The sequence below is a fragment of the Cavia porcellus genome, unplaced genomic scaffold (assembly GCF_034190915.1).
Source record: "Cavia porcellus strain 051 isolate PalLab524CR breed Dunkin Hartley unplaced genomic scaffold, mCavPor4.1 scaffold_31, whole genome shotgun sequence".
Lineage (NCBI taxonomy): Eukaryota > Metazoa > Chordata > Mammalia > Rodentia > Caviidae > Cavia > Cavia porcellus.
In genome coordinates, this window is record NW_026947514.1 from 5380142 (window position 1) to 5521499 (window position 141358).

Consider the following 141358-nt stretch of genomic DNA (forward strand, 5'->3'; position numbering starts at 1 on the left):
CTCTTCCTAGGATCGGATAAGACACTGCCTACCAATTAGACTGTCCTTCTCTGACCCAGCAGGGCTGGAGGGCCTTGAGGGAGTTCTGTAACCTGTGATCAGGACCTCGTCCCCTGCTCCTTCCTCCAGCTGTGCTTGGGACACACAACCAGGAGCACATTTGGGAAGCTGTCCTGGCCATACTGTGAACAACCACGTGCTGACCTTTTGCTGTACTCCCTGGAGCGGTTTGTCAGGTTCGGGTTCATCTGGGCACTAACTGCTATTCAAAATTGCCACTTTAGGCCCCGAGCCTGTGGCGTGCCTGGCATTTTCCAGGCCTCTCGTCACTGTGTGTCTAAGGAATGAATCACAGCGATGTCCACAGTATGAGTGCTGCTTGGTGGAGAGCTCTCTGCAGGGGCACTGCCCTGGGAGCACCGCGTCCCATGTGACAGGAGACCCCGGAGCCGGTGATGCGATGCCTTCCCTTCCACAGCCTCAGCCTGCAGATCCGTGTGGCAGCACGTGCAGGGGCCAGCTTTCTGCAGGGTTGGGGTGCAGCACTGGCTCCCGGCAACTGGCATCCTTCAGGCTAGTGTGGGAGGTCAACACCCGCCTGGCCCTCGGCCCTGCAGGCAGGCGGGCAGGCTTTGGCGGGGAGGATGCAATCTCTGGACCTGGTCTCCATTTCTCGTTCTACGGCACCCTTGATGGACGCTGAGGCGGTGGCGGAGACTAATTGCCCTGCGCTGAGAGCTAATGCAGCCCCGTAATTCCTGTCACCTCCTAACCACTCAGTGGGAACTTCTGATGAATAATGTACCACTTTTAGGGGCTGTGTCAGTCGCATGTGTCACCGGCAGAGGTCGGGCAGGGCACCTGAGTGGCGGTGGGGTGGGTGCGGGGGTGAGGGCACAGTGCCACCTCGCCAAGTCTTTAATTAAAAGAGGAAGTATGTCACAGCCTATGTAGTCACTGTCCAGCCTTGCAGGGTACTTGAAGTTTTGCCATTGAAGCGTCTGATAAGAATCATACGCTTTGGGAGGAGAAAGAGGATGAGTGTTTATGCTGAGGTTTCGGGGTACGATCTCCATATGGGGAGGTGACATGCCTTCGGGGTCTCCCTGCAGCTCCCTCCAGCAGTCTGGGGTTCCCCACACCTGCACCTTACCCGAGAACTGTAACCCTAGGAGATCAAAGAGCCCCAGAATCAGACAACTCAATAAAGTCACAATAAAACATCCAAAGCCTTTCATACTTTTTCACTTCCTTTAACTCAATTTATTTTTCATTTTGTGGACAGAGATTTAGTCCGGGTATTAGTTTATGATTTTTACTGAAGGAATTACTCAACATACACATATAAAAAGGAAATATTATTTTTATCATTTATTTTGTGCTATGTATACCATAGGAGGAAAAAAATGGAGTGAAATCACTTCAGTACCGCTGTGTTTTTCATTACAAAGTTATTACATATAGAAATTACTCCAAATTATCTGAAATGAATGGAAATTATGAGGTTTAAATTCCCCAGGTTACTGCAGGCACAGCTCTGGAAATTTATTTTGTCATCTTGCTGAACATAATTGCTACAACAAAATTTCTCCCATTTTATAACTGTGGCATAACTTATTTATACCGGTGTAGCTGTAATTTTACATCAATAAGTTGCATGGGAAGGAATACACAGGTGGTAATTGAAAACAATAATTTGTACCGAGGTCCAGGTGGAACGGTTGGCTCAGAAAAAGGCTCCTGTTACTGTCGGCAACAGCTTTGTGTCACCACGGCCCCTTCCCATCCCTTCGCCAATGCTGGTCAACCCGTCCAAACACCCGCTATCTTGTGAATTGTGTGCCTGCCTCGGTGGAAGCCACGCTTTCACGCTTTTTGCAGTGGCCTGAGCATCAGGGCCTGGAAACAGGGGTGACGGGGCCCCTGGGGTGTGGAGGAGGCCCCTGCTGTTCCCTGCCATCTCCGGGCCTTCTCTTCTCCCTCTTTCCAACTCGCCCCTGGGTTGAGTGCACTGAGGTACCCGGAGCTAATTAAGGTGTTTGATAGATTTCAACTGGAGTATGAGTTCTTGCCAGAAACATCAACAATTCGATTCCCCAAGCACAATGCAGAGCGTTAAATCCGCTAATGCTTTATACATTACTGTGTTCCTTCCCAGCCGGAATGTGTGGTCTGGGTACAATACCGAGCCGGTCCCCACACAGGCGTCCTCACTCTTCGGTTCTCTAATTGTTCCTGTTAAGCAGATACAAATAATGAAACTGCAGATGCCTGTGTTAAATCCCAGCAGCTGATGAATCCGCCGTTTGCATCCGGAGGTCCAAATACAGATTTTTAACAGTGGACCATAAATCTGCCCTATTTAGAATCCAGATCGTCAGGGTGGTTGGACCCAGGTTGGAGAGGGGCTCTGCTCCCTCCATGCCCCATTTCTGGGTACTCGATGGGAGGGAAGGGAAGAGGCAAAGGGCTTTGTTGCAAGTTCAAATGGGTGACGTTATTGCCACATCCATATTTTAGAAGCCATTGTTGTTCCAAAGATCCCCAAAGGCTTAAAATCACAGTGAAATCATTTTTTTTTTTTTTTACAAAAAGGCCTAGATTAAACTAATATCAGAATGCACAGCAACCCAGAGTCGCGGTTTTCCCTGGGTGGCATTAATTATCTTTTGTTGTAGCAAATTGTCTGCCTTGTAAATGGAGCCGAAAGAGCATCTTCAAGCCGAAGCGCGCTTCGAATATGTCTGGAGTGGAACAACTTTTTAAACTTGTGTGCGCTACAGGAATATGATTCCATCTTCAGCAGCGTGCCCGCGGTGAAAACTGCTCGCTCCGGGTTGTCTGTTAGTCAGTTTGTAGCCCTAACCCTTCCCCATGAAGTCCAGGGGAAGCCTCTGGGGTGCTTTCCGGGATCCAAGCTACCTTTGTTGAATTCACTCGAAAGCATAATTCGTGGCTGTTTCTAAAACTACAAAACAACAGATGAGATCTCCCAGAGTCCTTTCACTTTTTCTAGCTCTGGAAGGCAAATCCGAAACAAGGTGTTGGCTGATTTTTGTTTTTATGTTTTGGAAAGCGCCCCCCGTTGCAGCCTTCTCCTTGCTGAGCCTGCCTCTCGGCAGCAGGATGCTGGCCTGACTCCTGTTTCTCTCTCCTGCTCAGTTCTTCCAGAAGCCAGAGCTTCCCCCTCACTTCCTTTGCAATGTATCACAGCACAGAGGAATTTTCTTGGGCTCCTGGCGTTGGGGTTGGAGGAGAGCTTACAACTGAGTCAGGTTTGTCTACAACCCCTGCTTAGCATTTCCTGAAACGTCCCCCTTCTCAAACTGCTTAAGGATACAAACTAATTAATCCTCACAGTCTCATAAAACCCTTGTTAGGAGGATGATCATTATTGCTCCCTCCTCATCCCCTATCACCAGACATCTCATTGTCACACAGTCTCTGCGACAGCAGCTGACAGCCAGACTCAGAACTGCAAATTCCCTCCTCAGTCCCAGTGCTCTCCCTAAATGAACCATTTAAACTCTCCTTCCTTTGCTAATCTGTACTCTGTAAACAGTGCAGGGTGGCGGTCACCACACCACTGAATTCCAACCTGTGTGTGTGCGTGCGTGTGTATGCGTGGTACACAGCCTAGACCATCGTGGGGAAAATGTGTTCTTCACACTTCCGGTTACACAACTTGGAGACCCGATAACAGGAAGGGACTCGGACCCCTTTGGCACATCACGTACTACATGAACACACACACACACACACACCACAACCATGGTGATCACTACATACAGAGGGTCGAGGGTGCGATTTGCTGGAATCTTGTTTGTCTTCATGAACAATGTTTCTCCCAAGTCGACCAATTGGGTAATGCCAGTCCCTACCAAATTTGAATTGATGACTCAACTAAAGAATTAAAATTAGCAAGGCAAGAAAATTCCAAATGAGGTGAGAAAGCTGTAGAAATAGTTCCAGATCCTCTAGTACCGAGCCATTCAATATCATTTCTGATGACAGGGACAGAGCTAGGAACATTCAATGTGGGTGTGAGGCTTTTTCATATACAGGGAGACGGGTAAGTATTTTTTTTTTTTTTTGAGGAAAATAAGGTATGAATCAGGAACAGCACATTTGGCTTAACCTCTTTCAGGCTGTAGATACAAAGACAGCAGGCGATGTGCTTCTTGGCTCTCCTGGAGCCTGTTTAGGCCTCGTGGAGCTAAACAATAGTCACAGGTCTACTACTGTTTCGAGCCTGAGTATTACTTGCAGAAAAAAAAAAATAAGATGCAAATGACTCATGTGTTAACAAAAGCATTGTTCTTAAATTCAGTACATGGAAAGAACCAACCAAACAATTGTTGAGAGGCAAGTTTCGTGGTCCTCCCTCCTCCGCCACCAGGTGATAACACAAAAGATTTCTCTGTATCCAGCAAAGCTTTCATCGACTGCTTTACAGCACCCAGAAATTTGCAGTAATTTTCCCAAATAACATAAAATAATTCTAGAAGATATGCCAGGCAGCTCAAAGGCCTCTCTTGTCTCTTGATGCTTCTGGATTCGAAAGCTCCTAAGGAGTCCAGAAGCCCAAGGAAAGAGGCAAGGCCCATCAGGAAGCCTTATCGATATGCACATACCCATGACTGGCTTGGTACCCCACTGCCTATCAATGCGATGGAGGGAAAGCTGATCCTATCTACTAATCAGATCAGCAGGTTGTATTTAACAGATTCAGAGGAACAGAAATTAGCAGATATGGTTTTCTTCTGAGTTTGCCTTATACCTGGAAAAACCAAAACATTCACCTTCTCTTTGCACCTTTTTTTCCTTTCAGCTCTAGAAATGAAACCCAAACTAATTTGGGAAGATGTGTCGTTGGATCTTTATATTGCTGCAGAGTCATCCACTATGTCTTAGAGGGAGGATCCTTGTAAAAAAGCAAACAAAAACAAGTGAAATGTCAGTTTTCCTTCTGCAGAAGAGCTCCCTCCTTTCCACTGATACTTTTTATCTTGATTCTTTCCAAATTTTTGTTAAAAAAAAAAAGATGAAATGTAACAGCTCAGAAGGCAAAGATAATACTGCAAAATCTCAACCAGGGCCCAACCTACAGCTGAATTAAATACTGAAAATCATTCAAGGCATTTTAAACAAAAAGCCTGATTTGGGGGTCACCAGACTGTCTAGTTGCCCCCCACGGTTGACAAATTACAGGCCGCACACAGAGAAAAGAAGAACCTCACGCGAGCCTGGTGAAATGCACTGAGGGTGAAATGGTTTTTGAGTTGTGACCTGTTCCTCCACGAGGAAACCATCCCTCTATTCCTCTTCAAGGGGCTGAGGCTTTATCTGCTGGAATGCATGTGAAGCAGGAAAATATTTGTGCGTTCCAAAAGCTTTCTGACATCTGCTCTGTGTGTGTTTAAAGATAGTGTGGAAAGCCAGATATTTGTTCCTCTCTGACGCCACAGTCCCTGCAAAGCAAAGCGCACAGTAGGCCGGCAGCAGGTGCTGGAGGTGGGACTCTGAAGTTTCACGATGGATCGCGGCTCCGGCCTATGTCTGTCCGTCTCTGCCTGCACTTTTCCCTCTGATTTTTCATAGGTTAGCCATTGGACCCTCGCCCCTTGGGGGGTGGGTAGGACTTTTATTGGAAACAGAGGCTTGGGGGCTGCAGCGACCTCAGCAGGGCACTACAACCCTCCTGTCCCGCCTGGGGTCTGGAGAGAGGGTGGGGACCCGGCTGGAGGCCCAGCTCGGCCACCCCCCATCCAGCCGCGCCCACCTGCTGTCTGGGCACCCTGAGGGAGAGCGGGAGACCTCAGCGTGGACCAGCTGCCCCGCCCGGCGGGGTCGAGCGAAAGGTCAAGGTCAGCGGGGAGGCGGCTATTGATCCGGCTTGGAACGCGAGACAGGGAGCGCTGCAAGACTAAAGGGGGAGCTGTGAGACCAGACATTAACAGCTTTCAGCGCTAATGATGCCCGTGCCAGACGGGCAGAGGCAAAAAGAGGAGACTGGAGCGGCGGCGGGGATCGCTCGTGCCTGCGCCCGGCCGCCTCCCGGGAGAGAAGGAGGCGGGGAGGACGCGGAGAGGAAGGCGGAGGCGCTGGGCGCAGGGGCCAGCGGGGGCCGGCAGGGCAGCCTCTCCCGGGCCGCCGCGAGGTGGAGCGCGCCGCGTGTCCGGCCCTGCGCCCGCGCGTCCGTCTTCCCGCCGTCGGGGCAGCGCGGGTCCCAAGAGGAAGTGCGTGCTCCCCGGGTGGCTTGGGGCCCGCGCCGCCCCCTGCCCGCCACTTCCTGCCGGGGTGGGGCAGGTGCGTCCCCTGCCCGGTGCGCGCGGGGTGGCAGCTGCATCTGGGACCCCTGACCCCCCTCGCGCCGCCCGCCTGCCCGCGGAGTGGTCCTCTTTCTCCCTCCTCCCGGGGGAGGGGGTCTTCCCGCCTCCCCCAGCGCAGGGCCAGGTCCTCATTGCTCACAGTCCATTCCGAGAGTCACGTGTCGCGATTTCGCGCTGGGGGCCACGGGCGGCTCGGGACAGTTGGCGCGCCGCGGCGGCGTTTGGAGTCTGGGTCGGTCTCTGTTACGCTGTGTGCCCTTAGGCAAAGTACTAACCCTCTCTGGACTCCACACTCAGGGCCAGGTCTCAGAAAAAGGGGTAATTGAGCGCCCACATTTAAGAGTACGGGCGGGCGAGCTGAGATGGCCAGTTTAATTTTTTAAGTTTATTAAAGGTGGGTGTAGGCATTTTTTTCTTCTTATTTTGGCCACTTTCCTGGAAAGATTTGCCTTGGTGAGGCAGGATGGGAGGAGAGGAGGTGCTTCTAGACTTTGGACCACGTGGAGGTGGGGGTGCTGCCTGTCCGGCCTGGGGAGGAGGTGCTGGCCGCCTCCACCCGAGGAACTCGGCCAGGGCGCAGTGTGCTCTGATGAGGGGACAGTGGGCCGGCGGCAGAGCTGCTTCTGTCCTTGCCTGTGGGCGCTGCGTGCGAAGTTGTCGGTGCCATCGCCCCACCCAAGGCCTCCAGGATGAACAAAAAGCCCGTGTCCCGGGGGATCAGCCCCCAGGGAGGCGGCGCGCCCGGGGGCCAGAGGGCCTTGCGGGAGCTGGGCCTGGGCGGGGCGCGGTGTATGCAGCCGGGCTCCTCGCGAAGCCCAGCCCTGGGCTGCGAGACCAGAGTCGGGAGTCGGGTCCGGCGGCCCTGCGTGCCCACCCCGAGGCCAGGTCATCAGACTTGAAGTTGGTGGCGGGAGGGGGCGGCGTCGCGGGCGCTGCGGCCCGGCCTTGTGCCCAGGCCAGGGACAGGCCCCCACGACTCCTCTGTCCTCGGCGGCGGCTGGAGATCAAACGCTGACTGGGCAGCTGTGTCCTTCCCAGTCTGACAGGCAATTTCAAGTCCTGTCCTGGGCCGAGGAGCAGGGGGGAGGTGACTTCCAGGTTGCAGTGATTAGTGGGGAGACGGAGAGGGAACCAGGGGACCTCATGGAATCACCTTCTGCAGAGATTGGGCCACGCCTACCTCTGGGTCAGCGAGTCCGAGTCCCTCTCCCACGTGGAGCACCCCCGCGCCTTCGCCCCACACTTTGCAGGGACCCTGGTGTTTGCGGGTGGGGCCTCGGTTTGACCCGTAAGAGTTAATGGGGTGAGGGAGGGCACGGGTTTGCGTGAAAATCCCTTGTGAGATGAGATTTAAATAAGGTCCAGATTCTTGTCTCCCGACCCCTCTGTGCTTCTGTCTCTAACCCTAACCTTCCTGCCCGGTGTGGATGGGACACTAGGATTTGTACCACATACTTTTTGGAAGTTTGAGTCCGGTCTCCCCAATGAAACAAAAGTAAAAGCAACCACTTCTCCAGGCCAGGCAAGCACTTGATCCTACCCTCGGAGTGCCGAGGTTCAGCCTAACCCTTTCCACCGCTCCCGCCCCCCAAGTCCACAGGGTGTTTTTTGGGGGTGGGGGTGGGGGTGGAGACTTGCACTGGTATAGTTTACTTCACTCACACGGCACCCCGCCCCCCTTCTCAGGGGGTCTCGCTCCCAGGAGGCAAGGAAGCTTGGAGAATTTCTTTTCTTTAAAAATACCCTGCCAAGCACCCACCCCTCCGGTCCCCCCACTTTTACGCAGTCAGTGCTTGGGGGGATGAGAGGCGCGCACAAAAGCGCGGTTTGCACGTGTGGCCGGCTCGGGCTGCGAGTGTGCGCACGGGCGAGTGTGTGCGCGCGCGCGTGTATGTGTGTGTGTGTGAGTGTGCGTGCGCGCGCGCGTGTCTCTGTGTGTGCTTTCTTGTTCTCTTCCAGGGTACAATGTTAAAAAGCCACCGCTAGTCGCCCCCAGTGCTCCGACTCTCCGGGTCTTTTTGTCTCTAGTGCAGATTAAACGTCACGTCCGCACTTGAACTTGAATTTTATCCCATTGTACAGAGGCAGCCCCAGCCATAGAGAGACCGAGAGCTCCCGGAGAACCCGGACTCCGCCATCTTCACGGTGCCATCTGTAGCTCCCCGTCCGCGCCCGCACCGACCCAGGCGCACCGGGCAGCGGCCCCTGAGCCCCGCTCGCCCTGGGCCCGCGGCGCCGGGGGAGCGCGGGGAGCGAGCGAGCGCTCGGGGACTCGGCAGCCTCCGGCCGGCGCCGGCCCGCCCGCCAGGTGACCTGGGAAGCAGCCGCGCTTGGAGTCCCCCCGAGCCTCGGAAGGGTCAGTCTCCGAGAAAAAAGCAGGCAGCCCGCAGAACACCCAGAAACAAGCGAGCCGCGGCAGTTTTCCATCGCTTTGGGGTTTTTGAGGGGGCGGGGTGAGGGGGTACGAGACAAGTCCCCAAGTTTGCTTTGCTTTTTTTTCTTTGCTTTTGCTTTTTTCTTCTTTTTCTTTTCTTTTTTTATTTGTTTGCATCCCCCCCTTCCCCCTTCTGGTGGAAGTGCGCTTTTCCACCTCCAAGACCCTGAAAGAAAGTGTCAGGAGCCGGTGCAAATCCGGTTTAAGTTAAAGAAGACATTTAGAAGTCCAAGAGGCCAAGCAGTTTGAAGAAGTGTACGAGATTTTTTTTTTCTTCAAAGAATATATTTTTAAAGAAGCCAGGCAGCCCACGACAAGCGACAGCAGTTATTATTATTATTTTTTGTCTCTTATTTTAGACCGAGAGGTCTTTTTCTTTCCTTTTTCTTTTTTGCAAACAAAACAAAACAAACAAACAAACAAAAACAGCGTAGAAGAAGAAAAAGCAAAATAAAGAAGAGGAGGAGGAAGAGAGGGCAAGAGAGGAAGGGGGGGAACACGCACCAACCCGGGCCGAGGAGGAGGCGCGCGGCGGCGGCGGCGGCTCGGACCCTTTCCTGGCCCCATCAGTGCAGCTCTCCGGGCGATGCCAGAATAGATGCCGGGGCAATGTCCCGCCGCAAACAGGGCAACCCGCAGCACTTGTCCCAGAGGGAGCTCATCACACGTAAGTGTCTGCGGCGTGCGTGCGAGCGAGGGGCCGAGGTCGGGGCTCCGGCCGCCCGGGGCTGGGAACACCGAGCCGGGCGCTCCGGGGCCGGCGGAGGCGGCCGAGCCGGCCTGGAGCGTGGCGGGGGGCGAGGGGCCCTAGCAAAGTTTCTCTGCAGCCGGGGGAGTCGCGGCGCCGCGCAGCCGGAGGCGCCCCGGGCTCGGGGGCCTGCGGAGCCGGAGCCGGGTCCGGGCCGGGCAGGGGGCGCGCAGGCGGCAGGAGGCGCGGGTGTGCGCGCCGAGCCCGGCTGGACGCTCGCCCCTCCGAGCGGCGTGTGTGGCGGCGGCGGCGCTGGTGGCGGGGATTGGAGAGGAGGGGGAGGGGGCCGGGGGAGCGGAGGGGGAGGGGGAGCCTGGAAGTGGGGAAAAGTTGGCGAGCGCGTGGGTCCGCGCTGACGGCGCGGGCGGAGGGGACCCGGGTGCGCTCGGAGCTGGGGGAGCCGGGGCCTAGGGCGGCCTCTGGCTGCCGGCTCCCGGTCGGTAGCTGCGCCCAACCCGGCAGGGCGCCGGCCGCGCCGGTCCTAGGATTCCGCAGCCGCCTTTCCCTCCCCTCCTCTTGCTATTTGCAAAAGAATCCAGCTGCGCGGCTGTTTGCCGGGCTCCAGCACCCCCTCCCCTCCTCGTTTCCCCACCTCCGTCTCCTGGGACGATCTTGTCCCCCCCCCCCCACGCCAAAAGGAAGAGGGGTGGGAGAGAAAGGTGGAGGGATTGAAGTTGGTGAAAAATCTACGCCATGTGTAAAAAAAGCAAAAAAAAAAAAAAAAAAAAAAAGATTGACAAGTGGGAGCAGAGAGATGCGCTTGTAAAATAGTAAAGATTTAAAAAAGAAGAAAAACAGAGATATCCATCTTTTATCTGTCTTTCCATCTCAATATCGCTCATCTTCCTATCTAAATAAACAAGGCAGGGCGCAGTGGCGATCCACTGGAGGGAATCGTGTGGGTTTCAGGCCAGTGTGCAGTCAGGCAGCGGGGAGACTCGCAGCCGCTTCCAACGCCCCAGCTGGGTTTATTTTGCAAAGCAAAAGCGAGTGCACGCGGCCCAGGTACGGTGTTCGCGGGCCGGCCCGCCCGGGTCCCCGCGCTGTTGCACCGGGAGGTCGGCTCGCCGCTTCCTCGCCGCGCGCGGACGCGTCCCCGCCGTTCTTTCTGCCGCCGGTGCTTGGGTCGCCGTTGCATTTTTTTCTTTTTTCTTTCTTTCTTTCTTTTTTATTGCAATGGAAATAAAACATCCTCTGGGTGCCATGGAGAAACCGCTCCTGCAATCCTCCGCGCGCCTCGGAGGGTTAGGGCCCGGCTTCCAGCGCAGGAGCTGGAGGAGAAGGCTGCTGCGCGCCCAGCCGCCGCCGCCAAGGACTGGCTGCCGGGCGGCCCGAGAGCCGAATATTTATGTTATATTTTAAAAAATTTAAATAAATAAATAAATATATAAAGGGGTTCTCTCCTCCCCTGAAAACACAGTATAGCAGCCATCTGCTTGGGAGCAGTTGCCGGCTCTCTCCTTTGTTACGGCAGACCCATTAGTAAGAATTTGTGGGTTTATTATTATTATTTGGGGAGGGAGGAATAGATATGAGAGTGGGGTTCTGGGGTCGAGGGATGCCTTTTTGGAGGGAGGGGAGAGGAAATTCTTTTTTTTTTTTCCTGTTGTAACATCAAAGGAGACTTTGCTGGTTGCATTTAAAACAAAATGTTTTGCAACCAGATTTGAGCCTGGCTGGATGAAGGTCCCTCTTGCCAGTTGACATTTTGTTCCTTTACCAAGCTACAGCCAGCCGTTGCCCGTGCCACCCCTTAGATGGGATGGCTGTGCAAGCGCCTGGACTTGCAGGCGCCTCATTTCTCCAGCAGGCAATTGGCCTCATGGAGCCCCTTTATAATTGCAAGGGTTGTTTTTGAGGTGGGGGCAGTGGGGGGGGGTCAGGGAGTGGGGAGATGCTGGGGGTGCATTGCAAAGGTGACAGCTGCCATGTAAGCCAGGCACGTCTGCAGTGGTAAGGGGAAAAGGGGCAGGTAGGTTTGTTCAGCCTTTGCTGTCCCCTCTCCCGGCATCCCTGGGACAGCAGGAGAGAGCTCTGGCCAGAAGCACTGGTGGCAGCTGCGCATGGGGGCGAGGGGTGCCTGCTGCAACCTCCTTCCAGGCTGCGTGTGTTCCCTGCCTCTCAGCCTCTCGAGTGGCCGGGAAAGCCAGCTGACACCGGGGAGATGGCAAGGAGACAGAGCGGCAAAGAGTGGCGAGGAGAACACAGCCATCCTGCCGGTCTTCAGGGGCACAGGGAGCCCCGTGTTTGTGCAGGGGTTTAAGCAGGGATAGTGGTCCAACCAGTTCTCAGACAAGGCTACTTATTATCCCCCAGCAGCTGGCTTTTCGGTCTGTCCTGTGCAACCCCAGCAGGGAAAAGACAGGAAAGGATGCAGTGGAGGCTGCAGGGCCTGGGGATGTGCCTGTGTGTGAATGAGGCTGCAGCCTTGGATTTGGGGTGCTGTGGAGCCCCAGTTAGCAAAAACAGGTCCTGTCTGTCACAGCCCCTGCCTGGGGTTCACATTTAAGATTGAAAATGTGGAAGCAGCCGCCTGAAATGAGGCAGCATCTTTATCAGTTGGTCGGCAGCCTGCAGACCTGTGGGGCAGCAGCCTTGGGTCTCCAAGATGATGTAATTTGCAATGGCTGATGACCCGGGAAGTCAGAAGAGGCCACGAATAGCATCCGTTAACTTGGGGTGGGGTGGCGGTGGTGGGGAGAGGCTCCCTGAGGAGCAGCTAGTTTACAGACAGGGCCTGGGAGGAGAGGACTGAGGTGGAAAGAGTAGGAGACAGCTGGGAGACAGACGAAAGCCTGGGCTCCTGGTTTGTTTCAAAACGTTTGATCCAGATGGATATGGCTTTTAAAACCAGAGGACAGGGACAGCTATTAATAAAAACAAACACAACAACAGAGCGGTCATCAGGAAAGGGGAGGCGAGGTAGGCAGCAGTTGACCAGGCAGAGGAAGAGCTGTGAGCCTCAGAACCAGGCAGGGCCAGGGTGAGAGGGAAGCAAGTATTGTCCGGTCTATGGCAGGACACGAGATTTTCCCAGAGAAAACAAGATGCCCACGGTCAGTGACACGACCCCCACAGTGGGGTGGGTTTCCTGGGGGAGATGAGCGGTTTTCTGTATGAATTCATGATGTTGCAAAAACAGTGCGAGCGAGACCCAAGATTGGACTCAGAAGTTAGGCTGCGTTGACTCCATGGTTGCCTCTCAAATTAGGTTCTGCAGCTGCTGAGGGTTGTGAAGGTGGCGGTCCTCACAGTGCCTCACACACCTCCCTAGGGTCCAGCGTGTCCCCAACGGTCCACTTAGCTTTCAAGACGAGGCCTCTGGTAAATTGGATGAGGCATGGGCCCTCTTCCGCTTGCTTTCTTTTTTTGGTAGCTGGTGGGGGCAGTGATGTTGGTCTCCCTTCTGCACAGAAGGGAAGCCCATATCATTAGAAGTGTGATATGTCAGCTGCGCTGATTCCATGGGAGAATAAAAATGTGTTCATCAAAGGTGTTATGCCAGGCTGATTTTATTCATTTGTAATTCACACCTGAGAGAAAACAGCCGCGAGCATATTTTAACAACCCCTAATATTTTTAAAGGGTATTTTCCCCCCCTGACTTGAAGATTTATACAAGTGCATATTTCTTTCTTTTGGAGACAGGAGGAGGAGGTTGCTATCTGATTGTGTCTTGGCCTTGGCGATTTTTGTCTGACCATCAAAATACTTAGTAGTAGAGAATGGATCGTTTCAACAGCCTTGGGGTGAATTCAGTTGTTTTTTTCTTAGAACCACAGGGTGGGGAACAGAGTTAAAGTGTTGGGTGAGATGCCCTGGTGGTCATCTCTTTCGGGGCTGACTGAAGGCAAGGCCAGCTTTGGGAGCATTTGACAATAATGAGAAGACTGTCTCAGGTGACATGGGGCTGCAGTCGAATTACAAATCCCAGGTTCTGACTGCTACGGGCCGTTGTAGCCGAACTGAGCTCCCGTACCATCTTGCGGCTTAGAACCCGGCCTCCCCATGCATGCCACACCTCTCTTATCTTGATGGCTTTGCATTGCCGGCTGGCTGCTCCTTGTGATAAAATACTTTCCAAGATAAACTTTTTCCGTGGCGTTGGCTGCAGTGGACAGCCAGCCTGCAGCGCAGCCGGCCCGGCGTGCCGGGCGCTAGGGGGAGCTCGGTGCCCGTGTCTTGCGAGCCGGCGCCTGGCTCGGTGGCTGGGAGCCCGTCCATCAGCCGAGCGGCAGTTTACGGTGCTGCAAAATGTCTTAAGTGTGAAGTTGTAATATTGATTTTCCTGCAGAGATTCGTGCAGGACAGAATGAGAATATAAGTTTGAGAAATCTATTTTCAAGCAATCGCCATTGATTTACAAGCCCTCCTCCCTTGGCAGATGGGGGCTTTTTCTTTAATTTTCTCTTTCTCCTCCTCTCCTGTTTTTCCTTTTCCTTTTTTCTCTTTTTTTAAAACAATTAAAACGGTTAGTTTTGAATGAGTGTGCTCGCTCCGCTGTGCCTGCGCTCTTGACGTTTTGAAAATTGTCTTCTGTCGTGAAGCATGTGGGAGCCCCAGCCTGGGGTGTGGGAGGAATGTCTTATCAATGTCCCTTCCTGGGTCCTGGATAGCACAGCCAGGTCACACCCAGAATCAGCCGCTGCTTCGGGGCATCGTACACCAGCTCAGCTTGGTGAATGGAAATCCTTTTAGCTCAGATTTTATAGCACTTGGATCCTCAGTGCTTGTATTAGGTAATGTTCCCACTGTACTAAAGGAAACGGCAGTATTCCCCAAAGATACAAAATGCCAACTCAAATTACGTGTAAAACTTTGTTTGAGAGGAGTGTGTGCTGCTGGAGTCAGGCTTGGTGAGACCACTGGCCTGGCGTGGTCTCCTCCGTGGACGGCACTTAATGAGCCCGCTTCTCTCCTAAACATTGTCACTTGGTGTGGGGGATATAGGTGCTCAGATCACATGAGCTCTGGGTCCATAATGCCTTCTCTCCCAAGTTCAAGCACTCTGTAGACAGCGCAGCAATCCTGAGTCCCACGCTCGAGCTCAGGATAGGAGCAGAAGAGGTTGCCCTGCAACAGGAAGAGGGCTTTATTCTAACCTGAAAGAGAAATAAATTAGGTCAGACAAAAGCCTTGCACTGTCGTCAGCTGTAGAAAGAGGGCCAGCCATTTATCTGATGATTTCTCTACTTCACTGAATGATCGAACGGAGCCAGTCGTGAGCCGGCAATGGCAGCGAGCTCTCCTGGACGGCTAACTCAGAGGCCAGGAGGCACTGTCCCCCCGAAGGCTTGGGCCAGGGAGTGACCTCTGGCTTGCAGAAAGCTGTTTTGAAAAATTCAGTTTAGAGACCTCCATTTGCTTTTTTTAAACTTTAGAACTAGGGTTTGCTCACCAACTGTGACTACACAGACTGCAGACATGGAATACAAATAAATATATATGTATTTATATATATGGGGAGGGAGGAGATGGGCTCCTTTGGGAACTGTCTTCCACCTCCACTGGCTGTAGGAAGGACCCTCTGGGTGCCTGGTTAGCCCTCACCTATAGCTCAAACTCTCCAAAGACTTTGGCTTCTCAGTTAATGCTAGGGCCACATCTGGAATGGAGAGGAAAATAAATAGTCTTTGGGGACTGTGGCCTGCACCAGGCAGCCAGGTTATTGATGCTGGCTGAGCAGTCTTCCCTGAAGATGGTTCACGCTGTGGACACACTGATACGTATTTTAATAGGGAGGGGACACAGAAGAAGTCCAGGGATAAACATCCCTGTCACCCAGCTGCTCTGGGCATGGCTTGGAAGCACTCTGTTTACTCACATGACCTGACCTGGGGTCTCCTGTGCTCTGTGCTGTCCCTGCCTGCTCGCACAAGGCTGCCTCCCAGGTCCAGAGAGCCCATGTCATGAGGTCTGTTTGCATTTCTGATGCACTCCTCCCAGCCAGGGCTGGCTGTCGACTGCCTCCCTGGCTCGGTGGCTTTCCCCAGGATGTGTGTAGAAATGCCGAGAGCAGGCTGTTGGGAGACAGAGATATCAGGAGGACACTTGAGCCCCGTCAGGAGCCGGCGAGGAGGGGGGGCCAGCAGAGCAGCCTCGCTTTGGCCGGCTGAGGTGACAGTAGATCGAGGCCTGATGAACAGTGCTGCGTTCTCGGGGACTTGCGTCCGGCACTTTGACACATGCCAGTCTTTTGTGTGGTTGCTGAAATTCAAGAAATCCCTTCTTTTTTCTTTCTTGGTGGCAGCTGATTATTTGCTTGGGTGTTGAGTTAGCTAGCCTGAGCTATTTGACTGTAATCAAACCCCAGACCACACAAAATTAAGTAACCTCAAAGTAAAAAGAGAGAGAGAAGGAAGAAAAAACCCTTCTGTTTTTACATAACTTTTTTATGACCCCCTTCCACTGAACTGCTGAAATACAAATACATTTGTGAACCATTCTAATGAGTCCATTAAAACAACATGCAGAAATGACTGGGGAAAGTTGAATCCAATGTTACTGTGATTAATGTGTGTCTCAAATGGATGCCCCGTAAGAATTAAAAAAAAAAAAAAAAAAAAAAAAGGATCGTGTTTAAATCTCTCCCTTGGAAATGAGATTTGGGAAGCAATTCTTGTCCTTGGGGTCTAGCCGTCGGGCTCTGAGAATCTGAATTCCTCTAGCTAGTGCCGTGTGCCCTATGGAAATCCCTTTCTGCCCGCACCTTTGAAAAAGCATAACATTAAATAAAACAAATCTCTTCATTTGGTCAAAAAGAATGCTTTTATATCATATCATTATAAGCCCCGTTGTGGCTGTGAGGATTTAGGGCATTTGCAGTTTTATAGAAGAGTGTGTTTGGAAGGTTTTCTGTAGCGGTAAGTCTTTTTCCTTTTTTTTTCTTTTAAGCAGCTATTTTATTTATCAAAACATAGGTCACTTCATTCCAGTTGTTGCAGACTTAGCTTTTTATTTGTAACCTTTTGGTAATGGCCTGGATTGGTGAGTACACCTGAATGTGGCTTTCATGAGTTATTTACTTCTTTTTCTGATCCTTGGTTTGATGACATGCAGATTCCTGAGCTCAGTTTTCAGGGTTCTAGGAGGGCATGTGCCGTGGAGCAGGGGGCTGGCCTCAGTGTGTAGAAGTGCTGAATTTACTTTGCAGGGAGCTGTTCTTATGCTGTCCAAGTTCTGCCACAACCAAGCTAGAGTTTCCAGGACAGCCTGTATCCAGAGCTTAGGGCAGGGGTGCAGGTGGTGGAGTCCCCAAACACGGCCTGATTTGCCCATCTGGAGTCCGTCCAACAGGGCCCAGTGAGTGGGGTTCTCCCTGGAACCTCTTCACCAGCTCAGGAATCCCCACTTTCCTGGAATTCAGGGCCTGGCCAAGTCGGCCAGAATCCTGGTCACTTTCCCAGGAGGAGAGCTCCATATTGGGTATTAGGTTTTGCCCTGGCTGCTTTCTCGGTCTTCCCTCCAGATGTCAGAAATGGTGACAGTTTTGCTCGGGGCTTGTGCTCCATGGTTGGTTTGGAGTACCCGGTGCGGTGGTGGCCTTGAGATACGCCCGTCCCTCCATGGAGGTGACGGTGGTGGACCTCCTTTGGAAAGTCTCAGGGAGGTGCAGGGTTGTGACACCCGGAGCAGGCTGGACTCCTCAGACTGGCCCAGTGGGCAGTGGCTGGGGGAGGAGGCTTTCTGCTTTGTGCCCTGCCTGGCTGACCCTCCCCAGCCTCTCGCCCGGGGTCCTACCCTCCCTGGCCGCCTGCGGACACCCCTCCTAGCACGGGCCTGGCTCTTGCCTTGCTTCCTTCTCTGCCGGGCACTTCATTATTTCCTCAGTGGGGAGCACTTCATAAAATCTCTTGTCGTACCTTTAAGCGTCATCTAGCTGTAGATTATTTTCTCCACCAAGAATTGATTCCTGCTCTCTCCCAGTCCCTCCTCCCCTGCCCCTCCCCATGGTTGTTATTTTCCCTTGGATCCAATAAATTAAAAATTGATGGCAGCTCAGAAAATGTTGTGCTCCGGCGAGGGCGCGTGCCGGTGCCGGTTCAGTGTCGCCCGGAGCCTCAGCCCCTCCCGACCGCTCACGCTCTCGCTCTCGCTCTCGGGGAGGAGAATAAAAAGATTCCTCTGCAGATCATTGGGAAGCATGGGCTGGCTGTGGTGGCTCCGTCTTCGCAGGAAGCAGGTGTAAAGTCTCCAGTCGGATGCGGAGCTGGGCGGATGGATGCGGAACATTTCTTGTAAACACGCATACATATCACGATGGCGGCTGTGACGTTGGTGGCACAGGATTTTAAGAGCCTGGCATCCCTCCCCCCACCTTTCCCCCTCCTTACCTCCCCCATCACAGAAACAATAATTCTGCATCTATTTCTCCTGCATGATGGGTGAAGCCATTGCAGACAGATATTTAGATTTGAGTCGACACGGGAAAGGAAACATGAGCTTGTGCACTGTGTTTGCGGCAGGGGTACATACCCTGGCTCTGGGGACAGTGAGAGCCTGACCTCTTGGCTGGGATGCCCAGGACAGGTGCAGGGCCATTTGTAGAGTTGGACATTGGCGAGTAGGGCGCTTGGAGGTGCATGTTGGGGACTTGCTGGCCAGGTAAGGCCTTTCCGAGCCCTGGAGGAAGCTGGGGCTGCTGGCTGCCAGCGTTCCCCTGTCTTTCCATTTCTGTCTTCTGCTCCAGATTCCCTCACAGCAGAACTGAGACACGGGGAAGTTTGTCTTAGCATCAAGTGCTTCCCCCCACCACTTAACCACGATGCCCATTATTATCTGTGAAGCCTGATTTCATTGCTTCTAAATGCGCTTACCAGCTGGGAGGAGGCCCAGCCTTGTAAATAAAATGTGGTTTTGTTGTAAAAGAAAAATCTAACTCGTGTGTGTGTGTGTGTGTGTAAATATATATTTTTTTCATGCACTTTAGGATTTAACACTTAGAGCTCTCTCCGGTCGTCCAACATGTAACATTTGAGCAGGTCGCCTGCTGCACCCATTCATTCCTCCTCTGAATGAGTCAACATTTTAGCAACTGCTCTGCTTTATCAGACTCACAGTATGTGGGGAATAGGAATGCTTTGCAGGGTTGCCTGGCACTTGGGGAACTGTTCACGAAAGCACATAGTGTCTTAGAGGAAGACCTCATCTTTGCCTTGGTTTTGAAAGCCTGGCTTTGCTGAATGAGGCTGCAGGAGGGCCTGGGGGTTGGTCTCTTTGCTGGTGTTTTGTCTGCTTTGGGTGCCAGGGCTGACCGGCTGCGTGTCCCTGCAGAGGCCTGGTCCTTGGAGGTACCCAAACTCAGGTGTCTATGGGCAGAAGAGGAGGTTTCCCACGGGTCCACACTCTTCCTCCTTGTTGCTTTCAGAGCTTGGTGCTCTGTCCTTCTCTCTTATTATTGATACAGTTCTAGGAAGGGACACACACACACACACACACACACACACACACACACACCCTGCACCACACATGCACACGCGCATACACGCACCCTACATGCCGGGCCCAGTATCCGCCTGCCAGCGGAAATGAAACCACAGCATTTAGGGTGTCTCTGGAGGCCTCCAGCTGGAGCCTGCAGGCCCAAAGCTGGTCCACCTGCTGGGACCCACAAGTTGTGTGGTTTGGGGGTTGCCTGCTGCCCGAACACAGGGGGCCACCGTGCCACCTTCCTCAGGAATGTCACGCAACAGCAGGTCAAAGCTCAGAGCCCCACAACCTGGGGTGGGGGTGGAGAGGACACCCCTTCTCAGGAGTTGGCAGGGGGAGCACCCCATCATCTTAGGGAGTTTAACTTCAATGCTGAAAGTGCGAGGGAAGGGAGGTTTTTTTTTTTTCCTTTTGGAAGGGGTCTGGTTCCTTTTCCTGTCGGCGTCCCTGGAAGCCCTGAGTTGGAGTGTGGCTGTCGGGGGACTCGATAGTGAAATCCCAACCACAGCACAGTAACCATTGCCGGGGACGGTCAAACTCAATTACCAGGGATCACAGGACCTGCTGCACAAGGAAAGTGAAAAGGCAGAGCTGCCAGAGAAGGGAAGGAATACCAGATGTTACCAAAAAAAAGGCAACAAAAGAAGCTGTGGTACAGTCTTGGCAAAGGGAGTAACTGGAGACAGAGAGGGATGCTTGGGAACAGGCAGAGGTGGCCTTTGCTAATTTTAAATTAGTCTGTGTTTCTTCTGAATTGGAAAATGCATTTCAAATTTTGTCGCTCCCAGCTCCTAGCAGAGAGAGGAGATATTCATGCTTGTGAGAGCTCCTACCCAGGAGGGCGGAGGTAGCTGCAAAGGTTAATAAAAAACAATTTTAGAAAGTCCACTGAAGATGCAGTTAACCCTCGGAAGGGATGATCCAGTTGGGAATGTGGGTTTGTCGGGGCTGTTGTGATCCCCTGGCAGCCTGCTCAGGGGTGGCATTTAAAACCGTCCCAGGGGCTGCCCTTCAGTTTCATTTGAATTCTCAATTTCGTTTTGTCTTTTTATTTTTTAAAATTTTTTTGCTTTTTAGCTCACTTCCTTTGTGCTTTTTTTTTTTTTTAACAAAACAATATTTTGACATCCTCCTCCCATTTATTAGTGCTCTTTCTCTAGAAATGGCGCACAATACATCCTTATATTTCTAAAGAACTGTTTGCACAGTCTTCTCCTTTGGCTCTGAAATTCTGTATATGTAATTGGTAATTAAAGGTGCGAGCTTTTCAATATAAACAGTATTGCTCAATGTTAGATCGTTAAAGGAAAAAGAGGCACCGAATAATTACCTTTTATGTTCTGACAAACCGTTCGCAGGAATCCAGTCTCTCCCTCGAACCGCTGTTCAGCGAGAAGGTTGTGATTACATTCTAACCAGAGCAAAGCATCTTTTCATAAAATAAATTGGTAAATTAATTATGTAGCATTGTCTTGGAACTCCTTTTTAAGTAAACTCCGATTTCTTTTTAAAGTGTAATTAATGGTTTCTGGGACACGGCTTTGTGAGCACTGTTTCTTTACCTTGTCGGACCTTTCTTTTTTTGTTCGTGATCTGCACACGACAGGACGTTTAGGATTTTTCCTGGGCTGCAGGGTGTTTTTGTCCTGCCACGTCGCTGATGCATTTCCGTGTTTAATTCTGTGGGGGCCCTGCCTGCTTTACCGGAACCACGGGCAGGGCTTCCCATCGCAGATTCCCCCTCGGCGATACCTGCGCCCCCCGCTACGGCCACTTCCATGTCACGCGGCGTGGACTCAGTGGGTTTTTCACCCCGGCTCTCCTAGGCCCCACAAGCCTGTGTTAGAAAACACACAGCAGTGATTTATAGGGAGGATGGAAGATGCCACAGAATTTTTTCCTTAAATTATCTGTTCTTTGGCTCTGGCCTCCAGTAACTTCACTGCCACGGAATGCTGTTTCCTGCTTTCCACTCCTGGTCCTCGAGCCTCTGTGGTTTTCGATCCGCACAGCTTTAAGGGTTACCTGTCTGCTCGGCTTTCGGACCTGTGGTTCTCTGAAGCCCCCCACCACTTGTGTTTTCTACACCACTGCTGACACTGACTCTTGAGAAACTCGAAGCCAAGTGTGCTGGCTCCGAGGGGCACACAAAGCCTCCTCCGTACTGTCCACTTCCCTTTAGCGATGACACTTTCAGCGGCGGAGTGTTTCAGTTTTTCCCCCGAGGCGGTGGCTGATTTCTGGGGCATTTATTAGCTTCCAAATATTGGGGTCCGATGCCCTCCACAAAACAAAATAAAACAGGCCCCTCCCAAACCCAGCAAACAAAACTCAACAACAAGAGGAAATGCACCAACTGCTAAAGAGATGGGAAAGCCTGTAGCCTACTGAAATGTGCTTTGAAACGTGCCAGGAAACGCTTTTGGGGTCTGAAGATATTTTTTCTTTTTTGGGGGGGTTGGGGGTGGGAGAGGTGGAAATAAAGCCAACCTCGGAAAAGGGGCAGTGGGGAGCTGAGGACACAGCCAGGGCGGCGGGCCGGAGCACAGCGCTGGCAGCCCTGCCAGCTCCCCTCCGCAAGCAGGCCCGCTCTGGAGTCTTGTCTGTGGCTTTGTTTTTCCTTCCCATATTTTTTGGAACCTGACACTCACTTGTTGCTCTCTGAGCATGTGGGCCTTTTTCTTTTTTTTTTCCTCCCCGAAGGACTGGCCCTCTGACGCACCAGTCTGGGTTTCTGTTTTCTAGTCTGGTGTGCGGCCAGGCCTCAGGTACAGGAATGCAAGGGGGGCAGACATGAATGGGGAGAACATGACATGAATGAAGGCCCTGGGGCAGGGAGGTGGCAGCTCCTGCCCCAGCTGGGTGACACGTCTCTAGCTCACTGCCTCTCAGCCTGGGCTGCCCACTGGAATCATTTAGGGCTTCCTGGGAAATGCTCATGTCTGGTTTCCAGTGCAATTGATCTGGGGTGCTGCTGCCTGGGTGCTGGGGTTCTTCAAAACTCCCAGGTGATGCTGAGATCCTTCGAAGGCCACTGATACTGAGAGCACCCAGGATATGTGGTGTGTGCGTTTGTGCACATGTTTGGTGTGTGTGTACATACTTGTGCTCTCAGGCTATGTAGGGGGATGTTAGTAAGCAGTAAGGTCACCTCTACTTAAGTGCTAACCCTCGGGAGCTGGGTTGTTGCTCCCGGAGCCTCAGCTTGCCCGTCCGTCGTGGGCCAGTGCTGGGCAGACCTGATGAGGTCCAGCGGCCAGCGGCGGAGGGCACCCGCTTCTTGGTGGGGAAAGGAGGGGTGGAAGGAGCGCTGGGTGCTTGTGATCGCCTAAGCCCATCTGTCTTCTCTGCCCCTCCCCTGTCTCCTTTCTGTCTGCAGCAGAGGCTGACCATGTGGAGGCTGCCATCCTCGAGGAAGACGAGGGTCTGGAGATAGAGGAGCCCAGCGGCCTGGGGCTGATGGTGGGTGGCCCCGACCCTGACCTGCTCACCTGTGGCCAGTGTCAGATGAACTTCCCCCTGGGGGACATCCTGGTTTTTATAGAGCACAAGAAGAAGCAGTGTGGCGGCAGCCTGGGTGCCTGCTATGACAAAGGCCTGGACAAGGGCAGCCCGCCACCCTCCTCACGCTCTGAGCTCAGGAAAGTGTCTGAGCCGGTAGAGATCGGGATCCAGGTGACCCCCGATGAAGATGACCACCTGCTGTCACCCACGAAAGGCATCTGCCCCAAGCAGGAGAACATTGCAGGTATGGACGTTGCGCTCACCTGGTTGCTGTCAAAGCCACCTGCCGGGTCCTGCGCCCTCAGTCTGAGAGCTTCGGTGCTGGGGGAGGCCTGGGAGTTTCCAGGATGGCCTCTGGGCCACTGGTGGGGGCTCCACCCTCCTGAGGACCCACCATTCAGGTGACCCCCTGAAGGAGACAGGCCTGGGCTCAGAGAGGCCCAGCTGGGCTCTGTTGGTTGACTTGCTTTGGCTGAGGGCATCTACCTGGGAGCCTCCTCCCAAGGTGGTCAGGAGCTTAGGTAGAAATTTGGAAGTCTATTTGTCCTTCCCTTTGTTGGTGATTTTGGAGTGGCTTCCTTGGGCCTAGTTTTGGTGCCAGACTTGGGTTGGAATCTGTTCTTTACAATCGAGACGCGTCAGTTTCCCTGTGTCTAAAATGGAGCTAAGGAACCTAAGCTTGAGAGGACCACTGTGAGGACTAGGAAGAGGTCGAGAGTGGTGGTGAGTGGCTGGGAGCCACTTAGGACTGGGAGCACTCATCTCCTTTGCTGCCTCTGAACTCAGCTTCCTGTCTGTGTCAAGAAGGGGTAGGCTGCTTCTTGTGTTGCATGACTTAAGCATAGGGCTGGGGAGGGTTGTGGGAACTATCGGAGTGCTGTGCCCTTGGGGAGTTGGACATGCCCTTGGGCACGCCCACCTGGCTGACCTGGACAGCTGGTCTTACCACCTGCAGAACAGGTGTGGGCCTCCCTTTGAGGTGCAGCTCATCATGGGACTGCGCACCGAATCCTGCTTTCTCCGCCACTCCGGGGAGCCTCTGCTCTGCAGGCAAACCTGAGCGTTTGCTCCTGGTTTATACTTCCGGTCCCGGAAGGCCTTCCCATGTGCCCTAAAAGTGGCAGCCTATCCTGGAGCAGGCATGCATCAGAGGTCACTCAGATGAGGGTTTCAATGCTGCTGGGGAGGATTGACTTGGGGTTGAGCACTCTAGGAGTTCGAGCCTCAGTTTCCCCATTTGTCCACAGTGAATGAGACTCTCAGGAAGGATTCCATAAATGATTTGCCAGTGGAACTTTTCTCTCCAGGGCCCGCTTTTCTCTGTAGCATGCAAGTAGGTAGCTGCCTGGGAAAATGCGTGGCTGGATCCCCATGGGTCTGGGCCCTGGAACCTGTTGCGAGCACCGGATGCTCCTGGAGGGGAGACAGATGGCTGTGGGTGAGGACCACCTGTCACCTCTGAGGCAGTCAGGGTCACACAGCAACTCCCATCCAACACTGTGGCTCCAGGCCTCACTTTACCCTTCTGCACATGGGGTGAAGGGGGAGACCTGCAGATTCCTACAGGTACCTGCTGGGTTCTCCTGGAGCTGCGCAGATCTGTGTGACTGCAGGGCCGAGCCAGCAGGCGAGAAGTTCCCTTCTCTGTGTTTTCTGACCCTGGGATGAGTACCCCAGGGTCGGTGTGTAAACCCCTTTCAGCGTGGCCTCGGCCAAGGACACTCGTCCCCTCTCTGGTTTCCTTGCACGACTTGGCAGCTTTTGCCCTAAGCGTCTCTCATCCTCTGCACATCGTAGGTGCTTCCCAGCTCCGGGCCGTGGATTAGGGGGGAGGTTTGCTCAAGAAAGTGGCTAAATGTGATTTCATAAAAGGCAAAGTTAATCCCCCGGGAGCTTTGTCCTCCTCCTGTGGCCCTCCCGCCTCCTGGTTTTTTTCTTTCTTTTTGGGGAGTAATATTTGCAGCAGCCTACAGTATTTTTATTTTATGTGTAATGAAAGATATTCTTGGCCTTTCTGTTCAGCAACAGGACGAATGGATTTCTTCATTCTCGAAGAAATATGTAAAATAATCCCTTAGAAGTCTAAAGAGATATGTTTGTTTAAAGCATTTAAAATGTTATTTTAATCAAAGGCACAAAACAGTCTGCGTGCTGTGTCAGCTATGCCGACCATTCCATTTTAACAAACCACCACGCATCCCTTTCTAGTTCCCGATTTTCCTATTTCCCTCCCTGCTCTGGTCCCAACTTTTCTCTCCTTGCCTTTTTAAAAATTTAATAAAAAAAGGGGAAAGATTAAAGAATAAAACTTCAGTGGCTCAAATGTGTAAAGTAATTTAATATGGTGGGAGCATTAATTATTTTAGCTTAATTGAATTCTGAGGACTGCCGCCCTTGCAGTTTTGCAGACAAGCCCTGTTTATTATTTCTCTGTGTAGATTAACAGTAAAGGAAACACAGATAACTTTCAGTTATTTATTGTAAAATAAATGTGTCAATTCATGTGTAAAGCAAGCTGCTCAAAGATAATTGAGTCTTTATATTTTAAGAGGGGACGAGGAGTCTTGTGTGCTTTTCCACCAGGGCTTCCGGAAATCCGCACAGCTGCCACCCATGCCCCTGCCTCCGCTGGCTTTGCGGGACCCTCAGCGCCTGCCTCCCACCGTGGCTCCACGGTGTCCCACAGACCCTCCAGGCCCTGCTGCGGTCCCCATGGTGTGGCTGTCCCTGGCCAGCAAGTGACCGTTCATTTGGGGGACTCTGGCTTTGGCCACCTGGCTTGGTCGCCTGTCCTAGGCCAGCGGTCCTCACTTAGGCTAGATGGTCCTCGACGCTCCTCTCTAGCAGTTGCTTCTAGACGGTGGGTGCTGGGGAGGGGGGCTCCGGGAACGGATCAGAGTGCTGGCCCTGTAAATGTGTGGGGTCCATCCAAGCCTTAAGTGTGTCCCCGGGATGGAGATGGCTTTGGAATGTGGTCAGGTCTGCCACCAGGGTCTGGGGCTCCTGGATCAGTCCTTTCCTCAGGACAGTTGTTCTGGAGCTGGGCACAGACAGAGTTGCTAGTGTTCGTTTTTTGTAAAGTAGAGGAATAGGAAGAAGGAGGAAGTTCCTGAAGCTCTGTTGGAGGTCATCTCTTTCACTGGTTTGTTCTTTCATTCAGTAACTGGGCACTTGTGGTCCTTTCCCTATCTGGGCTGCTAAAATGAGATGGCCCTGGGGAAGGAGAAGACGTCCCTTGTGGGGAGCAGCAGCCTGGACCTTGTTGTGTGCATTGTCTCTGTGCGGGCCGAGGTCCTGGGCAGCTGTACCTGGGGACTCTGAGAGTCTCAGAGTCTCCCCGGCTGCTCAGCCCAGGGGAAATGTCACACAGATCTGCACAGCTCCAGGAGAACCTGGGCAGCTGTACCATGGGTGGAGCTGGCCAGAGGGTGTGCATCAGGCCTGGAGATCTGACTTGGGCAGGGCGGCTGCTCAGCCCAGGGGACTCTTGTGTGTGGCTGAGGTTGCTCGTTGTGGCTGTCCTGGCCTCTGTCAGGCCCTACTGGAGGACAGTCCCATCCATCCAGGGCAGACAGGAGCCCCCCACTCCCCAGTCCTGGGAGGGATGTGGGGCCTCCAGAACTGGCAGAGGGAACCGGGCTGAGTGCCCACCTCGGGGGGGAGTTTGGGGAGAGGCGAGGAGGAAGGCGTTTGGGTTTGGAGCGTTTGGGTTTGAAAGCCACGTCCAGTGGTACAGGAAGGGAGCAACTTGACCCAGCCTGGCTCCCTGGCAGCCTTGAGCCCCAGTTGTGACCTCCTGAGCCTCAGTCTCCTCATCTGCTCTGCTGATGACTGGGAGCTTGCGAGGTGTGCCTGGCTCTCAGGGAGCTTTTTCCTGATGGTCTCGGATGGATGCTCTTCCTTTCCAGGGTCAGAGGAGCTGATACGGGTCTCCTCGCAATGGGCTCCCTGTTAGTGTTGGGAAGAAACCTCCACGGGGTTCTTGGAATTCCACCATCAGAGATGGCATCAGCATGCAACAGACCATGACCTGCATCCAGGCCTATGGCATTTGTCACATTACTGTCCCTTTTGCTGGTGGCTCTGGGGTCCTGGTGTCTCCTACTCTTCCAGCCTCAGTTTCCTGATCTGTGCTTACTTTGAAGCACTGTGAAGAAAACCCAGCTGTCACAGGGTTAGGCCGGAGGACGACCAAGCCATGGAAACATCTAGAAAGCCATGCTGAGGAAAGCAGGAGACTGTGCTTAGTGGCATTTGGGGGTGCTGGCTTTTGTCAAGATCTGGAAAACCGATCTGGGACAATTCTCTAGGCGACTCCTTCCTGATGCCTCCTGAGTTGCCATTTGGGAGCCCCTGAAGGGATGGACGTGTTTACCCATTTCTGGGTTTGCCTGTTTTCACCTCTTCTATGACCAGAACACACTATAGGGGAGGGAGCAGGGAGCTATCAGCTGCCACTTGTAGGCTTGACCCCCTCACCCGCAATGTCTGGTTTTCTGAAGTTTGGGGACAGACAGTGAGTGACAGGACGGGGCACATGCCTCTGGGCTGGGGAGGGCCAGGGAGGATCCTGGGGCTCTTAGAGCAGGTGGGGTGCAGGCTGGGTTTGGTTTGAGGGGTCCCAGTGACCCACTGCTGTGCAAGATATGTCTCAGGGAAGTGTTTGAGAAGAGCTTCAGGATTTTCATGCTGCTCTGGGAATGTTGGCTTCAGACTTAGAAATTAAATAAATAAGAAAAAAAAAAAATACTAGCTTGGCCAGTGGGAGAAACTCAATAACTTGCTTGTGCTGGAAAATGGAGATAAACTCCACTGGCAGGTTGTCTTAAAAACTTGCATTTGATCTATTTGGAGTTGTTATTTTGCCTCTAAATTAAGATTAGTTAAATCCATGTGCGTCGTGGTATGGATTATCTCCTTTTATTATTAAGTCATGACAGCTAATTATTAGCTCTGTCTGCACTGAGGAATAGGCAGTGTTCTGTCTGGGGGATGTGGCCTTGGGCTCTAGTGGGGGCTGGGCGTTGTTAGTGACCTCAGGGCTGAGGCAGGGTGGCGTGGAAGAGGGGCTCCACCACTGTACCGTGGTGCTGGGTGGGTTTCTTCGGTTCCCTCGCTTAATGACTCAGCCCTGAGGTAGATGCTTCGCATCTCGCTGTGAATTGGGTTCAGAGAGGTTAAGGGGTGTGGCCAAGGTCACACAGCGACAGGAAGTCAGACATGGGTCGGCCTGACCTCCTGCCATGGCGAAGGATCGGATGGGGGCCCCGGAGGGATGGGAATTGTCTACCTGGGTGGCAGCGCCACTGCGGCAAGCGCTTCCTCTGGGTGTCTTTGATGCTCCTCCAGACCTGCCCCTCTGGTGCAGCCAGGAATCCTCAGACCACCGAATCCATGACGCATGGGCTGGGGTGTCCTCCTGGCCTCTCCTGTCCTTCCTGGTCAAGGCATTGCTGAAGCAGGTGGCAGCAGAATAAGGAGATGTGATGGGAACCCAGGTGCGCTCGGGCTGGGATGCTTTTCCTTTTTATCCGTACAGGTTACTTGTTTTACGTTATATTCATTTTGCAGTTTCCTCCTGTCCATCCGCATCACTGGCTTTCTTTGGTGGAACTTTGTTTTTGCTGTCAACTTGCCATGTGGCCACCAGCCGTGGTTCACCTCCCCAGTCTCGGCTTCCTGTGCCCTTTCTGAAGTGCAGTGTGCTCGGAGGTTTGGGGGAGATGAGGTATAGGTCCAAGGGTCCCTAGAGGGCAGCCATGGGGTCCCGAGGAGGGGCCTGGCCTCCTAATCGCACTGCCGACCAACCCTCGGCACTCCCCTGTGGGGATTCCCTGAGGAGCAGCGCTCTGGGTTGGATGTACCGCCCAGTCTGGGCTTGAGGCACCATGTACCCATCTTCCCTACCAGTAAACAGAGGTCTTGGGGGACAAGGCCTGTCCCCCTGAATCTCCCAGGAGACTGGACATGCAGGTTCCCGTGCAAACCTTACAAGCCAGAGCATGGCTTATCCAAAGCTACACTACAGCATCCTGTTGTCATCAAACATTTTATTGAATTTAAACACAAAAGGGGAAAAAAATGTTGGCCAGCTAGCAGGGCTGTGTTTTATTTTGTTTTTGAGATAGGATGTCGACCTGTAAGTAGCTCAGAATAACCTTGACCTCACTATGTAGCCTGGAATTTGTGGTGACCCTCCTGTCTCAGCCTCCCCAGTGCTGGGATAACAGGCATTCACCACCAAGGCCCAGCTCTCTCTGCTTTCTTTTTGGGTATGAGACCTTGTTTCCAGATCTGTAAGAGAAGCTTGCAAAAGAGAAAGGGGAGCCAGGAAAGAGCGAAAAAGACACCAGGCTCCCAAGGGGAAAACTTAACTAACACAAGCTTCCAGTCTCTGTTATTATTGTTAGGTTTTTTTATTTGACAGTAAATAGCAGCTGACTTTAGTTTTTTATTAGGCATTTGACAGGGTGTTCTTTTTTCTTTTTTGAGGGTTGTTAATTTTCATGCCTGACTAATGCATAGCCACCAGCTCTTGAATCTGTTAGGAGTAGATTCTGTGTTAGTTGTTGGTTATCCATAAAAATAAGGCGCCTGGCTGTCACCCCTGCCTTGGGGGACCTTGTCACTGGGGGGCAACAAAGGCTGAGGTTTTCTGAGTTTGGTTTTTAATTCGACACATGCTTGCTGGTGTTTAGTGGGTGCTGGTCACGGTCCTATAGGCTTTGCAAAGCCCACAGTCCTGAGAGGTAGCTGCTTGCAGAACAGGCAGCTGAAGCAGAGATGTTATTTGCCCAAGGTCACAGTGGTGAGCTGAGGCCCAGGGTGTCAAGGCGGGCAGTCACGCTCCTTGGTGTCGCCCTCCGCAGTGTGGCCGGCTAGGGCTGCCGTGGGCACATCACGTCCTGTGCTCCTATCCACAGTCTCCACCCCATGGAGGAGGCAGGAAATCAGACTCACTTTCATTTTGTAGGCAAAGTAACTGAGTCATAGGGAGGTGAAATGCCTTGCCGGGCGCTGGAGTGGTGGATGGCTCCTCACTTCCTGGGGAGGAGGCCCTGGCTTTGCCTGGTGGTCTTCCTTCACAGGGGCCTGCTGCAGGCCCTTTCTACTGAGGTTCAGTATTGGGTGGCCTGACCCACAATTCTGTGAACTATGTATGGGTTGCTGGCTGTGCTTTCTAAGGGGCTGTCCCCTGACCAGTGGGGCTGGGGATAGGACAGACCAAGATAGCATCCTTGGGCCTTGTCCTGCAGCTGATTTGCTGTGTAGGCCTGCATGGGTCCTGTCCCTCTCTGGGCCTGAGCTTTCAGAGCTGAAATATGAGAAGGAACCACGAGTGGTTTCCAACAGCTGCAAGAACCAGGCCAAGGGAGGTAGAGAGGGGAAGACTCCGGCTCCCCACCTCAGTCCCCTTCCCATGTAGCAGCCCTGGCCTAACTCGATGTTTGCATCTGGGGCTTAGGAAGGAAGGAAGCCTTCCCTGGAGAATCCTGGCTGACAATGAATAGGCTGCTGGGGAACTGCTTCGAGGTGAAGCTCACTGGGAGGATTTCTGCAGTTGCCAGGCGGTTAGCAGCCTCGGCCTGCCCCTCATGTGTCACAGCTGTGTGGTTTATTTGTGAAAAGCACCCCCCGCCCTGTATAAACGTCAGGTCCCACAGACCCTGGCCCACCCTCGCCTACCCTGGCCCAGCAGCCTCGGGCCACTCCAGAAGCAGGGCTGGTCAGATGGGCCAGCAGAGGAGCCAAGAGCCTTCAGTGGCTCGTTTTGTTTTCAGTGGGTTTCCTTGGAGTGCCTGGCTTTGGCCTAGAGGGCCCTGCATGGTTCAGTCAGTGCCATGGGTAGAGGAGGAGAGGTAGCAGAAGGAGACAGGTGAGACCTCCATGCAGAAAGCGTCTGCTGGCTCCCTTAGGTGGAGAACAGGAACCAAATGGCCCTTTGCCCTTTGTTGGGGGTGAAAAGTCAGACTCTCCCGGCCGAGGTGCAGGTGAACAGGTGTGTGGCTCAGAACCCCAAATGCCAACTCTGCAGGCTGGCAGGCCTGGGGCTTGGACTGTACCCCAAGTGGGACATCTGCCCATCTCAGAGTCCAGAACACAGGGAGTATGCCTCCTGACTCTTAAAGCCAGAAGTCCTCATTGAAGCTCATGGAGTGGGGCAGGGTTTCTCTCCTAGTGCTGGGAGCCAGGGTCAGCCTGGCCTGTCTTGCCCTCAGTGTGACAGCAGAGTTTGGACCCTTTTCTCTGATAGAGGAAATAGAACAAATCTCTGCTGACCTGCCCCCGCTCCAACAACTGGCTTAAAACCTTGGGGTTGCAGACCTGGAAGAATTAAGTTCTTGGGGCTCTAAAGGGTGCTTCTCCCTCCCACTCCTACTCCTAGTTCAAAGCCAATTAAGAAACCTAAACTGCCCTTCCCGCCTCCTTGGCTTGTAAAACTTTTCCTGCAAGTCAGGCGACTTGACTTCATTGGCTGGGAAAAAGAACATGTAATTTTCCTGATCTGGCCAGGAAGGTGAATGAATGGAGAGGTCATTTCCATGGACACACCGGGCCAGACCGAGGTCGCAGCCAGGTCCACACTCCGGGATCTGGGCGCGGGTTTTGAGGCAGATGGGGGAGGTGGGACCCTCTGCGGTCACTCTGCGATGGGGAGTGGAGAGCAAAACCCTCTGGACCCTAACTGAACCGCGCTGGCTCCCTTGAAACCGGCGCCACCAATGCCATTTCCCGCGTGCCTGGACGATCGCTCCTTGCAAGACTCTGCAAGATTCCTCTAGCCCCGCCCGCCGCGGCCTCTTCCTTTCTGCCCCAGAACCGTGCGCTCCAGCGGGGACAGGACAGCGCTCCTCCAGGCCATCGTAGGACCTCAGGCCCCGCCCTCTCAGGGGCTCGAGGTTGTGGTTCATTAGCACCCCTTCCTCGGCCAGCCAGGACACACAGTGGCCTCCCTCGAGGCTGGCAGGAGGCGTGGGGTGGCTCTGGCCTCCTGATGATTTCAAGCGAGTGTTCCCAGCCGGCCAGGGTCCAGATGCGGGGGTCCCGGGGCTCTGCTCCCCAACCTTGGGGTGCGCCGGAGGGCCTCGCCTTGGCCTCTCCATCCTGCGCCCAGGGCGCGCGGCCGTGCACCTTGGGGCCGCCCCTTCGCCTGCCCTACAGACTTCGGCCCGCCGAGCACGCCGATTGTGGGACGCCGAGGGGCTCCAGGCCCCATGCATAATTCGGGGGCTTAATGGGCCAGCTGCCCGAGCAGGGCGCCGAGGGGCGGGAGGAGGCAGCTGACCCTGCCCGCGTCTGGCCTCGCCGGGAAGGCGCGCTCCTTTCTTCCTCCCCTGCCGGCGCCCCTCCCCCTCTCGGCGTGGTCCGAGGAAGGCGGGGTGGGGTGGGGTGGGGTGGGCGAGTCAGAGGGGCAGGCCGTGGGGAGGGGGCGTCCTCAGAGCGTCGCTGCAACTTGTGCTTGGGGTGGGGGTCCGGGGGCTCAGTGAATCACAGCCGCCTCGGGCCGGCTCCCAGCTCCCGTTGGGGTTGGAATGCAGGTTTCCTCCGAGCACTCCGCAGCCCCGGAGTCTTTCTTCCTCACCCTTCCCCCAGCCCCCTGGTGGCCCCCGGCCCAGCCGCGGCCCTGCGAGCACGCCCCTGGCCCAGGGCCAGCCCCTTCCCGGGCTGCAGGCGGAGATGGATGGAGGTAGAGACCCAAGGTCAAGGGCGGGGAGCCCGCTGGCGGGGTGGAGGGGGTGAGGGATTGGGGGGCTTTGTACATGCAGGGCCGCCCCTCCTCCACCAGTCACCCCCTCCTAGCCTCTGGGTGCCTAGGCACACGACCTTCCCGGGCCTGGGCAACTGCATTTCACGACTCCTGGGAACTGCCAGTGGCCCCCTGCCCGATATCGGCAGGCCTCCTCACTCTGTGGCATCTGTCCTGGATCCTGGGGCGTCCAGGGTCCCCTCTCCGGTCGGCTTCGTTGCTTGGCCAGGCCCAGCAGATCCAGGTGAGGCTGGAGGTGAGAGAGCCTCGCAGTTCTTAGGCGGTTTGGTTTTGCAAGCCGGTCCCCAAGTGCTTTTCCCTGGAACATTCTTCCCGCGGGGGAGAGGAGCCTCTTTTTATAGAGGGGAGTCCTGGGGCCGAGACTTTAAAGCACTTAGGACAAAAGTGTTTTCCCAATTGTGTGGGAATGGAGCCCTCCATTGGTGTGGGTCACAAAGCCTGTGAAATTAGAGGGAGTTAAATGTCAGTCCTCCCTCCAGCCCCCCAAAGAGAATTTGTATGCAAATGGTCACCTTGCTAGGAGCCTCTTTATTTTGCTTTTTAAAAATTGGCCTCCAATGGTTTGAAGCATTCCAACAGGCCCTTAAAGGCCGGGAAAAGCAGCGGTTGGACCTCCAGTGTGTGTACCACGCAGCTCTTAAGAAAATGCTCAAGCATTTCCCCAAAGCTGTTACTCCGGAAATAAAAATATATGCTATTTGCCTATGTATAGAAGATTAAAAGTTTACCTTCACGGTGACAACGTCTCCAGCCTGGGGTTGGATTCACATCTCTGTTCTCTATTATTCAGAAATAAGTCTGAGCCAGACAGAATAGATATGCTGTAACAGGCAAAGTAGTTTTCAAAAATATGTACGAACAGATATATTCATGATTTGGGTCAGAAACTGTATACTGCACTTTTGTACTGTCTGGAAGCTGTGTAAACAATGCCTTCCTGACATTTTGAGTAAGAGTTGATCTTAAAAAAAAAATCCCAGATTTAGCTAATCTGAATTTTGAGCAGCTAGCTTTTTCTGTTGGAGTCGGAAGGTATTTGTCAATTTATTTGTTGGAAAAGTAACCAATTCAACACTTAGGAACTCAAAGCTATTGCCAGTCCTGGACAGGAAGGTTTTCATTATCTGCCTGAACTTGCTTGTCGATTTCTTAGCCACCCATTTATAGCAGTTCCAACAAGATAGAATCTGCCTTTGAATATCTGTAAATACGGGTAAAGATCACAATCCCGCGCTCATAATGGGCCGAGACGAAAAGGCAGATTCTCATGTTTGATTAATATTTATGTTACTGAATTTCTTTACAGGGAGAAAGATGAAACGCTAATTATGTGTGTGTGTGTGCGTGGCCTCATCCTAGGTCTCTGTAGTTCACTTGGGGGAGCGCACAGGTTTGGATTTTTGGACACCAGGTGTGACTTAGGGGTGGGCGATTGTCCTGTTTTGTTTGAAAGACAGGTATCTTGTGGTTGCCTGATTTGAGGGCTGTTAGACCCAGATGGGGAGCGATTTAACTGTGTTTTCCTTGCTTTGATGACTCAACAGTGACAAAAATCAGGCACAGTGTCTTTCCAGGTTTGGGCTAAGGCAAAGGGTAGAGTTGAGGGAGGTTCTTTGTAGAATCTTCCTTGGGGGGGCGCCCCAAGTCCCTTGGGTGCTTTCTTTGGGGGGGGGTGGCACACACCTGTCTGTGCCTGAGGATGTCCCTGGGATGTGCCCATAGCCTGATGGACGCAGGTAATTCTGCCTGGCTTTGTTCAGCTGCTCGGGGGTGGGAGTTTATTTCCTGGATCTTGTTGAAATTCATCCAGTTGAACTGGAAGCCAAAGAGATCTGAGGAAGGAGCCTCTGGAAGAGGCTGTTAAACATCTTCAATTTTATCACTTAGAGAACTCTAAGGATTTCCTACAAGTGTGGCTTCCCGGTGTGGTTCCCCGAGTCCTGGTTAGAAGTTTGATAAATATTTATTGTTTCTGGAACGTCAGGGGCCAGCTCGGGTGGAAGCCCGGAGTCCAGACTCTCTGGCTTCTGCCTTGCACAGCCCCAGGTATTTCCTTCCTAAAGAGCCCAGGGCGGGACGGCGGCCCTGGTTAGTGTCCTCATCCATAGAGTGGGCATGTGCAGGTGTTTACTGCCCGTCACCGTGAGATGAACACAGACCAGTCGGCAGCAGTGAAGCAATCCTTGATTTCAAAGCCATCATGAAAGTGCAGACTGCGATTGTGCAGGCTGTGGGGGCGGGTGACTAATTTGTAAAGGGGAAAGGAATCAAATCGCTACTTGGAGAGGGTGTCATTTTTAACGCAAGGAGAAAGAATTAGGGGCTTTGGGGAGGGGTTTAGGGAGGGAGAAGTTGGATTTTCAATTTAATAACCTAATATCAATAGGAAACACCCTCCCCCCATTCATTGTAGAGGCCTGGGGTGGGGGGGCTTCCCGTCATTGTGGGTGACTGCCATGGGACTGAGAACTCCAACACTGCACTAGCTGTGGCCTGTGAAAAGGTGTTGTGCCCCAGAAAAGGTATTTTCGTGATCATGATTTGGGTTGAAGAATGCATACAGCAGGCAGCCTTTAAGTGCTCAGTCTCGCTGGGCACAGGTAACAAGGAAATCAGTGCACACTGGAGAGGAAATTTGCCTTTTTATTTCACTGCTAATGAAACTCTCCAGCTAACAAAAATTGGCATTATACCCACAGAGTCCACAGCTGGCTGCTATGAAATGGTACCTTCGCTGGGGAAAAGTAGACCTCGTGTGGACCCCTGGGGGTGTGTTTTATTTTCTGGTTGTTGTTCCTCTGAAGAGGCTTAATCTCTTTCTTTCTCCACTCCCCCAGCAAAGACTGAGTGATCTGAATTTGATTTTTAATAAGAGTAACCTTTGGTGGAGTCCAAAACCGCTGGGTTAATCTTGCTGCTCAGGAATACGCCTATGGCTTCTGCAGTGTGGTGAGGCCCAGAGCCTGGGTGTGAGTTTTGGGGTTGGAAGGGGTGATTGAGCTCCCTCCCCAGGAGGGTTTGACAGAACCCTTGCTGCAGGCTTCTGAGCTGCAGTGGCATGGGGGCCGTGTGGGCTTGCAGCCAGAGGTGTCTGGTGCTCCTTCACTGAGTAAATTCCACACAGGCACGTGAGGTGGGCCAGGCAGGCAGTGATGCTCCTGTCTCTGCCCACAGCTGGACCTGGGAGCTTGGAACCTCCCAGCCCTGTGCATGCGCCCCAGCTCCTCCATCCTGCCCACTGGGCTTGCAAAAAAGATAGAGAAGTGCAGGCCCAGGTCATGCGATGCCTGTGTAAATACTGTTTGTGTGAACTGGCTCTTCCGTCTTTTGTTAGTGGCAGCTCGTTAATTAAACGGCAGATTAGCACTGCCTTCTCCGACACATGCATATATATTCCGGAGTGGAGCATTCTCCTTCTCCCAAAACTCTGGCCCTAACTATTCCAGAAGTCTCTTTACAGCCCCGCTGCCTCTTTTCTCCCTCTCAAACTGTCCTCCCTGTTCCCCTCTTCCTGCACCCTCCTGCCCACCCTTCCTTTCAGCCCAAGGGGGCTGGTAGTGGAGCGGAGGACAGGCACGTTAAACACAGCTAAATAAATCATGTTTACGCTTGGCGTTCTTGGTAGTGAAGAATCTGTTGGCTGTTTCTACTTCCTTATTTCTCAGCATTTGCTTCCTACCTGTTTTTGAGCACATGCCCAGAAATAGTAGTTTTGTCAAATGAGGGGATAATGCCAGCCAGCCTTTCTCGCTGCCAAGGAAGCTGCTGGATTTTGCAAAACAGAGTGACGTTTTTTTAGTGACACTGATGTTTTTTTCAAAGAAATTAGGATGTAGAATAAGGGTATTAAAATGCACTTAGGGAAGGGGAAGAAAAAAGCAGCCACGCAGGTACTCCTGCCGGGCAGGGGGACGAAAGCAAGCACGTTTGAAGAAGACAAGTCTCGTTTTTATGTGCACTTGGCCTCTCCACCGGCAGCTGGCGGGTGTCAGGCAGAGAGGCTGCTCTGGTCCCAGAGAGCTGAGTCAGGTTCCCTTCCTTCCAGTCCCAAGATTTCATTTTCTCTGCCATTTTGGGGATGTGGTGCAAGAATTGTTTTTTTCCCTTTTTCTGTTTGGTCTGCGTCTGTTTAGTTTCCGAGGCCTCCTGAGCACTGCTGGCTGTTTCCCCCTGAGGTCCCTCAGCAGAATCTCGCCCGGATCTGGGTTTCGAGCTTACTGGGATCCTTGCTCCTCTGTCCTTGTTTGTATGAGATGAAGCTACAGCATCGGTGTTGTTTTGGGGGTGAAAAAAAAGTCGTTTTCATGACGGGTGCTCTTGCTAGGCATGTGACTTCCTGGGTAATGAGAATCACAGACAGGCTTGCAGATTACAACAAAATTTCAGAACACTTTTCAAAACAAGGAAATGGTAAACAGATCGTGGGTAGGGTAGGGAGCTGAGACTGTGCCCTAACCTTCCTGGGGCTTCTGGGTGATTCTGTCCGAGGTACTGCACAGCAGCCCTGTGTCACAGCCAGCCAAGTGGGGGGAGAATTATGACAAAATCAAAGCCAGTGTTGCCACGATCTCCCCCAATTTCTAATGGGAATTCTCTGCAATAGAAATGATATTTCCATTGAGGACTGTGCTGCCGGTTTCTTTAATTACATTAAATAGCAGTATAAACCTCAGATGAACGTAAACCTCTGTTACAGCGGTGTCGCCAGCGAGGCTAGATTGAATCTTAGGAGCAGCGTTACTAGTGTTAATGTGCTAACAATCTTTATTAAATTAATCCTGCGAAGTGTTAATTTTTACAAATTTTGTTGTGCACACACTGCACGGCACCTCTGGTGTGTTAGGAGATGAAAATGGATTTCACGTCAAAAAACTAAGTGCGGAGGGGTGGCTGTCACACGGCTCCCTTAGAAGGAAATTCGTGATGTTTTTGCCATCAAATGGTACCGTGCTGAAAAGAAGGCTCACAATATGTATATTAAATGCCATCTACATACAGAAAACTCACTTAAAGGAGCTACTTGGTTGAAAGTAATTATAGCCCTGTTCAATTTTTTAGTTGGTGACATTTCAGACTTGGCTTAGAAACATAAAGAGGCCATAGAAAGATTTTGTTCTTACCTGATGCAATGCTTTGAACCTCAGGATTCTGTGTGTCCATTAGAAAAAGGTAGAAAAGCAATGGAAGGGGGGGACCTCAATCATCAACAAAATCCAGGGAGCGCTGGTTTATTTTATTACAGAAGTGGAGATCAGTTGCTTACAACTCATAAATGCATGCAAAAACAAAATATGCATTTAAACTGTAGCAGGACCCCTAGCAAAATTCGATTTTGCTCTCCTTTTTGACTTTGTGTTAACCAGGTTTATTTCTATTTCATCTAGAACAGGACACCTTGCTGGCCCTGTCCTGCCCAGGTAGAATTTATGGCCGGTGTTCAGAAGGCCCCGTCTGCACCTGAAGTCTAGTGCTCTCTTCTCGAGGCTCCGGCCCTGAGTCATGGCAGTCACCTCCTCCTTGGGCACTCGGATTTCTTTATATTCTTTTTATTGGCTGTGCTATGTTATTTTCCTTCTTAATTCTCCAGGATTCTCACCGTGCAGGCTTTCTTCTCCTGTTTATTCTCTTGCCCTCTCTGTGCACGGTGCTTGAGCAGAAGCCAGCAAGGGAGTTTGTGGGACCTTCGAACCACAACGACTTCCTGAGCGCAGCACCAGTTTTTAAGCATGCTTTCTGGGGGCCCCGATTTTTAACCAGAGTCAGCTCAGCATTTATTTCCAGGTGGTTCACTTCAGGCACTGTGGATGCTGAGGGGAAGAGAAAGGTGTCCTTACTTTAAAACACCGTAGAACCAACTCTGAGGATCCATTTCCTGATTTGTTTTGCTTCCTGTGATGTGTGGTCTTCGCCGTGGATTTTTCTCCCCTCCAGTTCTAAATTCACTGAAGTGTGGGAGTGGGTCCAGGGGATGCCTTGCCAAGCTGGGCCCTGGAGCCCGGCTCTTCGGTTCCTCATGGAAAAGCCTGCAGGGTCCTGATCCCAACCCCTGAAATCTTCCCAATCAATTTCTTTGTTCAGTTTGTAGATCTGTACACTCTGTATCTTGCAAAGGTGTGTTGTATACTGTGAGCTGCCTGGATGCAACCAAAGATAAAATTATTGAAAGAGCTTGGGGGATTTGTGAGGGCAGAACCGCTAAGGTATGAAGCAGCTGCTCATCTTCTGATCAGGCCAGAAATCGGGAGGGGACGGAGCAGACATTTCTCTGCTAGGTGCTGGCCAGCTGTTTTTGCTGGGGAGAATCAGAGAACTTGTCCTTGGCCTGCATAGACACCAGACAACGCAGGCAGACATTTTAACCTGTCTGCCTTGCTGATACAGTTATGCATGTGTGTGTGCACGCGTGTGTGTGTATATGTGTGTGCGTGCATATATATATATATACATTTTCTCTATATTACAGATGTGCATGTACACATTTTTCCAACTGTCACACCTGTGGCCTCTCCTTCACTTGTCCCGAGCCTGCCCATTCCAGGATCATGGGCCCTTGTGTGGTGGGACCCTGCCAACCACGGTCACGCCCTAGGAGTCCTATTCCTTTTCCTGTGGATCTGGGGGCTGCAGGCTTCAGCCTCAAGTGGCTGTAGTTTATTTGCATTCCAGCACATCCCAGAGCTCCAGGGGTTCCCCAAGAGGGAAAAGCAAATGTCCGGGCTGGGCTGGGAGTTTCCCCCCTGGTATGCCCACTTGGGGGCTGCAGTGGCGAGTCACAAACAGTAGGGCCGCCTCCTCTCTGCCCCAGGAGTTCAGAGACAGTGACTCAAGGACACCGTTTGCCCCAACTACTCTGCTTTCTCCTGGGGGGAGGGGCCTCCGAAGGTGTTGAATTGGTGATGCAACCTCGAGGAGGCTCGGCTTGGGGCGCCGAAAGGGGATCTGCTGCCGGAGGATTTCCTGCCTTGCATCTTGAGGATTGGAATTGGCAGCCATTGGGACAGGTGCTTCTGAACCTGGGGTGTGGCCGTCGCTTGGTTCTAACTGTGAGATGTTGGTGGGGGAATGGGGAGGATGCTCCCTTTCCTTTCAAGCCCTGGAGAAGGAGGAAAATACATTTGGATAGTGCTGTGGGGGGCACCATCCTTCCTTTGCCTTGCCTGACCCCCTCTCTGGGACGCATTCAGTGGGCAGCCTGTTGGACAGCGGGAGCAGTGCCCAGTGGTGGTTCACTGAGACCGGCTTCAAACGCTGAGAAGGGAGGAGCTTGAAGGGAGGCAGCTAGGCTCAGAGGCCAAGAGCTGTGCTTCTTGCCTCCTCTAGGGGGCGAGCTTTCCGGCGGTAGATGCAGGGAGATGCCCAGCTGTCCGCACAGGATGAGGGGCAGAGAGTGTGGGTCACGGGGCCCCGGACTGGGGGTGGGGTGGGGGCACGAGGCTCAAGTGGCTGCTGAGGGAAGCCGGGGGGTCCTTTCACCTGCATTCTAAGTGCTCCCGCCTGGCTGCTGTTGTCTGCAACGGACCTGCAGAAAAGGCCAAAGGTGGACACTGGCTATGTTCTTGGTCTCTTATGTACACATTTCGCCCCCGAACCCAAATCCCTGAAAGTGGGGCATCGGAAACCTGTGAAGGTCATTGCGCATGTGCATAAAACAGTGGCGCCGGGTTTAGAACAAAGCTCCAGAAGTGGGGCTGGGATCTGGGGACCCCCAGCTGCCCCCATAGACATTCTCCACCCCACGTCACCACGGACAGGATGCTGGACCACGCACACGTCCACTTGCGCCCCTGGCCTGTGGTAGAAACCCGTCCCCTGCCTGTTGGTTTTCAGGGCGTCTGATGGCCGTCGGGGGAAGGCTTTGCCTTCCCTTTCTGTGTTGTTTTATTATTATTTTTGATTGTGAAATGAAAAGCAAGTTTCAGTCATTGCAGGTTACAACAGCTTGGTAATTAAAAACTAAGGGAAAAGAAGAAATGATACCTGTGGAGTGGAGGAATTTCTTTTTTCTTTCTTGTATTTGTTTTTTTTTTTTTTTGCACCCCCTTCTCCTAAGATTTGTGTGGCTCTAAAATTGAGTAACAAAGAAGCTTCCTCAGGCTGGCTCTGTGTCCCTGCAGTCTCAGCCACCCACTTCATCCTCTCACAAAAAAGGGAGAGGGAGAGAGAGACATGATGGGAAGGCTGGGTCTTGTCGGGTGAGTACCCTGTGTACCCAGGGCCTGTCTCATTTAAGGTGGCATTCCACTTCTTTTAAATAGGAAATTGCCAAAATGGATGTCATCGGCTGCTAATTAGATGTATTTTAACTGCAGGATCATTTTACCAGCTAATACTGTTATTATGTGCTTCAGTGTGAACCCGTGGTGGAGCTGTTGCAATCTCAGAGCCCGGCCTTAGCAGACAGCTCCTGGAGGCTGCAGGCCCTGTGTGGACCCTCCCCTCAGTGGCAGCTGGTCACAGGGCATTTTTGGTCCTGAAGATGCCCAGGCCAGGCCTGTGCTGTGGATCTCAATCCTCAGATACCCCCCGGTGTTTGCTACTCTGACTTTATTTTCTGTGTTTAGACCAGGCCTGAGTCCGAGGAGGCCCTGAAATCTCCAGATTGTGGGTGCTGATGGTCACTTGCCGCCTTCTAGATGTCACGCACGGCCCTCCAGATTTGGGACCTTTGGTGCATTCTAGGAGCAGCACGTGACCACAGGTGACGTGACAGCTGTGCTGATCCCAGCTCAACCGCCACAGCGTGGTACCCAACTCGGCAGGCTGACATCTTAAGCCCTGGGTTTTCAAGTCGGAGCTGGCTGCACCTCCATCTTCTCTCTCTAGCAAACCGGAAAAAGAATCCTAATTTTCTGTCGGGTGGGAGGAAGCGGGCTAGGATAAGGATAATGATCCTTAAATATGAGCAGTTCGTTTGACTTCATCTATTTCTCCCTCCTCCCTCGGTATGCGGCATTTTTATCATCCTTAAGACAAAGTAGCTGGCAAAATATTTAAGTGATCAGAAAGGAATGTTTTTATTTGCCCGCGTGTGAATTGGGTTATCTGCTTATCTTGTTTATGAAATTTGGGGCTGCCTTTCCCGCACAGTATGCTCGCCTCTCAAATCTTCCCCGGCTCCCATTTCCATATTTCTGCGTGCTTGTTCTTTGTTAATCACTTGGCAAGCGCTTATTTGAATATTAAAAATTTCTTTAATCATCAAAGGCAGGAGCACAGTCTCATGAATATTCATATTTTCCCCCTCCTCAGACTGGATTCTAGTTCATTACCCTGCAGTAAAAGCCAAACAGCCATCAATCGCCCTCATTACAGGCTGTGGCGTTTTGATTGGCTGCCGCTGCCCAGAGCTTTTTATTTTTTTAATTTTTTCCCCTTCTCCTATGAGCTGTCTCGTACCTGCCAACAACGCCCCCCCCCCCACCGGAAGAGAAAAAAATCAACAATGCAAGAATAAATTTCTGTGGTTGAAAAACAACTTTGCAAACTTGTCAAACAGTCCTTGTGCCATGCTGTCACCTTAGAGGCCACCATCGCCACCTCTTTCCCTGCGTCCTTCCCGCCCCTTCTCCCCCCAAAAAAACTCAGGGAAAAAAGAGGGACAGGAGAGAAAATTAAATAAATAAAAAAGGGAGAAACTTGAGCCTCAGAGATGAATATTTGTCAAGAGAGTTGACGTAAGTTTCATTTGCATAATGACTTTGTACTTCTGCATTAATAAAATTTGCATATGAAGCCATGTTAATTACTCCTGATCATGCTTTTTGCATTCATGCATAGTAATTTTCTCCGACTTGTGAGAATTAATGTCTTGGCATGGGGGGGAGGGGGCGCGGGGACTGTCAGGTCCCCCTGCCAGTGTCCCTCGCTCGCAGGCGCTGGCTCCCTGTCTGTCTCCTGCCTTGATCTATGACTCATTTCTGCACTATCAGTAGGAGTTCTCGCCTTAAAAAAATGTATCCGTTGAAAGGCACCAGTAGGGAAAAAAATAGAGCTCTCCCGCACAGTGTATTCCAGGCCACCTCTCTGGCTGGGAACACGGAATCTACAGCCCTCCCAGCTGGGACGCGGCGGTGGCAGGCTGGGCGCGCTGTCCCCCGCGCTGGGCGGTGGGCGTGTCGCCAAGCAGTGCGCATGCGCGAGGCCGGAGCCGGGCCTCTGCCAGGCCTGGGGAAGGGAGGTGGGCACGCAGCCGGTGCCGAAGCTGCGCCCCCACGGAGGCGGGGACAATGAGCCGGTCCCTGTGTGGCGCTCCAGACACATGCTAGGGGGCTTATTTGGAGACTTTCTTTGGGCACTTCTTTTAAAAGAGATAAAAACAGCAAGAACGCGGAGAGATTCTGACCTCATAAGCCCTCTTGGCTCGATCCCCTTCTCCAGCCTGAGCCTCAGTTTCCTCCTCTGGGAGAGGGGATCCTCGTACCTGACCTACTGCCAGGCTCTGGGGGTGCATGAGATATTCAGGGACCAGTTGTGCCTTTCTGTTCCCCTAGTTAATGGACTTCCGTGGTAAGAAATAAGCAGTTAGGGTTTCACTTACAGCTGGCAGGACGTCTTTGTCCCTCTGCCACGAACCTTGCAGCTCTGGGGTCCCTGCAAATGGAGATGCGATGTGGGTCTGCGCTGGTCCCCTGGATCCACGTGTCCTGAGTCGGACATGTCTACTCATCCAGAAAGGGGGAGAAGCTCCCAGGGGGGCACCAGTGGTGACCTTACAGAAAGCATTGCTAATTTTTATTTATTTCTGTGGGACTGGAACTGGATTCATGGGCCTCACTCGTGCCAGGCAAGCTATCCACTAGCCCAGAAAGCTTTTGTTAAGAGAGCACCCCATCTGCCAGACAGCGACCATGCTGTGAAGGACCTGTGGCCTGGAGGGAAAGTTCCAGAACTGAGAATAAACGAGGGGCAGCAACCGTGCTCACTAGATGCCTGACCCTTCAACAGTGAGCAGGCTGAGGCTCTGGGCAGGTGATTACTTTAGGAAATGGCACAGGAGGGATTGTCCCCCCCCCTTGCCTCTGAGTTGCGTGTGTGGGTGCACAGTCTATCCGTGGGGTTCTGCTGCTCCTCACCTGCATTTCAGATTCCCCGCTGCACTTTTCAAGGCAAATGCACCTTTCTGGTAAAGGGTGCAGCCAGGAGGTGGCCTGGGAGGGATACTGTGGCTCCGAGACAAAGTCTTTACATTTTATTAATCAATCTATATCTATCTATCTACCTATCTTTCTCGGTCTCTCTAACTGTCTGTCTCTTGTGGTACTGGGGAATTGAAACCAAAGCCTTCACCCTGACTGACATTCCCAGTTTTTGAGACAGACTCTTACTAAATCAATAAATTGTTCAAATTCAGATTGAACTTGCAATCCACCTGCATCTGTCTCCCAGAGTGCTGGGATTACAGGTGTGATCCCACGGTGCCTGGCTCTTGATTTTTTTTAATAAAGATATGCATGACATGCATTGCCCCTTTTATACTGAGTATGTTCACAATGTTATTCTGCCATCAGCACTGTGTAATTCCGACGTTCCTGTCTCTGAAGAGGCCCTGTACACGTGGGCCCCTGCCCTCTGCTGCCCAGGCCCTAGCAACCTCCAGTGTCTATGTCTGTGGATTTGCCTGTTCTAGATGTTTCCTGCATGTGGAATCAGTGCCTGGCAGCTTCTCTGGGCACTCTTGGCTTTCTCAGTAGCTATGGAAGAGGGTTTGTGGAGCCTCCCTCTGGGCAGAGCTCCCGTGTAGCTGTCCCCAGAGGAAAACTCCTGGGCCTGCTGGCTTCGAGTTGGCCCCTGGACCAGGCAGGCTTCTCAGTCTGCATTCCCACTGCAGGTTCCTGTCCTGGGCTACGAGGCCCCCTCTTGCCTCAGTGCATCTCTCCCTGTGTGTCTTCACTGATGCTTGCCTGGACCCATTGTTGCCCTTCCCGCGATGTCCCTAAGCCTTCTGTGGGAGGCCACTCCCTTCCTCCTGAGCTTACTCCTGCCAGGGACGGAGCCTTCTCCCCTCCTACATGGGACATCCATTGCCAGGCCATGCATGGCTCCTGCCGGCTTCATAGCTATGATGCATGGTGCTGGCAGTCTGGATGTGGCCTCGCCCAGGTCCCAGGAGCCAGAGTCTGGACGCTGGGGATCTACCAGTGACTGGGCTAAGGCAAGGACTCTCAGGCTCCCCTACCTGCGGCACATGGCCCTCACTCAGGACCCTGAGGTGCCTGGTCCTTCCATTCAGCTGTAGCTATCAAGGGAGGCTTTGGAGACACAACTGGGGTCACATCCTGGGGCTCCTGAGCCTCAGTTTCCCATTAGGAATAGGAATGGTCCTCCCTGATGAGCAAGGGGTTGTGGTGTACTCAGCACAGAGCCATGTGGATCTGGAACCTTCTGAAAAGAGGACCACGTTGGGATTCAAGGCCAAGTGTGGCTGGGGTCTGGTGGGGCCAGGGCTATCAGCAAGGACTGGCCAGGATGAGCTTATGGGAGGAGGCTGGTGACATAGTGGCCTCAGATGCTGACTTTCTTCAGGGCCACACTTGGTCTAGGACTGGGGCTCCTCAGGGCCAGCTCCTTCTGAGGCTCTGGTCAATTAGGAAAGACCTGGGTCTCTGTCCTGGCTGAGTACAAAGTCTCAAAGGTTAGAGCAGTGTTGGGGTTTGCTTTGTTGAGCATCTTGGCAGCATATTGACAGCCCCCTAAGTCTACACTAGGTGTCTTCTCAAATGCCCTCATGTCCTTAATCCTGGAATTACATTTTGGAGAAGCAGAGGTAAGAATTTGGAGACAGGTAGTGGGTTTTGATGGGGCTGCCATTGGGGCCTGCAGTCTGTAGCAGTCTGGGCCTCAGTTTCCTGATTTGAGCACAGGGTATTCTAAGTGCCTGCCCTGTGATTGCGTTGGGAAGCTTAGCTGTGGAAGATTGACAGCTCCTAGCTTGGAGAGGGTGCACAGGGCCCTGCGGCTGTCCTGGAACAAGGGAAAAGGCATGGTGATGTGGAGTGGGCAGATCCCTTCTTGTGCAGACCTGTGTCAGGAGGTGAGGGCCGAGGCCTCCCTGGCCGGGCCTGCCTGGCTCAGCTGCCCATCGCCCTGTTGATGTTTTCTTTCTGTCTCTCTGATGCTTCCCTGCTCAATCATTTACCCAGGGAATTTGGGCTTCTTCACTTGTGGTTTTGGCAAGGGCTTCACACAAATGTTTTGCCCTGGTGGTCTCTTAGCCATGTAAGATAAACGGCCAAATCAAACGCAGGCCTTGCCCGCAGCCCAGGCGAGCCGTGGGGCCCTGGCCTGGCTCTGGTCCCTGCTGTTGCTGTCACGTGGGGGAGTGGGGACTCACAGCCTGGGCTGAGACATTCGGAGGGGTCCAAGCAGTGCCCGGTTCCCTGCCCGCAGGCGGTAGAGAGAGGAGGGTGTCAAGGCCTTGTGAGGGTTACTGGGGCTTGGGTACAGCCAGCAGGAGGCTGGGATGAAGCCTGAATCCTGGAGGCCCATTGGTCCAAAGAGCCCATCTTCCTGTAACAGACAGTGGTGGCTCTGTGCATCCCAACCGTTCCAGAACGGGGTGGACTGGATTTTTGGGCACAGATCCTCAGATGGAGCCTGCTCCAGTTCTCTCCTGAAGACCCTTCATGGGGTGAGGGGTCTTTCCTGGTAGCAGGGCCCTGACAGTCCCTGGGTGCCCCAGGCGCCTACATGAGGCCTCCAGAGGCCCCCGGGGGTCCCGCCCAGCCCCCAGACAGCCCTGCCTGGCAGCTGTGAACATAGGACTCTCCCAGGGTCCTCCCCCACCTTCACTTCTCGGACCCCTTCTCCCCTGCCTGAACCCTGGTCACCTTCCTCATAGGGCTGGGCATCCCCGGGCCTCCCACAGCCCTCCTCCTGCCCTTGAAGCTGGCCTGCGGCCTTGTAGGCCTGCACCCTGGCCCTTCCTGTGCCCCAAGTCCCTTGTGCAGCCCAGGGCCCGACTGACCAGTCTTTTCTATTGTTTTTTCTCTAGGGCCGTGCAGGCCTGCCCAGCTGCCAGCGATGGCCCCCATAGCTGCCTCCTCCTCCCTCCCTCACACATCCGCGATCACTTCACCTCTGCGGGCCCTGGGCGCACTCCCGCCCTGCTTCCCGCTGCCCTGCTGCAGTGCGCGCCCAGTGTCGGGCGACGGGACTCAGGGTGAGGGTCAGACGGAGGTTCCCTTTGGATGCCAGTGTCAGTTGTCAGGTAACAGACGCCGCCGCGGTGGGGGGTTGGGCTCCCGGGATGGGGGGCTTGACCTGGGGCGCAGCTGGGGACCCAAAGTGGGGACTCACAGAGACAATGTGACCTTTGCCCACAAGGTGTTTTTTGGGGGTGCAGGGGAAGTGGTGAAGGATGTGAACAGAATCATGGCCCCATGCCTGGTCCCGTTGGGTCAAGCGGCTCCCTGCTTCCCTGCGCCCCCACCATTCTGAATCTTAGTCCCAGCATGCACCGCCCTGCCTCTGCATTTCATCTCTTTGGGCTGTTTAGCTAAAGCTTAATTGGATAACGCTTAACATCTGAGGTTTCCTTCTGCCCTTGCCCCGCCCCCGCCCCCCCCCCCCCTCCCCGACAAGGCCAGGAGAGGATTCCAGGGTTGTCTGCGTACATCGCTGGAGCCGTCCAAAATGCTGAGTTTCTCTTTGGGACAATGTGTTGCCCATTAACTTAGAGGAGAAAAAAAAGTCACTCCAAAGGAGACTGTTAAAAAGCTGCGGCCACAGGGCGGGAGCTAGGAGCTCCGGGAGCCTGTGGCAGGGAGAAAGGGACCAAGACCCCTGACCTGTCCACCTCTGCTGCCTTCCCACCCTGCCCCCCGCCCCCCAGGCCCAGGGTGCTGCGGCCTCGGGCCCTCGGTGTTGCAGGCAGAGACCTCCTAGTGGCCCCTGGCGGGCCGGGCGTGCAGTATGGTGTTTGTGGCCGCCTAAGCCAGGATGCTGACACAGGCTCACGTGGCCGGTGGCTGTCGCCTGGTTTCGTGGCAGGGGCCTGGAAGGGAGAGGGCGGCTGCAGAGCGAGGGCAGAGTCAACTTGCCTCTGCTTTGTCACCAGGCACGTTGCAGCCTTTCTCTTGACTCAACTTGTGAAAGGGGAACTGTTTTTACTTCGTAGGTTTTGCTTTCGTTGACACCTTCCCAAAGGACATTCTGGTGGAGCTGCACAAAGCCTCCAGGTAGCCCTTGTTCCGGGGCACAGACTCCCTGGGCCTGCCTGCTGGTGGGGTGGCCTGCAGCCATCGTATCCCCTGCTGTGCAGGTGGTGACACAGGATTGAGCTCTCACTGGGGAGTCTGGGTTCTTCCTGGGCTTGTGCCTTTGATACACAAAGCAGAGACTGTAACAGCCCTGGAAGGCGTTGGAGCCACTTGCAAAGAGCCCGGCTTCCTGTTCTGTCCGGGATGCTGGCTCTCCAGTGTGGCTGGGGCTCGGGGCTCGCTTCTGGGACTCCGTGGGAGACCCTTCTTGTTGAGTGGCTGCCCTGCGCTCATGGCTTCCTGTAATTAGTGTTGCAGCCCCGCGGCCACTCAGGGGGCCACGCTATCAAAGATCAGCCTGAGTGTTTACGACTGGACTCGGTCAAGTTCTGCGTGTAGAAACATGATCGCCTCGCCAGCGGCGCACGGCCGGGGTTTGCTTAACCCTCTGCTGGCTCTGGCCCGCCTCAGAAGCTGCCAAAGTGGAGTTGGCCTGGGTACTGCGTGCGCCTCCTCTGGGGGCCAGGCCTTGTGGCAGCTGTGCGTCCCACCGGCAGGAGCTTTTCCTGTGGCTGTGCTGTTGAAGGGGTGTGACAAAGGCTCAGGAGGCTGAGTGGCTGCAGTGCAGGTGGCAGCACTGGCCTGTGTCCTTGCAGTGCTTCCTGTGGTGGCGCTGCCTCTCCCCACTGAGCCACGTGCTCTGTCTGTGGCTGTGGGTCTGTCCTGTCACGCTCATCCCTGTCCCCGATGAGGACCACATCCTTGAATATGACGTGTGCAGTCTTCCTCTCCTTCTGCTCTAAGGATGTGCCCCTCAGACGCTGAGACTCGTCACCCACCCCCTGGCCCGTTCTCCAGCCCAGAACTCTTTGCTGCCTGCCTGGTTTGCGGGCCCCGTGTGTGTCAGGTGGAGGCGGGCACGTGGGTCCTGGCTGGCCTGTGGCTGGTGGTGTGGTGTGGGAGGAGAGGGCACGGGGACCTGTCTGGAGTGGGGAAGCGGAAAGGAGTGATGAGCCGGCAGGGGGAAGTGGCCCTCATCCCTCACCTGCCCCACCGTCAGCCTTACCTGGACCTCTGGCTTGGAGGCTGTGTTGGTTTTAGGGCTGGGGCTCTGGGCTCTGGGCATCTTGGCCACAGTGGCTGGGGAGGTGAGGAAAGGCCGGGTGCTCCTCCTGAGGGGCCTGCCCTGGCCTCCGACCTTCCACCACGATGTTTACTTCGCCTCTCTGTTCTTCTGTATCGGGTCCCTGTTCCTCAGCCGGTACCGGCTTGGCCGCCACAGTTTTGTTCGATTTCAGCATCTGAAAATACCGTGTTCCAGTGGCTTTTGTTCCTCTGTGGGTTCTGTCCCTGGCACTGGGCTGTTGGCCTCAGTGTTCTTAGTGCCTGTTTAATTAGTAGCCGGAATGGAGTCATTAAGTTCCCAGTAGCCCGTTAGGAAGAGGCAGTCCACCGTGGGGTGCTGGGGGCGGCTGCCTTTACTTTGTTTTGTTCCTTTTCTGACCAGGAAGCGATGAAGACACCCCTGCAAATTAATACGGGAAACCCCCGTGTACACGTGTTTTGCACAGCTTAACTGTGTGCGGTGCATGCGCTCAGAGTCGTTTGTAGGAGAGTGTGATTTTTATGGGAAAAACTGCACAGGTGCGTGTATATCCTGCTGTCCCCAACAGCCCCGACCCCCTGATTGGGTCACCATGGTGGGAGGGACGTGAGGCCTCCTCCTTTGGGACTGTGCTGCTGACCTGTGGGCTCTGCGTGCAGGCCATCCTGGGGACCAGGACGGCTTCCGTGAGGGGATTCCCCTAGAGGATGTGCTCAGGTGGCGACTTGTTGCTGGTTGTCTTGGAGCCTCAACTTATATGTGTACACATGTGTGTAACATGTCCGTCTGTCTCTCTCACTGTCTGTCTTTTGGTACTGGCGATTCAACCCTGGTCTTCTGCCCTGAGCTCCATCTCCAGCTTTATTTTTTAAATGTAATTTTGAGACAAGGTCTCACTAAGTTGCTAAGTTGCCCAGGCTGGGCTCAGACTTGGGATTCTCCTGCCTCTGCCTTCCAGAGCCCTGGGATTACCAGGTTTGGCTTATATATATAAGATTTTAAAACGAGTGAGGCTTCTCACTACCTCTCCCCACTGAGCCACCTGCCTGAAGCAAATTGATGTAGGGCTGCCAGGATGGTTTGGGCAAGGGATGGGTGAAGATTCCAGGGCTGGGCTGGGGTATATAGAAGACAGCTGAGACCCACTGGGGTCCCCTTACCCCTGCCAATACATGTTTTGAGGCCTCTTTGACTGGGAAGGGCTCATCTGTGTGTGACAGAAGGCTAGGGGATGAAGCATGTTGCTGTGCGGCTTTGGATAAATCATTTCCCCTTTCTCCCCCTCAGTTTTCCCATCTGTAAAATGGGTAATGATCGAACATGCTCCAAAGGGTCATTCTGAGGTTTGTGAGAACAGTGCCCCAGGGAACTTAGGATTCACCCAGGAGCTGAATAGATGCCACCACATGCCAGGCTATGTGTCTGAGCTACATGTCTGAGCTGCTTCCTGGTCCCAGGATTAAAAGCAGTGAGCCGCTTGCCTGGTGCAGATCATACACCGGAGTCAGGAGGGAGGGGGGAAACTGAGGCACTCTGTCTTATACTGAAGAGCTCCCTCGAGCGGTCCTCAGCTGCAGTGACTGCTACACACGCTTGGTGAGGTTCAAGGTCTCACACAGGAACTCACAGGATCCCAGCCTGGGGAAGCAGAAGTGTGTGGATTTAATAGAGGGCGTCAGTGGCGGTCATTAGTATATGCTGAAATCACAGGGCAATCTTGTAAAGTTAAACTCAATTTACTTTTCTACTGAATTTGTGCTTGCTGTGTTAACTAGTCTGGGGATTCTTGGCATGGGTTAAAGAGACAATAAAGATAAAAGAATACCTGTAAGTAAATAGTAGGGTTTCACAGTAGAATCTATCCTTTCCCCCTCCTTCAATTACAACCCAGTGTTCATTTTGCGTCGGTTTTATAGCCCGAGCTGTCCAATGGGATGCCTACACTGGACCACCCTAGCTGTGAGGCTTGGTACAATTAATACAGTCTGTCTGGAAAGCGGCCTTATTTCTGGAAGTTTTATGTTAATGATATGGTCTGTGCTTTGCACATTTCATACCAGAACAAGAAGCGAGCTGGAGTTTCTTTCTGGACTGGGTTTGATTAGCGGCGGAGGATCACTGGGCAGGGAAACAGTGCTGCTGGACCGAGATGGCAGCCCTCTCTGGGCTGTATGTGCCACCGAGGTTCTGGGTGGGGCGTGCCAGAGGCGCCCGGTGGGGGGCATTAGAGCCTCCACGCAGACCCTGGAGGGCGGGGTGAGTATGGGGAGATGAGGAGAGAGCCCTGCGAGGGCTCAATGTGGATCGACTCCTGGGGTGCCCTCTGCAGCGTCACCCTAGTTGCTAGGGTCTGTCTGGGCCCCTCGGGGTCCAGTGTCAGTTAACTCTGCCTCAGCCGAGAGGCTTTTGGGGAAGCTATTAAAAATGCGGGGTCACCTGTATTTTTATTTTTAATGTCTACATTGCTGAAAGGGCAGGTGGTCCCAGCTCTCAGAACCCAGCATTTTCGGCACGGTTGGCCACCCCTGAATGCCAGCTCTTGGATTCTGTGCTGGTGTCCGCTGCCCAGGGCCCACACGCCCCCTTCTGCAGCCAGAGGAAATGCCAGGAGCAGCTGCATGGCCTCCAGAGTCTGGGGAGCAATGATTCTCCCGGCCACATAGGCAGCCAGGGGTGACAGGGCTTTGGCGGACTCCAGAAATGCCTCCTGTCCGTGGCGTCGGAAATCACGTCTTTGGCACTGGCAGGGCCAGAGGAGCGGGACATGGAGCCAGCCACAGCCTGTGGCGGAGTTGGGGGGTGGGGCACCCACCAGCACGGTAAGGGGGTGCAGTGACGTCCTGGTGCAGACCCCGCTGCCGCCCTCTCTGAGCGGCCGGCTCTTCAGACGTGAGGAAGGCAGGGCTAAATCAAAGAATTCTGTTCAAATCCATACAAGATGTTGCTGTTTTTCTGCTCTGACAGGAGAGGCATTTAGAAGTGCAGTTTCTTTCTTTCTTTCTTCCTTTTTTTTTTTTTTTTTAATAGCTGTCTTAAAAAGGAGTTTGGCTGTTTAGCACAGCTGGTGCTCATTACATTATGCACTGGCAATAAAATAGCATGTGTAATTAATTTTTAATGCAGCGCTGGATACATCGCTTTCAAGCAGTTAGTGCATGTGAGGAACCCACCGGCCACCGACATCAGAGACCTCGGCCGTGTCCCCTAAAGGGGATGCAGAAGTGGCAGGGGTGGAGCGAGCTAGTCCTGCCTGGGTCCCTTGGGGTCACCTGAGGCTCTGTCAGCCTCTCATGACATCAAGTCAGGGATCCAGTCCCCAGAGATCAGCTTATTGGAGATCTTCATATAGAGGTGGGGAAACTGAGGCAGGTGTCCGTCATGGGGAAGATGCCATAAGACGTGAGTGGCAGGGCTGACCCAGATCCTGGTTCCTTGGGTTCTGCCTACTGGGCCATCCTGCTCCTCTTGAATTCCATCGAGGGCCAGGAGTCTGTCATCGGTGTTTCCCCAGGCTCAGTAGAAACAGTGCTCTTGGATTTGGCAGTGGAGAGAGGTTGTGCTTGCAGAGCCCCACCCAGGGGATGGGGGGGCCCTAGGAGCCTCAGTGTCCCCCTCAAGGCAGGACTCTGCTGCTGCATGCGTCCCGTGGTTGTGCCTTGTTGCCCGCTGCCCGGTTTCCTCTGGGCTCCATGGCATGGATTTGAGTGTGAGATAAAGTGTCAGATGCACACGATTGCTGGAAGGCCATGAGCGGCTCTGGAGACCGGGCATCCTTGGGCCTGGTTCTCAGGGTATGGGTAGTGAGCGGGGGACCCCGGGTGACCCCGTTGCCCTCTCCAAGCCTCTGCTCCTTCCCTGCAGAACAGAGGCTGCAGAAGCACCTGCTGCGCGCCCCTCCATGGGGGCGTGGCCTGGGGTGCCACCCTGATGGGGACTCTCGCCTGTGTCACTGCAGAGGCCCCTCACTTGGGTTTCTTAGCATGGATGAAGGAAGAGGAGGGGCTGCTAGTATGCTTAGCATTCTGAGGCTTCTGCTGTTTTCCACAGACCCTCCCGTGTGGTGTCTTCTCCCCATCTGACCCCTGAGAAGGGGCTGCCCTCCACTTTCTGCCCACGACGATACAGGGCTCAGAGCAGTCCAACAACCCAGCCGAGTCACAATGCACAGACCACAGAACTGAGATTGAGGCTCGGAAGCTGCACCCCTGGATGTCCGTGACCGCTCCCACCGGGCCCAAAGGTGGCTTGGGGTGAAGCTCAGGGATGGCCTGGAGGAAATAGACCTCACTTGGGTGCCATCCCTGGGAGCATCTCCAAGGGCTTCCTTGGTTTCACTGGTCATGCTTGGGCCTGACCCAAGGCTAGATAAGGTGGGGTGCAGACTTGAGCCAGGCAGGAAGTATACCCTGGCGGAGCCCTCAGAGGTTAGGGTGCCCTGTCAAAGCCTACTCATATGATGGGTTGAGATGCATCCTTCATGGTGCCTTTCTCTGTTTTAAAGAATAAACAGAGCTTGTGGGTGCCAGGAGGGTCTGGGAGAGGATTGTATGCAAGGTGAGGTGGGGGTGGGGAGGGCTTCATCCAGCCCAGCATGGTCAATGGCAGGTGTGGACACGGGTGTCTTCGATGCAGGGTCTCTCTGGCTCACCGAGTCACCTCCATCCCTGGCAAGGTGTTTGGGGACCTGGAGTCCCTGACCCTTAAACCACCAAAGGAAGTTTGACTGTTAATGAGGGCTTGGGTTCACAAGATCTCCCCATCACATTGCCTTCAGGGTGGGTTTCTGGGGTCTAGGAAGGAGCCAGGCCCAGGCCACAGGTTCCAGCCCAGGCTGGACCAGGGTGATTCAAGGCACCAGCTCTCCAGTGCTCGAGCCAGGTCCTGGATTGAGATCTGAACACAGCTCAGTAGCATAGTCTCTGCTCTTGAGAGAGACCTGGTTTGTTCTTCAGAAAGCTTGAGGCATTTGTGTGTTTCGGGAACAAAACGTACTTGACTTTTCAAACCTGCAGACAGGTAGGGCCGGGAGGACAGTACCACACTTATTTCCCAATTAAATCCAAGTAGTCTAAACCATGCAACAGGGTTTACCTAAATATAATCAAGCCCAGCCAGTTTAACCCACCAGACTTAACCTTGGTGGGCAGGGGACCCTCCGTGTGGGCCCTGTGGAGTCACAGCCTGTCCCCTACCTCGGCCGCTTCCCCCAGCATTACTGAATAGTAGCTGAGATTCAGGGTGGGGGGCTTGGCGTGTGAGCTCAGGGTGTGGTCAGAGGCCATGAGAACGTCAGCCTTGCTTTCCTGTCCCTCCTGGGTCCCTTCTTATGCTTAGCGATGGGGCTACCAGATCATGGTCCGGTGTGGAGGCTCACCTAAAAATTGTGCATATGGAGCTGGGACTTGAACTCAGGCCTCAGTGATTCTGAGCTCCCTGCGGGCTGGGGCCTGACATAGGACCAGTGAGGCAGAGGAGAGGTTCGAGGTAGTGAATCTGGAGCCTTCCACGGTGCTGGCTGCATCCTGGGTGCGAGGAGAGTCTGAGTTTTGTGATTTCAGCTGAATGGGTCAGGCGGCTGGGACTTCTCCAGGGAGGTTAATGCAGACTGTGAGCCCTTGTCCACAGAAATAGGTGCCATGGGAATCTTTTCATAAAAGTGGGTGTTTTTAGTTATCGCCTTTATTAAGAAGGGTTGAGGAGCGGCGGTGATGGAGGGGTAATGCCTGCCCCCGATGCTTGAGTCTGCACCCCCGGCACTGCGGGGACAGATGCCTTCTGACTCATTCTTGTGCTCTGTATTTGCTCCTGTTTTATTAACCAGCTTATTTATTCTTGATTTAGTCATAAAAGGAGCCATCACGTGAGTGGCTACTGCGTGTTACAAGCTTTGCACCAAGGTCTCCACTGGATCTCAGGTTTCGTTTGTAGCAAAATGTACACGGGATTTACAGTTTTAACTGTATGAAAGATTTTGACTTTTGAGCCGATTGTGGTGCTGCACACCTCTAATCCCAGCAGTTGGAAGGCTGAGGCAGGAGGATCGTTGCAAATTCGAGACCACCCTGGGCTACAAGTGAGCTCAAGGTCAGCCTGAACTACATAGGGAGAGTGTGTCTCAAAGAGACAAAATATTTGTTTCCTTGACTTTTGTTGATGCGTGTTTCAGTATATAATGATCACAGTCTTCGTGAGGAGTTGTTCCAGGTGCACCACACATCTCAATGTCTGTTCCATTCCCTTCCTTCCCTACCCCCTCCCTCCATCTCTTGGTCCCCTTCCCGTCTGCAGAAAGATTTATCTTCTTATTACCTGGCTTTATTTTGGTCTTTATTTATGTTTTGTGTTTCTCATGTGAAGATATCATGTGAATTTAAGCCTGATTTATTTCCCTTGAGATTATGGTCTCCATTCTCCTTCAGATGACTCATGGCTGTCCTTTTTTCTGGCTGAGTAGTACTCCACCCTGTACACACAACCCATTTTCTTGGTCCATTTGTCTACTGATGGACATACAGGTCACTGCCAAGATTTAGCTATTATGAGTTGTGGGTGTGGATGGTCACTGCAATGTGTTGTCTTTTAATTCTTTGGGGAAGAAGCCTAGAAGGGGAACAGCAGGGTTGGATGGCATTTCTGGTTTAGTGCTTGGAGGACTCTCCACGCTGGGTCTTAATGCTTTTGAAGAGCGGGGTCAGTGCACACAGTAGGTGGTGCCCACACCATCTGATTCCAGGACTTTTCATCCCTCAAACAAAACTAGATAACTGCCCCTCCCGCAGCCTGCGCCCGCTGCTCTCCTTCCTGTGTGTGCGGGAACCTCCGCGCAGTGGCATTGGGCGGCCCTTGCTCTTCCCTCACTGGCCTCCTGTCCTCCAGGGGCATCCACGGCTCCTCGCGGCTGGGCCCGTGCAGTGATCCCTCGGACCACACTGCCTCTGCCTGCATCCTGCAGCTGGTGCCCGGTTGCCCCACCCCCGGGGGGTGCACACTCTGAACCTGGCTGTGCAGACATCTCCTCCAGGCCCTGTCTTCAGGTCTTTTGGGGACAGACCCAGACCTGGGGTGGCTGGAGCCCGGGGCCATCCCGTGTTTCGGATTGGGAGGAACGGCCGGACCTTCCCACGGTGGCCGGGCCGGATCACATCGCCACACACGGCGGGGGTGCTTCTGCAGGCTGCAGTCGGGAGCTCAGGAAGCCACGCATGTCCCAGGGACGCGGGCGACAGGTGGCCTGAAGTGCTTGGTGAAAACACCCCAGCTGTGGGTTTGAACTCAGCTCACACTGCCAGGTGTGTGCTGCTGTCGTCCTGCTGGTTCTGGAGCCCGGAGCCCCAGATGTGTCCCTGCGATGTGTGTCAGAGGACGGAGCAGCTGCGCATGGGCCCGGTGTGAGAATCTGGGAAGGGCAGTTCTGCAGTGGGCAGTCCCACCGTCCTTGCTGCTGTGTCCTCGTGGGCACTGCCATGCTGGCTTTGGCTGGGCTGGCAGGGACTGGGGAGGGACCCCAGGGTGAGCAACCTTGGGTCTTTTGTAGCTGGGGACAGTATTCCTGAGGCAGCTGTGAGGATTATTATTTGCGACTGTGATTTCTCTGTGTTGGTTTGGGGGGCGGGGTGTCCCAGACTCGCGCCTAGCAAATGACTGAAACTCATCTGCAGAAATTCATGATATCTTCAAAGACCATTTTTCCAAATAAGGTCATATTCCCTGGGCCCATGGCTTTGGTTGTGACACACACTTCCGGACCACAGACCCACCCTGGGCCCACACCATTCTGGTTGGTACTTTAGGACCAGAACCCATCCGGTCTTCTTGGAGAACACACTTGCAGCCTGGGCCAGGTGGGCACTTGGTGGGTGCTCCCGGGGCATCGTCTTCGGGGAAATTGGTGAGCTGGCCACATGGTCTTCTTCCCTCAGAACCTGGTGATTCTTAGATACCTGGTCCCTCAGCCCAGCCTGCAAATGCCAGGGTATGTGGACAGCTGTTTGGTCACATCTGGGCCCCAGCCCTGTCCCCAAGCCAAGTCAGAATGCAGTTATTAATAAGAGGGGAATTTTTTTTTAAAAAAAAGTCTACAATGATTATTATGAGAAAAAATTAAGAGTTGAATAGGAATTAAAAATAGCTGGACACATACTTGCCTATAATGTTTTTTTTTTTCCAGAAAACATAATTAGTTTTTTTGTAAAGTGGCTCTGAGAAGCCACGAGTATTTTTAGTCTGCATCTTCTAAGATGCTGTGCATCATTTCAGGAAGAGCAGCCCGGAGCCCACTGGAGTGCGGTGATGTCACCCTGTTGGGTGATGGAGCCCACCCGGGGCCCCGGGGGCTGGGGAGCCAGCCTCTGGGTCTAGGACAGGGAGCGTGTGTTTGCTGAGTCCGAGAATGGCCTGCCTGTGGTGTCAGCGGGTGCTGGCCATGTCCTGGTCCCACCTGGCTGGCAGGTAGCTTTTGGAGAGCGGCAGCTGGCCCTGGGGCTGGGGCGTGGGGGGGGAGCTTTATGTCTGGGTGAGGCTGGGCCAAGCAGCAGCCACCCCAGGATGCATCGGGTCTGAGTGGACACGCAAGAAATAGCCACGACCGGAGGGAGAACATGCCAGGAGTTTCTCATTTGCAGCCAAACTTTGCCTCATGTCGTCTTCTCCCTGGTTTTTCCCATTGCCTTTGCCAGGGTGTTTGGGCCTGCCATAGAGGCCGTCATAAAAAGGCCTGTGTATGTCTGTCTTGTTTGTATGTGGGTGTATGTGCTTGTGTGTTACATGTGGGGAAGTGTGTCTGCGTGTCTGCCTGCCTGCCTGTGTCGCTGGGTGTTTGTGCTTATGTAGGTGCAGCAGTTGTGTGTATGTGTATGCACATGTGGACCTGGGGTCCCAGTCCTGGAAACTGTGACCCATCCTGGAGTGTGACCCACCTGGGAGTGTATACAAGAGGCCTGAGGGCTTGGGAGATGGCCAGCCAGCTTCTGTTCTCAGCCTTGACTGTGGCAGCTGACCTCGCCTTCGTGAGTCTCTTTCCTCTAAGAAATGATCTCGGTCCCACCTGAGAGGGATGCTGAGCTGTGAACATGGGGCTGGTTACAAAGTGTTTCCTGTAGCTTTGGTTGTCAGCCTCTTACCCTGCTGCTGCGACCCCCATTTTACAGATGAGGAGACTGAGGCAGCATGGTTTCAGAGCCTCAGCCCCTCTGCTGTTTTTGAGAAGCTTCCCCAGCCCCTTAAACTGTCCACAGCAGCCATCTCTGCATAGGAGCAGGTTCCTCCTGCGGGTTTAGTGGTGTTGTAAGCATAACTATCATCATCATCATCATCATCATCATCATCATCATCATCACTGCATCCTCGTCACTGCCGTTACCTCGTGCAGGTGTCCCCCTCCCTCCTGACAGGCGGGTTGAGGGGGACGGTGACCCCTCTGCTGCCACCCTCCTCCCTCCCCTTCGCCTGGGTTTTGGGTTCCTGTGTATTTGAGGTTTGAGTCCTTCTCCTCTAATTGAGATAATGAACACAATTTTTCCAGAACCACCATACGAAAAGTCAAGTGCAAACTGATGGCTTTCATTTGCTGTCCCCTCCTTTTGTCCTCTGCCCTGCTGCCCCCACCCCTGTCTCAATATACATCTCTTTAAGAAGGGATTGGCTGAAGGCAAACAGTTAATAACCTATGGATTTATGGAGCCAGTGTGAGCCGGCTTAATAAGCTTTGATACCTGGAATCGGGGTTCTGTCTCTTTAAGTGGAGACTGCAGCGTGCCTCGGTATTTTACAGAGCCTGGTTTCATTTATGCTGGAGCCAGACTTACTATGTGAGAGTCGTCCGCATGCTGGAATTAGTCTTAAGCTCGCTTCTGTGGCGTTGCCAAATTCCATGTTTGTGTTTTATTTAGAATTCTTTTCACGGCCAGCCGGTTCTGTGCCGGCTCACATAGGCACTGCTGCGCCCCATGGAGAAAATAAGCAAGCTTGCATTTTCTTTGGCAGAGGCCACGGCCACAATAGACTGCGGTCTCTGAAACATTTTTTAAAAGCTATTTTAACCCATAACAGATGCATAAAGTCGGCTCAGGCATGCCAGTTTTCTTAGTTTTAATTAAAAAATAATTACAGCCTAATGGGATGTTAGTGACACATTTGGATGAATGGTGGGTGACTTTATCTGCAGCTTATAAATTAGTGCCTCTCCCTGGGCCGGGGCAGGGGAGACGGGGGAGTTCGGTATCTGTTCTTAAGTGTGGGGTGGGGCTGCATGGGGGTTTGGGAGCCTGATGGAATGGTGTGCAGGGTGCGACCGTCCTGGAAACCAGGTGTCTTAGAGCATCCTTCATTCCTGCAGAACCATGGGAAATGCACCTCGGAAGAGAAGTTCTTTCGGCTTGTGGTAGGGCACCTGACCTCCAGGCTTAAGTCATCATGGCCCTTGCCCCCAGCTCCTCCCAGTCTTGGTGTTAGAAATAAGAAGGAAAGGGACAGAGAACTGGCATCTTCCCAGAAGCAGGCAGTCTGCACCCCAGGTGCCCATCTTGGGTTCAGTTTTTATGTAAAACCTGCCCATCATTGGAAGCCCCAGTACAGGGAGGTGGTCTTGACCTTCCTGGCACGGTCACAGCAGGAACCCTGGCTAGGGACAGGCAGAGGAGGGGCAGCTTCTGTGACCTTCCACCTTCCAGGCTGGTTACCCTGGTGGCGACTCCCCAGCCTGCTCTGGCTGCCTCTGTGAGGCCTGAGGTCCCGGCCCTGGAGCCAGGGAGGTGCTGAGATGTCCTGGGTTCTGTCCCCTGGGTCCTGTTCCTCATCTGGCCAGCCCTGCTGAGATGCCGAGACTGTCCCTTTCCAACAGGCAGCCAGGAGCAGCAACATCTGGTGCCTTTGGGAACAGGAGAAAGTGCTGGCCCAGCTGGGCCCGCGTTCCCAGCAGGCATGGCCCAGAGAGGGTGAGGCGTGCCCTGTGCTGCCACGCTAGCTACCACCTGCCTGGCCGATTTCTGCCCCCTCGCTTTCCCCCGGGACCCTGTGCTCTTCCCAGCCCAGGGGGACACACACACCCGAGGCTTGGTCTGGGGGCACGGGGCATTGATGGGGGAAACCTTTATTTTTATTTTTGAGGTGGTGGTACTTCCCGTTGTCCTCGGGGTAAAGTGAGAGTTTCTTCGACAAGGTTTCCCTGAGCCCGAGTTCCTTACAAGTGAGAATTAAGTTCTTCTATTAAAAACATGACTCATGCCAGCCCAGATGAGAGCCGTTTTGGCGTTCCTCGGATTTTTGGAAGGGAACCGAGGAGTTCATGTTAATCCTTTGAATTATACCTTGCTGTGGCTGCGCGATCCAGGGGCATGTGGTACCACAGCGCTCTGCTGTCTGCCTGTTGTCGGGGTTCCGCTGCGCACCTGACGGGCAGCCGATTCAGCACTGTTGTTCCCTTGCTGTTGCCCACTGGCCACGGAGCCTTTGTGAGAGGTGCTTCGGGGTTTCTCCCGTTCCTGGCACCTGCGATGCCCTCTGCATGCTTTCTGTATCTAGTAGCTTGGAGTGATTAGTGGCCAGTTGCGATGATGTTCTGTGTGGATTCTGGGTGAATTCTGTGTGGATGGAGTGAATGTCCACTCTGAGCTTGACTCTGCCACAGAATCTGAGGTCCTGACTTCCTAGGCGGGTTTGCTGCTCTGGAGAGCAGGAGCTGATCTGTAGATGGTGTCCTGTCTTCCCAGAGCCCCCCCAGGGATCAAGATAGGGACCCTGGCAGGGAAGGGTTCTCGGGACCTGGGGGCGGACCCAGAGACTTCCTGCATTGGGGGTGAGCAGGCAGGCAGATGGAGGGATTGGGGAGCCCAGTGTGCTAGGACCTGCCCCTCTCGGCTGTCCGAGGACACACTGCCATGGGGCTGAGGTTGTTGTCACCTGTGCCCTCTCCCCTGGCTCCCTCATGCCCTGGGAGACCAGACCATCGATTGGCCTGGGTCTTACTGTCACCATATGCCCAGACTGAGGTCTAGGCCCCTGGGAGGCAGTCTCTGAGTGTTTGCTGAGCCCAGGGGAAGGAGACCCTAGTGTGGAGACCCCAGGGCAGGTGCATTCAGAACTTGCCTGGAGGAAGCTGTAAGTTTGCACACTGGAGAAGCACAGAGCTGGAGCCCTAGGAAACGCAGCTGTCAGACCTCCCTGAGTTGTATCTGTGTGGCTGTGCATGCACTATTTGAGCTTTGAGTCGGGCTGGGGCATCTGGCTTTTGCTGGTCTCGTTGGCACACATTACTGCCCCCACCTGCTGCTCAGGTGGGTCTTTGAGGAGGGGTTGCGGGTCTTGGATCTGCAGCACTTCCGGGAATACAGTGTTGTGTGTGGGGGGAGGAGAGATGAGCACAAGCCCGTGGCCGGGATGCCAGAGGCTTTGGGTTTGGGATGACACGCAGTGTGGTCTCTGAGTTTGGAATTAACACTTCTTTTCTGGGCTGTGTGGGAGGGTAGGGGGTGTGGGGGGGTCGAGTTCATTTACTCGGATTAAGTTGAAGTTTTCTCCTTTTCAGAGGAGGAGGAAGAAGCTCGTGGGGATGATGAGAAACAGTGGAAAGCAGTTTGTTTACTTGTTATATTTCCCATAAATAAAATAAACGAAGACAGGGTGGAGGGTCGAGCAAGGTCAGCAGGCCAGGGTTTGGCGTTTATGTGAGAGAGGCCAGGTGTGGCCTGGGAGGTAGGGGCTGTTGGTTGGAATGGCCAGAAGGAGGTAGGTGTGTGTGCATGGTATACTCATGTGTGTGCAGGTGCCACACATGTGCACGTGCTTGGCACACACTTGGCGCACCCTTGACATGTGCACTTGGCATTCACACATGTGCGTGCATGCAAGAACACATTGCATGCATGTACACACATTTGTGTGCATGTGCCAGCATGTTCACACATGAGCCCACGCGTGCGTGCATGCATGCGTGTATGCAGCGTGCCCCTGTGCTCCACTCTGAGGACCTTGCTTTGTGGCATCCAGAAGGCACAGGATCAGGGAAGAGAAAAAGGCAGAAACAGTGCCCAAGTGCACAGCTGTGCCCCAAGTGCATGCACTCAGGCCTCCGGGTGCCCTCGTGTCTTCCGGGGCATGGCTGAGTGGGAGAGCCCGCAGTGTGCAGGGCAGGGCAGCCCAGCGCAGTGCAGAGAGGGCTTGACCTGGCATTGCACTTCCTTAACTGGATGTCTTCACTGCCGTCTTCCTCAGTTTCCTCTGCTGCTCATAGGAGGAGGTTGTAACCCAGGTACATAGGTGGGTGCAGTGCCCATGCTCACGCCCGACGTGCGGCAGGCCTGGGCAGGTGGGGGCTCACTATGAATCTTGTTGTCATTGTGATTGTCACTGTAGGCTGAGAAAGTATCTTGCACATGGTGACTCAGGATCTGCAGCCCTTGGACTGTGCAGCTAAGCTGAGGGCTGATGGACAAGCCAGGGCCACAGGGTATCCTAGGGGATCCACAGGGCATGGTGTAAGTGTGGGGGCCCCGGACTTGCAGCATCCAGGTCGCCCTGTTAGGCTAGAGAGCTACGCTGCCCCCTGCACCCGGCTTTGGGTACTTCCTGTGCCCAGGGGGAAGCTCTGCTCTCTGGCTCTCCTTCCGGGTTGGCTTCCTGGCTTGGCTGGGCTGTGTCCTTCTGTGGCTGGCCCTCCATGTTCTGGAAGGGGCAGTCCTTTGGGGACCAGCTCTCAGGCCATCAGTGTCGCAGCCCTCAGCATGAGCTGCTTAGGGTCCTGCAGCTGTTTAGACTTGACCAGGGCTGGAGCCAGGTGAGTAGAGAGAGCCACCTCGGGCCCTGTCCCTGGAGAAGCATCGCTGTGTAAACACTTCCAAAGGCAAGCAGGCCAGGACACTGCGGATTTAGGATGTCGTCCTAGCAATTCCTCTTCCTCCTCTCCCTGGTTTTGGCTCCCTTTTGGAACCAGCCTTTCCATCTCCTCCAGTCTTGTTCTGACTCTGCTTATTTGTGTTTCCGGATGCTGCTGTCTGGAGGTACATCAGAGTCGGGTGTGCATGACGAGGCAGATGTGCCTCCCTGCCCCCTCCTGCACCATGGCAGACATCACCTGCCGATCATGGCATCTCCTCCTTCCTGGATGCTTCAAGGTGATAGCAGGCACTGCTATCAATTGTACAGCCCCAGGGATTGGAACTTTGCCTCCACCCTGGCAAGACTGTCCTCTGAGGCACTGGTGTGAGGGAACATGACCCAATAGCACCTCCCTCATTCCCAGGGCACCTTCGGGGACTCAGGGGTCTTTGCTGGTCATTGACCTGTCCTGGGCATGTCGCCAGAGGCCTGAGATTAGGTGTGGTAGTTGTAGAGATAATGAGTTCCCTGTGGAAGGCTGGCGCATGCTATGTGCTGGGGTCAGCTGACTGTCCAGGGCAGATTGAGCAGATTGAGTGTAAACCATGAGGTTTACACTCGGGGTGCAGAGAAGGAACGCCTTGGCCTGAGATCCCAGGCCTGGAAGGAGGCAGGGAGGACAGGGCACTGGGCCTGCCACCTTCATTGTGCTCATTGTGCACCTTCCCTTCCCGGCTGCTCTTGTGGGGCAGTGGGCACTGGGCCCACGAGGCTGAGCTTTTCGTCTGCCCAGGAGCCGGTCCATGTTGACGTCTCACTGGGACCATGTGGGCGCCTGCGTCTTGTCCCCTGGCCCTTAGTTGTCCCTGGCAGCGCTCTTGCGCTCAGAGCCCTGGCTAGGTTGGCCCTCATACTGGCCTCTCCCCACCTCGTTCTGTCACATGGCCTCTGCGGTCTCCATGGGTCTCCACCCCAGGGCCATGGCCTGCTCTCTGGTCGCCTGACAATTCCCCGCTGATGTCAGCAGAGGCTGTGTGTTTTCATCAACAAGAAGGAGGGTTTTGAGGTCCAGCAGGAATGGAAGTGGAGAGGGAGGCAGGCAGGAGCCCCCTGTGCCACCACCAGGGGTCGATCCTGGGGTTGCTGATGAGGAAACTGAGGCTCAACAGGGTCAGGGCCCTCCTGCAGGACCGAGGCTGGAGGTACAGGCTGTGGTTGGGCTCGGACTCAGCCCCTCTTCCTGCTAGGCCCATTTTATAGCATACCATGGAGCAGGTCAGGGTCCACTGTCTGTTCCTGGGCATCCTGCTCTTGCATGGAGCTCCATCCTCCCTGGGGCCTGTGGTTCCCAACCCTGGTGTTGGCCTCGCTGCCGTGTATGTGGCTGTCTGTCTGTCACCCTTGCTGCCCAGCCAGGGCAGAGGACCCCATGTCCCTGTGTCGAATCGGCATGGCTTACTGAAGGCTTGGCAGTGCCTGACTGTAGGTGAAAGGGTAACAAAGCCTGAGAAGAATGAGCCGGCACAGGCTGGAGTGGCTGGGGTGTCACTCTCGGGGAGCCTCCTGAGCCTGAGCTGTGCCGTTGTGCAGTCCTAGCCTCCTCCTCTTGTGAATGCAGCTGGTCCTGCTTGGGCTGGCACTCCTGTTGGCTGGGAGGAAGCTGGGTGCATGGCAGCAGCACATAATAAACCCATGTTGATGACTGTGACCCTCTGTGGGCAAAGGGCCCCATCCATGCCTGGAACCCAGGGCTTGGGGACATCTAGAGTCTGTGACTGTGGCCCATGCTGACCACCTGGTTTCCACATGGTGCTGGCTCGGAAGGACAAGGGGGCCAGGACATTTGGGTCTCAGCACCCTGCGAAGGGAGGCTTCTCACTGGGCATTCCTGGCCCCCAGGACTCCACACCTTGGCCAGGTGGCCAAGGACAGCTCCTGCTCTGGCCACGCGAGGGGGTTCATGTTTGGCACGTGCTCCCCATTTGCAAGTAATTGTTTGGATTCTCTGAGACAGGGTTTAACTATGTTGCTCAGGCTGGCCTGGAGTCTGCTGCAACCCTCCTGTCTCAGCTTGGGACTTGGGGAGTGGGGGGCGGGGGGGGGGCGCAGTGATAGGCACATGCCCTTGTTTTAGAGGTTTTAAGCTGTCTTAGTGGTTTGTCCCTGCAATGGAAGGATTTGCAGGAGACCCAGGTGTGTGTGTGGTGGTGGTGGTGATGGCGGTGGCACTAGGAGGAATGTGGCCCTGTTGTGGCCCAGACCTGGACTGTGGTGGGGACAGACTGCTGCTTCCTTTTTGCTGGCTCAGAGTCGGCTGTCCCTGTTCCCCGGGCGCTGGTGTGGCCATGACTGTATGTCAGCCACGTTTTGCTGTCACTCACCGAGATTGACTGGGAGGTTGTGGGGGAATCTCAGGACCCCCTCCACCTGTAGCATGCATTGCTCTGCCGGAGTGGAGGGGACTTCTCCAAGGGTGCCTGGCCCCAGTGTCTCACTTGTGGCCACCAACAGGAAGAAATGGCCAAGGAGGGGCTGAGGACTTGCTCAGGTTGTGACAAGTGGGTCCAACCTCAGCGCTGTAAAAAACTAAAACAAGCAAACAACAAACAGAAAGAAATAGCCAAGGGCGGTCATATTGCTGCTGTCTGCTGTCCGTCAACCTGTCCGTGCCCTGAACCCTTCCATGTTGAGTGGCAGGTCTGAGGAGGGGCTGAGAGCTACAATGCATTGTCACCCAAGGGGGGTTTGTCTGGGCCCCACGCTGGGGAGCTGCCATCGACCTTGCCCACATGGTCCCACTGTGGGCGCATTCATGTATTACTTTAGATTTTTACATTTTTTTTGGAGGTACTAGGGATCAAACTCCAGGCCCTCACACTAAGCTACAGACCCAGATCTTTTTATTTTTTATTTTCAGACAGGGTCTTGCTAAGGTATCTAACCTGGGCTTGGCCATTCTCCTGCCTCAGCCTCCCAGACTGCTGCAATTACAGCCCGTGCACCACCGAGCCTGGTGTGGTCTTTATGCTTTTGTTTTTTTTTTTTTGGTCTTTTTCCTTTTTATCGGTACCAGGGATCAAACTCACGACTGCCTGCCTACAAGGCAGGCGCTTATGCCGCTGAGCTAAATCCCCAGCCCCTATGCTTTTGAAGAAGGAATGGAGGCGAGGCCTTTGGGGCTCTAGGATGCAGCTAGGAGGCTGAGGGCATGATGATTTTCTAGATCAGTGGTGGCAAGCCTAGGGCACATGTGCCGTGCGCGGCGGGCTGTTTGCATCATGGTCCTTCTGGCCTGGGTTCCGCCCCTGCTCTGCCTGGGTATGAGGAGAGAGAGAGGCTACAGACGCTGTGAAGGCCTGGCTGCCTATGGGCTGCACTGCTGGGGTTTCTTGGGTTTTGTAGGAGCACAATGTCGCTGTAGTGATGAGGCTGGGGGAGGCAGCACACTCCTGCCCCCAAGCCCAGTGCAGTGAGGTCGGGAGGGCTAGAGCTGGACTGCAGGCCAGCAGAGAGGAGGGCTCCCGGGTGCCTCTGTCTCCCTGCCCCTCCCCAGGAGAGGGACGCTGTCTCTCAGGACCAGGCAGCTGCAGAGGTCCCCAGGGGTCGGCTCAGCTGTCCTATTTGCAACAGTTCCCCTCGGATGATGCCCTGGGACTGGCACAGCCAGGGTCTCTGTACCAGAGTCTGCCTTTTTCAGCTGGGCCAGGCTCCAGCTGGGCAGCATCCCAGGACCTTCACACTGTGGGGCTGGGCAGGGCCTGAGAGGCCGGGCAGGGACGGTGGCTGGAGGACTACGGAGAGCCTTTCCTGTTGTGGTGGCCTGGGTGGGGTACAGGGGCTGAAGCTGCTTCTAGATGACACCCAGGGCGCTGTGATGGGGTTTATTAGGGTGTGGGAGGCAGAGGGCTGCTTCCTGCTCCCCCATGACTCTGTCCCCTGCTGGGCTGAAGTGACTCGGAGGTATCCAAAATAGAGTCCCCTTCCTGTGGGCATCTTCCTTGCCAGCACAGAGACAGCTCACTGTCAGCGTCTGCTACTTACAAGGTCTCTCTGGGTGGAGAGGTCCTGCCTTGGAAGCTGCTCTCTGCCCTTGGTGGTGGGATCCACCTGGGCCAGGTGGAGCCTTCATTTAGGTGTTGGCTCCTGTGTGGCTGTTGTGACCTGTTCGGTTCCCAGGGGATGAGAATGGAGCCAGGCAGGGCAGAGGAGCCATCCCTGCTTTCCTGCTCTGTGGCTGGAAGCTCCCTCCACTCTCCAGCCTCAGTTCCCTACCCCCAGTGGGGTTAATGGAGATGATGTGTGGGAGGACCCAGCAAGGCAGAGGCCTGGAGAAGACAGCTGGTGGTGCCGAGGCAAGGTGGGGGTCCAATGGACCAGGTGGGAGCGGCTTTGCAGGGGCCGCCCTTTGCCAGAGTGCTTGGGCTTTGAGGCCCTGGCATCTTGGTGCAGGGTTTGCATTAGAGTCCTCTCGCTTCTCTCTCCGACTGGAAGGGACCTTCCAAGTCCCTCAGCATGAGCCGGATTGCCTGAGACACCCAGGCATATTCCACCCTGCCCTGAGCTGCCCTGACCCTGAGCTGGTCTGGGTGGGGTTGGGCAGGGAAGTCCTGTGGTTGCAGCTGGGGAGGCTGTCAGACCCGGGCTCTGGTGGCCAGGAGCCAGACTCTGCTCTCTGCAGGATGCTAGAAGGGCTGTGCCTGTCCCTCCCAGCCCTGGGACAGCTGCCTGAACCTACAGCCTGGTCTAGATGCTACCATGTATGTCCTTTCCAGCCAGGCCTGGGCTGACCTCTTCCACCCCCAGGAGGCTTTCAGTGGGCACCACATTGCTGCCCAGCACGATCGCTGATGCAAGCTCGGGCAGCTTGGCTGAACCCACTCTTGAAGGAGGCAAAGCTCTCCCTGTGGGTGGGGTGACTGGGAGCCCTTGAGGCAGAGGGGACCTGGTAGATGTGGCCATGAGGTGTACATACTGTGCTGGGGTCTCTCAGCAGGCAGTAATGACTCAATCTCAGGGTGCCTAGGACTAGGTGCAGAGAAGGCCGAGATGACCACAGAGCCAGAACCAGGGGCAGGAGGAGGCCTGCAGTGGGGGGACAGCAGCCAGAGGGCCTCCAGCCCTGTGACCCTGGCTGAGCTGCTTCGCCTCGCTGGCCCGTGTGAAATGGGAAGAGAGCATCTGATGGTGCTGAGGGCAGTGACCCAGCTGCCTATAGGTTGTTGCAGGGGCTGGGTCTGGGTGTGAGTGTGCCTGGGTTGTGCAGGAGGGTTGCTGGTCGCTGTTTGTGTCACACAGCATTCGAAGTGTTCGTGGCTTGCGTCGGCTTTGCAGCTGCTGAGCAATCATCTCAGTAGAGGTCTGTGTGCTCCAGGGTACTTTGCACTGTGAGCCTGGCTTTGTTTTAGGGGGAGGAACTCCTGCTAAGGCAGGAGTATCTGCCTGGGTGTCGGCCACTTCCGTTAGGAGCCTGGATGCTCTGCAGCTTTACCCTGATGTTGGGAGAATGTGGGGCCTGGGAATTCAGGGTAGTGCTGTCTGCTTGGATCTGCGTCTTTGCCCTGGCTTCTTCCCTCATCCTACTTCCTCTAGCAATCCAGGGACTTCATTTCTGGTCAGCTGAGACTGGCCAGCAGCTGCTTCTTGCCAGACTTCAGGGAGCCCCTGGGCCCTGGAGGGGAGCTGCTTATCTGAGACTTAACTGGTTCTGATCCATTCTGTTAGTACCAAAATCAACCATGCCAGCCTCCTGCTGCAAGCTGGGGGTGTTGTGGCCCTGGGTCTTGGCACAGACATGCAGGAGGCTCGGGCTGTGCCTTTGGCCAGGAGGGTGGGCCTCAGAGTGTAATTGCAGACACCCTTTATCTCTACCTAGGCGTCCCTGGGCCTGGGCAGTGATTTCCTTTCTCTTTGGGGGAACGGATGCACTGCTCTGGGAATAGGCTTGTCTTGGGTGAAGGGCTTCCTGATGTGAGTGTCCCAGCAAGCAAATCAGAGGGACCCCTTGTGCCACAGGGCTGGTGACACCTGTGCTCCGGGTCTGGGGCCAGGCCGGGGCCTCGCACAGGGCAGCAGACTCAGCTACCTGCTTCTGACCGTGCAGCATCCTGGTTTCCACACTCTCCCTGGCTGGGGCCTTGTGTGCTTTCACCACTTACCCTGCTGCGAGTTATTAAGATTGCTTAAAAAAAAAAAGCCAGGAGTCCCTGTCCGTGGTAGAATTTGGTGCCTTTCAAAGGCGAGGGACGGAGAAGTCAGGGGGAGCTCTTCCACAAGAAATGGACTCTCATGTCTTGGGATTTGGGGAAGCAGAACTGGAGAGGACTTTCTCTCCCCTGCCCAGGCTCTGAGCATTATTAAGACACTCTGTCTTATAAGGGATGTTGAGTAATTAATCCTGTGACACGGCGAGAGGAACAAGCATTCGAATAGATTTAAATAATGAGGAAGTTCTTTAATGTGGACTCGTAAAATAACTGTGGGCTGAAGCATGAGACAGAGAGGGTCTGGATTTATTGAAATGTAGGTTTCCCCTGCAGAAAGTGGGGTGTTCCTTTGTGTACACACACGCGTGTGCACACACACACACGCACACACACATGCAGCGTGTAGCCAGAACCCTGCTAAGGCTTCTCCCTTTCCAGTGGAAAAGAATCAATTATGCCTTGTGGTCGATTTCCAAAAACCACTTTTGATGGTGTGATTTCGTTTCGCTCAAGAGCGCTCCAATCAGCCCCTCGGAAACACGAAGGGGAAAAAACCCCTCACCAAATATCTGGGCGAGACTCTCAGCCGTTGAGAATATTGACAGCAATCAGAATTCCAGGGCTGTTGAAACTTCGCCTCTAATTGAACTGGGAAAGGTAAACCCAGATTCAGGGCTCTGCACGCTATAATTGCAATAATTTAATTTAGCTATTTAACCTGTAATTCAGTGGTATTTATTAAGGAGCATGGGAGAAAATGAGGCCATTAGGAACCAGAGATGAATACATTGAAATGAAAATGAACACTTCTAACTGCCAGTTGACCTTCGGTTTGTAGCAGTTTTTATTAGGCTGGTCACGGTAATTACCAGGACGTGAATCAGGGAGGAAAAGTGAATAATTCAGTAATGAACATTTTTATTCATTATCTCACATTTTCAGGAAGTGGACACCAATCGTGAAAGTGTCCGCAGTGCTCTTTCTGTTTGTTTTGTGTTTTAAAATGATTGTTTGTGGACTGAGTCCCATGGAAAGCACCCTCTTGTGGTGTGGGAGTCCCCCAGAGGGAGCCCAGCTCAGGCGTCAGAGCGGAGCTGCCTGTGGGGATCGTGGGGGAGAGGGCGTCGTGGTCCACGCAGGAGGGACAAGGAGAGTTGATCCTGAGTCTCAGCTGGGCAAGACTTTTCCAAAGTGATGGATTGTGTGGGAAGTTTTTCTGGATGTTCTGACTGAGTGTGGGGTGAAGCACATGGTCAGGGGTCATCCTGCTGGGCTCCTAGGGTGCGTGTGGAATGGCTGGGCCTCAGGAATTGTGCTCCTGGGATGCTTGGAAGACTAACAGGGAAACCCCAGGAGGGAGCAGCCTTGCCAGAGTGGAGACCCGGAAAACCAGTGGATTCAGAAAGGAAGAACATGGGGAAATGAACAAGACACCAGCCATGGGAGGGAGGATTGTGCAGCGGTTCACTGTGCACCGGGGAAGTGGCGCAGGCTTGTGATCCCAGCTCTGTGGGAGACTGAGGCAGGATCACAAGGCAGAGGCCAGCCTGGGTGATTTAGTGACTTCGTGAGATCCTGTCTCAAGATGTAAATCAACAGGCCCGGGGCTGGGACTGTCATTTAGTGTAAAGAATCTGGGTTCAGTGACCAATGCTAGGGGGAAAAAAAGGAAGTCTTTGTGTTTTAGTGTGGAAGGAAAAATCCAGAGGCGCTGGGCAGAGCAGTCCACCGTCCACAGGCGGTTGGTCTTGAGCTGAGCCTGCTGTGTCCAAGTCCAGAGGAAGGGGTTGGAAAGAAACTGCAGCTTCTGGACAGAAACTGTATTGGTGGCTTATGGTTTCTTCCCTGTCCTTTTCTGTATCTTCTATGTTTTCTGCCAGAACAAAGCGAGCCTCCAGAAATCAGAAAACGCCGTGATGGTAACCCCAAAAGTTACGGTGGCTTCTGCTGATGGGAAAGAGAAGTTTCTAGCCGGGGACCCTGCACTGGCAGCCTCTGTCCAGTCTGTGGCTGCCTTAGCTCCTCCTTCTGCTTCCCAGAAAGCCATTCAGCTCTTAGCTAAGATGGCGGCGGGGGGGGGGGGGGTGGACGTCAGGGCAGTGATGGATCGCTTCCCAACCTCACTGGCACCCCGCGCAGGAGGGGGCTCCATGCAGGGCTGTGAATCCCACATGCTGCTGGGGGCTCTGTCCTGGGAGTCAAGTGGCCTCAGGGGCCCTAGATCCCCCTCACCTGGCACTGAGCTTGTGTGTCCAGTAGTGGGGACGCTCTCCGAGGTGGGACCCTCATGCCTGCCGTGGAGTCGCTGCCCCTGTCTCCTGGCCTGCTCCTCCCCGGCCGCCTGGCAGTCTCTGGTTGTGGTCATTTCCATTCAGATAGAGATGTTAGGGATAATCATATTCTATTTCTGCAGCTAGAAACAGTAGCAGTGGGTGTGTGTCTCGGCCTCGTCAGAAGAACCTCATTAGATACTGGATCACCCCCACCCCCCCGCGTCCCCGGCAAGGTCTTCATTTCCTCCCTGCGAGCGCCCCTTACCACCCTCGTGACACCCAGAGGGACCGGAGGCACGCCTGGCAAAAAAATTATTCTTGTTTCCAATTTTCAATTTTCCAACTTCACTCATTTTCTTTATTAAGTGCACTGTGGGTACTGGAGAGAGAGGGAAAAAATGACAGCAGTGCCACGAACGCAGAGCTCGGAGCCTGCTTGCCTGCTGCCTCCAGCTCCAGCGAGACCCTCCGTCCCCAGGTCCTTCTCACTCACCTGCCCGGTGCTTCTGACCCACTGCCTGCAACCGCACCCCTAGACAGCGTCCCCAAACCAGGTGATGGGTAGCACACTTCCCCATTGTGCCGCCTGAGATGGGACAGGGAAGGAGGCAGAAAGGCAGGCCCTTGGTTTCTGATTCTGGTTCTGGACCTCCGTCTTCTCCCTTGTTAAAAAAAAAAAAAGAAAGAAAAGAAAAGAAAAAGAAAAAGGAAAAGAAAGAAATTAGATTTCCAGTTGTGAGTAGAATTCCCGAGATTGTGTGTGTGGAAATTTCCCAGCACACAGTAGGTCCTTTGTAAGAGTTCCCTGTGCCCCTTCCAGCCTGCAGGCCTCCTCCCTTGAGGATGCAGAAACGCTGGGAACACCCGGCCTGGAGGTGCTCCCTGCAGGAACGCAGCTTTTGAGGTGTCTCATGTGGCCTTGCAAAGCATTGTGGGCCTTCAGAGCACACGGCTGCACACCCCTACTGCATTGCACGCCTGTGTTACTCGTGAGAACTGCGAGCCCCTTTCCCCTCCCTGCCTGCCATCCAGGGAGATATTTGCCAGAGTGTCACAGAGCCACCTCGTGCCTCCCCACAGCTGGGGACCGGGAATGGCCAGGAAAGATGAGCCGCCACACAATGAGAGCCAGGGTCTGGGACTTCCTGTGGATACCACCAGGAGCCAGCTGTGACCCTGGTGGTTGCTGGCGAGGGCATGGAACTGCCCTCCTTCTGCACAGTGTGCTGGGCTGCCTGGGACAAGTGGGGGAGGGGAGGAGACCGGGCATCTAGGTGCCAGTGCTGGAGTTACGGCCGGTGCACCCCCAGCCCTCAGTGTTTTAAGGTCTAGACTGGGTGTCAGGGCCGGTGACAGAATGTGGCGGCTCTGGCTCACTATGTGCAGGAACTTTGCAACCTTTCCTCCCCTGGTTGCCTGGCTACATGATCATCTGTCATGTGTCCCCCAAGAAGGGGACTTGGCGGGGGCGCCGGGAGATAGTGTCTGGCGTTGGGAACGCGGCGAGTACATTCGATCGTATCAAATCCCCATTTATATCTCGCCGGACAGCCCCACTGCCCAGCTGCCCTCGAAGCCTCGGACCGCTGGGGCTTTTTTGATGCATGAATGAAGACTGGGAAGTGGGCCAGGCCTTGGCTCCTGAGCTTCTTTATCATTTATTAGCTTTTAGTTTTAATTGTTTCCCGACTTCTTTCCAGATATTTATCTAGGAAGAACTGTCAGTTCTTTGCTGCCTGCACAGTCGCTGGGGTGGGCACCCGCTGCAGGATTTTAGCTTCTCCTCTGGGGGCGGGCAGGAGGTCCGCCCTGCCAGCTCCAGCGGGCGTGGGCGAGCACCCACTGTGTGTCAGGCTGTGTTTTGTGGAGCAGGGCAACCTGGATGAGGCCCGTCGTTGCAGGGTGGGGTCTGTCTTCCGCAGCCGTTTCTGTTGGACTTGGCCTGTTGCTGGGCAGAGGCTGGGAAGCAGTGCGGCCACAGGAAGGTGGCTTGCGGTCTCCGAGCTTTAGCCCTCCCTCAGTCTGAAACCCACGGTGGACGGTCTTCCCGGGGTTATGGAGGACACACGGAGATGTGGCAGGTGCTCAGCCAGGGTGGCTGCTGGCCTTGGGGTGCCAAGCCCTGGTGGCCTCCAGAGGAGCTCTGGGTCAGAGTGGACTGCTGTTGGCGCCTGGGGTGGGTGTGATGTTCGGACTCAAAAGTGGAGGGCAGGAAGCCAGCGAATGTCAGCTTTGGGTTGGTGATTTTCAGCCTTAGCGGTGTGCAGAAAAGTCACCCAAAGGCACGAGTCCTTAGTCTCCCAAATCCTTTCCTGTTTTGGCCAGCCTCAGTTTCCCCTTCTGTGTACTTTGGGGAGAGGACATGTAAATGACTGCAGGTGGGCTGCCCTTCATTCCGTAGTTTGGGAGCTGCCAGAAGATGTGGCATGTGGCCCTTAGCTTCCGCTGAGGTCAAGGAAGGCCGTGGCTCCTTCGTGACATCCCCAGGCCCTCCACTTTGTCTATGACACCCTAATCCTAACCACCCACGCAAACCCCTGACTCTCCCGGCGTGGTGGGGCTACTTCACAGCAAGAGACAGATGCAGAGGAGGGATGCCGTGCTCAGGGCCCCAGCTGGTGGCTGAAACCCATCGTGTCACCTCCTTTACTGGAGCACGTGGAGCAGCAGTGGCGGGGTTCCGAGTGGCCCCGAGGCCAGAGGACCCAGCACCGGCTTTGCCAGCCAAGTCTCCTCCAGCACTGCCCAGCTTCTTGGCAGCTGTGTTGCTGCCCCCACCCAGAGGGTGCCGGAGGCGTGGGGCAGAGGCTTGCTGAGCGTGGACTCAGCAGAAGAGAACAGGTCCCTGGCAGTCACTCTGCCACCACCCCTGAGCTTCCAGATGTAGCTGCTTCTCCATCCGGCCGGCACAGGCACAGGTCTTGCAAAACTCCTATTTCCTTGGGAAATTGTTAAATTCACAGTTTGCTCTGGGGCCGTATTGATGGGGAGAAACCTTCAAAACTCCAGTGCCAGAATTCATGTTGCCTAACTAGCTTTAGGGCCGATAAAATATCATGAAGGCGGATTTGGGGTGATTCAGGCCAGGGGAAAAGTAACGGAATCCTGATTTGTCTGCTGGCTTCTAAGACGTGCGGTTAAAAATTCAGTTGGGATTGAGAACTTCCAAAGTCCAATCCCTTCTGAGATTTGGCCCTGAGTGATATAAGACAATAATAAATAAATACAGTGATTAAAAAGTGGTGGTCCCAGAACCTGGACTAGAACTTTTGTTGATGGTGAACCTCGTGAGGGTGTGTGCGTGTGGTTGCTGTTCCTTCATGGAGTTACACTGACTTCTTTTGTCTTAGGTTTGGGTATAATCATTTATTCTGTGTGTAGAACGGAAACATTTTTACAGAAAAGCAGGGTGAGAGAACTGGGGGGAGGTCACCCCTCTGCAGCCGGAATCTGAGTTCTCCAACATAACGTGCCAAGTGATGGTTATTATTCCTCCAGAAAATAATGTCCTTTTTCACTTGCTTTTAACATTCTGCCCTTGGCATCTGTTCCAGGCATTGTGGACGAACAGAGACTGTGTTCTGAGGATGGGGTAAAGCAAGCACTTATTGAAAAGCATTCTCTACTTAATTACATTTCCTTCTTCTGGAAGCTATTTTAATTTTTTTTATAATCACATGTTAATTGTGTATTAGCGAGGCCTTTCTGATTAGTTGAAAACATAATGAAACCTTTGTAAACAACACAGAGAGAAAGAAAGGAGGACGTGTGAAACAGAGACAGTGGTTGAGGAGCAGAGCCCAAATGACTACATTTCTTGGTGCCAGGGAGGGGCGGAAATTGTACCTGGAAGTCCCCTGTTGATGCCCACTGCAAGGCAGGACCCAGGGGGCTTTGAGCAGGGGTGGGAGGGGTTTGCTCTGGAGGAGTCCCGAGGAGGTAGGACCTTCTAGCCCTGTCCTCCGGGCCTGCATTCATTCATTCATTCATGCCCTCATTCATTAACTCACTGGGTCGTTCACTTTCTTACCGCTGAACAGCTCTGCAGAGCACTGACAGCTGGGAGGCTGCTGTGCGCATGCTCTGGAATCCTCCCTTACCATCCCCAGCCCGGGACTCTTCCCCATTTGAGGATAAGGAAATTGGAGGTCAGATTCATCCAGATGTGGGAAGCGGGGACCCTGACCCTTCCTGTCCCGAGTGGCCACACTACCTGGTTCCTGCCAGGGCTGCAGGATAGAGAGGAGGAGCCAGCAGGGCTGGGCCTGGGCCTGTGTGTGGCAGGATGAGGTGAAGCCTTGCTGGCAAACCCGCCACGGTCCCCAGGCTGCTGTCCCCAGAATGCTGTCCCCAGAACGTGCCTGGCATTGTTTCCTTTTCCGCTGTTAACTGGTGCCACGTTTCTGGATGGAAAGCCCCGGCCCGGTTTACAGCCCCTATTGTGGTGAGAGCCGCCCGCCCCGAAGCCCTGCTCTGTTCCCGATTTAAAGGGCTGGTCTGACCGGGTTTTGCAGTTCTCAGGCTGTTATTAGGGAAGCGTGGCTGGGGCGCTCGAAATGAAAGTGCTACTGTATGGGAGAGCCAGGTTCTCGGTGCGCGTTCCAAGGACAGCCTGCCAAGACAGTGTGATGAACAGCCGCCAAGCAAAACACGGCGTCGCGTCCAGAGCAGCCAGCTCACTTCTGCAAATAGAGGAAAAATTGACTTTCTGATTTGGAGTGTTTCTACAACTAAGGAGAATCACTCCAGTGATTGTTCTAAAAATATTCCAGAGGCGGCACGTTCTCGAAGGCCTCGGGATGCTGAGCGTCCCTTAATTGTACTTTTGATGTAATCTCTCTGGATTGTGTGTTTTTTTTTTTTTTTTTTTTTAAATCACTAAAGCTTGCATGGTCATCCCCCGCCCCCTCCCCCAGCTCCCCTACACAGGAGCCTGGCTGCAGCCTGAGAGAGCGGCGTACGCAGCAGAAATTGTATTTTTATCTCTTTGACTTCAGGAAGTATATTTGGGTTCTCAGCTCCTGCAGCCGCTGTTACAAGCCTGCTGCTGCTGAGCACCAGAATCTAGGGCAGCCCTGACGTCCCTGCCCAAGTGGGCCCCGGCAGCTCTGGAGGGAGGGTCCCTCAGGCAGAGGGCATTTGCTGGTGGCAGCCACCTGCTGGAGGCTGGGGTGCGGACAGATGGACGCCCTGCTCTCTTGCCCCCGCCTTCAGACTGCAGTTCTTTTTTTCCCTTTCCAACCAAGACTCTCGGAGGTTCGGACTCACGGCTTCCAGGCAGCTCTGGCACTCTGTGGGCGTCTGCAGTGATGGGTTGACTGGGATCCCACAGTTTGCTTCTTGCTCTCCTTTTCCGGTGTGTGTTCCTGGACCGGAAGTGGTGCTCACAGGCAGCCACTGTCTAAGTTAAAAGGTGCAGCGCATGGATGCTCACCTTTAGTGGCACAGATCTTGGGGCCTGGTCGTGCTCAGGGGGCATCCTATGGGTGGATTGTTAGCAGCCTCTCTGGCCTAAACCTACTAGGTGCTGGATGCATCCTGAGCCCCTTCAGTTTGCTCCTACAGGAGCAAAGTAGCCCTTTATGGAAAACCCACCTGTCTAGCGTGTTATTCCAAACTGATGACACCAGCAAAGGGGCTAAGCGGAAGTGGTGGCGAACCTATGGCACGTGTGCCACATTGGATTGTTTATATCACTGAAAGCTCTAACAGGTTTGCCATCACTGGCCTAGGGAATATTACTGGATATCTAAAATTTAAGAATTACCCATAATATCAGGGCATGGTGGCCCATGCCGGTAATCTCAGCACTCTGGGGACTGAATGAGGAGGAACACAGGTTTGTGCTTGGCAACTTTGCAAGAATCTGTCCCCAGATTTAAAAACAAAAAGTGAAGTCTAAAGTCTGGGAATTTGAGAATGAATCCTTCTATTGAATTTTGTCCCCAAAATATATGTTTTAAAGAAGGACGACCCTGGTTTGAAGGTGACCTTGACGGGACTAGTGAGGGCAGCCAGGGTCAGGGTGGGAAGCTGTGTGTCACCAGCAGGACTTAGGCTAAGTCATCATCTGGTTTCTCTAGAGAATTCCCCGGACTCGGCTTCTAGGCAGTTACCAGCCTTACAGGTGAAGAGGCTCGGAGGAATTTCCCAGCGATTCTGTGCACTGGGCTTTCTGAGTTTTACCGCCCTCCCTCCCTGCTTCCCTCCCTCCCTGCTTCCCTCCCTCCCTCCTTCCCTCCTACTTCCCCGTCCACACCCCTCCTTCCTTAGAGATTTTATTTGGGCTCGGTGTTGGGAATCGCACGCAGCCTGGCCCCAGGCGAGGGCCTTGCTCTAGGGCCCAGCTGCGATCACTTACAAGAATCTTGTTTGTGGCTTTAAATGTTGACTCATTTCTGGGGCGCCGGGCAGGGTCAGGTGGCAGGTGTCACTGATCCCCAAGCAGATCGTCTCTGAGAAATGTAGAGTGGGGCGGTTGGTGAGTTTTGTGCCAGCCTCTCTCGGAATGTGGTAAGACTTCGAAAGAGTGATTTCGGGGCTCAGCCAAAATCCGGGCTCCCCTGGCTGCTCCCTGTCACCTGGTCAGCCCAGCCAGCCTTGGGCACCACAGACGTTCATAGAGCTGTGCCTCCCCGGGGCATGGGCCTCAGAGCTGGACAGGACCATCCTGGGGTCTCCTGGCTGCAGAACCTACTGTGCAGGGTGCAGGCTGCAGGCTGCTGTCGGCCCCTGGGCCCCTCCCTCCCCACCTCCTCCTCCTTTGTCACCAGCCCAGCCAGGCTGACTGTGTACATGTCCTCCTGCCTCCTGGCACCTGCTGTGAGCCTGCCTCGTGGGGAGGCCCAGCTGTTGTGGGACCATGGGTTGCAGGCCAGAGCCAGCGCTGCACTGTACCAGGCCGCCACGCTGCCCAGTGACCATCGAGGCTGTTGGTGTTTATAGAGGGCCTGTTGACATCAGCGTCTCTCCCCTCTGGTGTGTGTGTGTGTGTGTGTGTGTGTGTGTGTGTGTGTAGCACACATCCTGCCTTTTCGTGCAAACCTGTGCTCGGCGTCTCTCCTCTTGTCCTGGTGCTGCTGGCACCTCTCTGAATCCTCTGGTTCCCTAACAGTGCATCTGGGCGCCCGGAAACCTCAGCGCTGTCAGGCTGAGCCTGGCGAGGGTGACCACGGCCCGGCTGGCGGCAGCGGCTGGAGGAAGCTTGGCACCGTGGCAGAGGCAAAGCACTGCAGAAGTGCCGCAGGTTTTTCATATGGAAATGTGAAATAATGGGGTGATTAAATAGAGCTGTATATTAAAGTACATCTGACATTAGAATTACCATAATGTGCTGTAGCCTTAGGCTGAGTACTTTATTTGCCATCTGCGTCGGCCCAAAATCCCCCGGGGAAGCGCTAAAATATTCTGAATAAACTCAGCTCGAGTTCTTATTGAGAGTAAAATACCATTTGTGGCACGTCGTATTGATTCGTCTTAATTGTGGTGCAGAAAAGAACATTCGCTGGCTGATGACTTTTGTGTGGGTGACAAGCTGGCTGGAGTTCCTCTAACATTGCAGTTGGTTAACCTGGGCAGGCGGGCAGCCACGGTCAGGCGGGTACCTGGGCTCCACTGCAGGGCCACCACTGCCCCCATCCCAGGGTTGGGCACAGCTGGGATTCTCTGCCACCCTCCCTGCCTGCTGGGGGGATGGGAGGCCAGGGGAAGGGCACCCTGCTTGGGGACAGAAGAAACTCACGCTGTACCCTGCAAGGCTCCCCCTGCATGCCTGGTCTGGTCACCTCCTCTGTGACAGGAGTCCTGACCAGCCATCCCCCTCCCCGCCAGCTGCAGAGATAATGTGCATTTTCAATGAAGCAGAACCCAAGCCTGGCTGGTCACCGTGTAGTGGCCCTGGGTCCCGTCCTGAGCCCCTGCAGGGAAGGCACTTGCAGAATGCACTTAAGATAAAAGAATCATTAGGGGGCACCCCCTCCCCAATTCCTAAGGTCCAGTTCTTACCCTATAATTGCCTATCATTATACAAAATTTAAATATTCAAACATTCTGCACAAACTCTGGGCTAGCATGTTTTTATTACAAATTCAGAACAAGGGAATAACCTTTAACTTCAGAGACAAATGAGACAAATTTACAAGTGCATATCTGCTGTTTTCTTGTGCTTTATCAATCCCTGCGGACCGGAACACTTTTGCTCGAACACCACTCCGAACAATATGCATATATTACTGCTTGTTTGTAGTGTGTCCGTAATGAGTCCCCTCTGCATTTGCTAACCTATATAACTCGCGTCGAAGCGCTCCATAACGTCAATTATCTCCTCGCAGCTAAACGTACACTCCATTAAAACGAGATTTACTGCCCCTGCCATACTTCTTGGGTGGAAAGTGGAGATTTTTGTGGGTTCAGGGACAGAAGGATGGAGGCTGGCTCGCGGAGGAAGTCGGGACTGACTTCCTGTGTCATGTCGCCCAGGAGGAGGAGGAGGCTCGGTGCCACGTGAGAGGGAGCCGTGCACGCGCACCTGCAGCTGGCTCCGGCTGGTTTCCTGATTCACTCCTTTTCATCCGTGGAAGGATGAGGGTGGCTCGCTTTTTGCTTCTCCCTCACACCTCCGTGCAGTGTCCAAGCCCGAGTTCTGAAGTCCTTTCTGGAAGCTCCATGTTTGATAGGAGTGGAGGACAAAACCCCCCAAATGAGATCTTCTAGCAGCTCCCTTCCAGAGCCACTGCTCGGGTGCTCGACAGGGAGCAGATTTCGAGGATTCTGAGGTTCCCACGCCGAAGTCTCTTTCGTGGAAGGCTGCCACTGTTTCCGGGGCCTCTGAGCCCCCAGTGGGAATGGGGAGGCTCCAAAGACCACCTTCAGGGCTGTGCTGCCTGTTTTTTCTGAGCGCTGCACGCGACCTGCCACCTGTGAAACCACTTCGTGTGTCCTGCCCCCTGCTCTCCCAGGGCACTGACAAGGCTGCTGTCCTCCAGGACAGCGAGCTGCCCCGCGGGTGGGCGATTTCTTTTCTTTTCGAGGCTGGCTGTCTGTTTCCTGAGTCTGAAACTGCACACCTGGTCTGTGGCAGCGTCGAGCCCTGACAGGAAGGCTGTTTGGGGAAATCCGGGGTGCGAGGGGCCTGCAGCCCCAGTTCGGTTTTAATGTTTGTGCATTTTGTGAAGAGCCTGGACCGCCCTGTCCCTGAAGGTGGACTTGTGTGGTCCCTGGGGTTTTCAGATGAGACGATTGCTGGGGTAGCTGAGCTCCTGGTCAAGAGGGTGATAAGGAGGCCACCTCCTTGCCAGCCATCTTCAGACCGGACTTCGAGTCTCATTTGTTTGTGTCCGGTGGTCATCTGCTGACTTGGGAAGGGAAGGGCTGGTGAGAAACAAAGACCTTTCGTTCCGCTGGGACTTCGTTCTAATGAACACTTCTTGAGCATGGAATGGAAAAATCTGTTTTTCTTTTCTCGCCTGAAAGTTTTCCTCAGATGGGATTTCTGGCCACTGCAGTTTGCTCTCTGGCCGGCAAGTTTTCCCACATGATTTCAGAGCCTCCGAGGCAGCTTCTGAGCCCCTTCTCAATTCCACCTGCACGCCCAGGCCTGCTGCTCTGGGCTTCCTCTGCTGGCCAGGCCACGCCTTCCACTCCCTTCCCTGCACCTCGACCTCATCTTCCTCCAAGTGTTCGCCTGCCACAGGCTCCTCCTCCCAGAGCCTTGCCTGCCCTCCCAGCCGCCCATCTCTTTGTCCCCTGGCTCCTGCTACACAGCATAGCCTCCGAAAGGAAGCGGGTGGGTCGAGCCCTCTCTGGATGTCCCCTTCGAGGACAGCGCCCTGTGTGGGGACCTACAGGAGTAAATGGGAAGGCACCGTCACCATTAGCCATAGTGGTACCCATCTGGGTTGCCAGCAGCTGTGCTGGGGCCTTGGGTTTTCCCTGTCTTTGCCCCAGTTAGGAGGGTGGGCATGGGCAGATCAGATGGACAGACAGGCAGGCGACAGCCCTGCAGGACAGGGCGGGTCCAGGCTGCCTGGGACCCCTTCTGAATTCCATTCCATTTCCTGCGTTCCTGCAGTCCTGCTGCGCACAGAGCTGTCCTTTCTCCATTCGGCCTGCACCCTGGCCCTGTGAATACCCCCGCAGCCTCTACCCCCAGAGCTTCTGGTGCCAGGCCCTGCAGCGGCTGCTGCACCCCTTAGGACTCCATGTCCACTTCCCGGCCCTGCCTGTGCCTCCAGGATGGAGGAAGCTGGCTCCCTGGCCGGTGGTCCAGGGCAAGGTCCGGCTGTTTGTTGGAGGCTGCTGTGCAGGTTTGGAACCAGGACTTTTCCTCCTGGCAGCTACCTGGATGTCACTGTGAGGCAGAGCAGGGTTTTCCTGGGTGTGGGCCTCCCTCTTCTTGGCCATTTCCTGTCCTTGAATTCTGCGCTTGGCCTCCCTGTCCCATCCTGGCGCTCATGGGTGCAGGTGGAAGGGTTGTGTGTGGCTGGCTCCTCGCCTGCCAAGGCCCGTGAGGGCCAGTTGGAGATTTCAGGGTGAGGGGGCAGCCAGCAGTGCATCCTGGCATGACACCAGCCTCGGGGTCAGCCGGACCAGAGTGTGAATCCTGATTCTGCCACGTGTTAAGCCGAGGGACCAGAGGACCCTCACTCAACTGTGATGGGACTTAGCTTCCGTTTTCTTAGAAGGTATGATTTAACTCCCTTCCTGGAGCATCCACCTGATACTGAGAACTCTGCAAAAGGCCTAGCATTAGCACAGCAGGCTTTAGGTGGGATGAGCAGACCATGGTCATGACCAAGGACACGATGGTCAAAGCCGAAGGTGAGGGCCCAGCATGGTGGCCAGCTCTGGAAGGTGTGAAACTCGATGATCACTGAGAGGAGACAGGGAAGGTGAAGGGTCAGGACAGTGTGTACAGCTAAAGGTGGGTGCCCAGTGCATCACCAGGTGAGTGGCAGAGGCCCTGCGAGTTGGGGAGATTGTCCCCTTGTTCCATTGTGCGTAGTGGCGGAAGTGGTGGGACATCTTGGTTTTGCTGAGTGTCCCCTGGGGCCTGGTGTCCCTTGTGGTGGGCCTGTGGCTGCTGAGAGGCAGGGACAGTGCCCTGTGGATCCTCTGCCCAGGGTGGGGATTCTGGCTGCAGCCACTGAGCTGAGCCCTGCTTGGAGGAGGTGGGCGTGGAGGACACGGGTCAGAGGTGGAGTCAGATGCCCAGGTCTTAAGGCTGGTGACATCAGTCACTCCTACTGCGGGAAAACACATGGAACACCGAGCTCAGGGCTTCGGGTTGGCATTTGTTACCTCTCTCTGTCACCTCCTGGGTACCCAGCGCCTGCCACATGGGGACCCTGTTTGGGGCACTTTCCCAGCGTGGTCCCTCCCCCCGCAGTGAACACCCCAGGAGAGTGGGGTACCCTTCATCTTGTAGATGAACACCCCAGGGCTCCTTGATGCCCGGCAGGGGCGCGGAAGGACTTGCTCTGGAGTGGGCGCGGAAGGACCCAGACTCTTGCTGGCTGGCAGGCGTGCAGAAGACTCCTGAGGCTGTTGGACACTTCTGTACCTAAGTCCACGGACCACTGAGGCACATCAGTGGCAGTCACCACGCTGGGGGCTGGAGTTCCAGCTTGGACCTGTGCTCAGGGAGTTTGAAATCCAGAGGAGGAATTTCTAGTGTTTTAATTAAAAAATTGGAGTGGAGCAGTACTGAGGCTTGACCCCAGTGCCTCCACACTGAGCTACACCACCAGCCTTTCTTGTTTGTATTTGTTATTTTTTGAGGCAGTCTCACTAAGTTTCCTGGACTGGGTTTGAATTTGAATTATGACCCTCCTGCCCCAGCCTCCCAGATCCCAGGGATTACAGCTGTATATCACCATACCCAGCTCAGAGAAGGAACTTTAAATAAATAGTCCAAGGCCAATGATGTGTCCCTGAGTCTCCTTTATTCTGTACACAGGGTAGAGTTATTGTGAAGCCACTAAGGCCACATCAGTGAGACTTCTGCACAATGCAGATTCCACCCCCGACCCCCAGTTGAGCCAAGCCCTTGTCTTCTCCCAGACTTCCCCGCCCACCACTCATAGTTATCAGGTGCTTCCGACTTTTCATGGGCTGGCAGCTGTGTCCTTGGCTGCCTGTGGTGTTGCCAGTTCAGGCTGGGCGTGCGGCTCCTGGGGATAAAGGAACGAAAGGCAGGTGTATCATTGTTCTCAGTGGGACACACAGTGCTACCACATTTATTTAGCCATCTGTCCTGGTCCCTGCCACCTTGGCTTGTGTGTGCTGGGATCCAGGGACAGCAGAGAGGCTCAGGAGTGTGCTGTATCTGGTAATGGCTATCTGCAATGTGGAGTGAAAAAGATCCTTAGGCCAAGAAAGAGAGTGTCGGGATGGATTGGTGATGTCTGCCACAGACACTGATGTAGGGGACGAGGTCTGCTAGATGGATGCCAGCTTTGCATAACCTTCTCAGGGGAGACCAAGGAGTACCGGTCAGTATTCCCACAGTACAAGCACCACTCTGCAGAGCACTTGCTCTGAAAGATTTTTTTCTTCTAAACCAACGTCTATTATCTTCCCATGAACTAATCAATGGGGTTTCACTGAGTTACTGCCGTTCTAGCCCAAAGCAACACATCTTGATGTTTTTGTTCCTGAGCTACAGGCAGCTGCCCCTGCCTGTCCCTGGGCCCTTGACCTACACACTTTTCTCTTGACCTGGTTTTTATCATGACAGCACAGGTGCACGCGAGCACAGGTACCGCCCCTTGTCAGCTGTGTGGCCCGGGGCACATCCTGCCTCTCTCTTCTGGTCCTCACGTCTGCTCTGTCAATGGCAGGGATGGAGTTGGCACTTGGGGTACCCATGCCCTGAGGCTGTTTGGTTATCACTGCTCCTGTTCTTCTCGCTCCCCACTTCCACTGTGGAGAGGGCTGAGGTGTGCCCAGGGAATCTGGAACAAGCAGGGATGCTTACTGACTTTGCAGAGGACCATATCCAGGAAAAATACAAAAGTGAAACCTGCATAGACCCCAAGGTGCCCAAGTGACATTTTCTTCCTGACATCATAAAAAGAGATGGGCTTTATTTTTATTTATTTTTTTAGCACTAGGGATTGAACCCAGGAGGCCTCTCTGATGCTTGGCAGGGATCCTATCACTGAGCCATGCCCCCGCCTGGTGAATGGTTTTTAAGTGAGGAAGGAATCCATGCATTTGAGGGACCATCCGGGAGCTCCAGAGGTGGTGTCCTTGGCAGTCGCAGGTTCTGAAGGAGGGTTAAGTGGTCACCTGGCCCAGCCAGCACACCTTGGTCCCCGGCATCTTGAAGTCCTGACAAGGGAGACGACCCGCCACGGGGCATCCTGGACCTGGCTTCCTGCCCCTGGGCCCAGTCTCTTTGGCATCTCGTGGCCTCATTGCTGTGTTCCTGGGGACCGTGGCACTGCATGCTTGCTGGCACTGAGAAATGATTCCTCTCTAAGGTCAGGGCCTGTTCTGGGTCTGTCCCCTGTCCATCTAAAGTCACGCACAGTGCAGCGGGAACCTCGGTCCTGGCCATTTCACTGTGACAAGTGTGGAGAGGACAATACATCCCTCCAGGGGTGGATGCTGGTCAGAGTTGGGAACTCTGAGGAGGCACGTGGCCCTTCCACGTCCTGGCTCTGCAGCTCAGCTGCTCAGTGTCACCTTGTTTACCAAGAGGGGTGTGATCCTCACCTGTCATCTCTCAGAGGCTGTGGTGAGCAACATGAAAAGAGCTGACATAGGTGTAAATGCCAAACCAGCTGCCAGACACTTAGGCGAGAGCCCCTCGCATTCTTGGCCTTAGGAGGATCCGCCCCCTCAATTATGGCCTTTTCCAGGGATAATAATTCAATTAAAGGTGTGCTTTTTATTGACCACCCCTGGTACCTTTATTGGTGTTATTAGAGCATGCAAAGTAATAAGGAGGAACGATTATTTAAATGCTCATTAAGAAAAGCCTCGTGGCAGCGAGGGAGAGCGTTTCCTCACAGAGGTCCAGTTGCCTGTCGGTTCCCAAGCGTCACAATAAAAAATCATGTTTTCTCAACGTCTGCAAGTTTCTAGTTTCCTGGAACCTCTAACGCAGGCACGAGGCAGGCTGCATTAAAATTCCTCCAGGGTTTTATTACTGCCAGAGTCATCCCCAGACAGCCACAGCCAGGTACAAGGATGCTAACAAAAAACAAATTGCACGCACCCCACTGCACTGGCGGCACTGTCACGGGCCATTTAAAGGGGCAGCAGCTCAGCAGTCCCCCAGCCCTCTTTGGAGGCAGGTGGATTTTTTCCTGAGCAAAGAAGGAGTAAGCACGCAGGCCCAGGTCGGGCATCACCCAGCACGCAGCTGGCCTTTCCGATCTGTAGGGCAGGTTTGATGGCTCTGAATAAATGCTCTTGAGTCATCTAGGCCTCCACCTATCAGTGGGAACACAGGGCCACAGGAGCCGCAGACTCTTGAGTGCTTCACCAGCAAAGAAAGCAGTTGTCTCATGCTGCAGGGCACTGTTGGCTCACATGGGCAGGTGGCCCCAAGTTCAAGGAAGGGGTATCGCTGAAGCAGTGTCCCACTGCCCTAAAGGGGAGCATGCCAGCCTTAAGTCAGAAGCAGCCTGCACCCAAGGGCCTTCTGTCGCCACATTTAAAAACCAGCCTTCCACAACTGTGTGCTGTGCTTAAAAACGTATTGTTGAGCGTTCTAATAGAATAACGACTTTCTGACATTGTTCAGTTCTCAAAGGCAAACAGCCCCGTGCTTGGGGATACTTGTAGGCAAGAGATAACCATAAAGTCACACTACGGTAATGAACATTTTATTTAACAAAAAAAGAAAGGTGGGGTGATAGGAAGACATTGTCTGTCTAGGGATGGAGGGCTGGGAGAGTTTTAAAATTCAGTAGTGCGGAGACCCTGAGGAGGCCACTGCCTGCAGCGAATCATGTTCTTTGGGCCAGGAGCTTTTGGGGCTCCAGGTAAGGAGAGAGCTCACCTGGGAGTGACAAGTGGCCCTGAAATCCGACCCGCCGAGTCGCATAGCTCTTTGACACTTCGTGGTGAGTTATGGACAGGTAACCTCGTTCCCTAGGCACCTCCAGGTTAAGAGTTTTAGAACTGTCTTTTTTTTCTTAAAAAAAAAAAAAAAAAAAAAAAAGAAGTGGAAACATCAGAGCTCTTTAGAACAGGCAGCAACACGCTTCCCGGCAGCTGGCATTCTGAGTTTAAAAAAAACGTAATCGGCCATTTCGGCTCTGAGCAGTGCTTCCTTCTCTGCCTGCCTCGGACCTCAGAGTTTCCTCTGCTTTCAGTATTGCTCACCGCTGAAGAACTTTCTAGAAAATGTGTGGCCACCAGAAACAGGAAGTGATCCAGAGCTACCCAAGGAAGTAAAGATGGGGTGGGGGTGGGGGCAGGAGGTGACCCAGCTCAAGGACATACAGAACCGGGGTGCTGTATGCCATTACTGGTTGAATTAGGGAGACACAAATGGGAAGGATACAGACCCAAATGTTAATTTGAAGATCTGTGACCTCTCAGGACACGGCATTTCATTTGTGTTAGCTCCTGTGTCTGAAAGGGACTTTTATTTATCTTCTCATATATTACTTATATAGTCTGTCTTGCTAATCAATCAATTAATGACCAATCAATCAATAAGTAAAGGACCTTGAAGAGGAGTCTCAAGATGGCTTCTAGCTAGCTCACCCATGAGCTGAGGTGCAGTGTCCTGTCCCTAAGGACATTAACTGATGCTGGGGACTGGGATGGTGACTGAGAAGCCGGGCCACTCTTGGTTAGGGGTGCTGTGCAGAGGGGAAGCTGAGGTCTCGGGGCCTCCCTGGCCTTGGCTTCCTGTACCGCCCTCACCCCCCAACCCACGCAAGGTGCCTGCCCTGTGGACAGCTGCTATGACAGTGCACACACAGCACTGTCCGGGGGGTCCTGGCCACACAGAAGCCTGTAACTCTGATATGAGACAGGCGTGCACCGAAGACTAAGCCCTGAGACAGAATCTGGGGCCCTTGGTCCCTGAGTTGTGTGGCATTTGTTTAGAAGGGTTCCCAAGGAGTTAGCAGCACTCCCTGCTCCCCAACACAAAACAAAACGAAAGCCTAGTGTGCCCAGGATTTCATAAGGTGGGGGGTCATCTTATCCCCTTCCCATGTGCCCTTATGTGTAGGGCAGCTCACATTCACATGGCTGCACCAGGGAGTCTGCAAGACCGAGTTTGATACCAGCATTAAAGGCTTCCAGGTGGAGGGAAGTCTGAGGAGGCAAAAGGGGCTTGGCAGTGTCTCCCGCAGGCTCGGGTTGACGGTGTGTGTGTGTGTGGGGAACCCCAGTTCTTCTGCCCTTCCTGCTCATGCAGCTGGTGCAGCCGATGACCGATGCCGAGGCTTCTCCATCCCCATCTCTCTCGTGAGACGGTTGGGGCTCTGGCTGACGCGATGGCTGGCTTCCCCACAGGTCGGCAGGGGCCACCCAGAGAAGGTTCCGGATGAAATGTTCAGCCTCCATTTGCTCACTACCCCAAAGACGGCCAAAGACCGTGACAGTTTGGCTCAGGGCCACCAATGTCCACGACAGCTTCCTGCCGATGTCACCAGAGCCAGACTCTAACGAATCGGTGCTGGCGGCTGTGCATCCTGGTGGATTTGGCAACAGCTTTTCCTTCACTCCTCACTGTTCTGGCGAAGGGTCTCAGAATGCTCTGCTCGGCCGGTGTCCCGTCACTCTGTGCCAGGATGCACGGAGGCTGAATTCCACACTGGCTGGGTGGGCGCCGGGTGGGGGTTTGTGCATGAGGACACCGGGTGGGGACAGCTGTCACGCAGCAGTGGGTCTCCACTGAGTAGGAAATTTCTTGTTTCCGGTTCTGCAGATCTGTGTTTGGTTGGACGGCACTTTCTGCACAGTGGCATGCATGACACGAGGGCTTTCCGGTAGCCATTCCGGAGGAATCACAGTCACAGCTTTCCAGGGAAAAGAAGGAAGTTTTCAAGACCACACAGTTGGTGGTTCTTAGGGCTTCCTGAACCAGACTTTATTCTGCACCACTGGTTCCCAAGGCCGGAGGGGTGGCGACATTCTCTGCCTCTGCCAGGCATTTGGTGATGTCAAGAGACACCTTGGGTCTTCCCCCCTGAGGAGGGGTGCTCCTGACATCTAGATGGTGGAGGTCCTGCAGAAGCGGGAGAACCCTCCCCTCACCTGGCAGGGAAGTACTGGGGTCTCAGTGTCAGGAGCGCCCTGGCCTAGGCGGCTGAGGTCCCAGACCGTCGTTAATCTGATCTTCGTGATTGCTGTTCGTAGAGTCTGGGCTTGTCACCCGCATGGTCTCATCTGGCCCGAGCTAAGGAGCAGCATGTATGTGGCAGCCAAGCCAGGCCAGCAGAAGGAAAGTGAAGCCCAGGTCCCCTTGGCCAGGCCACCTGGACAGATCCCATCTGCCTGGCCCCACGCCCACGCGCCTCCTGGTCTGTGGCCCCGCGTGCCCGCGCCCCGCCACCCCTTCTTATGCTCTCTCTGCCTTTCTGTCCGTGTGTCTGTCTCCCCAGGTAAAGATGAGCCTTCCAGCTACATTTGCACAACATGCAAGCAGCCCTTCAACAGCGCCTGGTTCCTGCTGCAGCACGCGCAGAACACGCACGGCTTCCGCATCTACCTGGAGCCCGGGCCGGCCAGCAGCTCGCTCACGCCGCGCCTCACCATCCCGCCGCCGCTCGGGCCCGAGGCCGTGGCGCAGTCCCCGCTCATGAATTTCCTCGGTGACAGCAACCCCTTCAACCTGCTGCGCATGACGGGCCCCATCCTGCGGGACCACCCGGGCTTCGGCGAGGGTCGCCTGCCCGGGACTCCGCCGCTCTTCAGCCCGCCGCCGCGACACCACCTGGACCCGCACCGTCTGAGCGCCGAGGAGATGGGGCTCGTCGCCCAGCACCCCAGTGCCTTCGACCGAGTCATGCGCCTGAACCCCATGGCCATCGACTCGCCCGCCATGGACTTCTCGCGGCGGCTCCGCGAGCTGGCGGGCAACAGCGCCACCCCGCCGCCCGTGTCTCCGGGCCGCGGCAACCCTATGCACCGGCTCCTGAACCCCTTCCAGCCCAGCCCCAAGTCCCCGTTCCTCAGCACGCCGCCGCTGCCCCCCATGCCCCCGGGCGGCACGCCCCCGCCGCAGCCGCCCACCAAGAGCAAGTCGTGCGAGTTCTGCGGCAAGACCTTCAAGTTCCAGAGCAATCTCATCGTGCACCGGCGCAGCCACACGGGGGAGAAGCCCTACAAGTGCCAGCTGTGCGACCACGCGTGCTCGCAGGCGAGCAAGCTCAAGCGCCACATGAAGACGCACATGCACAAGGCGGGCTCGCTGGCAGGCCGCTCCGACGACGGGCTCTCGGCCGCCAGCTCCCCCGAGCCCGGCACCAGCGAGCTGGCCGGCGAGGGCCTCAAGGCGGCGGACGGCGACTTCCGCCACCACGAGAGCGACCCCTCGCTGGGCCACGAGCCCGAGGAGGAGGACGAGGAGGAGGAGGAGGAGGAAGAAGAGCTGCTGCTGGAGAACGAGAGCCGGCCCGAGTCCAGCTTCAGCATGGACTCGGAGCTCAGCCGCAACCGCGAGAACGGCGGTGGCGTGGTGACCGGCCCGGGGGGCGTGGGCGTGGGCGTGGGCAGCGCGGCCAAGGCGCTGGCCGACGAGAAGGCGCTGGTGCTGGGCAAGGTCATGGAGAACGTGGGCCTGGGCGCGCTGCCCCCGCAGTACGGCGAGCTCCTGGCCGACAAGCAGAAGCGGGGCGCCTTCTTGAAGCGCGCAGCCAGCGGTGGGGACGCGGGCGTGGACGATGACGACGCGGGGGGCTGCGGGGACGCGGGCGCGGCCGGCGCGGTTAACGGGCGCGGCGGGGGCTTCGCGCCGGGCACCGAGCCCTTCCCGGGCCTCTTCCCGCGCAAACCCGCGCCCATGCCCAGCCCGGGGCACAACAGCAAGCGCATCAAGGTGGAGAAGGACCTGGAGCTGCCGCCCGCCGCGCTCATCCCCTCGGAGAACGTGTACTCGCAGTGGCTCGTGGGCTACGCGGCGTCGCGGCACTTCATGAAGGACCCCTTCCTGGGCTTCACGGACGCACGCCAGTCGCCCTTCGCCACGTCCTCCGAGCACTCGTCCGAGAACGGCAGCCTGCGCTTCTCCACGCCGCCCGGGGACCTGCTGGACGGCGGGCTGTCGGGGCGCAGCGGCACGGCCAGCGGGGGCAGCACCCCGCACCTGGGCGGCCCGGGCCCCGGCCGGCCGAGCTCCAAGGAGGGCCGGCGCAGCGACACGTGCGAGTACTGCGGCAAGGTGTTCAAGAACTGCAGCAACCTGACGGTGCACCGGCGGAGCCACACCGGCGAGCGGCCTTACAAGTGCGAGCTGTGCAACTACGCGTGTGCGCAGAGCAGCAAGCTCACGCGCCACATGAAGACGCACGGGCAGATCGGCAAGGAGGTGTACCGCTGCGACATCTGCCAGATGCCCTTCAGCGTCTACAGCACCCTGGAGAAACACATGAAAAAGTGGCACGGTGAGCACTTGCTAACTAACGACGTCAAAATCGAGCAGGCGGAGAGGAGCTAAGTGCACGCGCACTCAGGCGTGGGCCGGGCGCGGCGCGCGCCTGGACAGGGGCACCTGACTTGCCTCCGCTCACCGCCACTGAGCGCCCCGCCCCTGCGTGTCCTCGGGGCCCAGGGCAGGCGGCACCCCAACCTAACCTGTGTCTGCGAAGTCCTATGGAAACCTGAGGGTTGATTAAGGAGTAAAAATTGTGGAGCCTTTTAACTGTGCAATAATTTCTGTATTTATTGGGTTTTGTAATTTTTTTTGGCATGTGCAGGTACTTTTTATTATTATTCTTTCTGTTAAAGTTCCTTTAAAAGATTTCGTTGAGTATCTATCCATCCCTTCTTCATTTTTTTTTCACCCAGTAGTCTGAGCAATGACTCGCAAGCAATGTAGATGGGAAGCATATCTTTTAAATTATAATTTTTTTTCGGGGGGAGGGTGCTGCTTTTTTGAAATTTAAGCTAAGCATGTGTAATTTCTTGTGAAGAAGCCAACACTTAAATGACTTTTAAAGTTGTTTACTTTTTTATTCCTTCCCCCCTCGGTTTTTGTTTTTGTTTTTGTCCTAAAATAAAATGTGGCATGCATTTCTTTGGTTTTTTTTTTTTTTTTTTTTTTTTTTGAGGGGGGGTGTGGATGTACAGCGGATAACAATCTTTAAAAATCGTAGCACTTTGTTTCAGGATTGGAATGGAGATGTAGCACTGATGACAGTCATGGAGGCCTTTTCTGTGTTGGTTTCAACTGTTGCATTGGATTAAGGGAAGCTTGCAGTGGGGGGCATTGGGGAGGGACCACAAGCGCGGTTTCCGGGCTGCGCTGGGAGGGGCACACAGGTGTGCGTTACCAGCACGCATTGCCCTTTTGTGGTGTGTTGAGGCCCCAGCGCCCGCTCTGCAGATTCGGCTGCGTTACATGGGCCCAGGGTACTTATTACTGGATAGGTGGTGGTGGCCTGCAGTGACACAGAAAGGAAACATCCCCTGGTGTTCTCCAGGCTTCCGACTTAACCACTTCTCTTTCTCACCCCACGCTCTGATTCCCAAGTGTACGTTGCTACACCTGGTAATTGACCATTTACTTCTCAAGCAGATAGACATCCTGATGGGAAAACGTTGAAGTTAGTGTCCTCTTGTGCCATGCACACTGGTGACCTTGTAGAGACAGGGGGAACGTTGCAAATTTCTGCTCCCTTTTCCTGGAGAAGTGGGGGAAGAGTCCCATCTGGAGGTGCCCAGCACTATTTCCCATTTTTTTTTTTTTTTTTTTTTTGCTCCGATTAGGTTGCGAGGTACTAAACGTTGGACTATTAGGATTAGACATTTGAATTCTGTTGACCCGCACTTTAAAGCTTTTGTTTGCATTTAGATTAAATGGCTTCTAAACAAGAAATTGCAGCATCTGCTCTTTGGCCCAGAGGTGGGTTAAACTGTAAGGGACAGCTGAGATTGAGTGTCAGTGTTGCTAAGCGTGGCATTCACAATACTGGCACTATAAAGAACAAAATAAAATAATAATTTATTGGACAGTTTTTCTACTGCCATTCAATTTGATGTGAGTGCCTTGAAAACTGATCTTCCTATCTGAGTCTCTTGAGACAAATGCAAAACTTTTTTTTTTTTTTTAGATAAAAAGACTTTTTAAAAAAGTAAACAAGGAAAGTACATTCTTTAGACACAAACAAAGCCACATTTTCTTTAATTAAAAAAATTCCTGGTTGAAGATAGAGGACATGAGACCCAATCAAATGAAGAATTAAACCCAGCACAACCGTGGACATCCTTTAGCTGAATTATCCTCAGCCCCTTTGTTTTCGGGACAACGCTGCTTAGATATTGGAGTGGAAGTGATTTACTGCTGAATTAACACTCAAGTGACACAAGTTGATATCAAATGAAAAAACAAAACAAAAAAACAATTCAGGAGCAACGACTAATTTTTTCTAAAGTTAAATTTAGTGCACTCTGTCCTAAAAATACGTTTACAGTATTGGGTACATACAAGGGTAACAAAAAAATTGTGTGTATGTGTGTTGGAGCGATCATTTTTTTTTTTCAAAGTTTGCTTAATAGGTTATACAAAAATGCCACAAAGGCTGCGTGTATATTGTTTTCTTTTGGTGACGGGGTTTTAGTATATATTATATATATTAAAATTTCTTGATTACTGTAAAAGTGGACCAGTATTTGTAATCATTGAAAATGCCTGGGCATTTTACAAAACAAGAAAGAAAAAAAAAACTTTTTTTTCCTTGAAAATGTTGCAGTAAAATTTAAATGGTGGGTCTATCAATTTGTTCTTGTCACAGTAACTGTAAAGTCGGAGTTTTAGTAAATTTTTTTCTGCCTTGGGTGTTGAATTTTTATTTCAAAAAAATGTATAGAAACTTGTATTTGGGGATTAAAAGGGGATTGCTACACCATGTAGAAAAAGTATGTAGAAAAAAGTGCTTAATATTGTTATTGCTTTGCAGAAAAAAAAAAAAATCACATTTCTGACCTGTACTTATTTTTCTCCTCCCGCCTCCCTCTGGAATGGATATATTGGTTGGTTCATATGATGTAGGCACTTGCTGTATTTTTACTGGAGCTTGTAATTTTTTAACTGTAAGCTTGCCCTTTTAAAGGGATTTAATGTACCTTTTTGTTAGTGAATTTGGAAATAAAAAGAAAAAAAAAAACAAAAACAAACAGGCTGCCATAATATATTTTTTTAATTTGGCAGGATAAAATATTGCAAAAAAAATTTGTATGTTAAGTCCTATTGTACAGGAGAAAAAAAAAGGGTTGTTTGACAACCTTTGAGAAAAGACAGGAGGAAGCAGTTCAGCGTGATTTGGTTCACGAACCATTTTAGTTGTATATATTTTTGTCGGAATTGGCCTACACAAAGAACTGTTGGAGCTGGGCTTCGAGCTCAGTGCCCCGAACTTTGCCCCAGGGCGCCTTGGCAGGGGCCGCAGCAGACTGGATGGGAAACGCGGTATTTGTGTTGAGCGGAAAAATCAGTCTGTGTGAAGACCTTGGTCACCTTCCACGGTGGCCTCCCTTCCTCTTAGAGGGCATCTGTGAGCTGGCAGGTGCAGGAGAGACGAGGTTCCCTTCCTTCTCTGCTGTCGCCACTGAGGCGGTCACCACCACCTCTGCCGCCCTCCTCTGTCCTCGGGGCAGAGAGAAGTGCAAACCAAGCTGCTTTCGTCCCTTGGGAAGACGGGAACCACGCGAGCGAGCCCTAGTGCAAGGCGCTGGCGGTCGGTCGGCAGGGTCCGCCGGGGCCGGTGCAGGCGCCTTCCAGCCGGGCCGGCACCCAACCTTCCCTCCCACGGACACGTTGGCCTGTTTTTCTTCCCTACTTTGCTGCTTTTCTCTCCGAAACCTACATGCCGTCAGTTTCCGAATGCCGAGGCCTGGGATGAATGAATTCGGTGCCTTTCCATCCATCTCTCCTTCCTCTGCATTTCCCCGCATCCTCCAGCCTCTGTCTGCCTTCTTTCTGTTCTTTTCTGTTTATTTCTCTCTCTTTCTGTCCTTCCTGCCCTGCCTTTTTTTTTTTTTTTGTAAAGCCAAGTAGCTTTAAGACGAAAAAGTGGTGGTCTTTTGGATGAGGGAATAATGCATTTTTAACAAATACCTATATCAGGAAGCCATTTTTTTAATTTCAGGAAATGTAAGAAACCATTATTTCAGGTTATGGAAGTCTAACCCAGCATCCTGCTAGGCAATTCTTTACCAAATGCAGAAGTCGTTCTTCTGGGAGCTTTTCTGTTGGCGCTTCCCCCCTTGCCGCTCATCTTTGCAAGGTTAAAAGCAAGGGGCAGGGCCGTGGGTCAGAAAGCAGAGTTTTATAGTCCCTACCTGCTACCCCGGGACCAGGGCTGCCTTCCTTGCCCCGGCCCCAGCCCTGGCCCCGGCCCGTTAGCTGCTCTGGAGCCCCGCAGTGGTCCTCCTGCGGCTATCACAGGTGGCCAGCGCTCACCAGCTCACAAAAATCACCAGAATGCCAGGACTAAGCCATCCTAAAGCACAAGGATTGTGTGTCTCTGTGGACCGCAGAGAGAAGAGAATTTTGCTTCTCTTTTGTGTTTAAAAAAAATTATCCACCCCGAAGCAGGTGACCCAGAGAGAGGGCTCTAGCCTGGGTGACCCAGCCAATCTGGGGCCGGGTTCCACACTGCCACAACTTTGCCCAAAGTTGCCCCCTATTGGAACCTGCCACTTGCCATTGGAGAGTCTTTCAAGGGGAGAGGAGACTGAATTACTCTTAAGCAAAATGTGAAACGTAAGGAAATCAGCCCTGCATCCCGGCCCGTCCATCAGCCGGAGGTTTGGTTGAACACAGGCGAATCTGTGTTTTGGTGCTCTTTGTATCTCAGCCCTGCAAAGCAAAGTTACATTGATTTCAGTTGTTTGCATTTGTACTGGCAAGGCGAAATATTTTTATTACCTTTTCTATTACTTATTGTATGAGCTTTTGTTGTTTACTTGGAGGTTTTGTCTTTTACTACAAGTTTGGAACTATTTATTATTGCTTGGTATTTGTGCTCTGTTTAAGAAACAGGCACTTTTTTTTTTTAATTATGGATAAAATGTTGAGATGACAGGAGGTCATTTCAATATGGCTTAGTAAAATATTTATTGTTCCTTTTATTCTCTGTACAAGATTTGGGGCCTCTTTTTTCCCTTAATGTCACAATGTTGAGTTCAGCATGTGTCTGCCATTTCATTTGTACGCTTGTTCAAAGCCAAGTTTGTTCTGGTTTCAAGTTATAAAAATAAATTGGACATTTAACTTGATCTCCAAACCTTGTCCTTTTCTGTGTCTTTTAAAGGTGGGGAGTGGACAGCTTATTTCCAGGGGTGAACTGGAGGTCTTTCTCCATTTTCCTGCTGACCCAAAGCCGTGAGTCTGTGTGCGGGGGAAGGGAAGGAAACCACCGGACCCCAACAGTTCCCTGCCCCAGAGAGTGGTGAGACTCACACACTGGAGTCTCCTTGGAGCTTAGAAGATAATCTCGGCAGTGCCAGGGCCAGCGCCGCCAGCAGCTGAGGTGGCTCCCACCACTGGCATTTTTGAAGTGATCCAGAGGACTCTTCGGCTAAATCAAGTGGTTAGAAAAGAAAAGAAAAAAAAAAAAAAAAAGAGCCCCTGCTGGAGATTTAAGACTCCGGTCTGGCGTAATCTGGCTACAATTTCCTCAGCACCTGATCAGCTGTGCAGGAATCAGAGTCAGTGACATGTAGGTCTTGCTTCGAGGGTCACAATGGCTCTGTGCCCTTGGGAGGCACCCTTGGGTTCCCCTTATGTGAAAGGAGGTTACTGGAAGGTAGCGTCTTTGGCCAGCCATGAATTTTAACTGAACTACACAGAACTCCTTTCCCCATGTGCTAGATATTAACAATGTTGAGCAAATTTCCTAAGGATGGTCCGAGTCAGACCTTTCAAAAGGGCCTTTAATTTGGTTCTTCCCAGCGCTGGGCCCAGAGCAACCAGCAAGATGGGGATAGGAGAAGGCCATGTTCTGTAGGGTTCTACCAGCCACTTAGGCACAAATGTACCTTTGGTGTCTTCCATGGGTGTGAAAGCCAGAGTCCACCCTCAGTATGAAGGGACTAGCGATTGACTGGGTTCTTTCCCATCCATCGAATTATCCATCCATCCATCCATCCACCCATCCATCCTGTTCTTCTGGGGACAGAGAACTTGGACTGAAACTATTCCTGCAAGCTCCCACGGGCCCCACCTTGAATCAGGTACCAAACTGGCAGGGAGGCTGTGAACAATGGAAATCGCAGCGATGCTTGCTGAGGTTCTCTGTGGGTTCTGCCCACTGAGAGGACCAGACACCAGGGAGCATGCTCTTCTGTGTCCTGTCCTCACCTGAAATTTGCCACCATTCTGCCAAGGCCATATCTCACCACTGGGCAGGGCGAAGTGGGTTTTATTCCAACATTGCAAGTAGAATCAACAGTTATTCAGGAGAAGACCTGCCTTGCTTTTTAGGTGCTCATGGAAACGTTCCCACAGAAGAAATTCTCTTCTATTCCAGGTTTTTCCTCAGTTGACTTAAAAACACAGGTGATTGAGCTTTCGTGTAGCCAACCCAGAAAACTGGGCTGAGACCAGATTGCAATGTCAGAAAGGCTCTCATTCTGACTGGGACTCACTGCTGGTTTGGGAAACTCGGCGTAGTTTACGGTGGAGGAACAAACCCCTAGTCTAAGTTCCAGCAATTGCTTCAATGACTCAATTATCTCCAAGGAGACCTGACATTCAGGGTTGCAGCCTGCCAAAATTTGGGGGTTATCAGTAGGGCAAAGGCATAACTCAGCTCTTACCAATGCCAGGGATAATTTGCCTTGTAAACTTGGGGGAGTCCCTTCCCTTTTCTGGGCCTCAGTTTCTCCAATCTGTAAAATAAAGGGCTAAGACAATCAGGAAGGAACCAGTCTTTTTGCCTGCAGACGGGTGGGTCCTGGTGTCAACACTTTCTGTATGTGGAGTAACAAGACATGGAAGGAAGTTCACGGAGGAAAAGTTCCTATTGGGTTACGAAAGTCAGAGCGAGAGTGGATTGGAGCCTTTGCCCTGTCAGTCACGGCCCCTATGCTTTCCAAGCTGTCTCAGTTGTGGTTCAGGGCTCTGCACTGGCAGCGGCCTACCCCCCCCCCCCATTTGAACCCTAGGTCCAGCAGCTAAACCAGGAAGTGTCCCTCTTCACATTGGAGATAAAACTGGGAGAGTAAACTTTTCATGATAGTGTAATGGAAATACATAATGCTTACAAGGAACTTTCAAGTCAGGGAGGGTGAAAATTCTGATTTTCCTCTGTGTAGGTAAAGCCTTAGTCACTCTTTTCCTGTGCGGATAATTTCCAAGAGAGTTTTATAGGATTCTGACTACAGACCACCGGGGGCCTTGAAAGAAGTTAAAACAGGTTGAACTTGAAAGTCAATTTAATTCTCAAAGCAAAGACTTAGCTGTATGTCTGCACTGGGTACAAAAGGAAATCTCTGGCTTGGTCTTTGCCTTAAAGAGCGAAATGTGATATAAAACAAGATTGCAGGGTGTGGTAATGGAGGCTAGGAAGAAGGAATCAGAGAGAAGAGTTAGGGAAACTGTGCTGTTCCTTGAAAACTGAGTAAAGATTCACCAGGAGGATGAAGACCAAGGGATATGATACGGGATAAGGCACGAGAGTTAGTAGAGCCCACTTAAATCCATAAAGAAGCCAAAGAACTCAAGGGCTGACTGACTGAAATCCTTAAACGGCCATCCACCAAACTATCCATCCATCTATCCATCCATCCACCTATCCATTCATCTATCCATCCATCTATCCATCCAAGCATCTATCCATCCATGCATCCATCCATCCATCCACCCATCTATCCATCCATCCATGCATCATCCATCCATTCATCTACCCATCCATGCACTCATCCATCCATCCACCCATCCATCCAACCATCTATCCATCCAACCATTCACCCATCTATCCATCCACCCATCCACCCATCCACCCATCCATCTATCCATCTATCCATCCATCAATGCATCCATCCATCCATCCACCCATATATCCATCCATCCATCCACTCACCTATCCATTCATCTATCCATCCATCCAAGCATCTATTCATCATCCATGCATCCATCCATCCACCCATTTATCCATGCATCCAGGCATCCATGCATCCATTCATCCATGCGTCCATCCATCCATGCACTCATCCATCCATTCACCCATCCATCCACCCAACCATCTATCCATCCATCCATCCATCCACCCTATCTATCTATCTATCTATCTATCTATCTATCTATCTATCTATCATCTATCTATCCATTCAAGCATCCATCCACCCATCCATTAATCCACTCATCTATATATCCATCTATCCATCCATGCATCCATCCAATTATCCATCCATGCACCCATCCATCCATGTACCCATCCAATTATCCATCCATTCAATTACCCATCCATCTGTCTGTCCATCTATCCACCCATTATCCATCCATCCCATCTATTCAATTACCCACCCATCCATAAATTTATTCATTCAATAAACATTTACCAAAGATCCATGCTGTATCACGGGATGCTAAAGATAAATAAAACTTTTCCATCTTCTAGGAACACAGGATAGGTCATCTATCCACCCATGTAGTCACATATTTCCTTCTCTCTCCTGGAGTCCTATCAGGAGCCCACCCTTCTTGGCCAGGCTTTGCAGCTTCTGGCCTGGAGTGGCTCCTGCTAGCTGGGAAGGTAGGGCAGGACCAGTCTTGGCTAAGGCTGTGGGCCAGGAGCATAAAGTCCAGCAGGATGTTGGATATGTCCATGTTCTTTATTTCAGAGGAGAAAAAGGCCCCACCACACCCATCTTCCCTCTATTTACTGTAGTTTTTTTCTCACAGGCCATAATAAAAATGAAATTATGTTTCTGTGATCTTTTATAATGAAAAAAATTACAAATAAGGTGTCTATTTTAGGACACATCCCAGGGGCCCTGTTCAGAAGATGTAAATGGTCATTTACTGTCCAGTCCTTAAGAGACAGTGACAGTGCTGGTTTATTCCTCACTGGCCAGGCCACGTAAGACTTGTAGGACTCAAGATGCACCCTGCAGTTTGTGAGGCTCTGCCAGCACCTCAGCAAAACAGGGAGCTGCGGGGAGGCGCAGTCATGCTGTTGGACACGAGGGACACATCAAGAGTGTCCAAGACACCTGTTCCACGTCCAAGGAGGTGACTGTGCAGAGGTGATGGGTTGGGAAGCGAAGGGAGGGAATCGAGAGGCGGGTCCCACAGGAGACCCTCAGGCCACCCCCCCTTCCTCCCACACTCAGTGTGGCCCAGCCCTTCTAGTTGGAGTACGAATTAAGGTTCAGTTTTTTCACCTGTACTGTGTTTCAACCATGTTCCCACTTCCCCTTGGAAAGCTCTGGTGGAGTGTACCAAGGGCCTGGTACACCCTGAAGGGCGCTCTGTGTGCTTGATCTGTTGATGCCTTGAAAACGATGCTAAATGTACTAATTAGTGATTCCTAGAGAGAGGGAAAGCCAGGTGCCAGTAGGTGTTTACTTCAGCATTTTATGAGATGCTTGATTAAGAATTATGCCCTTCCTCATTCTGTAGGCGCTGATCAGGACAATAGGAAACCTGATAAAACGTAAATAAGCAGCAAAGCATCAGAACCAGATTGATTAAAAGACGAAGTACGAGATACACACTTTGCAAAAATAGACCCCACGAAAGAAGGCCCTGGCTATATTTAAATCACAAATTTCAGTCTAAGATTCCTGGTAGCCAAAGAGAAAAAGGAAGCATAGACATGGTGATTATTATTCATAGATAAATTCTACACATGATAGTAAAATTTTAGAATCAGCCTACTTAGCAATAAAAGAGTGAACAGAGAAAAGCTTGTTTATTAATGGAATTTTTACATCCATCCACCGTACTTCGGTAGAGACAGGAAAACTCTACATGAGATAGTGTTAACTTTTTAAAAGATAGAAAACATTTCTATGCCAGGATTCCAAATAACCTGGCTTGGCAGGCAGATCTAGATGTGTGCCCTTGGCAGGTGCTCACAGGAAACCAGTGCCAGGAAGGTATCTCTCCTGCCTTGCCCAGGGCTGCAGGAAGCTGCCCCTCACACCTTTGCAACTCACACAATCCAGGAGGCTGACACAGTCTCCCCTGAAACTGGCCGTCTCTTGCAGCCATTTGCTGCAGCTAATGGTGACTTTGGAGGATGCAAAGTTTCTGTGCTGACACCCCTCAATCATGTGGAAACGCCTTCCTGACCTCACAACCCAGCCTCATCATGATAGCAACAATCTTGTCTCTTCTGCTTAATTTGAAGTAAGTCCTCTTCTAGAAAATTATCCAAGGAAGCTGTAATCCAGTCAAAGTATTAGTCATAGAGATGTTTACCATGGCAGTCTCTATGGTAGCAAAAACTGGACGTAAGCAACGGCCCCGTACCATGGGGTTAGACAAGCAAGTGAGATGACATCCATTTGGGAAACACTGGGACGCTGTAAAAGGTGAGGTCAGGACAACTTGGACTCCAGGTACAGAATGCATCGCCACTGCAAGAGGAAGAGCAGGAGCTGTCCAAGGAGAGAGGACAGTGTTTCGGATTCACACGGGAAGAAGTGGAGATGGATTCAGGATCGCTGCTGTGAACGGGGTGAGGATTTGCCTCTGGATCGAGTGGGGACTGGAGGAAAAAGCAGCAAGAATGATCTGGAAGCTGAATGCTGTTCAGCAGCCTGAGTGAAGACTCGGGGTGGGGCGGGGTGGCAGGGAAGGGACTCGAGAGTTCTCTTAGGTGCAGGATGCTAGGGTGTCATCTAGTTAAACCCTGCCAGTGCTGATCCCCCAGGGCTGTTCAGAGAATTCAAGGACCCATGGGCACAAAGCAGCTGTACAGTGTGATCGCTAACAGTAGACACTCTACATGGAACCTACATCTGTTGGCTGCATGGCTTTGCCATAGAAAAGCTGGCGAATCTCAAACTAATCATGTAACCTTATTTTGCATTAATTTTTTCCTCTGTAGAAGTGGGCATAATGGTTGTGTATGGTCAACTTTCTTGTCCCCGGGACAAAATGCCTTATACCCATAATGTAAGAAGAAGAGGTTTATTTTAGTTTATGGTTTCAGTGGGTCCAGTCCATAGCTTCAAGGCAGAAAAATGCATGATGGAAAGATCCGGTGAAGGGAAATTGTTCAACCCATGGCAGCTGAGAGAGAAAAAAAGAGTTAGAGAAAGGGAGAGATCTCTGAAGTCACAGTGCTAGTGACTTTCCTGTTCCAACCAGGCCCGGTCTCCTAGTAGCACGTTCAGCTATGAACTCATGAATGAATTAATCCGTTGATGAGCACAGCACCCCATGATCCAGTCACCTTCCACATGCATGAGACTCCTGGGAGACATTTGAGATCTAAACATAGCAGCGATTTCATGGTAGCATCCTGAATATCGGGAATGTTTAGTGTGGATCAATTAGTGAGGAGCTAAAGCCTGGCACTGCTAGAAGCCAGCACAGGAGGTTGCTCACACTGTGTGCTCTTCTGGACTCCTGTTGCATGATTGTGTGTGTCCTCCTTCGGTGGCCTGTAGCATCTGCCCATGACAAATCAGCTGCTGTTGAATGACACTGCTGTAAGGGAATCACGTGCATTGCTCAGTGTGTTTGGAAACACCGAGAAACTTCAGTGCAGGAAGGGGGATGACTAGCAGCGGACACGAGGTTGAGCAGCACTCTCTTACCAGCTGAGGACCTCATGACTGTAACTCTCCTGCCTCAGTTTCTTCATCTGTAAAATAGGCACCAGTGTCTCTCCACCACTGAGCTTTTGGAAGATCAAACAAGAAGATGGAGACATCCACGGGGACATGGATGGTGCCCATCATTTGTCCTCTTTGTTTTTTGAGTTATGGTCTCCATGTTCCAGGAAAGTCCCCAGCCCATCCCAGGTCACGGCAGCCTCTCTGGCTCCTCCTTCCAGCACCACGTGATCCTGCACACTCAGCCAGGGACCTGAGTGTCTCTCTTGCCTCTGTTCTTTTGGTGTTGGGCTTCATCTCGGACCCTTGTCATACGTGTGCCTTGTCTGGCATAGTTATGGGGACACCTATGTGGCATAGCCCCAAATGCCTGACAGCTGGGGAGGCGGCCAGTTCTTGGGAGGGACTGGAAGACCTGGCAGCTGGGAGCCACTCGCTGTCCCTCAGCCTGGCTGGCTGTCCCTCTCTGAGTGCCTCTCCAGCATGGTGACCCTGACCGCCTTTGGGGCCTTTGCTCCTGGTGGCCAGCTCCCTGCATGTTCCCAGGGTCATATTTACTCCCTCCCTGTCCCACTCTAGGTCACTCCCAGGACTCAGGAAGAGTGTCCCTGAACAGAGCCCTGCTCCCCCCTGAAAACCCTACAGGCTCCTGCAAAGCATGCAGTTTGCACACTTTATCTAGGGGAAAAAGTGCCTTGTGGAGATGCAGATTCTCAGATACTCAGAGGTCGTGAGGCGGAAGTCCAGGGAAGGGTGTAAGGTGTGCGTTTCAGCACAAATCAGGGTTTCGGAGGCAGGGAGTTTTCTTGGGCCTTGTGGCTTCTCATCTATACCTCACCCCAAGGCTGGCTCTGAGGAGGCCCTGAGGAGACCCAGGCTGAGGGACAGGAAGCGCTGGCTGGCGCAGAGTCAGGCTGGGCTGCAGGCGTGCACCCAGTGAACCTTAACTTGCAACCCTCAGCCCCATCAGGGGCCCCAGCTCCGCCCCTGGGTTACCTGGATAGGTCCCATCACCTCTGGCTCTGGTTTCTTCTCTGCAAACGGGGAAGAAAAACTGTCCCCTTGGTGCGCTGGCAGGGAGGGCCACAGTGCATGAGTCGAGGCTCTGAGGCACCTTTAGGTGTTGGAAAACGAAGGGTGGGTGAAACAGCAGCCCCCAGGGTGACAGCAAGTCCCCGCCCAGCACCTTTGCCGCCAGGCACGCCTCAGATGGGCCCTGTACCCCGAGACGTGCAGGCTGTTTCATGGACATCTCGCCCCTCCCCCAGCCAGCCCATCCTGAGGGAATCCCCACCCCTCCTCTTCCAAGCTCCTTGGCAAGGTCGTTCAAGGTCACTCTTAACCTACTGCTTGGACATCCCTCCACCTGAGCTAAGCAGTGTCTTCTCACCCTGGGCACATCCACCCTGACTCAGTGCCCTGTGTGCTCTCTCCAGATAGGACTGTGTGGACGCAGGAGTCTTCCCAGTGGAGATGGCAAGAGTGTGACAGAGCCCAGGAAGAGCCAGCTGGCCCCTCGAAGTCCCTCCCAGGACAGCAGGGAAGGAAAGGCCTCAATGGCAGGACTCAGGAGCTCAGGAACTCCTGGGGCTGCACAGGCTGGTGTGCAGGGGACCTGGCTCCTTTAGCTGTGGGGTCTCCGAGCCTCCCGCAGACCGTGGGGTCCACCTCCAGCCCAATCACTGCCTCCATTGCACGTTCCTTCAAGAGCCCCTCTCCTAGGTCCTGGGCTGGAGTCCCCTTCAACCTCTTTGCTTCTGTGACCCTTCTGTGCCTCAGTTTCCTCATCTGTAAAATGTGGGCAACAGTAGTGCCTCCCTGCTTCACCTGAAGACTCTGGAACTTCTCAGAAGACTCTGGAATATTTCTAGCTGACTTCCCATCACATCATCCTGAAAAACAGCCAGGCGGCTACACCTGAGCCAGATCTTTGGCAAGAAGAATGCCACGTGCCAGAGTGGCGGAGGGAGGGGAGAAACCCCGGGGGAGGGGGGCTTGCTCAAAGGGGGGGAGGGGAGGTTGTCCAGCATGGAGCGGGGGAGGGGAGATCGGGGACAGTCCTTTGTGAGGTACCTGGCTCTCTGCTGGGCACTGGGTGGGAGCAGATCTGGCCTCTGCAGGGTCTCTGCCCCCTGGGTGTTCTGAGCCCTGTGGGGAGCCCTTGCCTGTGAGTCAGCAGGTACAAGTGCCTGGCACAGAGCAGGGACAGTCAGCTGAACTACACAGACTGGCAGGCACTGTCCCACTGGCCAGCACGCTTGCCGGTTGACACTGAGAGGCTCGGGCTCCTGTGGATCTCGGTGGCCGCCTCAGTGTCCAGCAGAGCCCAGGGAGTCCCCCTGCCTCCTTCCCACCTAGCGCTCCTGGGTTCCTCCCCTCCTGATTCTCCTCTCTGGCAGTCTCGCTCTCTGCACCCTTCTCCAGCTGCGTTGGCCTTCCGGGTACCTTCCCCTTTTCCCCTTCTAATGAATGCAGCCTGCTTTATTTATTTATTTCTTCTGGCAGGGGCGCCCAAGCATTTAGCAGTTACCAATGATCAACAGTACATTTTGCAAACAAGTAATAAATTTTAACAGCAATTTGTCTATGAATGGTGACCTTTTGATGATATATTTGATTTTTTTTCCCCGAGAAGTTGAACTTCTTTGTCATCCAAGTTTGATTCATATTTTAATTTTTTTAAAAGCAAATGGTCTGTATAACACATGGCAACATTGGGCTGATTGCAAATGCTATTTTGGTTGCAGTCAATATTTTTAATTTATGCCATTCCAGAGACGCACGGAGCCCCCGCCCACTTTGCTAACAGCTGCAAATCCGCAAACCCCTGCCCCTGACATTTTATACTCTGTAGTTTTCTTAATGTTGTATGGATTTTTTTTTAAAAGGAAGAATAATTTATGCTGGTGCCTTTTAAGGATGCACCTTTAGTCAAAGATAAAACGTGTTCTTGCTTTCCCAAACCCCATCCTCTTGGCCTGGGCGTGGCAAATCACCTTCCTAGGAAAAGACCGGAAACGGCCGGAAAAGGCCGGAAAAGGCCGGAAAAGGCCGGAAAAGGCCGGAAAAGGCCGGCGGGTCTTGAATCCCCCAACTGGTGCATTACTCTGTGTTAATTACCTCTGGCGGGAGAGCGGCTCAGAGCAATCATGTTTGTTTGTTAACACACCCAGGCTGCTGCACTACTTCCCATAAATAAAACATAACCGAGACGACAATGTCATGCTCGCAAGGACTCTAGACCTGGTAACTGTTGTCACAGAAGGCACAAAACGACTCCGGGAATCCGGGTTCCTTGAGAGGCGGTGTATACAGAACGGCTTCTCATCCGCAGCCACCTGGTGCCCACCAGGCCCTGTCTGTGCCCAGGACAGGCAGGTGTTGCCCAGCCTTCAGAAGGGCCTCAGGAAGCGACAGCTTCACCTCCAACTACCAAGGATTAAACTTGCAAACATGCAATGGTATTTTTTGTTGCTTGGGAGGGGTGTGAGGAGGCTGACCAAGTGCAAAGTTGTGGTCAGAGGCTGTGGAAATACCTGCAGGACTTTCAGACAGAGCCATGTATTTATTTCTTCATGCAGTGACTGGTTATATACACACACGTAAATAACAAAAAAGTGGTGGCTGCTTAGAAACATGTTTAATCAATTAGAACAGTATGAAGAGTAAGTGTAGGGAAAATGCCAATTTGAAATAGCAGGACTGAGAAAATACTCAAGGAACAGGATCTTAAAGCTTGACTTGCAAGTTTGGCTCTGAGTTTCCCAGCTGGCAAAGGGAAAATGGATATCACGACTAGGGTAATCATTATGGAGAAAATCAAAGTGGTTCTGCAGGAGATGCAAGTGTTCCTCGGGACAGGATCCTGAAAGCCGTTTCCCTTCTGCATCTTCATATGGAGTTGTGTTTCTCAATGTGTCACCCACAGCCCACTGGCAAGAATCAAGACCTCCTGCAAGGTCACAGCCTACTGAAAGTGACCATTCAGAAGCCATTTCGGGTAGAGGACAATGTAAAATCCCATTCATTTTCTCATATATGACTGACATCTGCTTGCCAGTCAGTATTCCCTGAGTTATTAAAGGTCACCAAGAGAGTTCTTACAAATTAAATTTGATGCATTGCTAGAATTCACTAAGGACTCTATCTTAGCATTCTATCAGAAAGTCTGAGTTCTGGGTAATACTGCAAAATTTCTAGTAATATTCCTTAGCAAAAAATATTTTTTGCTACGTATTTGGGCTTTAGGAAAAGTTTAAATTCTCCAACTTTTTAGGAATCAGACTGTAGTGGCTTGTGTTTAGGTAACCCCTCAAAGCCTCACATGGTCACAGGTACAGCTAGGCTGGGTTTGGGTGAGTGATGCTGGGATTGAGTGCCCCACCCTGGGTGTGGGCAGCACACCTAAGAGGTGGGAGGCCTAGAAGGATAAAGGGCCTGTGGGAAGGTGGGCCGGCTGCTGCTTCTGCTGTGGCTCGCTGCTGCTTGCAGTCTCCTGCCTGCTTGCCATGGACTGTTCCTCCTCTTTGAGGCCCCTATGCCACGCCGCTCTCCTTGGAGTCACCCGATTATGGACTGAACCCTCTACAAACTGTGACCTACAATAAACCTTCCCTCCTTTAACTTTGTGTGTTGACGATTTTGTTTCAGCAGTGAGAAGAGTAACTAAGATACACACCTCATTGTATAAATTATCGGTGCGATCATGAATTCATGTGGCTTAAATTGTTCCGTGTTTCACGTTGGCAGGATGGCGTTTCGCCTTTGCTTTCATTAATCTTTTTTTCCCTTGGTCATTTTTGCCTTGGAAAATGGGAATAGGTAGGTTAATGAATTGCACGTTCAATTGCCAAGTGGGCCTCAGAGGAAGGAGTTGAGACTCACCTGTAAAAGCAATCCTTGTGAGCCTCACAGTTTATCTCCAGGATCATGATTCATGAAAATAATGCAATAATCCTAGATGCCCAAGCATCTACTGACCAAACTTCAGATACACACAAGGAAACTGATAAAACCAGACAAGGCCAGAACTACAGCTGAATATTTCAACATCCCTCTCTTGATACTAGGTGAAATAAATACAGAACATAAAAAAAAATGGGCAAGACTCATTACCAGTTTATTTGGTCTTATTACCATTTATAGGACACTTCTGTCAACAAAAGCGAAGAAAACAAAATATTTACTAAGATAGGCCGTATTTTGACTGTAAGATCTCTTAATAAATTTGTGACTAAAATCATATGAATATGTTTTCTAACCACAATAGTATCAAATATGCAGTCGATCTTAAAAAGATATCTGAAAAAATTTCAAAAGAGTTTGAAAGTAAATGTATTCCTTAGTGACTCACTGATCCAAGAAGGAATCACAAGGAAAATTTAAAAATATTTTTAAATACCTGAAAATGTAAACCAAATATACTAAAATTGGTGGCATATAGCTAAAATAGTGCTTAAAGAGAAATTTATAGCATTCAGTTTTATATATAAGAGATGAGTTCCAATCAATAATTTTGTCTTATAGTTTTAGAAACTAGAAAAAGAGATCAAACTCCACAAAAAATAATTGGAAGAAAGAAAGAAAGGCAAGAGGTAAAAGCTTTGAAATTGAAAACAGAAATAATTTATAAAACCAAAATCTTATCCATTTAAAAAATCTATAAAATTAATGTGTCCATTTGGACTGAGCAGGGAAAGAAAGAAACATACATTAACCAAGAATGAAAGAAAAGGCATCACTACGTACCCTACAAATAATAAAATAGCAATCAGAGCAATGTGGACACCTTTATGCCACTAGAGCCCACAATTCAGAGAATACACAAACTAACGAAGCCCTCTCAGGAAGAAAAGGACATCTAGGATAGTTCTGTATTCGGGCTGAATAGTTGTACATGTATTAAAACAAATTTGTAGTTGAAATGCTATTCAGAAACAAAAGTGAAAAGCCTTCTGGGTTCAACTGTCTCCGCTAGTAAAGCGTATCAGTCATTTAAGAAAAAAAATCATACAACAAATCTCCCTGCAAACAGGAGGGAATCGTCTAGCTTATTTTATGAGACTAGTATCACCCTGCTGCCCAAATCATACAAAGATATTGTAAGAAGACTACAGACTAGTATCATTCTTGGACCTAAATCTTCAAGGAAATTTTAGTCAGTTGAACCCAAAAATACATCAAATGATAATGCAGTATGACCAGGTGAGGTTTACCCCCCAAATACCCCTCCCCCCCAAAAATCAATGCAATTTGCCATGTTAGCAGATTAAAATGAAAAGATTTATCCTTTCAATTGATGAAGAAAATGTATCTGACCTAGTAAGGATTACAAACTCTCAGCACACTAGCTATGGAAAGGAATTTTATAAATTTACGGAAGCTTACAGCTACCATTATACTTTATGTTAGAGACTGAGTGTTTTCCCCAAAGATTAGGGCCAAGGCAGTGCCCACGCTATTCCTCACTAAATGTGAAGCCCTGTGCAAAGCCATGCTGCAGGGAAAAGAAATTTAAAATATACAGACCGGAAATAGAGAAGTAAGCTGTGTTTCTTCCCAGATGGCCTTATCTCCCCATAAAAAATTCTAAGGAACCTATAAGAAATCTACCATTATTAAGATTGTAGGCTATAAGACCAATGTGCAGCAGTAAACTGTATTTCTATGTAATACCAATGGGGAAATCATCGTTTGAAATCTTAAAAACCAATTGCATCTACGGTTTATAAAATTAATTTTTTTTGTTCTGGGAATTGAACTCATGATGTTGCACTCACTATGCAGGTGCTTATGCTGCTGAGCTAAATCCCAGGCCCTAAAATTAAAATTTAAGGCTAAATTTAACAGATAAATATGCATCTATACACGGAACATGACAAATTTTGCTGATAGAAATTTAAAAAGATTTGACTAAACGAAGAGATATACCATGTCCATGGATTGCAAGACTCAATATTGTCTCCCTACATTTAATTATGCACTCAAAGCAATCATAAATCAAATTTTAGTAGAACTAACAAAATATAAATTGACAAGCTGATTCCTAAATTGATATATAAATAATAAGGACCCTGATGAGATTAAATAATTCCTTAAAATCAGGACTGTCATATGATTTAACCTCAAGACTTACTGTAAAGTTTTGTTACTCAAAAAACTTCTGGTACTGACAAAAAGGTCTACTTATAAATCTGTGAACTGTAATATAAAGCCCAGAAATCCAGAATACAACTACACACACACACACACACAACACATACACACACACACACACACACACACACACACACACACACTTACTTAATGTTTGTTTTAAATTCCAAGGCAATTCAATGAACTGGATATATCCAAAAAGATCTATCCTTACCTCCGGTATTTCCCCTACAAGCAAAAAAATTAGTCAAAAAGAAAATACAAAAAAGGACCATGGCTTAATGTGAGGACTAAGATTATCAAGCTTCTAAAGAAAATGTAGGAAAAATAATTCATGATCTTGTATTTGGGCAAGAGTTGCAAAATAAAACATAAAACACATCAACTAAAAAGAAAAAATTGTGGACCAATGGGCTTCACATAGGGATCATGCACTCTTCAAAAGATGTCATTGAGAGAGAGACAAAGAAAACAGACAGAGAGAAAACATTCACAAAACACATACTTAATGAAGACATGATTGCTGGGATACAAGAGATCTGTTACTCTCCAGTGATGAAAGAAAAACAATTCAATAAAAATCAGGCAAAAGATGGGAACAAATGATATGGGAAAGATGATGTACGGATGCCAAGTATGTGAAAAGATCCTCAATAGCATCACAACAAATACCTGGAGAAATATTCAGCATCACAGAAATGAAAATTAAATCAACACTGAGATTCCGTCTGACCCCAGAGAGAAGGCTGCCACTGAAAAATCGAATAATAACAAATGTTGGTGAGGGTCTGGGGAAAGAGGAGCCCTTCTGCCTTGCTGGGAAGGTAAATCCCAATAACCAGTGTGGGAGTCAGTGTAGAGATTCCTCCGAAAACTAAACCTAGTGATTCCAGCTGACACGGCTGTTCTCCTTCTAGGCGTCTTCCCCAAAGAGTTAAAGGCATCGTGCTGCAGGGTTACACGCACACCCATGTTTATAGCGGCACAACTCATAACAGCTCATTCTTGATGGAGGTCTACGTGTCAGCTGGACGGGTAAATAAATGTGGGATTTACACACCGCGAGTACCACTCCATCATAAAGAAGGATCAGCTGAGTCATTCGAGGAACGTGGGTGCACCTTGAAACCATAATGTTCAGTGAAATAAATCAGACACGTAAGCCTAAATCTCACATGGTTTCTGTTAGATGAGGAACCCAACTACAAATAAAGAGAAAAATAAAGGACAGATGGAAAGTCGGGAGCTGGATTGTTCTTTCTCAGTGAGGAAGGGAAACCAGAGATGGAGGGAGAGCGAGGGAGGGAAAGAAAGGGGAGGGAGGGCGGAGTGAAGGTGTTCCACACACAGGCCCCAGCTCCACACAACGGCTGTCACCGTCATGCACCGGAAACACACACTGAGAAAAAATAAAACTGGAAAAAACTTAGCAGGAGTGGTCATCACCCCCTGTAATTACCAGTGAGAAGAGCCTAGTAACAAGTGCTGAAAGATCAGGAGACAACCGAAGTTCCCAGCGTCACTGTGGGGATGCAAAGGGGACCGTAGCTTTGGAAAACAGCTTGTGTTCTTGTGTCCTCTTTTATCTTAATCTCTCCCTTATTCATTAAAAAATTATTTAGTTATTTTATTATTATTTTTTTAATTAAGGGGAAAAATCAAAAAAATTAGCAGGATATATTATAGTAACTTTTTTGATTTAGGAAATTTAACTTGATTTGAAGCCCTGTGTTACTCCCACCATCTTGTTTTGACTGATTAGACACTGTTCCGCTCTGTTTGATAGTATCAAGTTTGAGGGTATAGGCAACTGCTTTGAAGGCAGTAAGATTCACTATGATGCCCATTCTGGTTTGACTATTGTCTTCTTTTGAAGTCATGTAATGTTTACAATGTTTAGGTTTTATTGTTCTATACTGTTTTGTTCAACTTTATAATACCTAATGATATAGGCAATGATTAGTAAGAGGCATCATGGTAACCATTGTTGATAACCTTGTACTCTGTTTTTACATCATGTGCTATGTCTATCCTTGGTTTTGACTGACAGCTTTGTTTTGTCATATTTGGTTTTATTCTCTTCCAAAAAAAGTAATAAGAACTATGGGAGTAATAAAACCCAAAATGTGTAAATTTTGTTGTAAAAAAGAGAGGAAAAAAAAGTGCTCTAAAGGATACAACTGCAAGTGTGTTTAGGGGTGTTAAATAGCTGACCATATTAATGTTTTTGGTTGGATCATTGAACACAACTGTTTGCAGTCTCACTGTTTGAATGTCCACTTTATATGCTTTGATCCTGTAACTTGAGCAACTATCTCTAAGATGATAATGTGTAATCTATTAACTGGTGATTTCTTACTGTTTTTTTTTTTTTGTAGTTCTATATTACTTGTACTCTTACACTGTTTTGTTTTGTTTTTTCTCTTCCTTTTAAGTAAAATTAAAAAAAAAAAAAGAAAGAAAACAGCTCGGTCGTTTGTTACACAGCTGACCCAGCCCCTCTCCCCGGCCCAGCAAGTGCACCCCAGGTGCTGACCACTCTCCTCTGCACAAAGGTGTTTCCTTTCTCCACCCACAGGAGCTCAAAAATCCTAGAAATCAACCAGTGTTCACCTTGGGGCACTGAAGGAAGGCACCGACTTCGAAGGGGACCAGGAAACTTTCTGCTGCCATCCTCATCAGGAATCTGCTGATGGTTGGAGGACTGTAGGTACTTTACAAATCTGACTCCATCGCAAGCTTAACATTAGTGAACTTTAGTGAATATAAATGGATTGATAGAAAATGCCTGAACTGAATTCCATATGTGCCTGGGGAATCAGGAGAGGTGAGCACGGGGGGGAGAGGTTTGTGTCTCCGCAATAGTCAGCAATCCAAGCATCCCAAGAAGGAAGAGAACAAATATTTTGATGAAGGTGCTGCGTGTGAGAATTTAACCACATGAGACATTCCCAGCATTTGCACTGCCCAGTACCCCACAGCTGTGGGCAGCCTCGCCAATCAGTCATGGGCTTGTCTCCAGGAACCCACAGGTGTTTCCAAAACCCTCCAAATGAGCCTGGCGTGGTGGCACATTCCTGTAATCTGAGCGCTCGGGAGGCTGAGACAGGCAGATCATTGAAGTTGGAGACCGATCTGGGCTACAAAGTGAGCCCAAGGCCAGCCTGAACTGCATAGCGAGACCCTGACTCAAAAAGTAAAAAACAAAGAAGCCCAAAAAGTCCCTCCAATTATTTCCTGCAGCTGCACCCTTTTTTTTGGACTTAACTGTGGAGATCACCTGTAGCTGCCCTCCACGAGTGGGGACCCGGACACTCCTCTGCAGGTGGCCCTTTGGCTCCTCTTCTCTTGGGTCTTGGTATATTTTGGGGACAAGGACTCCCACTTGGAAGCCATGGGACTCTTGTGGTGCACTGAGAAATACGGACCCTGCCATCTGGAGCAGGAACACTTTCCCTAGGAAACCATGTGACTGCAGTGTGTGTAATGCAAGCGAGTTTCCACATCAGAAAATTATTAATTCATAAACATCTTCTATGCATGTGAATAGGACGGAGACAAATGCTTGCAGCCTGTTTACCTGTTTTAACGTGCAGTGTGGATGCGTCTGCTCGCAGACTGAGCCAGCCGGGCTCTCCTGGTGACGCTGGGACAGAAGCCTGGTTCCCCGGTCTGCACCCATTCCCAAGAGGTTCCACACACTTCACCCCTTCTTCCTATCTGTGCATGAACAAGAAGCGCACCATTTTAAAAAGAATAATTATCATTTTTATAGAATTCCGGGTCTTTGTTATTTAAAAATTTTAAGCAACATATATATGTAAAAAGAAAAGCAAAGGGAAAAAAAGTCAACCACCACAGAGATTGTTTGACAAAAAGTGACCATGGTTCACGACCTGGTTCCTAAATTAGACAGCAGGTGGCCTGGGCCATAGTCATGCTACTATGCAACAAGTGGAGAAAAGTTCGATTTTGCTGGGCATGGCGGTGCATACCTGTAACCTCATCTCTCGGAGGCTGAGGCGTGAGGATCGAGCCAGCCTGGATCTTACATAGGATCTTGTCTCAAAAAAGAAGAAAAAAATACTAAATGCAGCCCTTGACCAAGCTCAGATCTCCTGATACTTCTGTTCTGAGGCCAAAGAAGCTCCTTGCTGATGGATTCCCCAAGACCCAAGCTCTGAAAATCTAATTTTATAGGTTTTCTGATTGCAACCCTTTCCTGCCCCAATTCTGCCTGAGTCCAGGGTGGCTGGGCTGCAGGGCAGGACTGTGTCTGTCTCTGGGTCCCCTGTCCTCCCCTTTCTGTGGAGCGGGGTGAGGCCATGCCAACTCTGTTCTTCCTTCACCTGTTCTCTGGGGCTTCTCTGGGGCTGCCAAGCACAGCCCCTGGGACCAGGCTCTGCTCTGGAGTCACCTATTGGCACTCAGACCTGGGCTGTGTCTGTGTCTCCAGCCACTGGTGCCTGGCTCTGGCACAGGCTCAGAGCTTGGAAATGAGGACTGAAGACAGAGGAGTGGGCCGCCCTTTGGTGGTCACCAGGATGGATGGAAGAACACAGCGCTGAGGTGCACCCAGGGTGCCCTGGTGGCTGTTCACGGGTCGCTTTGGGCTGTTTGGAGACTCGTGAGGGGGTTGTCCTTGCTGACACTTCGTGATCTCTGTAGCCTCTCCTTGGCCACCCACACACCATCTGACTCATTTTCTCCTTGCCGGGATGAAGAGAGGAACTGGGAAGGAAGGTAAACCCCTCTGGGTCATACCCCAGGTCACCCCACCTCTTCCACACCTCCTAGTGAGAAGTCAGCTGTAAACACCTACTGTGGCATCACCATTCAAAACCTGATCTATGATTGTGCGAGGCTTTGGAGGGACATCTCAGTACAACCATAACACACACACACACACACACTTTTAAGAAAAAGATGGAAGGCTAGGCACAAAAGTATCATAATCTCTACCTCTAGGTAAATCGAGGTGCTAGTCTTGGGGGTGCACAGCTGGCTGGAAGTGGGGACTCCTAGAGACATAGGGAGCCCTGAAGCAAACCTGTGGAGCTTCCGCGCAGACATCCCACTTGCTCTGGGACCTAAATCAAATTCACAAAATATGCATTGTCGTGGTTTATGGCAGTGGCCCCCAAGCCTTGTGTAATTATGATCGTGTCCAAATCTAGCGCTTGTGATTGGTTCGTTGTCTAGCACTTGGATTGGTGTTATATTACGCCCACGTAGGGGTGGAGCCAGGATATGACCTAATGGTGGGAAGGTGTCTCTCTTTTTCTCTCTCTTGCTGATTTCCGCCTTGCTGTTTGCAGCTTACACCAGGCGACCCTGCCTTGGAGCCATTGAGTATGAACTGAAACCTCCAAAAACTGTAAGAAATAAACCTTTCCTTTCCTCCCTTCGTTTTGGATGTGGGGTACTTTGTCCCGGCAATAAGTAAAAAGTAACCAAGATACACACACACACACACACACACACACACACTGTAGAGCACAAAACAAATTTTTTTGTTTGTTTTTGAGACAGGATCTTTCCATGCGGTTCAGGCTGGCCTTGAACTCACTGTGTAGCCCAGGCTGCCCTCCACTTCCTTTGCTCCTCCTGCCTCGGTAACCTGAGTGCTGGGATTACGGGTATGTGTGCCGCCATGCCAGGCAAAATACATTTTAAAAAAATATCCTACTTGGAAGCCAAGCAGCCAGTAGGGATGGAAGTGTGATCTACTCCTGGACGTTGGTTTTGTAGGCTGGTATCAAGGGTGGGAGGGCCCTTCCACACTGTGTCCGCTGCCTCCCAGGGTCTTCCTGGCCTTCAGCTGGGACTCAGCTGGCTGGAGCTGCTGGGGTGGCTGAGGGTGACGGGAACTCAGCCAGGTTGGTTTTTGCTGAGCATAGGTCAGGTGGGGCTTCTGGAGAAGCTCAGGATGGACAGACCAAGATGGTGGGCCTCTGCCAGGCTGGGGGAGGTGAGCCCAGGGGACAGGCCTGCCAGCCTCAGGGTGTGGCACCTTCAGACTCCCCTGAGGTGGTGATGTGCACTGTGGGGTGTAAGCAGGAGGGGATGGAAATGAGGTAGCCAGGCTGGTAGTGGCGGGTGGGGTGGGGTCTGAGTTTCCTCCAGGAAAGCAGGGTTAACTGTCTGGTCAGGGAGCCATTGCCTGGGGCCTGGGATGCTGGGAGGCATCCTCAGGAGTCCCTGGGGGTTTCTGCGGTGGCACCTTTGTGCACCCCTTTGCCATGCGAATGAGCCCCTGTGTGAAGGCTAATGAATGCTTATCAGCCTTTTGCTGCTGGTGCAGTGACGCAGGCAGGTGTGAGGCGTCTTCCAGACAAGGTCCTGCACCTGTGACCCCTGGGCTGCTGGGGAGGGGAGGACAATGAAAGGCAGGATGGAGACAGGGATCCCAGAAGAGGATCTCTGCACTGACTTAATTACTGCCTTGTAACGCAGCAGAAAATAGGGCCCCGAGGTCCAATTCTACTCTCGGTAACATTTGGACATTTTATGGGAGGCGCTGTCTTTTACGACAACGCGCTGAGCAGGTAATTGTTTAGCAGACCGTGCATGTCAGAACACAGTGACCTCTGCGCACTGCCTTCCGTTCTTGGTGTCTTCTTATGGTAATGAAATGCGCTTCTGTTCTTTGCCTGTTGAACTCTTCTTGTTTGCTCAAGAATAGATCAAAACGGACGGTCCTGGAGTTCTGCTTTTTTGTATTCTGTATGCTGGGAAAATGCTTGATCAGGTGTTCAGAGAAGTTCCCAAAGTTTGAGAAAAAGTCAGGAGTCTGGTGAGTCTACCTTTGAAAGATCCCCAGGGTTTGGGGCCAAAGGTCCCCCCTGTAAGGAGCTCCTTGAGGGCTGGGGTTTCCAGGGGCTCGCCTCCGGCCCTGCCATGTTGGTTCCATGGCTGATTTGTGTCCCTGTACCTTATACGTAAGGAATGCAGTGAACAGAATTGCAAAAGGAGATGACACTACTCAAGACCATCAGGGAGTGACAAGGAGCATGGGACAGAAAAGGATAGCAGGGGTGGGGTGAGTCCAGGAGATGCCGCCACGCTCCTGTCTGTTTGGTAGAAATTTGGTTCTCAGCTCCCTCGCTGCCAAAGCCAAGAGAGAAAAGCCAGCACTCCTGGACCACAGTGTCCTCAAGGTGGAATCCTAGATCAGAACTGTCACTCAGAGGCTGCTTCAGTGACCATCACTCCACGGGTCAGTGGGAACGGAGAGGCTGAGCCCTTGGGACTCAGACCTGAGTTTGAATCCTGGCTGTGACCATTTTTGATGAGGTGACCCTTGGCAAGTTCTTGCTCTCCTTTGTGCATCTGAGCTTTTGTCTCCACGACGAAGGATTTCAACCTGGCTCTTTTCTAGCTATGACAGCTGTGCCTCCTGGCTGGTGACTCTGTGTGCTCTGTCCTGTCCTAGCCAGCAGACACCCAGGTTACTGTGGGCCAGGCGCTGTGGTGGACGGGGAGGTGGTAAGGGCTGTCTCTGTCTTCCATGGCCTCAAATTTCACTGGACTCCTCAGTGTTCCAGGGTCAAGAAGGAGCCAGTAGTTAACAGCAGTGCCCACGCAAGGGAGGGTCCCAAGGCAGTTCCCAGGAATGGACGCCCAGGACGTCCAATGCCCAGGACTGGACCGTTTCAGCCTGACTAAGAATTGATAGGGGTGGAGGAGCAGAAATGAGGCATGGTGGTGGTTGGAGCAGACTCTGGAGACCCCAAAGGTCTCACTGATAATATTGGGGTGTCTCAGTTACTTTTCCCTCATTGGTGAGATGAAATATTTGATACCTAAAGTTAAGGGGGAAAGGTTTGCTTTGCTCACAGTTTGTAGAAGTTTTAGTCCCTAATTGGCTGGTTCCAAGGCAGGTAGCTTGGCAGAGGGGATCACAGAGGAGAAAGAGTCCATGGCCAGCAGAGGACAGCAAGAGGGAGCAAGGAAGGGAGAAGACCAGCCTCTTTCTGTTCCTTGTATTGTGTCCAGGCTACCGGGGTTAGGGCAGTAGCAAACCAATCAGTGTGCTGATTTAGTAATCACACATCTCTAGTCCCGGCATTGCACCTTCCAGATGCAGCCACCTCTGAAAAGACTCTACCTATGATCTAGACCCAAAGCATAACAGGTGGAAATGGTCGTCCTTCCTCAGGGAAGTTTACACAGGAAGTGTCCCAGGAAGGTGCTCTTCCACGGAGGTACTCTTTGAACTCCAACAGGAAGTGACCGTCCTGTCCCAACTGCTTCAGTATATATGTTTTATCCTTGTTGTTAGTGAGGCACAGAGGGCACAGATGAAGCCAGGACACGTGGCATCAGGAACATTGACATTTCTGAGGCTGGACTACAAAGCCCTGCATCCAAGACTATAGTTTGAATCTTACAGGAAATGCAAATTCTTGAGCCCTTTGGAGAATCATAGCCCGGGATGAAGCCCAGGAATCTGTATTTGAGAAATATTCCCTTCTTCAGGACAGATACTGACATAGAGTATGTTTGAGGGACAGAAGTTTACACCAGAAGCCAACTGAGAACAGGAATTATGAACCTGTGTCTTAAACCAATGTGTGTCCATGCTAGACTTAGAAATAACACTCTTGAAGCTAGCTGTGGTCAGACCAGCCAGACCTGGGGACCAGGGGCACCAAGGTCCTCTTAGAAGAGGGCAAGTGGGTTGGGAAAGAGAAGCAGGCAGGGTCAGAGAGGAGAGACTGTCTTCAGTCCTGGCCAAAGGTGGCTGGAGCTCAAGAGAGGCCACCTCTCCCAGGAGCTGGAGCTCCCAGGAGCCTGCCTGCCACCAAGCATTTCCCAGGACCGGTAATTAACCCATCCTTTGTGTTTGGAGGACTCTTTTCCCTGGATGTATGCAAAAACCCTTGATGTGGAGGGAACAGAACATCTTTGAAAAGTTTACTGACTTGCCTGTTTTCTCAGGCAAGGGATCCCCGAGGCACAGCGAGTATTCCACGGTGTGAGCTTGTGACATTGTAAAAGGTCCTTGTCCTCTACCGTGCTGAAAGCCGGCAACCTTGGGATTCCCTGCCAGTGTAGTGATGTCCCAGGCCAGCACCTGGACACTGCGATGCTTAGGCATGTCTGTGACATTTTCATCAAGGGCAGGTTAAGAGCCCCCGTGGCACAGTGAAGAGGGTCCAGGATTCAAGCCGTGCTCTAGCATCCCTCGTGGGTCTTGACACTTCAGGTCTCTTCATGGCTTTCTCTGGAGGGCAGCTAAGATGGCACTGCTGTCCTTAAATCATCTCCCAGCTTAACAAACTCTACACCAGCCTCTAACCAGCCTTGTCTGGTTCATGTGCCCATCCCTGGATGAGCTGCTGCATCCAGGGTTGGGACGCTCTGATTGGCACCCTGTCCCTGTGATGGATGGGGGGCAGGATCAGTGACCATACTGGGACTCAAGGGGTCGGGTCACCCTGCAGAAGCGGAGCAAAGGGCAGACTGAGTCACAAAGGTCCCTGGTAAGGAATAGCGACTCGGGTGCAGCCCACCCACCTGGCCGGAAGATGACAGCCCCCCCCCCACGCTAAGACTGGGCAGGACTCAGACTGGACAAGGCTGAAACTGGGCAGTGACCTTGAGAAGCCACATCCCACTGCCAACGCTTGCCAGCCACCCCTGGGCGCTTCCAGCCCCAGGGTTGGGCAGATAGTGGCAAGCAACCTGGGTCCCCAAGGACCTCCCTGCACATGGCTGTCCCAGCCAAACCCAAGCAGGGCATGTCCCCTTGTATGTCCCACATTCTGAGGCCACACAGGGAAACCCACACTGCGGCCCAAACCTGCACCCCAAGCTCAGCTGAGTGCTCCCTGTTCCTCCCGCAGGCCTTTATCTTTCCCAGCTGCAGAGCAGAGAGGGGGTCCGGGTAGGACCCTGAGTCCCCGGGTGGGAAATTATGCCATTTTCTGACGGCCTAATCAAAAGCATGCTCTTTGGAAGGGAGGAGAAGGCAATTTCGTGATTGGTTTCAATTAAAGATTTGCTACTATTTGATTAAGATGTATTATTGATTTGGGATTGTTCCAGGCAAGCTCAGCTTGCATCCTGAGAGGGTGGGGCCTGGGAGTTGATAGGCGCCAGGCAGGCTGGGAGCTCTAGGGGCCAGCTGACCCCAGCTTGCTTACTTTCACAGGCTGGGTGTGAACCACGTCCCTGCTCTGGCCACAGCCCTGTGGCTAGCAGGAAAAGGACCGCCCTGCCTTAGGCCCCATCTTTGGTGGTCCTCAGTGGTTCTTTGCCCCTGCTTCGACCATGTACCCTGTATCCTGCCCCGTTCTATGTTCCCATCACCCTGACCTCGCCTGGCTGTCTCCATGTGGTTTATTTCTGCTCATCTTTCAACTCTAAGGAAAGTCCCAACCCCAGGCCCACTCCTCGGTGAGACCCCCTCATGTGCCCTGGGCCACATGTGAGGCCTCTGACTGCAGGGGCCAGGATGCAGCCTGTGGCTGTGGGATTTCTGGGACACAGGCAGGTGATACAGCATGAGTCCCAGGGGGCCTCTTTCCTGGGGCAGGGGGACCTGGGTCCAGCTGGCTCTGTTGATCCCTAAGGTCAACCCTGGACCCCAGCATGTGCCAATATTATTTTTAATGGTTCTGGAGGTGCTGTCTCATTAAATGCTTGTCTTTTGGGGGTTCCTCTTTCCTTCTTCTGGGGCTCTCTGAGGCTGTGTCCTTCCCAGCCCTTCTCTTTGGGCACCTGGAGCATTGGGTGCCCCTCTTCAATCTCACCCAGCACCCCCATGCTGCTGATGCCCAAAATGAAGGTGTCTTGCCCTTGTCACCAGTGGGTCAACAGGTTGGAAGGGAAGTGGAGGACACCAGGGGTGTCCAGCTCTTCTAGCTACTGGATCTTAGGGTAGCACGGGGTGGGGACCAGCCGGGGAAGGAGCCATACCTGCTCGGCTGGGAAGACATTTCATGCCTGTCTCTAGGTCACTGACTGGCCTTGTGCACATGGGAAAGGAAGGTGCCCACCAAGGACCCACACGGTTCCCTCACTGCCTGGTGCTCAAGGAAGTCTCATTTTCCCAGCATGCCCTGCAGCAGAGGTCAGCAGTGGGAACAGCTCTCAGCACACAGGACAGCGCTGGGATTCTTGAGAATCGGAGCCTTATTCTCCTCCTTTCTCTTTGCTGTCTGCAGCAGAGAAGTCTGAGGCTTGGACACTGATGCGGCCATGGACTGGGAGGACTTGAGTCACTGCATTGGCACCTGGTGACCAGGAGCACGGTGTGTGTGAGGAGTGGCATTGGCCATGGTGACTTTAATTTGTCCTGAAGCTGGCCTTTCCAGGGGGGAGGAGTGGTGAGCTAGGGGCAGAAAATCATTTAAGAAGTCACTGGGTGGAGGACACGATGGGAGCCTGGTGCAAGGCAGAGGGAGATATTCAGGGCAACCCATGGGACCTGCACCGGGCACCTGAATTCGGCTTCTGGCCGGCAGAATGTGGGGCGTTGTCTAAGCTAAGAGAAAAGTGCAGTTTGTGATAAAATGCAGCAGAGGTGATGAGATCAGTCCTGACCATGCTGAATTTGAGGCACCTGTGGGCCATCCAGCATGCCGGACCATGGTGGAGCCTGAGACTTGTAGGCAGCTCAGATGGAGCAGGTGGGCTGGAGTGGGAGCCACAGACTAGAGCTGCCACGGGTGGGTGCTTACCAATGTCCTAAATCTGTCCTTGGGTGAAATGACACAGACTCATTTTTGCAGAAGCCTGGTCGGGCCTTGAGCTCGGAGCCAGTGCTGCGACTGCTTGTAAAGTTGCCAAGTCCGCTGTGGTAGCCAGCAGGGAATGAGCCTGTCAGCGGGGGCCCAGGAGGACCCTGCTCCCCAGGTCCAGGACGGGGATGGCCATATGACCCTGAGCACAGAGAGGGTAGAGGTGAAGGGTGACGTCTACTCTTGAGACCTGGTGTCACAGATTGGGGAGGGAGGAGGGGTTCGGACAGGGCGAGCGCTTCGCTGCCCAGAGGTAGCTGACTTTTATTTAGATTGTTACTTTTGACTTTTTGGTGCCAGGCATGGAACCCAGGGCCTCACACATGCTAAGTGCATGTTCTGCCCGCAAGCCCGCAAGCTACAGCCCCAGCCTGCACCACCGGGCTTCATCTCTCAGAGCAGGGCTTTCTGCGAAGACCATTCTCATACCCAATAGGTGTTCATTTAAAATGAGTTCGTAAGGGCGCCCCGGCAGAGCACAGCTGTCTGTACGTGTCACACTTCAGAAATTTATTCTTCCTTCCAAATCATAAAAGTTTGTTTGCCTCACGTGGCAACAGCAGTGCACTGGCATTTTGTGGCTCTAATAGGTAATTACTCTCCAGGGGCCGATGGGACCATATTTTCTGAGGTAAACAGCTGTGTTGTCAGCTCTGGCCGCTGGAGGTAAACACAACACATGCTAGGCCTTGGTGGGCAGCTCCTGCCTGGCATGGCAACCTTGCTTTGCCCAGTGTTGAGTTCCTGTCCTGCGGTCTCGGGGAAGGTTTGGTGTGTGATGCAGAGTCTGCCGCCTTGGCTTCTGTTGGCCTCTGGTGCCCAGGTAAAGAGGAGGCTGTGACATCACTGATGGGCCCCTGGTAATGCGTGACCTGTGCCAGGCAGCATGTGGGCTTCTCCAAGGGAGCCCTGCCCTGGCTGCTGGCTTGGAGGCCACCGTGGGCTAGAGGAGGGAGTGGGCTCCCGGGGCAGGCTATGAGTCCTGTGGGACACATGGGAGGTGACAGCAGCACTTCTTGGGATTTGACACTCCATGCCTCTGTGTTCCTATTTGTCAAGTGGCCACCCATCCCACTCCACAGGCCACTGGGCACCGCCTCCCTGTCACCCTCCTGCCCACTCTCTCCTCACCCCAAGCCCTCTGTAAGCCACACAGCACCCCCCTCCCCCAGGTTTCTGGGTGCCACCCCATTCTTTATGATGCTGCATGACCCACATCTCTAACTGCATCTCTGTGTCAGGCTGCTGGCCCTTCCTGGGGTCTCCCCAATCTCTCCACAGCAGAGCTGCTGTTAACAGGGAGGAGACCCAAAAGTGGGTTTCCATCAAGGCCCTTTGTCAAGGGTAGTTTATACAGCAAACTTACAATGTGGATAAAACTTGGGTCAAACTACAATCAAACTGTAGGATGACAAGTGTCACTACGTAGCTAATATTGACCCAGTAGGGAAGCAGGGCAAGTGACATGACAAGTGTGTACGGTTGACATCCTTAACCTTAGCTCATCTGTGTTCTCTAAAACTGGAATAATTTTGGGAAAAGATGGGTCCAGATGTCCTGGTCACCCACTGGGGTGTCTGATGTATATCTGGACTTAACAGACTGGATGATACCAGTTATAGTATAATCTCAATTTCCATCTGTCCCTCAGGGAAGTGTGCAAGGCTGGCCATTGTGACTTTATCCCTGGCCTTCTTCGGATGCCCCTCCAGCCCCAATCCTGCTGTCTTTATTTGTCACGGACTCCCTTGAGCCTGGTCCCTCTCTGACTGTGTATTCATTTCTATCTAACTTAGCTGCTTACGATACTTAGGGCTGATTCCACATTGCCCCGAGCTTCTTCTCTTATCTTGGGGCTTTGCACTGAGCCTTAGTTTTTGCATGGACTCCCAGAGCGCTGAATTCATAGGGCAGAATCTCCGAGGCTCAGCATGGAAAGGAGCCTCTGGCATCATTTTTGTGGCTGATTTTCAAGAGAGCTGCAGACTGTGTGACCCACAGATAGAGGGGCTGTGGATGGTGCAGGAAGTGCCAGGCCCACGTCCCACACCTCAGCTCCAGTGGGCCATGTTCTGAGGGCAGCTTCTCAGGGACTTGGGTGGAGTGGCCTGGAGGTCACGCAGTTGAATCTGGCTTTGCCCTGTGAGGTGTGAGTCATGACTGGCATCCAGGCCTAGGTAAATGTGGACAATGACTGTGGATGGGGACTCAAGTGAGGTCTCCCATCTCTCCCTATTGAGCAGCCTAGGAGGCTTGTGAAAACTGCTCTAGGCCATCAGCCTTAGCCCCTGTGGCCCTGGCTTGAACTGCCAGCTTAGGTCCACACTTAATACTCTATTACTTTGCACTCTGATCCCCCACCCTGCCTTACCTAGACCTCTAGGCTTTTGCTCTTGTGCACAACTCCCTGCCTCTTGTACTCAAAGGTCCTATGCTATGCTTGGAGACTTTCTTCCTGCTGTGCCCATGTCAGTGGCCTATGAAATATCTTTTTGACCAGAAGAGGCCGTTATTCCTTGGCATTTCTTTGATTTCCTGTTGGGAGTTCCAGGTGGAAACACCTCCCCCACTGAGTACCAATGGGCTGCCATGCCACTTCCTGTTCAACTCCCTAAAATGTCCTCCCAGAAACAGCAGCCCAGGAGTAACTTAGGGCCTATGCTATTTGCTCACTCCCTGTCCAATGCTATGAGAACTACCAAATCCACCATTAGCTATTACCAATGTGCTAATAGGCTGGGCAATTATAACTGGCCCCAGGGGACACCAAGGGTTGGAGCATTTCAGGTGTGTCTGTGGGAGGACCATGCTGGACTCCTGGGGGAGACAGGATGTTTTACAGACGTGATGTGCCTGGCTCTGCTTGGGAGGTGGCGTGGCCGACAGCTGGGTGTCCTTCCCTGATTGAAATCATGTGGAGTCTTGCTCGCTCCTCCTGGGAAGCACTGTCCTAGTTTGACTGTGGGTCCTCCTCCCTGGCGCCACCGGCTCCCTTCCAAGAAGGCTGTTCTGAGTGTTGGCCCCTGCTGTCCGGTTCTCACCCAGAGTGGAGACTGTCATCCCTGAAATGAGCCTCATCAACCTGCAGCAGAGACAGGACGTGTTTCTAACTAGAACACAAAGGGTGGGCGGGAAGGTGACAGGGAGATCTGCTCTCCCTGGGGAGGCCAGGGGAAACCTTCGTCTCAGCTGCCACTTCTGGTGATGGCAAGGCCACTGCTGGAGTCTCCCTTGTTCTCGGCGTGAACACACTCAGTGGCAGGAATGTGACAAGTCCCCTTTCCCTTCCAGGAGCTCCTCATGCAAATGGAGCAGTGATCCTGTCAGAAAAGCTCCATGAGGAACCGCTTTGGGAGGAAACGGAGGGAGCCAGCGAAGGACGGGGCGGTGATGGCTTCCCTCATCCTCGCCCTCCCTGGAGACACGCCGCTGCCCCACCCACGTCCCACCCAGCATGGTTCCCAGCTGTGGCTCTTGGATCTGGATCTTTCTTGCCACGGCAGGGAAGGGCTTTCCTCTGTGACTGGGGCCAGGGAGGAAGGGCTGGACGCCGCCCGGGGAGCTCCGCCTTCATCTGTCACCCTCAGAAACACCCCGAGTGGCGTGGAGGCAGGGCTGTGACCACGAGGCTGCTGGGATGGGGGTAAAGAGCTGACAGATGTGAGCGTGGCTAGGAGCCCGCCCTGTGGCTGGGCGGGGAGAGCTGTCTGAGTCATGGCCTTTTTAGCAGCATTTGTTTTTCTGAGGAACAGAAAAAGTGGAAGCGGGGAATGCACCCAGGAAGCCAAGAGAAGCGAGGAGGAGGAGGCAGCCCTGGCACCTCGAGGGGCCTATGTTTCTCCACCTCTGGTGGGGACAGGCTTGGGGCCCCTGGCTCTCAGGACTGCGGGGGGATAAGAGAGTGATGGTCCTGGAGCCACCATGCCAGGTCCTGAGAGTGGCTGTCCAGGCACTGACTCCACGTCTGGAGCAGCACCTTCGCTGCGCATGCATCCTGCCTCAGTGCCCGTGGCTGACCCCAGCTCTCAGCCTCACCTTCTTGTGTGTGTGTGGGGGGGAGCACTGGGCCCACAGAGGTGAAGGGGCCTCACCCAAGGGAGGCAAGGCAGACAGAGGTGGGTGGAGGGTCAGAACCATCTCCCGATTCTGGCCCACTGTCCTCAGTGTCTCCCCACTGCCTGGCACGCAGTCTTGTGTGCCATCGGCCAAGGTCACTTACTGGGGTGCATGGCCAATCGATCATGGGATGCAGGGGGCTGGCCACAGGCTCTCACCTGAAGGGCCATTGGTTCCTTCTCTGCAGCAGCCTGGCTGAGCGTCTCCAGGGCTGCAGGCCCCCAGGCTGCCTGAAACTCCAGATTCAAAGCTGCAAAGTACGCCCGGCAGCTCCTGTGTGGGTCTCTGACCCCGCTGTCCTCCCTGGGCTCCCACTGCTGGCCTCACCAGGGGACACCGGCGCTAGTTCCCTGCAGGTCTCTCCTTCCGGCTCTGCAGCCTCTGCCCCTGTACTTCCCACAGCAGAGAGCTCGCTGCTCTCTGGGGTGGCCGGAGACACATCCAGGCTGTGTATGTGGCAATGTTCTCATGGTGCGTCTGTAGGTGCTTGAAATGTTTTATGTGTGGATGAGTATGATGCGTGATTTTAATAAATTACATATTCTTATGTAATTTATACAGATATTATATGCAATTATTAATGATACATCGTATCACAGAAAATATTATTAAATATGTTAATGCATGTGCTTAGGCTGTACACTTTCTGATGTGTTACTATTAATACAGTTTTCATATTATATAATTGCAGGTCTTCAAATGGAGCTACCCTCCTCCCCCTTTATTTTGAGATGAGATCTCACAAAATCACTCAGTAACCTAGGCTGTGTTCACATTTAGCACCCTCCTGCCTCAGCATCTCGGAATGCTGGGGTTGCAGTCATGCATCCCTGCACCTGGCTAGGTTTATAATTGTGTGCGCTCGGATCCCAGCTCTGTGCCGTATGAGCTATGTGTCTCTGGGCCAGTGACTCAACCTTTCTGTGCTTAGGTCAGTGTCTGATGTGGCAGGTTTAGCATTAGGGGCTCTTTAACAGTAATTTAAAACTTTCTCTTTTTTAAATAATATTCATCTTAATTTCAATGCAAAAATCTTCCTGAGGTCCTTACCAAAGCATTGCTACGGCCTTCACTTGACATGGTGAGGTCCCTATCTGCACCTGCGCTGCAGCTGGACACCTGGAAGCACAAAGATTCATTCCTGCTCCCTCATGAGTGCCGTGACGTCTTGCTTTCCAATTCTGTGGGCATAAAGAGGCCTCTCCTTCTGTGTGGCTGACCTGACTCTGTGCCAGTTCATCTTCCTGCCAGACAAGCCCCAGCACAGTTCTTTCCTGGGGGTAGGACCAGGCACACAGGGATGTGGCGTATGGCTTGATGACCTGGGCTCTGATGCAGGAATGGCAGCCATGGGAGGGTATAGGAGAAACACACAGGACCTCTGCAGCCGTCACACGCTTCCTGTACCCTGCTTGCTCATGGAGCCCTCCCAAGGGCCCTGTGAGAGAGACACCACTCAACCCATTTTACAGATTAAGAAACTGAGGTGCCAGAAAGTCACGTGGTTCATGGCTGGACAGGCTGAAGCCTGGATTCGAAGCTGAGGTTTCTGCACCTTGTCATATTCTGCCATAGGAGAACAAGGAGAAGCACAGAGGAACTCTGTGGTCCCAGGAATGGGAGACCTGGAGGTAATGATGGCCAGTCAGCAGGGATAGAGGGAGGCGAGGCCGCCTGGAGAGAACTAGGAGGGGCAGGCAGGGAGGGTTGGCTGTGTCAAAGAAGGAAGAGGGATAGGGAGGGTGGAGAGCTGGGCCAGAGGCCTGTGTGTCCTCCTGAGCCCAGGGGAGCCCCAATGAGCAGGCGCTTCCAGGGGGCATAGGAACCCCCTTCCCAAATGACCCTCAACCTTGGGGGCTGCTTAGCCCAAAGTGACCAGGAGATTCAACAAGCAGCCACTGGACAGAAAGGACCAGGGTGCCCATTTCCTAGGCAGCTTCAGCACCGGGTCTGATCCATCCGAGCCAGTAGCAGCTAAATCAGTGCCCAGTGGAGGTGTTGGACGAGGAGTTCGGGGATGGACTGGTGGCTCCTGAGTCACCAAGGCCATGAGGACTTTGGTCCCAAATTTGGGGTCCCAGTGTTTGGGGAGATGCACTCAGCAGCCTGTGGGATGGCACCAGAAAGGCACATGATGGCATGAATGCCAGCCTGCCTCTCAGGGCCCTTGTCTGTGATATGGGCTGGGTACACCCACGGCTCCCCAGCTCCTTCAAACCCTGAGGGCCTGGGACTCCACTGGTGCCAAGGGGTTTTCAGGACCACTTCTGCAGGGACCGGGGCCCCGTCTCTAGCATGATGCTGAGAGCTTACTCTCCTGAGTCCCTTCCCTCAAAGCTTCCATCTTTAGTGGACAGGGGCTGCAGGCTGTCTGCCCTGGGGGTCTGCGAATGGACAGGAGGCAGTGAGAGGAAGAGAGGAAATTTCCTGGGCAATACACTCAGCGCAGAATTTCGGTTTGAAGCAGCCCCCGCTGCTCATGGAAGATCTCCAGTGCATCCCCATTGCAAGGCACACTCCTCCAAACACCCCTTCTGATAAGCGCTTCAGCACACACGCACACTCACCCACACAGTCCTCCACGCACACTCACATCTGTGCACACACGCATGCATGTGGCATGAAGGACAAGTGCGTCTGGCTTTCTCGGGCCACTGGAGATGGGTGGGTGGGAGTTCTGTGTTTATCTTGGACTTGGGACTGGAATTAGTGATTTCTCCCCTATTCTGGGCCACCCTGGCATTCTGAGCCCACGTGCTGGGAAGAAAGGGGGCAAGAATCAGTTTCCTGTCCTGTGATGGGAGCTGCGGGGAACGAACCCAGAGGGCAGGTTGCAGCAGTTAGCGTGTGCATGTGTATGTGTGTGCACGTGTGTGTGTGTGCGCAAGTGTGCCCACGTGCACATGCGCATGCTCCCTTCCAGGCGCTGAGCCATCACCCACCCCGGAGGTCGCTGTTGCTTACTTCTGCGTTGGGAAGCAGCCTCCCGATTTCGGAAGCTCAGGTGTCCCTCTCTTCGGCTTGTCTACCCCAGAGGAGTTTCCCTGAGGGGCAGAGACCACGAGAGAGTCCCCAGATACCTTCCTCAAACTCGGACCCAGAATACCAGGCAGTGACAGCCTCCCCGGCAGCAGCTGCTGACCTCAGTAGCAGGAAGGATGGTGACTGTGGCCACCAGCCATCCTGCTAATGCTCCCCATCGTCTCTCTACCAACCATGAAACCCCAGGCCGGTGGCTTAGCTGTGTCTGTGTCCCTCTGGCAGCAGTGGGACTGCCAGAGGGAGCCACGGAGAAGAGTCCAGTCGGTGTGGGCCCCAGGAAGTGGCGGTTCTCAGTGTCGCCTTGTGCCTGGTCCTTTTGGGGCACTTGGAGACCTGCTTTCTGCAGGGTGCTCTGCTTCACCCCAGGGAGATCGTGAGTGGGCGTGACCTGCTCTTGGCTGTCCAGTCAGCTAGAGGGGCAGGGCCTGGACCTGGTGCACCCCTGAGCTCTCTGGTGGGGCTGATGGCCTGTCCCTTGTCCCTGCAGGCTCACGACTGGGCACACTCACTACGTTTACTTTGCCAGGCCAGCTGAGGACCATGGTCAGGGGCCTCTGAGATAGGAGAGGACTGCGGAGTGGTATTCTTGCAGGTTGTGATAGTGGTAGGGAGCTCCTTGTGGCGGGAGGTAATCAACTCAGTACTCACTCAAAAGGAATGATCTTTCAGTGCTGTCGGTGCTGTGTGGCGGAGCAGTGTGTGCCCAGCACGCAAGAGACAGGGCCTGCTCACTGAATTTGTAGGGTGGCCTGAGGGTAATGCGCTTATGTAAAACCAGTGGACCAAAAATATAGACTAAGAAAACCCAAAGGCCGCACAATTAGTAATAGGGAACAAACGTGCTATTTTCTCTCATTTTTCTGCTTGACGTTGCCCTTGAAGGAAGGGTTTCCTCCCACAGCAGTCAGAGCTCACTGACAGTCAGCTTCCTCGGGGTCTGGCCTAGCAGCCTGGCATGGGCTGGGCCGGGAGCAGGCCCAGGGACTCCCGCCTCCTCCCTCTGGTACTGTCTGGCTTGGTGCAGCGGTGCCCTGGCTGTCCTGGCTGAATCAGAGTCCGTGTGGTTCATTTTCCAACACCCCGCACCTCTCTCTGTGTCTTCCTGGAGGAGTCTTGGATTCAGCCTGGTGGGTAGGGGTTCTTGGATGGACTGAGCCACCACCCTGCCTTCCCCTGGCCCAGTCTTCCTGCCCCGGCCTGCAAGGCCACCTGGGTGGCCCCCTTGGCAGGCTCCGCTGGGTGCATGGACCGTGTCTGCATCCTGCCGGGCAGCAGGTTTGGCAGCATCTGATGGGTTTTCCACGCCCTGTTTGCTTTTCCTTGGCTTTGGGGCCTGCTGGTTTGCACACCGGCCCTCCATCCTGCTAAGGGGATCCTGGCCCACAACAGGAGCCCCGCCTCCTTCACCTCGGGCTCTGGAATTTGTCATATGCCCTGAATTTTTGTCCCTTTCTTCTAGGCTTAAGATATCTGGGCCCCGTGACATCAGAACTGATGCACAGAAGAGACGGGACTCTATGTGGGATATCAGGCCCCAGGCGGGGGGTCTGGTCCCCTCCTGACTGCAGAGCTCTGGACAAGTTGTCTGCCCTCTCTGAGTCAGCTTGCTGCCCTGGACACTGAGCTGTACAAAGGGTCACATGAGATTATGTGACTGTGACAGCGCTCAGCAGGTATTTATCAGAAGGCTGCTATGTAGGGGCCACTGCACTAAACATTCTGCCAGCCAGCCACCCTGCCAAGCTACACACTAACCTGCCTCTCATCTACCAAACTGAGCAAGCAGCCAACAACAGACTGAACCACCAACCAGTCAAACTACCAGTCAGCCATCAAACTGACCAACCAATCAACTCATTGACCAACCAACCCTCCAGCCAGCTACCAAACAAGAAATGGGTCAGCCTACTAACCTACCAGCTAACTACTGGCTAACCAACCACCCATTAACTAAACTACCTATCAACCACCAACACACTAACCAATTACCAACTAAGAAAATGCCCAACCAACCTACCAATCAGCCGATTTACCCATCAGTCAACCTACTACCAATCCACCAACTAATCAATGAATTGATTAACCAATCACCAACCAACAAACCAATCTACCTGCTAATTAACCAACTAACCTGATTGCCAACTTACTGGCTAACCAGTCAACTGACTGGCAGACTGACCCACGGGACAGGTGCACATGGTGCTTCCTTATCATCCTGTGGAGAGTGAGTCAGGAGGTCCCCAAACAGAAGGTGCCTTCCGGCCTGAATGGTGGGAGCACAGCATGATGAAGCCTCTGCCCTGGATGTGGATCTGGCCTGGATTTGGTTGGGGAGCAGAGTGGGTCCTGATGCCAGGGATTTCAGGCCTCCAGCTGATCCCTGCTGCTGCCTTCCTCCTCCTCGTCCTCCTCCTCCTATTCTTCCTCATCTTCCTCCTTTACCTCCTCCTCCTCCTCCTGGGGATCCAGTCCTCTCAGGTGTCAGCCCTCCTGACTGCTGGCGACCCTGGCACTGCTGGCTCAGCTGTCTGTGTGCCCACTAGAATGTGGCTGGGGAGATGGCCCCACTGAAGGCCAGCAGGAGGTCTGCAGGAACAAGAGGCCCGGGTGGGGTCTGGGGCAGGGCAGGAAGAGAGGGACGCACAGGCCTGGTGGGACCTGGACGGGACTGCGGGAAAATCCGTGCTGGCAGCCTGGGACTATTGGTCTCCTCCCCGGAGGTGGAGGTGGAGGTGGAGGGGGGGAAGAGCACAGGTCCCGGGTTCCACTGGAAACCCCCTCCTGCCTACCCGGAGCTTCAGCAAGCTATGCCTACTCTTCCTGCTCTCCTCTCCCGGAGAGGATCCTGGGGGGTGGGGCTTCAGCCCTGCTCCCTCTGAGAGAGTAGGCATCCTCGAGAGCTCTTGGGGGTGCTGTGTGGACCCAGCTACACCTCATCCCAGACGCTAGGCCCAGGGACCCTTGCCCTGGAGACACAGTGTGTGGCGCCCAGTGCAGGGTGGGTCCAGCTGAGGACATCCCTGCCCTGTCCCTCCTCAGCCCCACCCCTGGAGCCGGCCAAGAGGCAGGGAGAGCCTGTCCCCCTCTCCCCACCTCCCCTGCCTCCCACCCCGGGCTGCAGCAGAGTCATAGCTGGAGCTTTGTTTAGGACAAGGCCCTGGGCACTCCCAACTGTTAAGGAGACTGCTGAGCTGTTTAGTGACTTCCCCAGAGGAGGGGACTGTCATGGGGATGTGTTTTGGGGGCATGGCCTCTCCCCAGTGAGTGCATTTCAAAGGCACAGTAAGAAGCAGAACCAAATGGACCTGGGCTTGTGCCTGGTGATCCAGCCTGGCTGCAACCTGAATGCCATCAGCCTGCAGAGCCAGGACCTGCGAAGGGCAGGCAGGTGGCATGTGTAACGCTGGCATCTCTCGATTGACTTAGAAGGCTCTTCCCAACCTGGATTCCCTTCGGAAGATGAAGTTGGATTCCCATCACCTGAAGGTCTCACCACTAGGGCCAAGTGTTCGGGGTGACCACTGTCCTGTACCACCAAGACCCTCAGTCTTCGGAAATGCAGCCCCCTGGATCCACCTCTGGCAGCTCCCAGCTCAGCCGGAGAGAAGCAAGAAATGACAAATCAAGTGTGGCCCTCACAACACCTGACCAGGTGAGGTAGTGGGTGACGGGCATGGGGGACAGAAGGGAACTGCAGAGAAGGCTGGCAGGAGAGGACCAGGAGGTTATGCAAGGCCTTGAAGGGTGGGTGGGCAAGACCAGACCCAGATCTGGAGAGTCCAAGGGAGAAGTGAGGTCCAGGTGTGGTGGGTCCCCCTTTGGGGTGAGAGGTCATCTGAGGGGAGGGGTTACTAGCAAGGGTCCTGATTGGGACTGGACACAAAGGAGCTAGAGCCAGAGTGCCCAGCATGTGTGTCTGGCCTGAGACTAAGGAAGAGCCCCTGGTCAGATGACGGAGGGGCCCTGGGGGGCAGCACTAAGACAGTGGTGACAAAAGCCACTGCTTCTTGAGGACTTAGTATGTGTCCAGGGGGGCTGAAAGTTGCCTATGAATGACGGGGCTGGCACCTCCATGCTGCAGATGGGGAAGCTGAGGCATGGACTGGGCCAGTGCATTTTCCAAGGTCCCACAGCCAGTAAGAGGCACGGTGGGTTTTGCCCTGGTGGTCTGAGACAGAACGGGGAACTTCTCCACTTCCTGCCTGACAACACCCAGGGCAGGAGGGGCTGGGTTTTTGTGCTTGGAGCTGGGTCAGCCTGAGTGACTGGGCTCTGATCACCTCCAAAACTTGGGACTGGGGGCTGAGCTCAGCGGGTGCCCACAGAGTGTGCACCAGCCCCTGCCAGGTTCCGGGAGCCTGAGCTTTTCAGATGTGTCTGTGATAACAGGGTGCAGTGGGAGGAGCAGAAAATTTGTTCTTGTCCTTCAAAGCTTGCTCTGAGCCAGATATTTCTGGAGGGGAAGGTATCTGCTCTGCACTTACTAAGAAAGTTTGTGACTCTTTACTCTTAGCCACGTTGAAATGTAGTAGTCAGCGTAGTGGTGTCCGGGTGTGGTTGTTACGATGTGGGTCTCTCCTCTGTCCCCTTCTCTGGCCTGCAGGCACCTGCTTGCTTCTCCAGCTCCAGCTGTGAATTTCAGTGGGGCAGCCAAGCAGACTCCAGGGCCGTTAGAGACCTGCAAGAGCCCCATAAGCCCGCTTTCTTCCTAAATGACCCCAGACCTTCAGAAAGCACACCAAGTGGCTATTTTACAGCACAGTTGCTGATCTCAGCTGAAGCCCAGAGGTACAACTCCTGGATGCTTGCTGTACAAATGCAACCCCAATTGCAGTGAGGGGACCGGGGATCTGACACAGACAGCCACGAACCCAGATACCCGAGGACCTGTTTATGTTTTCTCCTTGTGTTAATGGTACCTAACCTCCTGAAAGAACTTGTTGTTCGTGCGTGTTGGCTTTCTGCCTGAGTGCTATATGGGATTCGTTGAAACTCCGGTTCTGGCAAATTTGATTTTTTTTTTTTTTACTGAAAATTACCCATTTTTTAACATTTAAAATGTTATCGAGCCATGTGGCCATTGCCGTCTTGGGCAGAAAACATCTTGGATGAATTTGCATTTTTAATTCTTGGCATTTTTATTTTGCTTCAGTTCCCAAGGAGTATATTTCTCCCCCTTTCTTTTAAAAAAAAATTAAGGAAAGAAGGCAGCCTACAACAGGGCCAGGGTGCCAGGCACACAGAATAATGGCGCTAATGTGTGTTCCCTCGATGCTGATCGCCTGAAGTTTGCCAGGTGCTCCCACAGCAGAGCCTGCCCACTGCTTGTTCTCCAAACCGAGTCTTCCAGCAGTCACTTAGGGAGCGGGGTGAGATCATCGCTCCGTAATGGGCCTGTTGCTCCCCCGGGAGGCCCCGACTGTGCTCGGCCAGCGTCTGCATTATTTAGCAACACCACGTGCCTTCCCACCAGCTTCGCCCCATGCCAGCCGGGCCAGCTCAGCCCTGGAGGAGCTGGACACAAAGGTGACAGAGTGAGATAGGACTTTAAAAAACAGTGGGGCCATGCTTCAGATGAGAAACTGAGGCTGAGATAGGGAAGAGGGGATGAGGGTACTCGGCTTGCTGTTCGGTGCTCGGCAGCATGGAATCCAGACATGGATTTGCTGTAACTATGGGCAGGGGCAGCCTCATACTCCAGCTCGGGTGAGGGCCCTGAGGTGGGCATCGGCTGGACACCCAGAAGGCAGGCATCTGATCTCCATTTTCCAGGAGAGGAATCGATGCTCAGCTCCTTCTCAGGACTTTGCCCTGTGAGGACGTGGGTCCTAGGTTCACCTGATGGACAGGAAGTCCCCAGAGAGTGGTCACTGCCTGGGCCTGGGCAGGGAGCTTGGATACTGGGGTGAACAGTGCAGACAGGAGCCTGGTCTGCCTAGAGGTGACATTTGGCTGACATAGCCATGGTACCCACAGAAGAAAGTATAGCAGGGCCATGTGACAGCAAGCAGGCCCCAGAGGACAGCAGGACGGCTGTGGTCCACACTTGCATCCTGAATGGATTTCCTCACTGTGACCATGTTTAAATTTCTCATCCTCTCTCCTGTATAAACAATGGGCCAGCAATAACACCGGCCACATAAGATCACTGTGCACACTGCAGTGGTCACACGTGGGAGGTCCATGCCATGAGCCCAGGGTCTCCCACGAGCCCCGGGAGACCCTGCGTCCCTGTGTGCACTGCAAGGGACCGTGTTCTCTTTCTGGGAGCTGGTGCACAAATCCTGCCCTGTCAGCCCTTCTCTCCCCCCGGAGACTCTGAAGAAGACACATTTGAATTTGTTAAAATGAAAGAGAGAGAGAGAGAGAGAGAGAGAGAGAGAGAGAGAGAGAGAGAGAGACACTCCATCACAAAACAACAAAAGCTCCAAACCAAACAAACAGCGCAGCAGTGTCGTCGTCGTCCTCGTCATCGTGGGACAGGACGCAGTCTCCTGCAGCCGGCGCCTTGCACAATCTGGCGTGGTGGAACCGGGAAGCCCGGCCACAGATGGGCGGCGCGGGACCAGCCCTGTTTTCTAAATATGCGGCTCCTCAGTGTAAATGAGAGCGCGCGGACACATGGTGCTGCTTGGCTTCCCGGGCCTCGGGGACGGCGACGGCGCGTTTCTTGGCCTGCAGCCCCGGGTCCGGCTCTCGCCCTGCAGATGGTGGGCACCAGAGTCTGTCTAGATGCGCAGACTGGTCCCTCCTCCTGTGGTGCCGCCTGCAGGGTGCCAGAGTGCTCCCCTACCTGTGTCCTTGGGGCAAGAAATGGGATGTTGGAGTGTGCAGACTGGCACCTGCACCAGATGGGTGTGCAGCTGCGGGTGGCAGCAGGCATTGGTGCCAACAGGTGCTGGGGTCATATCTAGGTGTGCCCTGAGGCCTCACGCAGTCAGCGGGGCTGTGAGGAGGTGATTGGTGCTGGGGTGGATAAGTGTTGCTACGAGGTGGGTCTGGTGGGGGAGACACGGGTGGCTGGGGCCCGACTCTGAAGGTTCCTCACCCTCCCTGGCTTCCTCTTTTGTTCTCTGCTTCCTGTCCGCCATGCGATGAGCAGCTCTCCTCCGCCAGGCCCCTCTGCCATGTGCTCCCGCCTTGGAGCCGGTTGACCCCGGGCTGAGACGTGAGCCCAGATAAACTACTCTGTCCCAGCAGCAAGGAAAGTGACTAAATCAGTCAGGCTGAGGCTTGAACCCAGGTTTTCCACAGCAACGTCCTGAAAGCTTTGTGTCTTCCAGGACACGTGTGAGGAATCTAGGGGGCCCCTCGGAGGGCAGCCAGGGGCCAGCGAGGTGGGGCGCTGGCTTCTCTACTTTTGGGCTCCCAGGCCTGCAGGCCGTGTCTTTGGCTTTGAGCGTCGCTCACCAGTGGATGGTGCAGGGCTGAATCCGAAGCCCAGTCCTTACCATGTAAAATGGAAGTCATATCCCAAGGACAGGTCTGCAGAGCCACTGTCCTGACGGGCAGCTGATAAGGGGATGCCTGGACTGTGGGGAATTTAAGAGCTAAACTTCACTTACAGTGTGTGGGTTTTTCATCCGCCCTATAAAACCTTTAATTCTGTCAGGGCAGAACTCTCTGCCCCCCAGTAGTCTCTGGGTCACCTTTCTTAAACAGTGACTGCATGTAACAGTGTGTCTCAGTGCTATCTCAGCGTCGAATTCACACGTTCTTACTGCTTCCTTCAATGCCCTTGCATCCCATCTGGGGGTCCCAGATGTGTGCGCCCAGCAAGTGCATTCCCAGGCCGAAAGCTCCCCACAGCCTGCTCTGTGCCTGTGGGCCTGTGCACCCCTGAATCTGAACAGTGAACCCCAGAGGACCCATAGCACCACACTGCATGACCAGGAAGAGGACCAGTGATTTGTGTTGGAGCTGGGGGAGCTCTCCAAATGGATCCAAGTCTCCAGCATTGGCAGAATCCAGGGGGACCCAGAGGGACATGGTACAGGACCTGGGGAGCACAGGTGCAGGTGAAACATCAATTTAGGTACCCCCAGCGCCCTCCCCTGTCTCCGGTGCAACGGCTTAGGAGCCACATCCTATGGGGCAGTGCTGATTGGCTAGATCAGGTCACATGGCCCTGCCAGGTACTGTCTAGGCTCCCACAGTAGGAGACGTGGGCTGGAATTACTCAGACTATGCACCGAGAGGGGCACGTGGCGCTCAAGCTTAGTCTTTTCCTCCTTCTGGGTCTGCAGCAGGGGCCACAGCCAGCTCAAGGGGAAACGAAAAGGCAGTTCTCAGATCATCCGGAGCCTTAAAATTTGGCTTCTCGACCTAATTCTCAGAGGGGTGATGTTTCTGTCCAGTGACAGAAGGCCTGACTTTATTTTATTTTACTTTTTTGCCTATGATCTGGTATGGAAAGGGTGGAAGTGGGGAAGGGAAACTTGTAGTTAGTAAGCTTTAGACTATGCAACAGTTTGTACTGGACATCTTGCATCTATCTGTCTTAATTTATAGCAAGTGTCCTTGTTGGTCTCTTCTTCACCAGGAGTTCTCAGAGTCACAGGCCTCACATGCATTTACTCATGGCTTCATTTAGGGGTCTTTGATGCAGTCATCAGAAGCGAGCTGTAGTTAAATTAAGCCAGAGACTTAACTGGTTGGAATGATGAAGCAGAGGCTGATGGGGTGAAAGGGGGAGCCCACGGGGTGGGTTTGGGAAAGGCAGGAACCAGGATTTCCCTGGGGAGTTGACCACAGAAACCAGCAGTGCTTTCTGGGGGGGGGGGGAATGGCGTGGTTCTGGGGTTTCCAGTCCTGTACCACTGTGGTGGAGACTTGGATGTGGGGGTTGGGAGGATTCCGCTGGGGGTCCTGTCCTAAGAGTCCTACTCTGGCTTGAGTGCTCCGTAGCCACCATATTGAAATTCTGAATAATTTTGAACAAAGGACCCCACAGGTAATGTGTGGAGTGTGGAGCATGGTGACTGATGGTCCCACTTCCATCACGTATGACACTGTCAGTGTTTTCACACAGTCCCGGGGTCACCATCCCACAAAGCATGAGCTTTCAGTTTCTTTAGGTTTGCCTGGCCATGCCGGGTGAAGAGGAATTATCTTGGGATGCATATGAAGTATATGAGGTGTGATGAAAATGTGGTTGATGGTGTTGTGTATTCCATGTCATGGAGACATCGTCCAGGAGCAGGAAAGGAATGGACGGCGAGGAGATTGAGAGCACCTTGTAAACACGATGGTGCAACAAATAACAGGTAAATGGGTTTAAACGGGCCTTCGGATGAAAGGCAAAACTTGTCAGTAGATACACAAGCATCACCCGAATGCCAGAGAGCAAAGAAGAAAATTAGAAGCCAGAACAGAGTAAGTTTCCTAGGCTCCTGAGTGGAGGCTGGTGGACACAGACTTCTAAAAGCTTGGAAGATGTAAAAGAGAACCTAGGAAATTTGAAGACAGTGAGATGTTTCTGCCGGTGGCTGGTAATGGAAGGGATGGCAAATTTGGGGGCATTGGCGATGCTGAGGGAAATGAAGACGGTGGAATGTGCCACGCGAAGCCTCAACAGAAACCTAGCGGGTGAAGCTCACTGGTGTAGAAAATGCGAAAGCGAATTGCAAAGACAGGGAAGCAGAAAGGGAACCTCCTCCTTGTATAGATAAGTAGGTAAAAGTCGGTGAGCTGATATTTAAAGTAATCATAATTGAAAATTGTTCAAAGGGCAGAGAGATGTATTTATCCCCACTCTCTGACACTTAGAGTGAAACTGCAGGTCAACAAAATGAAAGAGAAAACCAGAAAGCCCACAGAGGATAAAACAGGTGGCCTTCCGTGGGGACAGCAGTCACACTGTTAGCCCAAGTCTGTAGAGAAAATGGAATACCTTCAAACCGAGAACAACTGTGAATATGTAATTATATATCAAACAAACTCAAAGACGATGACATGAAGATATTTTAGATATTGCATTTGAAGGCTACCTAACATAATTATTAATAGAAGCACTTAGCCAAGGAAAATTATTCCTGAAGGAAGAAGTGAGATACAAAAGATGAAAATATTAAAATTTAGGGGAAAACACTAGAGTGATAGTGTGTAACTTCTGAGTTAAATAGTGGAAAATAAACCTAGAAAACTTGATCAATTTGATGAAAGAAATAAATAGATAAGAAATAGATAAATAAGAAAGAAAGAAATAAGGTAAAAATGAACATTGAAATATAAATAAACCCACATATATTACTAAACATAATAAATGTAAACATAAACTCATAATTAAAACAGAAACTTCAGATCATATTAAAATGGTTAAGAATATAGAGACATTTGAAGATTAAAACACATAGAGATGATATTATAGACATTTACTAACCAAAAGAAAAGAAAACAATATTCTTAATAATGGAAAAAATAACAGTATGAATTAAAAAGCATAAAAAGTATTATTTAGAGTCCTGTTTGTACTGATACTTTTTGTTTTTTGGTACTAGTGATCAAACTCATGACCTCATGTTTACCAGGCAAGTGCTTCTGAGCTAAATCCCTGGCCTATTCGTATTGATGAAAAGAATAATCCATCAAGGTGTGAGTATAACCATCTATTTGTACATGTACAACTTATACAGCCTCAAAATAGAAAAAGCAACAAATGTCAAAATGGCCAGAATCTGCAACAATATATATTTTAATACCCAACTGCTGGAAATGAATTGATGAAGCCAAGAATAAAGAAGCATATAGAAAGACAAGCCTAATCTATCAGAAAATATATACAAACCTGCTCTTCAGAGATCATGCATCACCATCAAGCACGCATTATTTACCAAATATGTTGATGCACTGGACCATTAAGGAAGTCAGAGAACATTCCAAATAAAACAAATGTTCAAACCATGTCTTCTGACCAAAATGAATTAAGTTTAAAATCAGCAATAAAAAGATAGCTATTCTCTATGTATTTGGAGAAAGAAAATATGAAATAGAACTTCTAAATAACTCATACGTGAGAAAGTCACAAGGAAGTGTTATAAATATGCAAAACAAGATTACCGGAAAAAGCAAGTAAATGCTTACTCAGAGGAAAATTAATAGCCTCATGTGGGAAATTAGTAAGAGACATAATACCTGAGGATGAATGATCCGGGTGGCAGCAAATTCATGTTCTGGAAGAACGTTCTTCCTGGTCTGCTATGTTCTCCTATTCACTGTTTGCACACAGCCTCTTTTCTGTGCAAGCTGAGAGAGAGAGAGAGAGAGAGAGAGAGAGAGAGAGAGAGAGAGAGAGAGAGACAGAGAGAGACAGAGAGAGAGAGAGAGAGAGAGAGAGAGAGAGAGAGAGCGCACTGTGTTGTCCCTTCCTCTTTTTATAAGGACTTCAGCCTTCCTGGGCTGGCTCTTGTTCTTACAGCCCCATTTGACCTTTGTAAGCACCTCATGGGCTCTATCTCCAAAAACAACCAACAATGGGCATTAGAACTTTGAAATATAAACTTTGGAGGATCTAAAACCTTGGTTGGCAATGCATAGTATCAAGGGTCTTCCTAATTCTGGTTGATCCCATTACTCGTATCGCAGGTGGTATCTGGTAAGTTCCTCTCTGTAAGGTCCTTCCATCTCCTTAGTGGAAAGATTCTTGGAAACTATGGAAATATCCTATTTCCCATGGGGTATTTATTGCAATTGTATCAATCACTGATATTTTTGGTTTAATCGTTAATATGATGGGAAAATATTTCTTGCTTGCCCATTCACTTGCATATGGGTATATTCGTAGATTCTGTTTTATTCAGTGGTTGTGTTCTGTTGGTATCTGTACAGTGTTGGTGTTGTCTCTCCTTTGTCCCTTTCCATGAAGGAAAAAAATATCGTGGCACTAACCCTTGCATTATAAAAGAGTAGAACAGTAGGCAAAATATGTGAAGAAGTCATTTTCCAGATGTCTGACCTCAGGAAAAGTAGACTCTGATCACTAGAAGAAGTGAAGCAAGCAATTTGAACAGTATTGTCACCTCTGTCTCATTCCTGGAAGAATTTCACCACCCTGAGACAGAGAAGGGGAACTAAAGCATTGAAGAAGAGAAACTGAACAACATATTGTCAAATCAAACCCCAAAATGTCAGGCTGATACTGCTAATAGGCAGGGTTGTTTCGACATTCAGAAAATTAGGTAGGCAAGGACCTTTGAACAGAACCCTGGCTGCACAGGAAATAGTACCAAGAACCAACAAATGGGATCGCATCATTTAAAAAAGCTTCTACACAGTGAAAGAAACAATCAATAGCTGAAGACACAGCCATAGGTTGGGAAAAAATATGTTCCAGCTATTCTTCTGACAGAGGACTAATATCTAAAAAATATAAAGAATAAAAAGATTAGATCTCCTGAATAAAAGACCAATCAAAAAATGGGCAAATGAAATAGGAACTTCTTGGAAGAAGTACAGATGGCCAATGAATACATAAAGAAATGCTCAGCATTGCTGGCCATTGGAGAAATGCAAATTAAAACAACTCTGAGATTCCATCTCACCCCAGGAGGAATGGCTATCACTGGGTGAGGTTGTAAGGGAAAAAGGAATCATCCAACATTGTTGGGGAGAATGTAACCTAGTACAACCACTATGGGAATCAGTGTGGAGCGTCCTGGAAAATCTCAGAGTAGAGATTTCATTTGGTCTAAATGTTCTCCTTCTAGGTATCTTCCCCAAAGAGTTAAAGTCATTATATTACAGTGACACCTGCATGCCCACCTTTATAGCAGCACAATTCATAATAACTAAATATTGGAAGCAGCCTAGATGCCCATCAACAGAAGATGGATAGAGATTATGGTATTTATACACGTTGGAGCATTACTGTGGATAATGAAAGGTAAACTTGAGTCATTTTTAGGGACATAGATGCACCTTGGGACCATAATATTAAGGGAATAAGTCAGACATGCAAGCTTAAGTGTCACATGGTTTCTCCTATATGAAAAACCTAAATTATAAATAAAGAGTAAAATAAATGATAGGTAATAGGAGGTAGAGAGATAGCTCTTTCTCAGGTGGAAAAGAGATCAGGAGATGGAGGGAGGGGGAAAGGAAAGAAATGAAAACATTATTATGATGTGTTATGTACCTGCATCAACTCCTCATAAAGCATCATTATGTACTGTAAACAGGTGCTGATACAAAATTAAAACTAAAAATATTTTATTGTTATCCAAAAAATCAATATAATTCAGAATATTCTCCGTAAGAAGCAGGAAAATAATGATGACTTCAATAGATGTATAACAATACTTGACAGTATTTCAGGCTCACAGATTATAAAAACTATCAGAAAACTAGCGATAGAAGGAAGTTTTCTCAAAATAATAAAGGCATGTATGAAAATCATATAGCAAAATACTACTAAAGGGAATACTTTTCTCTCTAAATCAGTAACAAGCCAGGATGACCATGTTTATCCCTTCTTTTCACTGAGTAGAAGTCCTAACCAGTGTGATAAAGCAAGAAAAATGAATTAAAGCCACAAAGATTGGAAAAGAGGACGCAAAGCCATCTTCA

The 141358-nt window shown here is 52.4% G+C and overlaps 1 protein-coding gene across 4 annotated transcripts; it reads left to right on the forward strand.

Moving 5' to 3' along the window:
• Positions 1–8343: 8343 nt before the first annotated feature.
• Positions 8344–95224, forward strand: Bcl11b (BCL11 transcription factor B). 4 transcript variants are annotated; one of them, XM_063241269.1, is made up of 4 exons: positions 8344–9433; positions 22325–22690; positions 46206–46421; positions 88382–95224. In XM_063241269.1, exons 1-4 carry the CDS (start codon positions 9376–9378, stop codon positions 90433–90435), a joined length of 2694 nt encoding a protein of 897 aa, XP_063097339.1. In that variant the 5' UTR covers positions 8344–9375; the 3' UTR covers positions 90436–95224. The 4 variants fall into 4 exon arrangements, with proteins under 4 accessions (XP_063097339.1, XP_063097338.1, XP_063097340.1 ...); XM_063241268.1 differs by having other exon boundaries at positions 8349–9433; positions 22322–22690; XM_063241270.1 differs by lacking the exon at positions 46206–46421 and having other exon boundaries at positions 8349–9433.
• Positions 95225–141358: the final 46134 nt, after the last annotated feature.

Excerpts from the sequence above, each read along its gene's own strand:
- Bcl11b (XM_063241268.1), top strand. The coding sequence starts at position 9,376 with ATGTCCCGCCGCAAACAGGGCAACCCGCAGCACTTGTCCCAGAGGGAG. Across the intron at positions 22,691-46,205 it reads CAAGCAGGAGAACATTGCAG|GGCCGTGCAGGCCTGCCCAG; the intron begins GTATGGACGTTG and ends TTTTTTCTCTAG. Across the intron at positions 46,422-88,381 it reads ATGCCAGTGTCAGTTGTCAG|GTAAAGATGAGCCTTCCAGC; the intron begins GTAACAGACGCC and ends CTGTCTCCCCAG.